The sequence below is a fragment of the Crinia signifera genome, chromosome 7, assembly GCF_055691185.1.
Source record: "Crinia signifera chromosome 7, ASM5569118v1, whole genome shotgun sequence".
NCBI lineage: Eukaryota > Metazoa > Chordata > Amphibia > Anura > Myobatrachidae > Crinia > Crinia signifera.
In genome coordinates, this window is record NC_139223.1 from 187,306,155 (window position 1) to 187,430,851 (window position 124,697).

Here is a 124,697-nt window from a genome sequence, read left to right on the forward strand (position 1 = left end):
CCTATTTTATGTAAAGACATTTGATTCTTTCACTCCTGCCACAGAACAATTACTGGACCAGCTTTTACAGCTGCCTAAAGAAAATAAGTAGAGCCGCAGAACATTTTTTTTAAATTTATGTTTCTAGAAATGTAAATTTGCTACAAATTAGCCTAGAGAAGCTGGATCTAAAACATAATGAAATACAATATATTTATTATAAATATAAATCCACTGTACATTATCCAGAAGCATGTATAACGTAATAACTGTATGAATCTGCTTCTCTCACTCATTTTCTCACTCGCAACAGGCGCTCGTAAATAAAAGTCAGCCTAGACCAGGCCTGTCCAAACATTCAGATCTGATCGCAGTACAAATTTGTTTGGAAAATGAGCAAAAACATGTGCACTGCAGGTGGGGCAGATGTAACATGTATAGAGAGCGTTAGATTTGTGTGAGTTATTTTGTGTCTGTGCAGGATAAATACTGGCTGCATTATTTTTACACTGCAATTTAGATTTCAGTTTCAACACACCCCACCTAAATTTAACTCTGCACATGTTACATCTGCCCCACCTGCAGTGCACATGGTTTTGCCCATTTTGAGAACAAATTTGTACTGCGATCAGATCTGAATAAGGGCCTATGTCCCTCCACCTGTTGTGAAACTACAAGTCCCATCATGCCTTGCCACAGGTTTTGCTATAAGGGAATGCTATAACTATGGTGAAGCATGCTGGGATGGGTAGTTTCACAACAGCTGGAGGGCCACAGTTTGGACATGCCTGGCATAAACAGAGTTTTGTTTGCGGTAGTTGCCAACCATCAAATGATTTTCCCCCCGTACACTTGCAAATGTGGCCGTTCGCTCAGAGAAGGGAGGCGTGAGTATGCTCGCCTGGCGGGTGGCAAACTCGGTAAGCAGCGAGAGTACGCTCGGAAAGCAGCGAATGTACTGAGCCAATGTGAATCACCCCCTTTATTCATAGATACCTACCCTCCTGCATCCTGCAGGAGACTCCCTGAAATAACAGCAATCTCCCTCTCTCCCTCATTAGTCTAGCAATCTCCCTCATGTCACCAAGCCCACATTACACTGTTACATTTTTGGGAAAAAAGGAATGAGAGACAGATGCATTTACATTGAATCATCTGCATCATTTCCTAGCACTTCACCAAGTATATTATCTCTTACTAACTGCTTTGGGGATCATCTACATTTGTATATAAGTCATTATAAAAGATTCCTCTCAGATGTAGCAGTGCACACCCACGCTCCTAGGTGCCACGTTTACAATCTCTTTTCACAATCTCTCCATATATGGAATTAGACACACCCTTTGGGAGGAGCATGACACGCTTCCCTTAATGGGGCGCTGTGCAACATTCTACTACCAACTATAATCTCCCTGAAACTAGTTTTCAAAGGTAGGCAAGTATGCCTTTATTTCCTCTCCCAGTTATGTCACTGGCTCCTAGAGAAGTCACCTCCCAAAATGCTGCCACAAGAGTAAAGGTGATGAGCACATTTTTTCTTATTTAACAGCAGTTGGAAAATTTCAAAGCAACAAATCTCTTCTGTTTTCCCATAAAAGAAAACAATAGCAGCGAATGAATGTCATGGTCACATAGATTGCCTGTGTCAGTATTAGGACAGTTCTGTCCTACATTTGTTATTGGTATAACTTGTGCATGCGGAGAGTTTGTATGTATAAATGCAGTGTACTTTTCCCCGCTGGCACATTGCTGGCTATTACGTAACTCCTCCCTATGGCACAATGACCTTAATACATAATGGAAGGCTATACAGGAGACACATATAGAGGAATGCAGGTTCAGTTACTGCCGCTGCTGTTTGGTAATGACTGTGGCAGCAGAGAACTCTTCAGCTATACATTGGCTGCTGTACATAATACTGTACTAGGTGATTCATCCCGCCCTACGGGCGCTCTTCACACCGTCGTAAGGGGCTGCGCCCACTTAATTTGTGAACATTTGTATATGAGAAATATGGTTAGAATTGTATGTAAGATGCCTGTATTGCAACTTGAGTTATAGGTGAAATGTGTTAAATAGAGAGCATATGATGTGGAAGGGGGTGTGTATTGTTTTGTTTAATTAAAAAGCGGTTACAGAGTAAGATGTACATTGATAGTGTGGAGGGTACAGTGACATTTGTGGGTGTGGGGGGGGGCTGTGTGTGCATGTTGTTTAGGTGTGTGTGTGCAATAGTATAGTAGGGTGTTTCTGAGTCAGCGGCTCCCCACTGGCGGAGGTCACGACACAGGAAAACAGGAGGCTGGGTAGTGATAGGGGTGTGTGGGCATAAGGGGGACTAAAGAGGAGGGTGGGAGATACTGTGCAGCTTCTGCCAGTGGGTGAGGGTCCAGCGTGGCAGCACAGGAGTACAGGATGGTGGCCCTTAGTCAGTGTCTCCTCCTACTGGGTGGGAGTTCGGGTGCATGAGAGCAGGAGGCTGGGCTATGAGGCATGATAGGGGCATGTGGGCCAAACAGCGTCAGCGACTCCCCAGTGGTGGAAGTTACGGTTCAGGAGAGCAGGAAGCTGGGTAGTAATAGGGGTGTGTAAGTATACGGGGGACTAAAGAGGGGCTTAGGGGTGCCGTGAATTGCGGGAGGGGCGCGGGGGGTGCCGTGAATCAAGGGAGGGGGCGCAGGTGTCGGCGAATCGCGGGAGAGGGCGGGGGTCCGCAAAGCGTGGGAGGGGGCGTGAATTGCGCGGGGGGGTTGCGAATCGCGGGAGGGGGGTGCATGGGGGGTGCGTGAATTGCGGGAGGGGGGGGCACGGGGCGCGATGAATCACCTAGTTGGTTATATATTCTTGTAGAAGGATGGTAGGATGTTGCTGTCATTCAGAATGCATTTACATAAACAGTAATAGTAGCAGTAAAAGGTCTGACTTAAAACGGAATCGGTACATCTGTCAGAATGAACTTAGGTCTACAGTCATTAGGTCGACCCCATTAGGTCGACTGGCAGGAAGGTCGACCTGATTTAAAGTCGACATGGGCCAAGGTCGACATGACTTAAGGTCAAATTTGCATAAAGGTCGACATGAGGAAGGTCGACTGGTCATAAGGTCGACATGGGTTTTTCACTTTTTTATCCGAATGTCGACACAGTTGACATGGACACAGTTGGCAATGAGAACCGGACCCTCGCTCGCTTCGCTCGCGATGCATCGGGCGCGGTGGTTCGCTTCGCTTGCCACAACTTTAATAACCTCCTCCATGCCCTAGTGGATGGTAGGGCATGAAATACCGCCTGTTGGCACATGTCGGCTCAAAAAACAATGAAAAACCCCATGTCGACCTTATGACCAGTTGACCTTCCTCATGTCGACCTTTATGCAAATTCGACCTTAAGTCATGTCGACCTTGGCCCATGTCGACCTTAAGTCAGGTCGACCTTCCTGCCAGTCGACCTAGTGGGGTCGACCTAATGACTGTAGACCTAAGTTCATTCTAATAGATGACCGCTTCCCCTTAAAACACCTACAGTAAAACAGAACAGGTGTTATATATTATACAAAGAATTGGTTGATGATGTCTAGGTTGACGTGCACATAGTTCATAGTTGTCACTGGAAAAAAATTGCTACAAGAAAAAATCAACACAGAAAGTTCAACACATGTAAATGTTGACATAAGTGTGGCACTTCATCGGTGTCCATGTCGACACATGAGAATGAATATGAAAACATTCAAAAAAAGAAAAATAAATCTTCAAAATCTCATGTCAACCTTTTTCATTGTCGACCATATCCGTGCCAGTGTTTTGCATGTGCCATTTAATCCTGGGGTTGCCGTGAATCACGCGCGGGGGTGGGGGAGGGAGGAGGTGAGGGGTGTCTGCGAATCACGGGAGGAGGGGTCGTGGGTGGATGCCGTGAATTGCGGGAGGATGGGTCGCGGGGGGGGTGTGGGTGCCGCGAATCGTGGGATGGGGGGGCGCGGGGGGTTGCAGTGAATCGCGGGAGGGTGGGTCGCGAGGGCGGGGGGTTGCCGCAATGACAGGAGGGGGGGTCAGGGGTGAGGAATCGCAGTAGGGGGGTCGTGGGGGGCACCGTGAACCACGGGAGGGGGGGCCCGGGGGGTTGGCGCGAATCGTGGGAGGGGGGGTTGCGGGGTGCCGCGAATTGCAGGAGGGGGGGGGTGTCACGGGGTGGGGCCGCGAATCGCGGGAGTCACCGGGGGTGCCGCGAATTGCGGGGGGTGTGCTGCAAATCGCGGGAGTGGGTCGCGGGGGGTGCCGCGAATTGCCACAAGAAAAAAATCAACACAGAAAGGTCAACACATGTAAATGTTGACATAAGTGTGCCACTTCATTGGTGTCCATGTCGACACATGAGAATGAATATAAAAACATTGAAAAAGTGAAAAATAAATCATGTCAACCTTTTTCATTGTCGACCATAGCCATGTCAGTGTTTTGCATGTGCCATTTAATCGTGGGGATGCCGTGAATGGGGGGGGGGGGAGGAGGGAGGGAGGTGCATACCCAACATGACCCTCTCCAGGAGGGACACATTGCTCTGTTTCTGGACTTTCTTCTTAATTTTTGGATTACCATCACCTTTGCTTAAACACCTTTCTTATCAATTACCCTGTTTAAAATGACAGGTGATGACAATCATAAATTAAGATGGAAGTCCACAAACAGAGCATTCTGTCCCTCCTGGAGAGGGTCATGTTGGGAGGTATGGAGGTGTGGGGCGCTCACCTGGTGTGTAGCTGTGTCTTTGCTGTGTAACATTGAGAGGCAGAGGGTGTCTGGCACTGTCTGTGGGCTCACTGGGCTGGTTCTCTGTCATGTGAGTCAGAGGCTCCACCCAGGGTTATAGCTCCAGACACACTTTGAGTGACAGATGTAGCCAAATATATAAGAGATTGGAATATACATGAACATGGTGCATTTTCTTTAAAAGAGAAATATAATTGACATTAAAACCACATTCTTATTTAACATGTATCGTTTACAGTAATGTGTTGCTTTCACAATACCTAAATAATTGCTTGTAATGATACATTTTAATTACAGTCCAGATGTACTCTACACAGTGATGAGGTAACTATGGGCCTTACTCTAGTTCACTTGTTCTGACAAAATCCTTCTTAGAAGGACAAAATCATGTGCACTGCAGGGGGGCAGATGTAAAATGTGCAGAGAGAATTAGATTTGGGCGAGTTATTGTGTTTCTGTGCAGGGTAAATACTGACTGCTTTATTTTTATACTGCAATATAGATCTCACTTTGAAGTAAAACCCCACCAAAATCTAATTCTCTCTGCACAAGTTACATCTGCCCCACCTGCAGTGCACATGGTTTTGTCCATCTAAGAAGGATTTTGTCAGAAAGAGTGAACTAGAATAAGGCCCTATAAATGGTATATCATCATAGGCAAAAGCGGGTGGGGCGTGTTATTTGCCCAGAAACCCCCCTTCTCCTGGCAAGTGCCTTGAAATTATGACCACAATAGCACTGGTATATAGTATGATCATAGGTGTGCGCAGCCCATTTTCTTAGGGGGTGCACCATTAGAGGGGTGCCCTCCCAGGAGAAGTTTGTAAGCTGCTCCTATATAAGACGGTCCGTTTGTGGAGCGGCACTCCAAATAGTAGACAGATATGGGATGTGACACCCTGACGAAAAATTTTATAATACACTTGAAATGTTGGTATCACAATCTACTATTTGGAGTGCTGCCCAGAAACTGGACCGTTTATATTTATATATATATATATATATATATATATATATATATATATATATATATATATATATATATATATATATATATATATATATAGAGAGAGAGAGAGTTGGATGCGAGCCGGCACTCTTCTGAATTTGAATGACGGGCCCCGGGTGCCTTTCTCGAGATAATGGATAGAGGGCAATAATAGGCGTCACTCCGAGGGCTTTCAATGAAGAACATTTTTTTTATATATAGACAGAAAGAAACAGTCTACACCATCATGTCTGCTATGTCGACGTTTCAATGTCCTGGGACATTTTTCTCAAGACTGGACATGAAATAGGCATACAGCGAATAATACATAGACAGCTGTTTAAATAAGCGCTTACCTGGCACTTGTCCGCCCGGCGGCCGGGTGCACGCCGTCACGCCCCGCATCGAGGAGTCCCGGAATGCTGACGTCAGCTTCCTGCTCCCGTTGCCTGGGAGACACATGAAGCCGCCGTCCCCAGCCGCCGGACGTCATCGCGCAGGCTGTCAGATGGTCTGGAGATGAAAAGACATATGACACTATAAACAACTGTGCCACACGATGTGGTTAAATGACTGTACAGCAAATAACTATGCATGAACGGGGCCATAAGGACAGCAAAAAAGATGTGGGTGATTACAGAGAAACAGTAGATAACAAGAGGTACACTGATTAATAAAGCACACTCCAGTTAAAACGTTCATTAAGTCCCAGCGGTTTACAAGTCTGTAACCTAAAAATCCAACGGGCTTCCATCTTAAGTAATGCCCCATCTCTGTCACCCCCTCTGCGAAAGGGAGGGACGTGGTCTATAAGGATAAATTTGAGGTCACTGATGGAATGGCCCGCTTCCAGAAAGTGACGGGCCACTGGCTGATCCGATGATTTGGACTTGATGGCGTTGGATATGGCAGAACGATGCAAGGCCATCCTGTCACGTATTGTGCGGATGGTCTTGCCCACGTAATGCAGATGACATGGACAATATAGTAAATAGATGACATGTGTCGTCAGGCAGGTGAGCACATGTCGAATAGGGATACTAATTTTAGTAACGGGATGGAGAAATGTTTTACACACCACCAGGTTCTTACAAGTTGTGCAATTCAGGCACCTGTAGCAACCCGGGAGTTTGGACAAGAAATTCAGTGGCTGCACTGGTGCATCAAACCCAGTGATGTCGGTGTGCACCACCTGGTCCTTGATATTACGCCCCCGGGTGTAACAAGCCATGGGTCTTCTGTTGTGCAGTCCGGGGAGAGATACATCGGTCTTAACAATGGGCCACAGGGCTGTTGTCGCTCTTTGTACTACAGGGCTTGACGTGGAGAATTCTTGTTTCCATGGTAATAGGTTATCTTGGTGGCGCACTTTGGATTTTAGTAAATCAGTCCTTGGCATAGCCAAGACCTCCTTTTGGAGTGTTTGTAGTTGATTAAGGTTATAACCTCTGGTTACAAATTTCTCCACCACTGCATTGGTGCTCTCTAAAGCTGCTTGTCTGGTGCTGGATATCCTGGCGACTCTCATTAATTGGGATTTTGGGAGCCCCCGTTTAAGGGGTTTAGGATGGTGACTTGATCCCAACAGTATGGTATTACGGTCAGTTGGTTTTGTATAGACCTTGGTTGCCAAATACCCATTTGATAATGACACCTGTACGTCCAAGTACTCGATGGATTCTTGCTGTATATTATATGTGTACTTGATGGGACTAGTACTGGTGTTAATGGCAACGGGAGCAGGAAGCTGACGTCAGCATTCCGGGACTCCTCGATGCGGGGCGTGACGGCGTGCACCCGGCCGCCGGGCGGACAAGTGCCAGGTAAGCGCTTATTTAAACAGCTGTCTATGTATTATTCGCTGTATGCCTATTTCATGTCCAGTCTTGAGAAAAATGTCCCAGGACATTGAAACGTCGACATAGCAGACATGATGGTGTAGACTGTTTCTTTCTGTCTATATATAAAAAAAAAATTCTTCATTGAAAGCCCTCGGAGTGACGCCTATTATTGCCCTCTATATATATATATATATATATATATACTAGGTGATTCATCGCGCCCTACGGGCGCTCTTCACACCGTCGTAAGGGGCTGCGCCCACTTAATTTGTGAACATTTGTATATGAGAAATATGGTTAGAATTGTATGAAAGATGCCTGTATTGCAACTTGAGTTATAGGTGAAATGTGTTAAATAGAGAGCATATGATGTGGAAGGGGGTGTGTATTGTTTTGTTTAATTAAAAAGCGGTTACAGAGTAAGATGTACATTGATAGTGTGGAGGGTACAGTGACATTTGTGGGTGTGGGGGGGGCTGTGTGTGCATGTTGTTTAGGTGTGTGTGTGCAATAGTATAGTAGGGTGTTTCTGAGTCAGCGGCTCCCCACTGGCGGAGGTCACGACACAGGAAAACAGGAGGCTGGGTAGTGATAGGGGTGTGTGGGCATAAGGGGGACTAAAGAGGAGGGTGGGAGATACTGTGCAGCTTCTGCCAGTGGGTGAGGGTCCAGCGTGGCAGCACAGGAGTACAGGATGGTGGCCCTTAGTCAGTGTCTCCTCCTACTGGGTGGGAGTTCGGGTGCATGAGAGCAGGAGGCTGGGCTATGAGGCATGATAGGGGCATGTGGGCCAAACAGCGTCAGCGACTCCCCAGTGGTGGAAGTTACGGTTCAGGAGAGCAGGAAGCTGGGTAGTAATAGGGGTGTGTAAGTATACGGGGGACTAAAGAGGGGCTTAGGGGTGCCGTGAATTGCGGGAGGGGCGCGGGGGGGTGCCGTGAATCAAGGGAGGGAGGGGGCGCAGGTGTCGGCGAATCGCGGGAGAGGGCGGGGGTCCGCAAAGCGTGGGAGGGGGCGTGAATTGCGCGGGGGGGTTGCGAATCGCGGGAGGGGGGTGCATGGGGGGTGCGTGAATTGCGGGAGGGGGGGGCACGGGGCGCGATGAATCACCTAGTTGGTTATATATTCTTGTAGAAGGATGGTAGGATGTTGCTGTCATTCAGAATGCATTTACATAAACAGTAATAGTAGCAGTAAAAGGTCTGACTTAAAACGGAATCGGTACATCTGTCAGAATGAACTTAGGTCTACAGTCATTAGGTCGACCCCATTAGGTCGACTGGCAGGAAGGTCGACCTGATTTAAAGTCGACATGGGCCAAGGTCGACATGACTTAAGGTCAAATTTGCATAAAGGTCGACATGAGGAAGGTCGACTGGTCATAAGGTCGACATGGGTTTTTCACTTTTTTATCCGAATGTCGACACAGTTGACATGGACACAGTTGGCAATGAGAATCGGACCCTCGCTCGCTTCGCTCGCGATGCATCGGGCGCGGTGGTTCGCTTCGCTCGCCACAACTTTAATAACCTCCTCCACGCCCTAGTGGATGGTAGGGCATGAAATACCGCCTGTTGGCACATGTCGGCTCAAAAAACAATGAAAAACCCCATGTCGACCTTATGACCAGTTGACCTTCCTCATGTCGACCTTTATGCAAATTCGACCTTAAGTCATGTCGACCTTGGCCCATGTCGACCTTAAGTCAGGTCGACCTTCCTGCCAGTCGACCTAGTGGGGTCGACCTAATGTTATATATTATACAAAGAATTGGTTGATGATGTGTAGGTTGACGTGCACATAGTTCATAGTTGTCACTGGAAAAAAATTGCTACAAGAAAAAATCAACACAGAAAGTTCAACACATGTAAATGTTGACATAAGTGTGGCACTTCATCGGTGTCCATGTCGACACATGAGAATGTGAATATGAAAACATTCAAAAAAAGAAAAATAAATCTTCAAAATCTCATGTCAACCTTTTTCATTGTCGACCATAGCCGTGCCAGTGTTTTGCATGTGCCATTTAATCCTGGGGTTGCCGTGAATCACGCGCGGGGGTGGGGGAGGGAGGAGGTGAGGGGTGTCTGCGAATCACGGGAGGAGGGGTCGTGGGTGGATGCCGTGAATTGCGGGAGGATGGGTCGCGGGGGGGGGTGTGGGTGCCGCGAATCGTGGGATGGGGGGGCGCGGGGGGTTGCAGTGAATCGCGGGAGGGTGGGTCGCGAGGGCGGGGGGTTGCCGCAATGACAGGAGGGGGGGTCAGGGGTGAGGAATCGCAGTAGGGGGGTCGTGGGGGGCACCGTGAACCACGGGAGGGGGGGCCCGGGGGGTTGGCGCGAATCGTGGGAGGGGGGGTTGCGGGGTGCCGAGAATTGCAGGAGGGGGGGGTGTCACGGGGTGGGGCCGCGAATCGCGGGAGTCACCGGGGGTGCCGCGAATTGCGGGGGGTGTGCTGCAAATCGCGGGAGGGGGTCGCGGGGGGTGCCGCGAATTGCCACAAGAAAAAAATCAACACAGAAAGGTCAACACATGTAAATGTTGACATAAGTGTGCCACTTCATTGGTGTCCATGTCGACACATGAGAATGAATATGAAAACATTGAAAAAGTGAAAAATAAATCATGTCAACCTTTTTCATTGTCGACCATAGCCATGTCAGTGTTTTGCATGTGCCATTTAATCGTGGGGATGCCGTGAATGGGGGGGGGGGGAGGAGGGAGGGAGGTGCATACCCAACATGACCCTCTCCAGGAGGGACACATTGCTCTGTTTCTGGACTTTCTTCTTAATTTATGGATTACCATCACCTTTGCTTAAACACCTTTCTTATCAATTACCCTGTTTAAAATGACAGGTGATGACAATCATAAATTAAGATGGAAGTCCACAAACAGAGCATTCTGTCCCTCCTGGAGAGGGTCATGTTGGGAGGTATGGAGGTGTGGGGCGCTCACCTGGTGTGTAGCTGTGTCTTTGCTGTGTAACATTGAGAGGCAGAGGGTGTCTGGCACTGTCTGTGGGCTCACTGGGCTGGTTCTCTGTCATGTGAGTCAGAGGCTCCACCCAGGGTTATAGCTCCAGACACACTTTGAGTGACAGATGTAGCCAAATATATAAGAGATATATATATCACACACACATTCTACATATATGTGTGCGCACATTATATTGATACTGTGTGTATATATATTTTTATATATACATAGTTACATACACATAAAAATAAATATAACCATATATAATAAAAAAGCCCACCTTTGTACAGGTGGCAAGCTGACAAATAAACAGCAGGAGAGCAGAAAGCCTCTCTGTCTCACCTGCAAGCAGCCTCAAGCTGGCTCCACAGCAACACTCTGCACGGGGATCATCATAATGCTGATCCCGCCTCTTTGATCCCTGCCGTGATCGGCTCAGCCAATCACTGAGCTGCAGGCTCCTGCCTAATACCCCACTGGACAGCCGAGCCATCGCTTGGCTGTCTTGCTATGTGGCGCCAGATGGCTGGTTCATCTGTCACTTAAGGGGTCAGGGCAGCGGGGAGCCGAGTGCGTATGCCCGCAGATCAGATCATCATCAGAGGCTCTGGCTGCGGCTGCCGGACTGCTGGTCATGAGGAGGTACTGCAATTGTGCGGAGGGTGCAGACATTAGGAGGTGCCTGTGCACCCCCGGCACCCCCCGTGCGCACGCCTATGAGTATGATCAGTAGAGCTGCCACCACATCATGCAGTGTAAGGGACAGAGCAGAGCTGCTGCACATGCCCAGTGTACTGGTCAACCACATTGCTTAGCTATCTGGCTCACTTAGACAGAGCTCCGCCTCCTGGAGCTCTGCTCGGCCCTCCCACCATGCAGAGACATGGACCATGCTGTGATGCCTGACCCCGGTGACTCACTGCACATGACCACACCGCTTCCTCTAATGGGCGCACACAGTATAATAATAGCCCCAGTCCGTCCCTGCCAGAAAGTAATGGCACAGTATCCATAAAGTACCGGCATGACAGTAGTTGCCAAAGCTGTTTGATAAGACCACATTCCATTGACTTTCTACTAAGAACTATGTACTTGACACACTTACGACATTGGCAGCCATATTTGTTATCACGTAAACTGAGACAACTTTTTGACCTGTAACTTGCTCCTCATATTTCCTCGGGGATGCCAGCAGCGGAAGCAAAGTTACGGTACACAGTTCCGAGTAATGTTAAACCAAGTGCATGAAGAGTTTAAAGTGATTGAAAAATAAACATTTCATGGCAAGGTGTAAATAAAACGACCATTTATATGAACGCAACAAGGATACACGGCCACCCAAGGCAAAGCAACGTATACCATGTATTATCCCTTTGAGCGCAAAGTGAATCTGTCAAAATAAGTGTCAAAATTGCCAAGCAAACATATTTATTCACCGTGATGACCTGTAACGCTTACCTTATATAAAAATGTAACCTTTTTTTTTTTTTTTAAACGCAACCTTTTTTTAAATTTGAATTTATATAACAAATGTGAGCGACGCTGGCGGTTTTTAGCGGACATTCTGAGCATCTCTCACAGAGACGTTGGCACTCAAAAGGGTTAATACAAGAATGACCAATGTTTCCCGATGAAACCAACGGTTGGAAATGATATGGAGGTGTGACTACGAGAGATGTCACAGACATCTAGTAAAAGATACAGGTTTTCTTACCCCTGTCATTGAAACCGTCCCCTTTTCTCCGCGAAGCTGTGGATTTGATTAGTGTTGTTGTCTGTAATACAATACAAACAGATAATGTGTCTTCCTCCCCACGCAAGGCAAAGTTACTCGAAAGCTACATTTAATTTAAGTGCTGTTGTGGGGGGTGGGGGGGGGGATATACATGGCGATAGGAGAGCTGTAATGATAGGTTAGTCTGGCGTCTAGTTTTCTTTCTTAACATATAGTGTGACATACATGGTAGCAGGTTACTGGGCAGGGGATGCTAATGGGAAGTTAATACAGTCCAGAGAGGGAGCGGCAGATCTCCTTCAGCTGACATGTTAAACAGTTTTACTGTAATCAAGTGTCAAGAGATTTCATATAAAATATTGATGGGGGCGCGTCAGACGGATCTCGCTGGCTTTGGGAATTACGAAACTGGAAAACTACTTACATTAAAATTCTATTCTTCATTTACTGGAGCACCAATTTTTATAATGGTGTCTTTATGACAGAACTAATGCATACCTCCCAACCTCCCAAAAAACACATAAGGGGCCCCCACACTGCTGCCGGCGTGGGGCTCCTGTCGCCCCGTGCTCGGGCATCGGGATCGGGCAGCACAGATGGGCAACAGGGGGACCCTGCAGCGGGCTGGGCAGTCAGCGCCAGGGACCCTTCCGCAGATGGGCAGTCAGCAGCGGGGTCCCTGCAGCAGATAGGAACTAGCAGCCAAGACCTCCTGCCCACCTGCGCTGTCCGTGGGGGCATCCACAATTTTGTTGTCCAGAGCCCCCACAGACCTTAATCCGCCCCTGCTCCCAACTGTCAAGACAGATACTTTTTTGTGACTGTCCCACCAGCAGGCAGTAGTATCCCGCAATGGGGATGGGGGGATGCAGAGGGGGCAGCTGGGAGTTCTCTTAAACCCTTAGGGGCAATGGTATTTAACTTAAATATTCATCTACTCTGTTTTTTAAAAGTAACACAGATCTATTTCCAACCCTAATAGCAGGGGTCACATGACTATGCCTAATATTCACCCTACTCCGTGACTGGTCTGAATACAGTGCCTGCCGTACTCCGTGACTGGTCTGAATACAGTGCCTGCCGTACTCCGTGACTGGTCTGAATACAGTGCCTGCCGTACTCCGTGACTGGTCTGAATACAGTGCCTGCTGTACTCCGTGACTGGTCTGAATACAGTGCCTGCCGTACTCCGTGACTGGTCTGAATACAGTGCCTGCCTTACTCCGTGACTGGTCTGAATACAGTGCCTGTCCACTGGTTGCTTTTTTCAAAGTCGGATCTGTTTTGTCGGGAATGGCCATGGATTGTCTGTGGTGATTCATGCGGCGGGAGGGCAAGCATTCATCGCAGCGTCGGTCGGCACTTATCCACGCGCTAGACAGCGAATATACGGTATGATTCAATTTGTTATAAAGTTGCCTGACAGATAAACAATAATATTAAATTTTTGTTCTCTATATAACATTAGTATTATTAAAAGACCAGAATTCATGTATAATAGCTGAATTACAGCCATTATCTGGACCAAAAGAGGTTAAGAACTATTGCATATGCGGTAAGTGTTGCTTTACATCAGGCATGTCCAAACTGTGGCCCTCCAGCTGTTGTGAAACTACAAGTCCCATCATGCCTTGCCACAGTTTTGCTATTGGGGAATACTAAAACTATGGCAAGGCATGCTGGGATGTGTAGTTTCACAACAGCTGGAGGGCCACAGTTTGGACATGTCTGCTTTATATGATAATTAACCCAGCTATGAGACCTTTATTCTATTTCTACCGGAATTCCAATATCTGTATGAATCTATAAATGTGTATTACATAAGGGTTGCAAGACCTTTACCCAGCTTAATAATACACATTGAACTCCAAGTGACAAACAGTAGCCTATATCCACATTATTCTTTTCCTCTATGTAAGGTAACTGTCAAGCGCTCAATTAGAGAGGACACTCCGCTATTATTATCCGCAGCATCACAGAGGGGACGGGGATTTTTAAGATTTTTCTGTACATGCAATCAATCAAAACAGACAAATTCATCCATATTTCATAACACTTTACAGCACCCACATAACAAGACGTCCTTTATCTTACAGGCATTCTGTCAGATAAGTCAAACAATGACAGAACACAGGGCTGCCTTTTATTTACAGTTTTCCAAAAATAAATCTTGTGCTTCTAGCTGAAAACAAATCTAGGAAAATAGGAAAATGTATATTTATTTATAGTATCCGAGGTGGGATCCGAGTGCGGCTCAGGTTTTTCCACCAGACTTGGATACCAGATTGAAGCAAAACGTCATTGTCCCGCTGTCGGATTCTTGCTGGGTTTTGGATCCCATGTAAGAACCTGCCAATCGGTGCCATCTTAACTTAAGCTTCGGAGAGGGTAGAGGACGGACCTTTGTCTGTCTGTCGGTGTGTTAAGTGGGGCGGGTGCTGTCTTGAAGTGCTGTATTGGGGTGCTGTATTGGGATGCAGTCTTACTCTGTAGGAGACCTTACAGTCCCAGTGTTGCCTCTGATTAAAAACCTTCCCATGACTAGGCTGCTGCTGTCCTCCATGGGCCTGAGAAGCATGTAATTAGCTCCACCAATCAGAGCTCAGCACAAACATCTCAGCCTCTGCCCTCTGGTGCAAAGTGTCATGGGACTTAGTCAACTCCCAGTAATGCAGTCAGTGTGCCTTGGCTCCCGATGCTCAGCACCATTAATCATTGTCACATTGGCAGATAGGTGAAGCTGCAGCAATACCCCACTCCCATGCACAAAACCTTTAGCTAAAAAAAAAAATACATGCCAACCACAGGGGGCCCCTAGCTAGAGGGGGGCCCAGGGGCATTGACCCCTTGTGCCCCCATTATAATCCGGCCCTGGAAATAGGTCTTGTGTGGAGGTTGAGTTGGGAGATAATTTGAGGTAGAGATTTATTTACTTACAGTTTCTTATATAGCGCAGCAAATTCCATTGAGCTTTACAACTGGATGTACGTTGGTGTAGTTTATGGTCTTGTGTGTACATAAAAGTATTTTAGGCCTCAACATATAAAGAGGCCCATCATTATCAGAACAGCATGATGAGAACCAGACATTCAGCTGACCACATGGCCGGCCATAAATCATAAATATTAGTTTTTATATACAAAAAAAAAATGGGATGCATCACAGTTTATTTGATCAAACCCCCGAAAATGAGGTCTGCCCGCATTTCAAATACGCACCAAGCCCGATGGATACTGCCGTCATTTTTTAACATTACATTTAAATTTTGATGTTATTTTGGACATTTTATTGTCTACGGACATTAGTCTGTCATTTAAAATTATCAGAAGAACAATGTGTTGTGTATAATTCACTGTGTCCCAAAACAACTCTTGGTACAGTATGCACTGCTCACCCTGATTACCACAGTGCAACACCACCCACCCCCAGCAGTAGTAGGAAGTAATAAAAACCATGAAGCAGATAAAAAATAGATTCCACTAATAAAAAACACTCAAAAATCAAATACCAAAGGGAACTTTAGAAAAAGTATGCCTACTGTATTTGTTCTGGCCCAGTGAGGTTTATGCTGGGGCAAATATCATTACTGACCCTTGCTAAGTGTTCACTAGACTAGGCTAGAGTTGCTGGATAACATTGGTAATATCAAATGCAGTATACAGGTTCTCAGAAACTAAATTGCATATTTCCAACAGTGGAATAAATTACCGAAAAGTAACTAAAAAAACAGTGAAAAAACCCATGTCGACCTGTCGACCTAACCCATTTAACCCAAACGCATTTGTCGACCTAAAACCATGTCGACCTTGTCCCATATCGACCTAGACACCTGTCGACCTTCATCCATGTTGACCTAGAACCCTGTCAACCTTGTTGACTGTCGACCCAACGGTGTCGACTTAATGACTGACGGCCTAAGTCAGGTCGACAATAAGACCGTATCCCCTTTATATGCCTGCATTAATTAGCTGTCCCTAGGTATTAAACAGCAGGATGTAATAGACATGTACTACAAATTTAGTCATAAATGAAGTACAAAGTAAATAAAATAAAATACTCTTTCAAATTCTCACATTTACTATTTATTTATCTAATTTTGTTTTCAGTGGCTAATAAACATGATTGAGAAATCTATATGAAATCTGAATTAGTGATAACGTATTCATTTTGCTTATTCAGGATGATTTGAATGTATACCAAAAGTGGGTGGTTACACTACTGTGTAAACCCTTGGGAGCGCTTGGATTGAGTTGCTGACTCAATAGGAGCAGCTGCTTGAATAGGGAGGGTCAGTCCCTACATATAACAGAAAAAAAGACAACACAAAAAGCAGCGCTCATGAATGATGAGTGAATCAGATTTGAAAATTCATGTAACAATTTATTAAAAAACAGTTTTAAAAAATATATATAGCAGCATGTAGATCAAATATAGTATTTTGACAAGTGTACACTATTGCAATAGGATTTATGGTAGCGAAAAAATGAGGGGGGGGGGGATAAAATCACAATTAATAAAATCACAGTGAGATCTGGGCACCAGTTGTTAATTGTGATTTTATCCCCCCCCCCCCCCCCCTAATTTTTTCGCTACCATAAATCCTATTGCAATAGTGTACACTTGTCAAAATACTATATTTGATCTACATGCTGCTATATATATTTTTTAAAACTGTTTTTTAATAAATTGTTACATGAATTTTCAAATCTGATTCACTCATCATTCATGAGCGCTGCTTTTTGTGTTGTCTTTTTTTCTGATTTGAATGTATGCCGTTTTGTAACGTTGCCACGACTTTTGTTGACATCTAAAACAAATAAATATATTTTTTGCAAATACGAAGTAACATTTTTGTTGAATTTAGTTCAATATCGCGTATATGCAATATTGCTACAAGCAAGAGATTAAAAAAGAAAATAATGGGTTCACACTTGTTCTATAATAATAAGTTTTATATTTGCTGCCTTTTGCTGATAAAAGGAATGGTTATTTTTACTGTGCTTCTACCTGGACACATCCAAGAGGCAACTATTAGATTCCATATCTGACAGCGTCAGGCATTGCCACATATCATTTCTGGAGGGTACACAAGAGGATTTGAATGACAGGAGAAAATTGAATGTTACAAAATGATCGGAATTGCAAGCTTTTCTCATTCCCTCACACTCAGCTTTGATGACATTGCAACAGAGCGATACCAGCAATGACACTTACCAAATTACTTTCTACAGAGCGGGAGAATGGATCCACAAACAGACCCAAGACAGAACAAATAGAATCATTGCGATCACATTTGGGCTGATCTTTTTGTTATTGCACACTACTATATTTGTGGTATAATGTTGATTCTGCTATTGCAATTTTTTTTTATCTCTAGTCTATGAGTAAATATAAGGAGAGATTGTCCGCACAGATCCTGATTGAGAGACACATAAATACCCAACGGATGGCGTACATCTTTGTTGGTCATTGATCTGTGCATGTGTAGGGTCCGCTACTGAATGTGCAGATCTCTATCTGGGAAAACGGTCGCAGTGCATCTTTAGCTGTAGCATGATTGACACGCTGCCGCCGTCTGGGGGTGGAGCTGCAACAGTGCACTTTTTACAAAAAAGGGTGTGTGCTGGCACACTGAGGTCATGGTCTTCTGATGCAGTTTTCTGGTCACTGTTGCGTTATTACACCAGACATGCCATGCCACCCAATCGTGCCACCTCCCAACTGTGCTGATTACAGCAGGACAGTCCCAGTGTCCACATGTCCCACCCATGTGACGCAATGTCCTGCAGGTCGGAGGGCAGGTTGAGTTTGAAGAAACTCCGGGAGCCCGAGGTGTGCTCCCACCACCAGTGCTGTGCCTAAACACGTGCATAGTGAGTCGTGCGATCGATGGACCCTCTCCCAAAGGAGAAGGGCCCAGTTTTTTTCCCATAACCCCTTTCAGCCATAAGGCCGAAGAAGGGAAAAAAGGGATCGGTGGGTCCTCTTCGCCGAAGCTTAGAGAGACCCGCTTTCCTCAACCCGCGGAAGGGTTAGGATGGTGGGTCCTCCGCAGCCGAAGGTTTGGAGAGACCCGTATTAGGGTCAACCACACAACCCAAAAAAGTGACACACTACAGAAAACAGAAAAAACTTGAAAAGTGACGAACGTGAAGAAGGAAAATAAATAAATAATAAAGAGAACCCCAGCCAGAAGGCCGGGGCGGGGGTGTGAAAAATTGTCCTACCCCATCCAAAAGGACGAGGTAAGGACGTGCAGCCTAACCTAGAGGGGAAGTGCGCAGTGCTAGTGCTTACTAGTGCATGGTGATTTGGGGCAGGTTGGGGGAGCCAGTGATCACCACTGCTTGTGCTCTGCTCTGCAAAGCAGCCGTTGATGACTGAATCGATTCCATGCACATGTGCACAGCATCTAGCAGTGCAAGGGGGAGGAGCTCCCCAGCTGCTCATGGATCGCTGGGCACACCCCCCAAAATGACGGAAATTAGATCATGGCCATTACTCCCATGGTAGATGTATTAAGCATGGAGAAGTGATAATACAGAAGGTGAAAACAAACCCCTGAAGAAGTGCCATGCAATAAGAAAGGGATGAAACGTGTTGGGTACCCACAAGCCACCTCTCCACTGCTGCTGTCAAATAAGCAATAATTATTTTACTTGATTATTAAAGTCTATTTTTACTAAAAAAATTGCCTTGTTCATTGTTTTCATAAATGTATCTGAAACAGTATCACACTATATAGTTTGTTTCCCTGGAGTTTTTTGGTTTTAAGGATTTTGGGTAGGGATTGGACAAGGAGGTCACCCCAGGCTGCTGAAAATTTGTGAGCTACAGTAAACATTTTATATTTTAGGATCACAGTTGTGATCACAGTGTGTTGTAAATATAACTTCACCACAATAAAGCCAGTAGTTGGCAAGAACAGTCCTTTTTGGAAAAGTCTTATAGCATTGAGCACTTCATTCACCTGTTTGTGGATATTTCATGAGCACTAAGACACTTTACGTAGTGCACCATACTGACCCATTCCTCCTGGATTTGGACCCACGAGCTACATTACCCGGTGAGCTCATCCACTTTTTGTAGCCAGGAATTGACGAGGAGGACGTGCCAGGAAAAATAACTTACTACAAGTCTATATCTATCAATAATCTGGTAAGCATATATACTGTATATGGTTGTTGTTAAGGATAGGTTCCTGTATATATATTTTTTGAACACTGAATGCCCGAGAAGTCAACCACCAAACAACCATACTGTACACTGGATCGGATGGTCTTTATTTTTGTAGCAAGTGAACAGCATACCAGGCAAATCTGTACAGCAAGAATGGTTACAGCATCTCACAAACACTTCAGAAAGCTGCAGTGGTCCCTACCATAGCCCATACATCGGCCTATCACTTGGGCAGCTATTCCAGACCTCCTGCCATGGAAACCTTATATTAAGAGAACACAGGTGCTGATTAATCAGCCCAACCCAGATCACATCATTAGGAAACCTGGACTGAATCTAATTTTCCTTCTGCTGACCAAAATCATGGTCTTTATTTTCCACATTATCCTCATGAGGAAATACGCTGTATCTGCGAGAGTGTTTCGTTGTGTTTGTAGCCGTACACAATTATGCATTATACTATTTTTATTTACTCTCACTTGCATCATAGTTGTCATTATTTAATGCACTGTGTACCATAGTGATTAATTGATGGGTCAGATCTATTAATTGAGGCCCCATGTTGTCCTTCTTGTAACCTTCTCCTTTGCTGCAGTCATCATTTCCTATATTCCACTGAGCTTTCTAACATAAACCTATTATTTCTCTGCCAGGGGCAATTTTTTTTAGAGCGGGGGAGGGGCGGGATGTAATAAGTGAAAGGCTGTATATAAATGTGCCATTTGCACAGCTGTATTGCAACAACTGACATTAAAAATATTCAGAAACATATTTTTTAGATTTTAAATGTCAAAGAACCAACCAATAAACAAAATAAAATTTCTAGAAAAAGCCAACGTTATTGTAAGTCTCTGTTGTCTGCGGCAAAAAAGAGATATCCTTACTAAATGACTATACCTAAACCTAAACAAAATGCTACTAATGCAGGTTTGTACTAATCACATCAATTATTACAACAGTTTCTTGCATAATGAACAAAATGTTGATAAAAGGGTTACTACAGTCATAGGGCTCGGGCCCCGGAGCACCCATGGAAAATAATAAGCACCCATGAGCCACGGCCGGCGCTCACCCGCTGCTCGCCGTCAACCTGTGCCGCTGAGTCTGAAAACACATTGGCGGAAGTGCTGGGCAGTCAGCGGCGGGGTCCCTGCAGCGGATGGGAACTCAGCGGTGGGGTCCCTGTGGTGGATGGGAAGTCAGTGGCTGGATCCCTGCGGCGGATGGGAACTAGCGGTATTGCCAATACCGCTACTAGTTCCCATCCACCACAGGGACCCCGCCGCTGACTGTCCATCCACTGCAGGGACTCCGCTGCCTCCCCATCGCTACACGGACCCCGCTGCGGCGCTGCCCGGAACCCCGCCAGCCTCCGTCCCAGACTGGCGGGGTCTGTGGGGGCCAATTGCAGGGCCACACCCCTTCCCTAATGGACACTCCCCCCTGAGCACCCACCAGCAAAAACATAAATGGGCGCCCCTGACTACAGTAACAGGTCTGTTGGTTTGTGCTCAAGAATGTTTTGTATTCTATGTGTATGTAAACGTGCAGGTAAATGGTCCTATAATGGTCTGCGTAACAGTGTAATGTGTCTTTTTTTATAACATTAAAACATATAATAAGACAGGCCTGGCCAACCTGGGTATCCGTAACAGTAACGGAAGTTAGACTCCATCGTTAGAGCGGCAGGAGCGTGTTCGATAATCACACAGTTGACATGAGTTTTTCATGTTTTTTTGGCCGAATATCACATGGTCGACTTGGTTGATTCTTTACTATCCAAGTGGACATAGAATCAGATTATAATAGTGTGCTGAGCAAATTTGTAGCACTGGCGATTCTCGAACAATCATGCATGCACGCAGTTCGCAGTGAGCATGCGGGAAGCATTCATACAAATAAAGTCAGTGATGGCTAGTCAACGCTGGCCATTTGCAAAATGAGTGGGGGCAGCATTGCAGCGTTTTCTTTGAGAAAATACAGGCATTGCCCAGCCGTTGGGAGAGAGGGCTGCCGACATCAGCAGCGACCTCCATCTCCCCACAGCCATCGCCTAGCTAGACTTACTTGGCGTTGCAAACAGGGGTAAATCCATTCGATGGCGAGTGAGTGCGAATGGTTTTCCCCCTGTGTGCATGGCTGCAAACGTTTTCGCAGCCGTGCACAGGTATGAATCAGGCCCCATGTCCCTGCTCATGTCACATTGAGGTTCTGAATCAAATAGCCAGATTGGGCCATAATACCTAAAACGCAAACCTCACGAGTATTGGATGGCATGTAAATCCCTCCTTCATGGGGAGTCGGGCGCGCCCGGGTGTTCGGGCGCTCGTGTGTTCAGGCACCCGAACACACGATCACTCAAGTGCTCCCAAGCGGGCCCGAACTTCCAGGGGGGAGCGAGTACTTGATGGCAGCGGAAAGTGCCCGGGGGGGAGTGACAGGTGAATGATGTGGGTGCTGCTGCTGGCGGAAAACAGCCATCTCTATACTTACTGTTCAGACCAAAGCCTGGAAAATCATTCGATGGAATGATTATTCCCCCATGCGGCTGGATGTGGAGCAGTTTTGTAAGCGTACACAGCCGCTTGCATACTAGTGTGGGGATTCGCTCGGTGGGGGAGGCGTGCGTTTGGTGGGCAGCGTTTACCTGCTCTCTTGGCAGCGAATATACGCAGCCTAGCGAGCATGTCTGAATCAGGCCCTTAGTTTACAGATTTTAGTTCCGTTTGGGAGTGTAGGAGACAGAGCGTTACTGTTCTGTAAGGCTATAGTAGAGTTGGAAGAGGAGAAGAGTATTGATACTTCATCTTCATTGGTGGGATCAAATGAAAAGAAGGTGCCAGGGGGTTCTGGTAGTGAATTGAAGAGGTCGATGGCTAAGGAAGGATACCATTTCATTTTGGATCTTATCAATTTTGTCCTATGTTGAGTTGGGTGAGATGTGATTTAAATGTGCTAAAAAGTCATTTTGAGATTAGAAGTCACCCAGCTATCACTCCTCCAGGTGGTTTTTTCGCTGTGACGGATGCGGTTGCTGAAGTTGGACACTATCCTGCACCAACCGGCTCATGCCATGAACAAGGATCCGGCAGTGTATGAAAAGACTTCGGGGACAGCCCAGCATCTCCGGTGATACTAGACAAGCCCTGAAAATAATTAAATGGGGCACTTCCTGCAAGGCCATGCCCCCATAGTGATGTCAGTGTGGACTTCCTGCAAGGCTATTCCCCCATAATGATGCAAACGACGACTTCCTGTGGAACCATGCCCCTTCCTGCCAGGTCAACACTCCGCAAGTGAGGAATTATATCAATGCCTTTAATTAATATAAAGCAAAATACATTGCAAATAGATTAACCCACACATTCATTTATTTTAGATTATATTTTATATAACATAATCTACATTCAACGAACGACTATTAAAGAAAGCCAATTTACAAAGGAAACAAACAAAACATCTGGTCATTCATCGATTGGCAGCACACACCAGTAATGTGGCCAGTTTTTGGGGATTTGGCAGTAAAATCATTTGCATGTTCTCTTACTTCTGTGCCATCTGCGGTATAGTCATTGCCCTGAGACAGCAGATTTCTGTAAGGATTGTACTGTTCTAATCAACATGAGTCACTGCAGGCTCACAGAGTTGGGTGCATCAAACAGAACCGTACTGAAAGTGTCACAATAATAATTTATCAGCTTAAAAAAAATAGAAAACATTACATTGGGAAAAATGTCCCTGCATCGCAAATATTGTTTATTACATATGGAAGAAGGTTAAAATGTGCTGTGATAATACAGAAGACAGCAAGCTGTGTTCCACATTTATGAGTTTCATTTGTTAAGAAACTATGGGGTTGATGTAACAAGCAGGGAAAAGAGTGTGCCAAAATGGAATTTACCCATATCAACCAATCAGCTTTGATGTAGCATTTATTAAGTACATTCTGTGAAATAATAGGTACAAGCTGATTAGGTGTTTACTAATACATTTTTAACATGGCTTTAAATCAACTCTGTATTAATTGATGTCTCATATCTTTCATTAATATTTATTTTTCACAACGTCTCCACCATTTTCACCTATTGATAACCTCAACGTTTGGTCATGGGTGCCATCTTGTGTGAGGACTGTACAACAGCGGAAAAGCAGAAGAATACGCTTCCAGGAATTTTTCTCTGTTATAAATAAAACGAATCATAAAGAAAAAAGTCATAGATCCTTATTTAGATTTCAGAATTAAATAGTCATGCAAATTATGTTTTCCCAAAGTCTCTTCTCTCAAATATGAAAAACAATAAATTTGAAATCTCATCTTGACTGATGACATTTAAAAACATGCATCTTGTATGCGCTAGTATGTGGGCCTCCTTCTCTTTGCCACGCTGTAGAATCTGCACATGCGTAGGTCCCTGGAAACTTAGCACCCACCATGTTCCTGGTGACAAATGTATATGAGGTATGTGCAGGTCTCCAGAAATATGGCGCCTGCCATGTACCCGGAGACAAATCTCTATTGTGCATTTGCAAACCACCAGTAAAATGGCTGGTAAATATTATATTTAGATTGCATTGGTATTTGCATAGGTATTTGGCAAAAAAAACCACAACAATCCTTCCTTTTAAATTAATAACAACAAATTAAAAATGAGATTTTGTATCAGCGTTTGCTTAGAAGACAACATACAAATTAAGCTGGCATTATATTCTACTTTATTAGAAAAGACTCATATTAGCTGTGAAGAGCCAAAGGCAAAACAATTAATTAGTCTCCTACACATTGTATGACAGTCTGCTGTTTTGATCTTAGTAATGTAATAGGTTTTCTTATTTGAAAGTACTAGTGCTTTTTGTGAGAATGACTATCCATTTAGGTCCCACTGCACTGGTCATTGGGAAAAAAAAAAAAATTCTTATAACGTACCTGTGTCAAAACAGTTTGACTGGAGCTTGTTGGGGATGGTGGAGCAGTGACAATTTTTTTACTGGGGGGGCCTGCAGACCCACAAATCTTAAGGAAAATCCACCACTGCGCAGATGCATTAAGAATACTTATCATTTTGTGATATAAGGGGGGCTCTATTGTTTCCTTAGTAATGTCTGTAGTATGAAATTGCAGCTGCTTCAAAAAACAATTGAATTGTCCCACATGAAAATAAAAAAAGAACGCACATGAAAATAGTAACATACACATTCAATGCCCTATAGAAGACAAGTTGGAAGGATGAGCTAATGGCAAGCCTCCAGAAGGGGCACACTGAATAGGCATAGCCTAACATCACGCCATACCTGCCAACTCTCCTGTAGGTTGTGGTAGACTCACAAGCTTTAGGTAGTTCCCTACATGCCCGAAAGAGTAGGCAACTACCGTCTACTGCCCGCTCCCTAGTGAAGCAGGATTTGGGGTGCAATGCCGTAAAATGCGCAATTAAGTTCCATCCTCTGTCCACTTGTCTTCGAATTGTCAGCATTTTCCATTGGGCCAAGTCTAATGATGTAACAGCTCAGGCCATACCCCAGCAACTGCCCCCCCCCCCTTCCACACACACAACCTGAAATTGACTGAAGGGGTCTCCTCTCCAGGCTTTCTATCATTTCCATCACTATGGTAGTGTGCCTAGTGCTCCTAAAATTGCTGAGCTGTCCTCAAGACTTTCCCCCACATGCATAAAGCATCTATACACATCCACTCATTCCAACCCCCTTCCCACTCCCTGTGACTGTATTTAAAAAGCATCAATGCACCACCCAAAGTGGGATTGTTGCAAAGGTATGCCAGTGTTCCGTCAAGGCCACCGGGAGTTACCCCTGAGTTCCTGTGCGGCAGTCCAACCCTGTCCTTTAGAGCTTCTGTTGCCCTCTACGACTTTGTCAGTCTAAAAAAATTCATATTGCCTTTACATCTACACATTACGGATATACTTGTCTATTTATATAGTGACAAAAATGATTTTATGTATTTTTCTTTATTTGGTTCTGGTTCCCTTTATTAGTGAAATGACTCGACAGGGTGCAGGAACAGGAGTCACGTTGTTCTTTTCATAAGTGAAAGGGAACAACAGGCTGGGAACGTTTGAAGCGGTTAATCCCATTGTATGCCATCTGTTCGAGGAATAATAGTCACAAAATCATGAAAATTATTCTAAGTGAGTCAAAACAGATTTCCTATAGAACTTATCCAACATATTTTAAAGAATATTTTAATGGCTATGAATCCCAATATTGAATATACTTTCATATACTGCAAGTTTTTATTTTATATAGAAATTGCTAAGAATCCATCGATAGCGTCCTCATACACGTTGCAGTTGTACAACATATGGGGCAAGATACGCAGTGCAACTAAGACACTTAGGGCGGTATTCAATCCCCGACGGTATTTCCAACAGGGGAAATAGCGGCGGCTGCCTATTCAATGCTGTCGTTTCCGACAGCATTGAAGGCGGAATTCGACTAAATGGATCCGACTTTAAAACCAGTCGGATGTTTGTCAAAAACAGCCGCGGATTGTCTAATTCATGGCCGTTTCCACAGGTGTTTTTTCTGTCACGCCCACTTTTCAACAGTGGACAGGCGAAACATTCAAGTTTGTCGATATACTGTGGAGCCAAGCAAAAACGGGCCAGGATTCCGACTGTGGGAATCCAGGGGTTAATTTTCTAAAGCTTCTTAAAATGAAGAGATAATGTTGCGTATAGCAATTACTCAGATTCTACCTATCATATCTCTATTGCATCCTTAAAAATGATAGACAGAATTTGCTGTACGAGCGGTGGGCAGCATTTATTCCACACGCAATGCTGTGAAATTCACATGTTGCATCTGCCCCACTATGGTGTTGCCCAGGTGCATAGTTACTTGCCTTTTTACTCTTTGCTTCCAAATCTGAATCAAACCCATGGGTCCACATTCAGATCAGAATCAGCTTTATTGGCCAGGTATACTTGTGTATACTAGGAATTTGTTTTTAGTTTGCTGTGCAACATAAATAATAAACAATAGGAACACCAACAGCCTTCTTCCTAAAGTCCTCTACCATCTCAACGGCTTTGAGTGGGTTGAGCTCTAGATGGTAGCTGCTGCACCACTGGGCCAATCGGTCCACTTCTTGTCTGTAGGCCGATTCGTCCCTGTCCTTGATAAGGCCAAAGACGGTAGTGTCATCTGCGAATTTGATTATCTTTACTGATTGCGCCTCTGAGGTGCAGTCATGGTGTACAGGGAGAAGAGCAGGGGTGAGAGTATACAGCCCTGGGGGGCTCCTGTGCTGATGGACTGCACTTGGGAGGTGAATTTCCCCGCTTTCATAACTTGTTTTCTATCAGTCAGAAAGTCCACAATCCAACAACATGTAGATTCAGGGACTCCTAGGCGGAGTAGTTTGGGGTGGAGGATGTTGGGGATGATTGTGTTGAAAGTGAAGCTGAAGTCAACAAACAGGACCCTTGCATAGGTACCAGGCATATCCAGGTGCTGCAGAATGTAGTGCAGGCCCAGGTTGACTGTGTCCTCAACGCAACTCAACGTCTAGCTGGTGGTCAGTCACAGCTTTCAGGTGGTTCAGTACCAGGAGCTTGAATGTTTTCATGATCACAGAAGTCAGAGCTATTGGCCGGTAGTCGTTCAGTCCACCCCCGCTAAGTCGACCAGAACCTCAAAAAGCTTCTTTCCAATATATGTCTATCAATTGAACGATGTATAACATGCCTAATCTTTGCCTGCAAATTGTCTAATATATGTGAAATGTACAGAATGTAATGTATGACATGTCTTTCCTCTCTCCCCTTGTGTCCCCCTTGTGTCCCTGATTGGCGCTGCACTGTCGCTGGAAAAAACACATGAGTATACATTGCCAATAACGCTGATCCTGATGTAATGTGTCATTGCTATAGAACTAGAGAATAACACTGTGATCACCAAAGTACATGTCCAGAAAATGTTTGAAGGTAACTGATTATTCATGAGTTGTCTTCCCAACAGCATCGAGGATTACGTTGTAGACTAGTGAATATTTATCTAGTTTAATTGAAGCAGGTGGAAAGCAAATGCCACATTTTGGAATTAGCCACATGGTTAGCAGAAACAAGAAGCTACTCACACATTCAAAGGATCAAAAGCGCCACTTATCACTTGCCAATAACAAGCAGTGTGCCATCAGCAGACATCTGAGAGGTGATAAAATCTGCACTGGAAATGAGGACAGTTTTTTCATTCATCACTTCTGTTATACAACTCTCTTCTAATTAAGAGCTCACTTAGAACAATGTAACACTGCACATTCCCAAGAGAAAATCTCAGGATCTGATAGTCTGGTCACTTAAATAATTTAAAATGACTTTATTTAGCCGTGAAAAAGGAGTTTAGCTCACTAATCGAAATATATATATTATATATATATATATGTTCCTTCTAGGAACTGTAATGGGCAGGGCGCTGCTGTACGGGGGCAGCATAAGGGGGCGGACCGGGCTCGGCGACATCACTGTTGTGGGCGGTCCCGGGCCGCAGACATGAAAAGGGGCAGGTCCGGCTGCCATCAATAAAGGAGGTGGGCACGGCCGCCACCTTCCTGACAGGGGGTGGGCCTGGCCCCGCCAAAGACACTGCACTGCCGGGCAAGCACTGGGCATTGCCATCTATGGTGGTGCTGGGCTTCCCCGTGCACACTGGCGTGGACAGGCAGCGGGCCCTTTAGCGTGGCAGGGACAGCATCTTTACACATGAAAGTAATGTGGAAGATCTGGTCCAGGTTTTAGAGCAGCAGCAGCAGCAGCAGGGGTAAACTGATGTGATCATGGTTGGCATATTAGCAGCAAATGTGCTCTACTGATATAAGTGTTTCCAGGGCAGATTGCTCTTGATGGTGGAACAGCTGCCCAGGTGATAGGACGGGGTGTGGGCTACGGTAGGGACCTCAGGTGCTTGCTGAAGAGTTTGTACTATGCTGTGACACCTGTATGCTGCAATGCTGTAACCATCCTTGCCTATGCTAATTACCTAGTAAGCTATTTTGCCTGCTACAAAATATAGAATGTAAAGGGATACACACTGCGCTGTCAATCAGAACTGCGTTGATAATAATTAGTGATGTGATACAATAGAATAAAAATATATATAAGGCACACCAAGCACAATAAGTAGAGGACACGCTGTAAATGGATGTAAAAAACTCTTTATATAGACAAAAATTAAATATAAAGATAAGGTGGGTAATAAACTAAAATTGGAATATAATTAACATTTATACACATACATATAGGACCACAGATAATTAACTAAGATTGCAGGTGGGTAATAAACTAAAATTGGAATATAATACACATTGATGCACATACATATAGGACCACAAATGATATACTAAGATTGAAGGTGGGTAATCAACTAAAATTGGAGTATAATGGACACAATTGCATATGTTCATACACAGTAAAATTCCTAATATTTAGACCAGTATAATGAAGATAAAATAGCAGACTGCTATTTTATCTTCATTATACTGGTCTAAATATTAGGAATTTTACTGTGCAATTGTGTCCATTATACTCCAATTTTAGTTGATTACCCACCTTCAATCTTAGTATATCATTTGTGGTCCTATATGTATGTGCATAAATGTGTATTATATTCCAATTTTAGTTTATTACCCACCTGCAATCTTAGTTAATTATCGGTGGTCCGATATGTATGTGTATAAATGTTAATTATATTCCAATTTTAGTTTATTACCCACCTTATCTTTATATTAAATTTTTGTCTATATAAAGAGTTTTTTACATCCATTTACAGCGTGTCCTCTACTTATTGTGCTTGGTGTGCCTTCTATATATTTTTATTCTATTGTATCACATCAATAATTATTATCAACACAGTTCTGAATGACAGCGCAGTGTGTATCCCTTTACATACAATCGTTGTGTGAAGAAAAAACAGTTTTTTCTTCCATCTTCTGAAGTCTGGCAGACTTCTCACTTCTGCTGCAGCCAATCAGAACTTCTTTTTTCTAAATTTACTCATTAAGAGGTTTTCCTCATTAATTACACACCTTCACCAATTAGCGCCGGGGCTCCTAGGAGATCGGGTTTTCCCCCTTTCTCTTAGGAACATAAACTTTCACAAAATATAGACCAACATACCTCCCAACATGACCCTCTCCAGGAGGGACACAATGCTCTGCTCCTGGACTTTCTTCTTAATGCATGATTACCTCCATCTCTGTTGAGCAGGTTCATTTTTCAGAAAGGTGTTCCACCACAGGTGATGGCAATCATACATTAAGAGGGAAGTGCAGAACCAGAGAATTGTGCGGCTCCTGGATAGGGTCATGTTGGGAGGTATGGACCAAGACTTCATCTTACCCAGTGTATGTGATTCCTAGTCACATTCGGCACCCGAACAAGGACAATATGGGGGAAATTTACTAAGAATACGAATGCAAAAAGTTGTATTTGTATTCTTAATACGAATTAATACGGCAGCATATCTCGTATGCTTTGTCGTGTTCTCTAGGGGGATTTACAAAGCAGTCATATACGACTGCTTTGTAACCCTCCGATGGCGTATAAATTCGTAATAACGGCCGTATATACGGACGCTAATGCGAATTAGTGCAGGCAGTCTGCACGGATCAGTCAGATCCGTGCAGGCTGCAGAGTGTAAAAAAAAAAGAGAAAATTAATTAAATAAATAAAAAAACAGCGTGGGGTCCCCCCCTCAGCCACAACCAGCACCAGGCTGACAGAGCCGGGGCCGATAATTAAAAGTCAATGAACCCGACAAATAGGGGTTCCCCGATTTTTAACAACCAGCCCCAGGCACTAGGTCCGGGGCTGGTTCCCAAAATACGGGGGACAAAATGAGTAGGGATCCCCCCGTATTTTAAGAACCAGCCCCAGGCCAAACCAGCCAGCAGGGTAATGCCACAGCCGGGGGGAGACTTTTTATACAAGTCCCCCCGGCCAAAGCATTAACCCCCTGACTGGTCAGCCTGGCCAGGGGCCCTGGGGGAAAAGGGACCCCCCAATAAAGGGGTACCCCCCCTCCAGGACTTACCTGACCAGGCTGAAGCCTGGTGCTGTCCTCGATGCCCCTGTGCAGTGGACATCAAGCTGATTTCAGTGTAAAAAAAATAGATGTAAAAACTATTGTTTTAAACTGTGGAACTATGAGTCCCAGCAAGCCTCCCCCGCAAGCTGGGACTTGGAGAACCACAAGTCCCAGCCTGTGGGGCATTAAAGGGCCTGCTGGCACTTTGCCACAGTAAAAAAAATAGTGAAATAAACACACACTGACACATCACAAAAATAAAACTTTAATACATACATTACACAAATACTGATACTTACCTATCTTGATCCCATAGGTAGGTCCCAGGGTCTTGATCCGGTGCCTTGTCCTGTTCCATGTCGGCGGTGGGCTCCATGTCAACGGCGTCTGTGTCAGGCTAGGCGGCCAATCAGGAGCCGACTTTCTCAGCTTCTGATTGGTCGCCTAGCGGCCAATAGAATCATTCTATAGAGAGGCGCGGAAGATGAAGGATCTCTGCGCCTCTCTGACAGTCCGATGCGGGGAGCCGATGGAGATGCCGGAGTGTCACAGAAGCTGGAAGAAGCCCAGGACTACGGCAGATCAAGACTTCAGAGCTTCCATGGAGGACCTGGGTGAGTAGTATTTCCTTCCACAGGTCCCCCATGGATTTCTTAGGACCCGGATGGACGCCGACAGACGCCGCCGACACAGACGCCATCGACATGGAGCCCACCGCCGACATGGAGCACCGGATCAAGACCCTGGGACCTACCTACGGGATCAAGATAGGTAAGTATCAGTATGTGTGTAATGTATGTATTAAACTTTTATTTGTCTTATGTGTCAGTGTGTGTTTATTTCACTATTTTTTTTACTGTGGAACTACAAGTGCCAGCGGGCCCTTTAATGCCCCGCAGGCTGGGACTTGTGGTTCTCCAAGTCCCAGCTTGCGGGGGAGGCTTGCTGGGACTCATAGTTCCACAGTTTAAAACAATATTTTTTACATCTATTTTTTTTAACTGAAATCAGCTCGATGCCCACCGCCCAGGGGCATCGAGGACAGCACCAGGCTTCAGCCTGGTCAGGTATGTCCTGGAGGGGGGGGGACCCCTTTATTGGGGGGGTCCCCACTCCCCCTGGGCCCCTGGCCAGGCTGACAGGTCAGGGGGTTAATGCTTTGGCCGGGGCGACTTGTATAAAAAGTCTCCCCCCGGCTGTGGCATTACCCTGCTGGCTGGTTTGGCCTGGGTCTGGTTCTTAAAATACAGGGGACCCCTACTCATTTTGTCCCCGTATTTTGGGAACCAGCCCCGGACCTGGAGCCTGGGGCTGGTTGTTAATAATCGGGGAACCCCTATTTGTCGGGTTCCCTGATTTTTAATTACCGGCCCGGCTCTGTCAGCCTGGTGCTAGTTACAGCTCTGGGGGGGACCCCACGCCGGTTTTTTATTTATTTATTGTACCATTTTTTTTACACATTGCAGCCTGCACGGATCTGACTGATCCGTGCAGGCTAAAGCCAAAGACGACAGGAAAATAAAGTGTATTTTCCTGTCGTATATTCGTGGCAGTTTCACGCCAATTAGCAGCCTGCTTAGTAAATTAGGAACCACCATTCTTTTGAATGGTGATTCCTGTCGTATTCTATCGATGGTGTAGACATTTGTATTTGTAAATACAAATACGAATGTCCCATCATTAAGAATACGAAAATACGTTTTTTTGGCATAGTAAATGCCAAAAATACGTATACACCCCCAAAAAAATTGTATTTTCGTATGAAAATACGATTTTTTCCCACAAATTTTTTTAGTAAATTTCCCCCAATATGTAGCTGGAATCTACAAAACAGCAGAGAACCTTTGGTAAGTTTGCCCTTAAAGGGGCAGTGCAGGGTAATATGGAGGAATTAATAAAAAAGTTTACTGAACTGACAGCTGAGCAGAAAGCTCAGATCCAGATGATGTATGAGGGGCAGCAGAAGATGGCAGCACTTGGCTGATAAACAGCAAGCTAGGGACCAGATGACGTATGAGTAGAAAGTGCCCCTCCCTCTCCAAGCTTCCTCCCTGCCCCACAGCTTAGTGCCAGTCTTGTGCCTGCTGCTACACACTTTGGACCTTACTCTGGTCCATGCGCTCCCATGCGAATTTGCACAGGAGCGCAATGTTTCCTAACTGTGCATGCGCATTTCTGCACATGTTCATGCACTGTGTGCGAGCGGCCACTGCAAACAGAGGGCGGTATTCAATGAGGCTGATTCGCCAGGTTTTTATGGCGATTTTGAGCTGTAAGGCGAATTTTTGACTAAAACGGTGAATCGCCCTATTCAATGACCAGATGGCGAATACATTTCAAGGTTTTTTTCGCCATGATTCACCGAGTAGCAATCGCTATCTTTTTATGGTGAAGTGAAATGTGAACTTTTAAAATAGTGTTTTGTTTTTTACATTTGGTGTAAAAAAATCAGGAATTTTATTCTGAGGAGGGGCATGCTATTTTTATTCATGTGCTGTAAGCACATGAATATATATATTTAATAAAAAAAAATTTATTATTTTTTTTTTTTACACAGACCAGCCAGCACGGGGCCGGAGCCGAGCCGCTCATTAGATATTCATATATTCACTTCACCCGATCATTACATATGCATGATCGGGTGTAGTGAATATACTCGGTCCCCTGCTGGCACCCCCGGGGGCAGCCTGTGCTGCCTGGCACCCGGGGAGCCCACCTCCCCCCCACAAACGTTCTGGGGCAGGCAGGGAGACTTCCATCTCCCTGCCTGCCACCGTCCTCAGGCTCCCTGCGGCATCACCGCAGGAGTTAAAATTCGCCGGTCAGGGGCAGCGAGCCCCTGACTCGTTGAATACTGGAGCCGGCGAGGCTCCGAAACGTGGCGACCAGTGGCGAAACAGGTCCACATTGATAAAACGGTTGACATGTCAACTGTAGACACATAAAAAGGTCAACACCTTTTCACCCTTTTTTTCTATTGTTGGAATATTTCATGCTATACGATCCTCGTGGACTACAATTAGGAACAGTAAAGTATATGCTGGATATATGCTACACTAATTGATAGGGGCGGGGTTCATGTCGACACTCAAAAAGCTGCGGACCTATATACTTTTCATTTAACGAAAGCTACAACATGTGACTGCTTTTAGAATAAGTTTTACCTGTTAAGGTGCATACACACTGTACAATTTTTTTGACCAACTTTTTTGACCAATTTCGTTCATTTCGGCCACTCTGAACGTAATTGGTCAAATTATCTTTTGCGACGAAGGACGAATGATGATGCGCGTACCCGCCAGTTGTTCATCAAGGTTGTTCGTTAACTGTGCATACATCTAAATTTGGATATCTTTCAAAAAGAGCCTATAAACTGTAGCTAGATCTTTTGTCTTTCGTCAATATTTTTCGTCAACATCTTTCGTCCAGGACACTGGGTTCAAGGGAAATGTCTTTCAACAAAATTGGCCCAAAAAATTGTACAGTGTGTATGCACCTTTACAACTTCTACCGTTCAAATTTTGAAGTCATGTTTTCTGTTTACTTTTCTGGGGCAGTTCCAAGGCAATGTAGCTCAAAAGCTCTTTAATGCACGCACAATGGGGCTTTGAAACACTAATGAAGCTTTTGAGATGCTGCGTGCTTGCCCAACATGCAAATCTGCCAGCCAGCCCCTGGTGGGTCACATCCTAGTACTATTCCTTCCCAGTTTCCACCTTTGGATCCCTAGACCAACATATATCTGTTCCATATTAGAACACTGTGTTATCCTTTCCTACACATGATGGGTACAATTTGGCTTTTCTCCAGAGCTTTAATTAACCCCGTTTCTGTATACCAGTTGCAGCGATTACACCGCATAGATTATTTTCAGCGTAACTGCTGGTGCAATACTCGCCCACCGGTGCCAGCACAATAGCTAATTCTCCTGCTGTGTCAAAAGGGCAATTTGGATGGTTTCCCAGGAATCCGTACAATGCTCCCAACATAGGGCCTTATTTTAGTTCACTCTTTCTGACAAAATCCTTCTTAGATGGACAAAACCATGTGCACTGCAGGGGGGCAGATGTAAAATGTGCAGAGAGAATTAGATTTGGGTAAGTTATTTTGTTTCTGTGCAGGGAAATACTGGCTGCTTTATTTTTACACTGCAATATAGATCTCACTTTGAAGTAAAACCCCACCCAAATCTAATTATATCTGCACAAGTTACATCTGCCCCACCTGCAGTGCACATGGTTTTGTCCATCTAAGAAGAATTTTGTCAAAAAGAGTGAACTAAAATAAGGCCCATAAATAGGTACAGTAGACAAAGTGCTTTAATGTCAAAATTCTCCTGCGAAGGGGTGATTTGCAAATAACAGGGGGTTCTAAAGTTAAACTCTCATTTTTAAACCTTTTACTTGTTTAAGCGCTGACAAAAATAGGCTTTCTATATAAGGACATAAAAGACTACACAAACCTTTAGCAAAGCTCTTCACATTTTCCCTTCCTGCATCCATCTATTGCTCATTGAATGCTTTACAAAACATCCTCCTTTAAACATGTTCTATTTTAAAAAAAATCAATAAATAAATAGTTCTATGGGGGGAAAAAGCATTGGTTTGTCCGGGTAATCCATTCTCTGTTCTAATGCATGAAAGAAAAAATATTAGAAAAGAAAGTCACTTTACATTTCCTAAAGACAAATATCATGAACAATGCTGGGCTTATATTGTTGAGATTGTTTTTGCTGTAAATGCCTTAGTTGCTATAATACTGATTTATCAAATAAACTAGTGTATAATACTGACTATAACCCCTGCCTCTCCCTATCACCCATTGTCTATGCCTATCATCACCCACTGCCTATGCCTATTGCCCACTGCCTATACCTTGCACCCACTGCCCATCCCTATCACCCACCACCTCTCCCTATCACCCACTGCCTATACCTTGCACCCACTGCCCATCCCTATCACCCACTGCCTATACCTTGCAACCACTGCCTCTCCCTATCACCCACTGCCTATACCTTTCACCCACTGAATCTATCACCCACTGCCTATACATTGCAACCTTTGCCTATCCCTTTCACTCTTTGACTATCCCTTTCATCCAATCCCTGTCACCCACTGCATTCCTCTCACCCACTGCCTCTTCCCATCACCCATGGCCTCTCTGTCACCCAGTGCTATTATTCTCTGCTTCCAGCTTTCATTCTCTACCTTCCACTTATATTCATTGCCTCCCGCTGTTATTCTCTGCCCTCACTACCTCTCCTTATCACCTTCTACCTCTCTCTGTAACACTCTGCCTTTACCTGTAAACATCTGTTTCCTATTGTCATTATCTGCCTCTCCCTGTCCTGTTCTGCATCTCTCTATCCCTGTCACCCTTTCTCTGTTTCCAACTGCCTCTCCCTGTCAGCCACTGCCTCCCTATGCCACTCAATGTCTCTTGCCAAGGTTTGAGAGGTTGTATGTACAGCACACCTCCCAGTCCTGACTTTCAAGTCATCGACAAAAGCTCCTGCATCAACAGAGTCTACACACATATACAATAAAGGGCCCCATAGAGCCAGGGATTGAATAGATGCGTACTCACCTTTAAGCAATAACTTACACTTGCTTAATTTAGAGACTATATATCATGATTTAGTGACACCGCCTTCCCCCTCCCGCACCCCCTCTTCTCTTTATGAGGCCCAGTTATCATTTAGTATTTGCAGCTAAATCCCTGAAAATGGGTTAGCCACAAAAATTAAGCATTCCCCAAATGTATCAGAGGGGACAGTAGCAGGAATCTCCAGCATGGAATTGCGGTCGGTGTGGTCGGCGAGGGGGGGGGGGGGGGGGGGGTAGGGTAGACCCATGGTGGGGGGTAGGGTAGACCCATGGGCATCCAACTAAGTGCAAAGCAAGGAGATACATGCCCACAATAGGATTGCATTTTAGTGAGTCGCTCACATTTGTTATATAAATTCAAATAAAAAAAGGTTGTGTAAAAAAAAAAAAAAAGATTATGGGTAAAATGATGTAAATGATTAACGCTTTAAAAAAAAAAAAAAAACCTGGAGATTTCTTACCAAATCTCTCACCCCATTACATTTCACCCTATATTTCCTATATAACATCACAGGTCATTATGATTAGTACAAATGTTTTGGTTGCTAATTTTCACACCAATTTTGACAAATTCACTAAAACGGTTAAGAAGAACCAATCTTATCTGTGACTGGGGGAAATACTCAGCACTGACCGCAGAAGAAGGGCACACGCATGGATGTGTATACTGCACTGGTAGATGTCTTTGGGGTATGATAATACAACGGATGCATAATGATCAGACAATTATTTCTGACACAGCATAACTTTAGCAGGAATTCATATTTAGGTTAAATTAAATATATAACATGCTTACAATGTGAAATCCACAATTTTTGCAGGTGTGAAAACGCACACACGGAGAACAGATTGAAAATGATAAATCATTTAACGCGCACAATTCCACTGAGAACCAATGATTTATTTTGCGCTGTCGTTTCTTTTTGGAACAACAAAAATATTTTTGTTTGTTTATCAAACTTGAACTAGTAAAGGCGACAGATTACACTTTTCAGGGAGCCGAAGAAGATGGGACCCAGAAAAATGGCAGCACTAACTTCTGGCAATGCTGGGCATTTCTGGGCAGTTCAGACACAACCCAGGCTATGACCTATGGTAACACTGTTGCATGACATCATAGTAGTCACACACCATCCTGCTCATACAGTGTTCAATAGTGTCTTAGTCTTGGAGGCTGATATTAAGGTCGAGGAGGTACTGGGAGCTCCCCTCTCTACTGTTACATACAGTACAAGTCAAGTCTTGTGTAGAGACCAATGTGTGTTATTTTTCTGTGGGGGCCAATGTGTGTGTGTGTGTGTGTTTTTTTTTACCCTGTGTGGGCCAATGTGTGTGTATTTTATCCGGTGGAGAAAAAAACGTGTGTAGTTTTTTTTTTCCACAGATAGATACATTGGTGTTTATATACTAAGATGGACGTTCTAATAAAGATGGGATATTTCCCATAGCAACTAATCAGATTCTAATTCTTCTTTAGCACCTTTTAAAAGTTTATAGAATCTAATTGGTTGCTTTGAGCAAGATCCCATCTTCAACAGAACTCCCATCTTCGTAAATTTACCCCATTGTGTGTGTTTTTTGTATCCTATGGGGGATAAAATGTGTGTTTTAATCCTGCTGGACCAATGTGTAAATTTTTTTTATGTGTGTGACTTTTTCCCACTTGTACCAATTTGTGTGTGCTTTTTTTGTGAGGGGCAATGTGTGTGTGTTCAGGGCCGCCGACAGGGGGGTGCTGTGGGTACAGCTGTCCCGGGCCCGGCCTCTGGAGGAGCCCGGGCAGCTGCCCAAAGCGACACCCCTCACCCCTGCACACCGCCTACTCCACCCGGCAGCCCCCCAGCCAGGCATGCACGATACACAGTGCAGCCTGCAGAGCGCCGAGCCTAGGACACAGAGGGGCTCGGCGCTCTGCAGGCTGCAGTGTGCGCTCCTGAGGAGACTTGGGATGCCACAGCTAGGTAGTGTGAATGAAGGTCAGTTCCGGGGAAGGTGGGGTGCAGGGCGGGGAGAGGGGGGCCTGGGCCCCAAAATTACTAGTGGCGGCCATGTGTGTGTTTATTTTTCCAGAAGGGAAACAATGTGTGTGTTTTTCCTGTGGGGCACAATTTGGGTGTTTTTATTTCCTGTGGGACACAATTTGTGTATTTTTGTTTACTGTGGGGGGACAATGTGAGTTTTTAGATAATAAGAATAATAATTAAAGTATTCAGAGGGGAGCCCTCTCAAATTTCTCACACTCAGTGCTTATAGACCTGGAACCAACCCTGATCTGAATACTGTATTTAGAACAGAAAGAACATATGCTGTTGTCTCTACGTGTTACACCTGGATGGCTTTACAATGCTCAATTTAAAACAGCTTCAAGAAAAATGAAGCTCAGATGTTAATTATGTATTTAATGCAGTTGTATGCTTGCTCCCAACTCTCTTTGGGCGAGATGTATCAAGCTTCAAAAGTGATAAAATGGAGAGTGATAAACAGCCAGCCAATCAGCTCCTGTCTGTCATTTTTCAAATCCAGCCTGTAACATAGCAGGTAGGAGCTGATTGGCTAGCTGTTTATCACTCTCCATTTTATCACTTTTTTAAGCTTGATACATCTGGCCATTTATCTTTTCAAAATCTTACTGGAAGATAGAACAAAGCCAATCCTATGTGCCAGCTACAGGCCGTAATCTTATTACATATTAGTGAATTATCACTTGCAGGTTGATACATTATCTATCATAATTAATCCTGAAGTTGATTGGAGACGGACTTATATTTGCGGGCACCAGACCGAAGACAGGGTGGGCGGTTGACGTCATGTGACATCAGCCACCTGCCCCCGGCACACCGTGTCACTGCATTTACATGGGAACACCAATGAAATGCTGGGCATTCCCATGTCAGAACGGCGCCACGGCCCTCCCCCCCCCCCCCCCCCCCCGTATGAGCACCATGCCGACAGTGCATACCCAATTATGTGCATGCGCCGCAGGACACAAACATTGATCCCCCAAGACCGAACAAATTAAAATCAGGACCAGTGTGTATAAGATGCATTTCTACTGTGTGCCATAATGTGTATAAGGAGCTCTACTGTGTGCCATAATGTGTATAAGGAGCTCTACTGTGTGCCATAATGTGTTATGCAGTGTGCACCCAAGACAAGCACTGTCCCTGTGTGTGTAGGGAGTGGGGAGGCTCATTATGGCACGGGGCACCAAAAATATCAAAGTTAGGGCTCTGGTTACCTAAGTGAGTGGACCAGAGTTATTTTTGGGGACCCTATTCCACTGCCCAACAATCCGGGTAGACTTTGGCATCCCTAATTTAAAAAAAGTCCCATGCCGCCACCCCCCCCCCCCCCAAACCGACTGCCGCACACTTTACTTACGTAGTCCATGCAGTGGGCGGAGCAGCCGGTGAGCAGGGCAGGGAGTGCGGGGGTGCCACATTGAGTGGCCGGGTCAGCGGCAGCGGATTGAGCGGGGCAGGCAGTAAGTGAATGCGCCCTGCGCAGCGTGACCTTTAGCATCACCTCACGCTGCGCAGAGCCGCGCGCCGGGTCGAGACAGCCGGACAGCATTTAAACAAGGGCTCAGACGCTGACCGGGATTGGAGATTCCAATCCCGGGATTGAAATCCCGGCGATTTTGGGGCCAAATCCCGGGATCCCACCAATCAGGTTCCCAGTATTGGCCACCCTACTTGCAATAAACCTGATTAGTGCAGCAGTGGAAAAGGGGTGTTAATAAAGTTACACGTTATCCCAGGGCTGGGCAACACCGGCCCTCCAGATGTTAATGAACTACACATCCCAGGATGCTTTGCATTAGTTTTGCTATGTGGCCATGCTGAAACTGATGCAAGGCATACTGGGATGTGTAGTTCATCAACATCTGGAGGGCTGGTGTTGCCCAGCCCTGCGTTATCCTATGACAATGCAACTTAAGCACTCTATTTAGAAACAACTTAAACATGTGGTACTGTAAAACCTTTAAAAGGACAATGATTAAAGACAGTATAATGGGTGAAATGTATCAAACCTTACAGAGAGCTAAAGTGTAGAGTTATAAATTACCAGCCAATCAGGTCCTAACTGTCAATTTTCAAACATAGCCTGTCAAATGACAGGGGTTTGATTGATTGGTACTTTATCTCTCTCCAAAATTTGATACATCCCCCAACATATAAATTTGAATAAAGACATCAGTGGCACTATTTAATATAGACAAACATATAAAAAAGAAACACATCTCACATATAAACTACCTGCAGAGAATTATCTGAAGACATACGCATGAATTACAGTCTTCTGCTGTGATAATCAGAATGTTGGGACTGATGCGCCCCACAGCCAGCCTGTAATATCAATTGATTTGCCGCCGAGGACTTACTGTTCCTGTTCCTACAAGGCAGTTCAATACATTTGCAGCTGTCCAGGCTCAAACCATCTGTCTTTGTGTTACTTTAACAACCTCTTCTGACCTTGATATATTCTGTATACAGTAGTTCTTCAAGGGCCCATGCTTGTGCACAGTTTGTTACAAGCATGGGCCCTTGAAGAAAATGCCAGTGGCGGCATTGAAACGTCGGGGCATCCACCCATGATGTATATGAAACCTTCATCTCAATACAATTATTGCTTTTGAAAAAAGACCCTTTGAGTGCCGCAAATCATTGTTTATATATATATATATATATATATATATATATATATATATATATATACAGTATATATATATATATATATATATATATATATGAACAATGATCTGCGGCACTCAAAGCTTTACATAAACATCCATTCGCGTGTCACTGGGAACCTCCCACATTTTTCGATGGTCGCCGACCATTGAAAGAAGTGGAAGGTGCACGCATATGTAAGGTTGCTCTGAGCAAGCTTACATATATGTGTACACTCGGGGGAAGTGGGCGGGCAGCTGATGGTGTCATCTGGTGATGTCAGCTGCCCGCCCCCGCATGTCCGTCACGGCCTCATTTTGTTTAAATCAACTTTTTTGATGTTTACCAGTGCTAACAATTACAGATGATAAATTTTTAATTACCCTGTGAAATCCATGTGTTGCATCTTTACAATAAGTCAGTAACGAAGAACACGAAAGAATGAATAATAATCTAATAATAAACAAATATATACAATTCAATAAAAAAATATTTAATTGGGATTCCCAACAAATGAATACTTCTCTACTGAGGTATCAATGTCATTTAGCAAGTGGATTTTCCACAACTTTGAGTTGCAACGACCGTGAATTGGGGCAAGCGAGTTAAATGGTTAGCCCAGGATGAAGTGGGAGCAAAACTAAAGGCAGTATGTGTCCGGAGAATTCCCCAGCAGGAGGTGATGTTACCCTTAGCAACGTGACTCCATGAAGCTGCTTACCATGACATCCTGGCAGATAATCAATGGAGAGGGTGTAATGAACGTCCTCCTTAGGGCATGAGAAGCTGGTCCGGATCTTTTGCCTCTGTGCACAATGTAGATGCCACTCCATCTCCTAGTGTCGGTGATGATATAATGGTGGCTCAATGCCTTTCCACGTGGCAAACCCACCGCTTCCCCAGGAGCCAGGAAAATGAGGAAAGAAGCAGTGGATGCAATAAATTGGATTGTAAGGCAAAGCAGATGAGTAATTACATATCAAATCCTGATGTATGCTGTAGAAAATAAACCCCAATTACCACGGTGAGTGAAGAAAGCAAACATCTGTCCTTGTGGCTCATGTAAGACGCAACCTGTATGTCTGTGTGCCACCATAACGGAAATAAACTCCAGGCATATTGACTGGTGGACAGCAGATGACAAGTTGCAGTCAACCACAAAGCTCCATTCAATCCTTGGACTCCAACTATAAGTATGACAAGTCTTCAGCTTCTACTGGCAACCTGTTAATCGCACCTGCCTCGAGTGTTAGAGAATTTTACCCCAGGTGCCCCAGGTGTTGAGTACTTTGTCCACTTGTCTTAAGCTGGCCATACATCTACAGATCGATTGTCAGATTGGGCTGGTTGGAACAAAAACCTGGTAATATCTGAATGGCAGTTTTCCAGCGTTTCAAAGCAAATGGTCAACTGTAATTTGCTCTCTTCCATTACCAGGATTTCGTTCCAACCAGCCCAATCTGACAATCGATATGTAGATGTATGGTTGGCTTTATTTTATATATATATATATATATATATATATATATATATATATATATATATATATATATATAGGGAACTGGGGAAGGCAGCACTCCTCTCGAAACAATACTGTCTCCGGTGCCTTCCAGAGAACAACCCCGTACAGGAGTTGCGTATGCAGAGGTGAGAAGCGGCGGCACTCGAATATGATAAATGACACAAACGCAAGTGCTTTAGTCAAACGTTTTCGATGTATTTACATCGTCATCAGGACAACCAAATAACAGTGCAAAACATACCTTATATCTACCCTCCACCAAGTGAGCAGACACCCACAGACCGCCGCGCTGAAGCTGATGCGCCCATCAGTGACGTCATCACGCCCCGCCGGTTACCATGGTAGCCTGTAATCCAAGAAAGAAACAAATAAACACACTTGTTGCAATGTATGGCGTTGGCGAAATGAAACATGTAGCAATAAGAGCATAGTAATCAGGTATAAATACAAAGAGCAGGATGACACGACAACAGATAAGCGTCCTGCAATATCGCCAGCCACAGCGTATGAAAACATATATGCGAACATGCGCAGTAAATCCTAGGTGCGAACATACGCAGTAAACCCTGGAAAGTAACTATAGGAAACAATGCAATCCTGCAGACTCATTAAGTCCTTTGGGCGAGAGTGTCCCTAACCTATGAATCCACCTTGCCTCTCTTTGGAGAAGGCGCAGGGCCCTGTCGCCTCTCCTCGCTGTCTGGGGCTCATGATCAATGATCATGTACTTGAGTTGGGTAATGCTGTGTTTATAGAGCAAGTAGTGTCTAGCGACAGGTTGGTCGCTATGGTTACTAGAATACGCTGCTCGCATCGAGGTCTTGTGTGCTGCCATCCGTTCCCTCAGTGTGCGCTCGGTCTTTCCTACATAACAGAGGCCGCAGGGACAAGTGATCAGGTAGACAATGTACCTAGTGGTACATGTCACCCTGTGTCTGATCTCGTACCTGCGACCCGTATGTGGATGTGGAAAGTCCTTGCCAACCGTGAGGGCTCCACAGACGGCGCAATTAAGACAGCGAAAACAGTCCTTCCTGAGCTGTAAAAAGGAAGTGGTTTGTTCAGAACTGGAAGCTCTCATGCCAGTGATATCAGTACGCATTACGTAATCCCTGACATTTTTCCCCCTACTGTAGCATGACATGATGCGGGACTCGTTGAGGTTGAGATCCGGGTCAGTGCCCAGAATCGGCCATAACTCACGGGTAATGGTGCCAATCTCCCCACTATTAAAATTATAATGGTTAACCCAAGGTATAATCTTTTTAAGTTGCTTTTTAGGCCTAGATGTGAGGGCATCAAGACGGGAAGTGCGGAGCGCCTTAGTTTTAGCTCTGGCCAGTAAGTCAAGAGGATACCCCCTGTTGACGAAATTAGTCGACATTCTGTCAATATGCGCAATGGCAGTGGACTGGTCGGAACAGATTCTAATGGCCCGCAAAAACTGTGAGTAAGGCAATGAGAATTTTAGCTTGGGGGGATGAAAGCTCCCCGCATGCAACAAAGTGTTGCGATCGGTTGCTTTGCAAAATAATTCTGTAATGATCGTGCCATCAATCAGTTTAACACAAACATCAAGGTAGTTTACACAGGAGTCATTAATCATGTATGTCAACTGTACGGGATGTCCCGTGGAATTGTGGCCTTTGATGTATCTTTCAAGCGAGTCGGCACAGCCGTGCCACATAATAAACACATCATCAATATATCTTTGATAACACACAATATTGGACGAGAAGGCCACATCATTTAACCAGAGATCATCCTCTATAGCATACATATACGCATTGGTGTACGATGGGGCCACGGAGGACCCCATCGCACAGCCAGATGTCTGGAGATAAAACCTGCCGTCAAAAATGAAGTAATTACAGGTTAAAACCATTTCCAACATATCAATAATGAAGTCGGCCTCGGGCCCCCTGTAATGGGGATTATTCATAATCAACCGGCGTACAGCCGCCAACCCTTCAGGATTGGGTATAATGGTGTATAAGCTGGAAATATCCAGCTAATGAGTCTGCAGGATTGCATTGCTTCCTATAGTTACTTTCCAGGGTTTACTGCGTATGTTCGCACCTAGGATTTACTGCGCATGTTCGCATATATGTTTTCATACGCTGTGGCTGGCGATATTGCAGGACGCTTATCTGTTGTCGTGTCATCCTGCTCTTTGTATTTATACCTGATTACTATGCTCTTATTGCTACATGTTTCATTTCGCCAACGCCATACATTGCAACAAGTGTGTTTATTTGTTTCTTTCTTGGATTACAGGCTACCATGGTAACCGGCGGGGCGTGATGACGTCACTGATGGGCGCATCAGCTTCAGCGCGGCGATCTGTGGGTGTCTGCTCACTTGGTGGAGGGTAGATATAAGGTATGTTTTGCACTGTTATTTGGTTGTCCTGATGACGATGTAAATACATCGAAAACGTTTGACTAAAGCACTTGCGTTTGTGTCATTTATCATATTCGAGTGCCGCCGCTTCTCACCTCTATATATATATATCTACTATTGTAAAGCTCTCAGTCAGTTTCTTGGTGAGGGATATTAGGCCACATTTAGCCAGCCCCCAACTTGCTCAATATAATAATATACATGGGATGACAGGTGGAACCGTTAAAATGCAGTAAAATGTACCTAGAAAGGCTAAAAGATCTAACTATGTATACTTTGGGGCAGAGAAGGGAAAGGGTGGACATGATAGAGGCTGTCACATATACCAAGGTTTTTTTTAACAAGGTCCAGGAGGGAGACATTCTGCAAATGAAGAGAAGTATTAGAACATGACGGCATGCACTGACACTCACCTGTCACCTGGACCGGCCAACATAGGCGAATCTAGGGGGTGGTCCGGGGGTGCACAGGACCACCCATTAGCCCATTTTGTAGCTGAGGGATGGGGCTTTCCAACGAGCCCAGCCCCGTGTCTCTAGCCCTCTGGGAACCAGAGATACGGCCAGGCAAAGCTGAAACGTTTTCCCTATAGGATAACATGGGACCCCCACCCAGTTCAACGGCTGCCAGTTCCCCCTTCGGCATCACTGAAGCTCAAGGTTGATCTCAGTCGAACCCAAATCGCTGGGCCTTCAATCTGATACCAGGATGGATCTGTATGGGTTAATTGGTTCCAGGGATATTGAGGTTAAACCGTTTTTTTTTTTTTCATTTCTTAAATGTAATTTCATGACTGTTTATGTTCTTTGAGGGCAGATTTCTCTGGAACCAAACAGCCCAGTTTCACGGGACCAAAATCATTCAAAGCCAACTCAAAAGTTCTTCAATATGATACTGGTCTCATGTAAATGGGTCAGTTGGTTCCAAAGATATAGCTGGTTTGTTAAAGGGGGGTAGGGAGAGGAGAGTGGTTGTCTCTCCCCCTCACACCAGAAAATGCAGGGACTAGGCTGGTGTATAAAGGGTCAACCTGGGAATGTCCCTGCATGATCCTGGGACCATATTCCCGGGTAAATCCCTGCATTACAGTGGCGTAACTAGCGGTAGGCACCCCCCGCGGTGGCGGGGGGGAGCCGGGGCCACAGGGGCGCAGGTTTTGGAGAGGTGCGCTCGGCAACCTTCTCCATGGCAACGCCAGCAGCAGCCCGCAGGCTGTTTGATCCCTGCAGCCACCATCCACAGGTATAGGCGGTCCTGTGCTGTCACATCTCTGAGTGACAGCGCAGTTAGCCCCTCAGCGCTCCGTTACCAGCCAATTGTAGCGCTGCTTGTGGGGGGTCCCAGGCTGGTAACGGAGCGCTGAGGGGCTAACTGGGCTGACACTCAAATGCTGTGCCCGCACTGAGTCCGCGCTGTGTCATTATGCCGGGGGAGCTGAGGAGACGGAGCCCGCTGTAACATTATGATGGGGGAGCTGTCACTCTCCGCCCTACGGTGTCTCCACATAGCGCCTGCAGCGCTATTTCATTGCCTGCCTGCCCTGCCTAATAGAACCCTCCTGCTCCAGGCTGCACGGCTGTGCAGACTTCAAGCCAGCAGAGAGACCTCTGCACCAATACACCTGCAGCAAGTTTGCATGTGAGTGTGTACACCTACCCCCCCCCCCCCCTGCAGCCTATAACCCTAACCATACACACACACACACACACCACAACCTATCACCCTAACCATACACACACACCGCAGCCTATAACCATAACCATACACACACACACACCGCAGCCAATAACCCTAACCATACACACACACCACAGCCTATCACCCTAACCATACACACACACCGCAGCCTATAACCATAACCATACACACACACACACCACAGCCTATCACCCTAACCATACACACACACCGCAGCCTATAACCATAACCATACACACACACACCGCAGCCAATAACCCTAACCATACACACACACACACCACAGCCTATCACCCTAACCATACACACACACACACCGCAGCCTATAACCCTAACCATACACACACACACCGCAGCCAATAACCCTAACCATACACACACACACCGCAGCCAATAACCCTAACCATACACACACACACCACAGCCTATAACCCTAACCATACATACACACACCCCGCAGCCAATAACCCTAACCATACACACACACACCGCAGCCAATAACCCTAACCATACACACACACACCACAGGCTATAACCCTAACCATACACACACACACACACCGCAGCCTATAACCATAACCATACACACACACACCGCAGCCAATAACCCTAACCATACACACACACACACACCACAGCCTATAACCCTAACCACACACACACACACACCGCAGCCAATAACCCTAACCATACACACACACCACAGCCTATAACCCTAACCATACACACACACACACACACACACCGCAGCCTATAACCATAACCATACACACACCGCAGCCTATAACCATAACCATACACACACACACCACAGCCTATAACCCTAACCATACACACACACACACCGCAGCCTATAACACTAACCATACATGCACACCACGCATCCCACAACCCTAACCTTACACACACACACCGCAGCCTATAACCCTAACCATACACACACACACACCGCAGCCTATAACACTAACCATACACACACCCCGCAACCTATAACCCTAACCATACACATACACACACCACATCCTATAACCCTAACCATAGAGTGTATAGTGTAAGGTACATTATGGTGTGGGGTGTATAGTGTGAGTGGAATTATAGTGTGTATCAAGTGACACTAAGACGTATTGCCTAATGTATAAGGGACAGTATGTGGGGGGGCGCCTGAAAATATTTTGGCTGGGGGGAGCAAAATTTATAGTTACGCCACTGCTGCATTATCTGTTGTGAAAGGGGTATTATTTCAAAGGGGCATTACGGTGTGCAGCATCATGTGTAAGCGGCATTATGTGTGCAGCATGATGTGTAAGGGGCATTATGTGTGCAGCATCATGTGTAAGGGACATTATGTGTGCAGCATCATGTGTAATGGGTACTATGGTGTGCGGCATCATGTGTAATGGGTACTATGGTGTGCGGCATCATGTGTAATGGGTACTATGGTGTGCGGCATCATGTGTAATGGGTACTATGGTGCCATCAAGCAAGAACCCCCTAGCAATGAGCACGTAGGTAAGCAGCACTTATGTGGCAAATATGTAATGGGCATCACGGTTTGTTATATAGTATGTAATGGGCATCATGATATGTGGCACAATGTGTAATGGGCATTATGGTGTGTGGCCTTATGTGTAATTGGCATTACGGTGTGTGGCTTTATGTGTAATGGGTATTACAGAGTTTGCTAAAATGTGTAATGGGCATTACTGTGTATGGTCTAAAGTGTAATAACACACCCCTTTTTGTGATGCCAAGCCTCCTTCCCATGAGGCCATGCCCCCTTTTTGCCGCGTGGCTACGCCGCGCAAAGGTCCCACTACTGTTATGTCTAGTTCTGGGACCACCCATTACCATAATTCTAGATTCGCCTATGCCGACCAATACCCCTGACGAGAACTAGGTAGAAAACGGCTGTCAGGTCAGCTATTTTGATTGGAACATGGAAAGGTCAATGTAGCATTGGGTAAGTGCGTGGCAGCACTTGAATATGTGGCTGCACTTGGAGGAAAGGTCACTTGTAACGGGGATATCAGTCAGAAGACTGCACATGGGTGACATGGTTTTTGTGCCTTGCCCACCATTCTCGGCCCCTACCATGCAAAATGTAAATAAGGTAATGTGAATATAACTTTGGCCAATGATGTAATGATATCCCAGATCCTGTCTCGGAGTATGATTTCGGTTGGGGTTGGTTTAGCAGGGATGCAGCAGCAGACCACCCTCTCTGGCTTAAGCTGACCCTACAGCCGATTTCAACTGGACCTACCCAGACCTCTGACGAGAACTAGATAGTTGAAACAGCTGTCAGGTCAGCTACTTTGTTTGGAAAATAAAGGACTCATTAAATTCAGAACACTCAGTCTGTGGAGTGCCACCTTATATGGAGTGCCGGGTAAACTTTGTGTATATATATATATATATATATATATATATATATATATATATATATATATATATATAAAAAAAAACTTATGACGTGTGGTGAGTGTTCTCTCTAGCTAAGGGATCTATATTTACATTACCACAAGCTATTATTATATATTATTTATTTACATATGTACATGAGCACGTTTCCCATACACGCGCCTCTATAATAATATATTATTGCAAGCAACTGGTAAGAAAAAAAATAAACAACTCAGACATTTGGAGCTGGCGTTTCCTCACGGTAAGGATGTTTGATCCTAACCGGCTTCCGTCCACGTTACAGTGACGTGACGCTGGGAAGCCGGAAGTCAGCTCTGGCACCTGGCGGCGGGTGTAGTGACGACCACCGACACAGGGTACGGGAAGGGTTACCGGTTCCACGCTGCTCCGGGAAGTCCTTCTTGTGGTAATCGGGCAAGAGAGAGAGAGAAAGAGGCGGCACAGGAATCCGGGTGATCATTTATAGCTTGGTACCATGAAGAGCAGCGTGGCCCAAGTGAGAGTGAGTATCCAGCTTCATTGTGTACTTACATCTGTGCTGCTGTGTGTATTTATAGCTGTGCTGCTGTCCTCTGTGCTGCTGTGTGTACCTAACCCCCAGGCTGCTGTCCTCTATGTTGCTGTTTGTACTTTACCCTGTGCTGCTGTCCTCTGTGCTGCTGTGTGTGTACCTAAACCCTGGGCTGCCGTTCTTTGGGGCAGCTGTATTAAGCCAGGCATGTCCAAATTATGGCCTATCATGCCTTGACACAATTTTGCTATTGGTGAATACTAAAACTATGGCAAGGCATGCTGGGATGTGTAGTTTCACAACAGCTGGAGGGCCACAGTTTGGACATGTCTGTATTAAGCCTTAACAAGATATAAATGCAAGGGAGATAAACGTCCCTAACCCCAGTACTGTCATCCCCTGTGCTGCTGTGTGTGTGTCCTTAACCCTCAGGCTGCTGTCCCCTGTGCTGCTGTGTGTGTCCCTAACCCTCAGGCTGCCGTCCCCTGTGCTGCTGTGTGTGTCCCTAACCCTCAGGCTGCCGTCCCCTGTGCTGCTGTGTGTGTCCCTAACCCTCAGGCTGCCGTCCCTTGTGCTGCTGTGTGTCCCTAACCCTCATGCTGCCGTCCCCTGTGCTGCTGTGTGTGTCCCTAACCCTCAGGCTGCCGTCCCCTGTGCTGCTGTGTGTGTCCCTAACCCTCGGGCTGCCGTCCTCTGTGCTGCTGTGTGTGTCCCTAACCCTCGGGCTGCTGTCCTCTGTGCTGCTGCTGTGTGTGTACATCTAAAGCTGGATACATACTATAAGATTATCTTTCCAATCTGGGAATGTCTTGGAACAAATTACAATCAGCCATTTGCTCCCAAAAGCTAGAAAATGGACAAAACAAGTAATTTGCATAGATTGATCTAAAATATTTAACCAATCAGAATTACTATTTTTGTCTGTTTTCCATGTTTGGGAGCAAACGGTCAATTGTCTTTTGCTTCCAGAAATGACCAGATTTTCATTACAACCAGTCAGATTGGAAATAGTATGTATCCAGTTTAACCCCCGGTCTGCTGTCCTCTGTGCTGCTGTGTGGGTGCCTAACATCGGGACGCTGTCCTTTCTTCTGTTTTCTATGAATGGAATACAATTAGACGTATAGCTGCTGGTTCTTTTAATGGGGGATATATATATACCATCAGTGTTATAAAAATGTATATGCTTAGTTGTACCTTGACTTAATCGCTCATCGGGAAAGTTGCAGATGACTGCGAGTGGTTAGCCGATGCCACCCAGAAGGAAAACCCACCCTATGTAAACATGCGAGTGAATTGTAAAAACATTGCTACTCCCTATCCTCTTGCACATCCATACGCAATTCATAAACAATCAAATGATTTTTCTGCTTTGTTCGAGTGTACGTCTGATCCTTTCACAACTCTGTGACAGATCCAGGCAGATCGAGGCCGGAGATGACGTCACTTAAGGCACCCCATACACTAGTCCAGGGCTGGGCAATTACGGCCCTCCAGATGTTGATGAACTACACATCCCAGCATGCCTTGCCTCAGTTTCAGCATGGCCACATAGCAAAACTAATGCAAAGCATCCTGGGATGTGTAGTTCCTCAACATCTGGAGGGCCGCAATTGCCCAGTCCTGCACTAGTCCCTTAATGGCTAACCTCGACACTCCAGCTGTTGTTGAACTACACATCCCAGCATTTGGCCATGCATCAGATTTAGTATGGCCAAAATAGCAAAACTGAAGCAGAGCATGCTGGGATGTGTAGTTTAAAAACATCTAGACTGTCAAGGTTAGCCATCAAGGCACTAGTCCGACTTGTTCTAAGGACCCGATTTCCCTTGAGCTCCCCAGAGTGCTCACACACGATTTGGCACTTGATGTGTCATATTTTTACGCATGTAACTCCTGGAGAGCTACAGGACAATAAAAAAATAAATAAATGTAAACCCATTCAGAAGAATCTCTTCTTTTGTATGGGATTTTTCGTTCTGCTCGCCGTCACCGATGCAGAGCAGGGAAAGCGCCTCTCCTTCCTGGCACTTCCACGCTCTGCAGATACATGTGTGCCAGCAGTGCAGCACATACCTACACGCACCCCTCAGTGTGCTGCTGATGGCTGCACATACGATTTATCTTGTGTACAGCCCGTCTGACATGCGATTTGGAATAGGGTGAATTCAGGCCCGAACCGCATTGGGCGATTCATTCAATAACTTAGCAGATTGCAAATTCGCACATCAACTCTGAATAACCCTCATAGCCTGCAGTAAGATAGCCTAAAACTCTACAAATGCTGTATTTATTCATTATCTGGACTATTCTCCACAGTCTTGTACTGCGGGACAATCATCCTAAATGTGATGATATGTTATACTGGTGGGTTTTGTAGTTACACTGCAAACAGATGGTAGGTTGAGTCTCCCATATCTGAAATGCTTGGTTTTGCTTTTTTGTGTACTTTGGAATATTTGCATACCTTAATGAGAGATTCTGAGACTGGGACCCAAGCGTCAATACAAAATGCTTTGTTTCATATACACGTTGTACACATAGGCGTGTATTCAATGCAGCCGACGAGGGGGTTTTTATGGCATGGATGGCTGGTTGTCAGGGAGGATCACCGAAAACCAGCCATCCTCGCCGGTTAACCCGCTCGCCCTATTCTATGTTCTAGGGGAATCGTCACCGCCAGGGGAGAGCGCGGATTCCCCCAAGCGGCGAGGTTCACCGCTAATGCAGCTGGCCTGCTGCATATAGCCGCGAGACTCTCCTATTTGAAGGCCGCACACGCTGTTTCCACCTTGCTTTTTAGAAATAGCGAGGTGGAAACGGCAAGTGCAGGGGGTCAGTTGAATACTAGGGCGGGCTATGCCTGCTTGCTATCATAGCTCGCCATAGCTGATCAGTGTTGAATGATGGTCAACAGTCATTAGGTCGACATGGGTTAGGTCGTCATGCCAACAGGTGGTATTTCATGCCCTACCATCCACTAGGATGTGGTTGGAGAATAAAATAGTGTGCCGAGTGTAGCGGTGCTACATTTTAGTGCCCATGTCGACATTCGCGACCAAACAATGGTGAAAAACCCCATGTCGACCTTCCTGTATGTCGACCTAGACTCATGTCGACCTGAAGGTCATTTTGTACAGTATTTTAATCATTTTGTGCACATAGTGTAAAGTTATTTATATTGTTATAAAGTGTGTTACGTTTGACAAGTGTGCTTGTACTAACAAAACCAGTTAGAAATACATTGTGAATGTCAGTGTCTATATGCAAATTAAATGAAAGGTGAGGGTCAAGCATTATGCCCGGGTATTTATATTAAGAAATGATACCGGATTAATGTTTGTGTATGCTTTAACCATAGAAAAAGCATGATATCTCTGTAGGACATGGGTCTTCAACCTGTGGCCCTCCAGATGTTGTGAAACTACATGTTCCAACATGCATTGCCACATTTTTTCCAATAAGAGCATACCAAAAAACCTCAGGGCATGATGGTATATGTAGTTCCGCAACATCTGGAGGGCCACAGGTTGAAGACCTGTGCTGTAGGAGATAGTTGCTGACTATTCTAATTAGTCATTTTTAAGGCTATTGGTTAATGCCAGAATACCTTAACATAGGCCTGGCCAATGTGTGGCTCTACAGCTGTTATGAACCTACACATCCCAGCATGCATTGCCCCAGCTTTAGCATCCCTTAATAGCAAAACTGTGGTAGAGCATACTGGGACTTGTAGTTTGACAACAGCTGGAGCGCCGCAGGTTGGCCATGCCTGTCCTAGTGGTTTCCGAAAACAATCCATCCTTTAACACATGCTGCTAATGACTAGACCAGTGGTCCACAGATTACTTTTTGTTTACTTAGATTAATTGTTTACGTTGCACCCTCTAGGCAGCTACGTTATGCTAGGTCGACCATGTCCAGGTCGACAGTCAGTAGGTCGACACCACTGAATGGTTTACATAAGGCATGTCCAACCTGCGGCCCTCCAGCTGTTGTGAAACCACATCCCAGCATGCCTTGCCGTAGTTTTAGCATTCCCTAATATCAGAACTGTGGCAAGGCCTTCTGGGATGTGTAGTTTCACAACAGCTGGAGGGCCGCAGATTGGACATGCCTGGTCTACATACTCATGGCTGACATGGTCGACCTAAGGTCCGGATACCCCCCTAGGCCATAAGTTTCTTAGAGAAATTTAGGAGAAAATTGGGTACTTGTTTCCTAGCACGGCCACACTGATTTCCATCGGGGTAGTCGTGTTGGAAAAATCGCGTCCATCGCATCTTCATTCCCCTACTATCCACGTCGGCGTGTAGTTGAGAATATAAAGTGTGGCGAGCCTGAAGCGTGGCAAGCGTACGCGTATAACTTCACAGGTATACGCGTCCCCTCGCTGCGCTCGCCGCGCTTCGGGTTGGCGTATATCGTGGGGTGACGACGGGGCCATATATAATGTGAAATGGGTCATATTGGCCCATTTCACATTTTTCACATTTTTTACTATGTGAGATGGACTTAATCAAGTCCATCTCATCTTGTGCCATTATAATGGCACAAGACCGACGCGATGCTCCCGATTTCAATGTTAAAAAATATTTTAACATTGAAGGCTATGGCAAAATCGGGGGCATCGCGTCGGGGCCAATGTTAATGGTCCCGACCGTCGCGATGCCCGCGATTTTTCCTTTGCCGGCAAAATGGACCTGATTTCAAAGGAAATCGGGTCCATCGTGGGCATCGTGCACCTTAACTTAAAGGTACACGATCCCAAAGATTGTGGCCGTGCTAGGAAACAAGTACCGAAAATTGTGTTTGTTGTTTATGTGGCTATGGACAGGATCGGCTTCTGCCGGTGCACATATTTTATGATTGGAGGCCACAAGTACTGGTTTTGCCTTTACATTTACCATTATTCATTTAAGATGGTCCTGGACCACCAATCCAGGGCACACCCGCAAGTACCCCGTTGCACCCCAGGGAACCACGGGACACAGTTTGTGAACCACAGGACCAGACCAATTCTGAGATGTGGCGCATACATGCTGCAAAATACTCACCCCCTTGATTTCAGCTTGCCTTATTTATTATTTATTTATTTACAGTTTCTTATATAGTGCAGCAGATTCCGTTGCGCTTTACAATCCATGGTCTCTGTACACATTGTCAGATAGGTTGTGCTTTTAGGTTGGTATCTGTTGAATTTGTTCAATACTGCGGAGTATTAGGCAGACTGTCCCATGCTACCATGATAGGCAGAGGAGAAATAGTTCTCTCCGTTTCAGACACATTTATTGCCAACATGACTAAAATCACCTATACATCTATGCCAGTTTGGCCATGCCTGATCTATGCAATCTCACTAGTCAAACAATCACAAGCCCTGAAACTGTGGTCAGATGTAACTGCAGTCTAGGGGCCGACGGCAATGGGGGTGGTGTGTTTGTAGAGTGTGGTCCGGACAATGCAGGCATGTCCAGACTGTTTTGTGGGTGGTGTGACAGCTGCATGACATCACACGTAGCCGCTGTCACCCAAAAAGTGGGTCCGTCCTCAACTTGATTTGCACTCGGAACACTCTTCTGTTTTCCCTCCATGCCTGTTTTTTAAAAAATATGTGAAAACTGCATGTCCACATTCCCATTGTCGACCTTGCAACCCTGTCGACCAATTTCATTTGTCAACCTAAGCCCTGTTTTGCCTTAGTGGTTGACCTAATGCAGGACCTTCATAGTGTTGACCTTAGCCTATTTAGAAGCTGCATACAGTACATGGTATAAATTTTAGAGTTGTCATGTTTACCTAAAATATGTCGACTTATTCACTGGCGACAAGCTGACGACATGTATTTGCAAGTTCCGTGTCTCTTTCATTACTGGGCAATATTGATGCAACAAAGTAAAGGCCCCCATACACTATACGATTTTGGGAAGATTTCATCCGATTTCGGCACTTTGGGCCGATAACCGGATGAAATTGCCCCAAAATCGCAGGTGTGTGATATATGATCCGATCCGATGCGCGGTCCCGTGCGCATCGGACCGGATCAGGGAGGTCGGACGGTCAGCACATAAGATCATCCGACCTCCCTGTATGCTATGCATATGCCTGCCCACCTGACAGGCATATGCATGCAGACATCGGGGGAGCACGGCGGGCAGCGGGTCCCTGAGCACACTGACCTGGCCGGGCAGTGCGCTGCCACTACGGGACGGGACGCACAGTGGCGGCTATTCGATTTTTAAAATACCTGTCAAATGACCGGCCGTTCTGTGATTGTCTGAGAGCTCTCTCAGCCAATTACAGAACGGCCGGTCATTTGACAGGTATTTTGAAAATCTAATAGCCGCCACTGTGCGTCCCGTCCCGCAGCGGCAGCGCTGCTATTTGTGATCACATGCCCGGCCAGGTCAGCATCACTCGCCGCACCCGCCGGGAGCTCATTTGAGAGCCGCCGCCCACCCCCACTACTGCCGCTGCCCGCCCCACTGCTCCTCACCGCCCTGCAGCTCCCCATTTGTTTTACATGTGATAAATCGCAAGCGATTTATCACATGTAAAAACTGGCTCATCAAGTGCCAAATTGTATGTGAGCCTCCCGGGGAGCTGCCGGGCGGCTCACAGGAGAATTGGGTCTGACTTGTCCTAAGGACAAGTCGGCCTAATGTATGGGGGCCCTAACTGTCCTGCGGCATTCCACCACTAAATCACTGTCTGGGGATCTGGCTGGTCCTGCCTGTGCATGCCCCGTTGGCTGCATAGTCGGTGCTCCTGGGTTTGTGTGGGGCAGTTGGCAGCTTGTGTGGGGCACTTGAGGTCCTCCCTCTTCTATTGTGTCCTGGAGGCAGCTTTGACCTCCTTGTTTCTTTGCAGTTTGTGTGCGCTCTGGAGAAAGGGGATGCGGTCATTTGGACAATGTGACAACTGTCACCCCCTCCTTTTAAGAAAACAGATAATAAAAGTTACATCTTAAACTATAACAAATCTAACATACATCATATCAAAGTGTGCCCCAGGTAAGACTAAATCAGTCTTTTTTTGCATTCTACTGCAAGACCCCACTTTTTCCAGTTAAGTTCTCTGAAACTTGTTCTGGGAGCACCACCAACAGGTTATTTCACGATTTACGTTTAATAACAACTATGTTGGTTAACCACATCTGACTTCGACACCAGATTATGTGCGGATTCAAAAAAAACTTTTTCGAGAACACGAACAAGCCACGCCCCTCTGAGTAACTGCTGCTGTCCTGTATTATCTCCATTTGCCTTATTATTGGTTGACTTGAAAATCTCATAATACAACTGATCCTATGAAAACATGTACTGACATTGGCAACATAGCATAAACACTATTTATCCTAGAGTGTCTTAATGTGTTTGGGTATGGATTATTAGATATATAGACAGTGTCTAGATCAGGCATTCCCAACCACGGTCCTCAAGGCGCACCAACAGTGCAGGTTTTGTAGATATCCAGGCTTGAGCACAGGTGACTTAATTAGTATCTGAGGGAGTCTGATTAAACCATCTGTGCTGAAGCCTGGATATCACTAAAACCTGCACTGTTGGTGTGCCTTGAGGACCGTGGTTGGGAATGCCTGGTCTAGAAGGTCAATACAGGGTCACATAGTTATCATGATAAAGGTAGAGTAAGTAAGAACAGGATAGAATCATTAGGACTACAGCATGATGGTCGACAAGCATTGGGTCAACATGGCTTTAGGTTGATACAAGTATTAGGTCGGCATGGGCAAGGTCGAAGCATGGCGAGCGCGGCGGTGCACTTTAATCTGTGTCCATGTCGACGGTGTCGACATTTGGGTAAAAAAGGTGAAAAAACCCCATGTCGACCTTTTGACTGTCAACCCAATGCGTGTGTCGACCTTGACCAATGTCCACCTAATGGTGTCCACAAAGAAGGCTTAGAAAAAAATCATGAAAAACTCATGTCAATCTTGTCACGAGTCAGCCTTTTGTATTAGACCTATTGGCTGTCTGTCTAGAGTCTAACACCATCTATTGGTTCCGGTTGATAGATCTAGAGTGTCTAGACTCTAGACACTCTAGATCTATCAACCGGAACCAATAGATGGTGTTAATTCCCTGCAACTAATAACAATGGGCCTTATTTTGGTTCACTCTTTCTGACAAAATCCTTCTTAGATGGACAAAACCATGTGCACTGCAGGGGAGCATATGCAAAATGTGCAGAGAGAGTTAGATTTGGGTGGGGTTTTACTTCAAAGTGAGATCTATATTGAAGTGTAAAAATAAAGCAGTCAGTATTTTCCCTGCACAGAAACAAAATAACTCACCCAAATCTAATTCTCTCTGCACATGTTACATCTGCCCCCCTGCAGTGCACATGGTTTTGTCCATCTAAGAAGTATTTTGTCAGAAAGAGTGAACCAAAATAAGGCCCAATGTTAGAAAATGAGAAAATTAGTACAGTTGTTCTCCAAATCCAGCAGCTGCTATAACTGTCATCTTTATCAACTTTTCCAGAGTTCTTCAAGTTATGAGAAACGAGACACCTGCTACAGCTCTCGCCAGGGAAGCTCCTCTCCAGAGGACAGGTATGGAATACTGATGTTCTTGTGTGTATGATGTATCTTGTTTTATCTAAAGCTGGCCTCACACAATGTGCAATCTAAGGCAAGATTCTTCTTCTTTATTTATAAGGTTCCACAGCACTGTACATGCTTTCAGTAAGGAACCTGAAATATGGCACAGGCTTTAGCATGCCGTCCATAATCCCAAATTATTAACGTATCACTGCACTTGTGGTCAGCTTTAAGAAATGTTTTACTGGGGATAGCCATATTCAATCACGGCTTTATTTTCATTCGGTATTACCCAAAGTCAAGCTGTGATAAAGCAATAGACGATGTACAGATGTGACCACATGCATATAGCCCTTTAAGTTGGGGTGTGGGTCATTGGGTCGACTACTGAAGATCGACACAAGCATAAGGTTGACGTCATAAGGTCAACGTGTCTCCCCCCCCCCCGAATGTCTCCATGGACACCGGCTTCGGGCACGGTGCCTCGCTGCACTCTGCACACTATTTTATACTCACCCCACGTCGTGGTAGGAAATTCCGCCTGTCGTGCCGACTCAAATACCTACCTTTTGACTGTCGACCTTCCCATTGTCAACTTAATGTTTGCATTGACCTTCCAGTCCTGTCGACCTTCAGTTGTCGACCTAATGCCTGTTGACATAGTGACATATCCCTTTAATTGCACCATGCCGAGCTGCTTTTTGCTCAACTTTTTCCTTCTGGTGTGTCCTATTGGCATCGCTTTCCGATTTAGACACATTTTTAAGAAAGAAGTCGCATGAAAAGACTCTGCGCTACCAAAGCACTTGCGTGTTATGTGTAACGTGACTTGTAGCGCATGACTCGTAGATGTAAGTGGACACATCCTGTATAAATGCCTTTTTTGAGGACATAGTATTCGGGAGATTTAGGGGTGAATTCAATTTAGCTTTGGTCATTTTCCTTAGGCCAGTGGTTCCCAAACATGATTGAATCACGGCACCCTAGAGCATCAAAATGTTTTCATGGCACCCCTAGGCCAAAAGTTTCTTATTGAGAATTTCAGATTTTTTTTTTTCAATGAAGTAAATTGTGTTTATATGTCGTAGTTATGGCCACTTGCATGGTGAGGGACAGGATTTGCTTCTGATTGACTACATATATTGTGAATGGCAGCCACAAACACTGGTTTTGCCTGTTACGTTGACCATAAATAATTTGAATTGGTCCTTGACCACCAACCCAAGGCACCCCTGCAACTGTCCTGAGGCACCCCATAGTGCCACGGCACAAAGAATGGGAACCACTGCCTTAGGCTAATTGATCAGTTAGCCCCAAAGTGAGCTTGCCAGCAACACTTAAAAATGATTCATTACAAGTTATGCTGCCCATACATATGTCAGATATTGCATGCAATCATTCGATTTCAGGCTCATCTGGCCGATAAATCGAATGATTGCATGCATTTTTAAGCTGACATTCGACGCGATGCATGAGCAATCGCATGTGGTTTTTAACCACATGCAATTGCTCGAATGCAATCAGCTGCGGGACCGGAGCCGGCGGACGAGGAGCGGTAGCCGGTACCTTAGCGGGGGCAGGGATGGGGGCCAGAGCCGGCGGCGGCGGATGAGTAGCGGGAGCCGGTACCTTAGCAGGAGCTGGGGACCGGAGCGGTGGAGCTTTCAGGAGGCGGGACTCGGGGGCCGCAGCAGATGACTTGAAAAACTGGATGGCCCTTTGATTGGCTGAGGCCGCTGAGAGAGCGCTCTCTCTCTCAGCCAATGAGTGGCCGCCTAAATGTGAGGCCGCTGATTGGCTGAGAGAGCTCTGTCTCAGCGGCCTCGGCCAATCAGAGGGCCGTCCAGTATTTCAAAGTCATATGCTGCCGCTACTGAGTGCCGCCACCTGACAGCTCCGGTCCCCAGCCAGGTAGGACCCCGCAGCACCCGATGTCCATCACAGATGGCATGCGACATCGGGTGCTGCACTGGGAACCACTTGATGCGATGGGACATCTCATTGCGATGTCGCATCGCATCTGATCACATAAGTGTATGGGCAACTTTAGACCAGAAACTGGAAAAAAAATCCCCAATAGCTGTACCCCGACCCTGCTAATGTGATCTAGGCAACCTGCTGCCCTCTAAGTGTGCCCCCAGCATACCATGGTGTGCCCCCAGTGGGCCTAATCTTGCGCATGCCTACAGCTCCCTAACTAACAATGTTACCATACAGTATATGGAAATGAAACAAATGTATTTTATTTTCTATACTTTGCAGGTATCGGGACAGAGACCGATCACTGTCTCCACGTGATAGAGACTACTACGATCGCAGTAGAGGTTACAGTGATCGTGACCGGTATGATGACTGGCCAAGGAATGGTCGGTCCGATAGATCAGAGGATATGAGGCAAGTACATGTGAGGATGGTGCGTGTGTGTGTGTGTGTGTCCTTTCACTTGTTAGTGCAGATCTGATCATCTAAATTCTGGCATCCATAGTGCCGTATCCTAATAACAGACCTCAACCTTCACATAAAAATTTGACTCTGCCCCCTAAGCTGCATTTCTATTGGGGGCATCCAGTAATGATGAACATGTAAGTACCCCCTTCACTGCATACAAGGCCAGCCCTTCTCCACTCAACAGATAGACAGCTAACCCACATTACACAAGGGGATTTACACCCTGCGACCATTAGCGGGCAGTAACCCAGAAAAAGCAGGCGTTCCCCAGCCGTTGGGAGGGAGGGAGGGCCGCTGACATCATCAGCAGCTTCCTTCTCCCCACGGCCTTCGCAGTGTCGTCGGCGATTGCGAACAGGGTGGAATCCATGCGAGCGCACTTGTGTGGGTGCGGGGCAGCCTTTACTTGCTTGCTGGGCTCACAGTCCAGTGAGAATGTCTGAATCAGGCCCATTGTACCACTGACTAGCTCAATTCCTGCGGTGTTCAGGCACCACCCAGCCTGTAGTAACGGTTACGCTTACCAGTGTGGTTCGGGGAAATGGCCTGCGCCCCTTTTGATCACTATTTCCCCTTATTGTTTACATTTTACTGTAGTATTGTTTGATGTTTTCTTCTGCAGTCTTCCAAATCTTGGATGTAAGAAAGTACAGGGCCTCAGTGATCAAAATGTAGAGCAGGACAAGAAAAGTTTTTTTTGTCATTATTGAATCTGGTTCATCATTCAAATCGCCTCTTGATGTGGCTTCTACTTCAAAATTGACATGTCTGAGCCCGGCTATCCTCCTGTAGGATCAGTAGCCATTGCCGTCTAATCAGGTTATGTAATGACTTCCAAGATTACAGGGCCCCGCAGGATTTCAGCCAGTCTGACACTAAATTGAAAGCAGCAATCTGTTATAAAGCCGGTTTTACTTTCTAAATGATTCCTGCTTAAATCCTGCTGGTTACGTAATCTTGAGACCTAATGCATAACCCCTTACGTCCCTTTTCGTGTTTGTTTCCCTCTCAAAGAACTGTTTTGTTTTTTAAAGAAAAATGATAGTTAATGAAATGGTCCCGTGTTTTAGTACTGCAGGTGCTAGCTTTTGTATAAGGTGGTTCTTCTGTAAACCAGTACGGTACATACAGATGTGTCCTCGTACATAGACGCAATACGCCATGCAGCACAAGATGTTTGGCATGAATGGTCTGCAAGATCTCGTGCTCTGAGAGGGCTGTTTGGTGTGACTGCAGCCGTGATGTATGAGGACACCTCTGTATTGACCTTTTATTTCCATAATAGTTTAGATCCGAGATCATCATTGATTTTTATATGTTTCTGTTGCTGCTACACTACATTTTTTTTTTTTGGTATTTAACGAGCAAAGTTTAATCTTGTCCCAGGGAGAGAGACCGAGACAGATCACGAAGAGATCCAGACAGAGACTCCGACAGAAGGCGAAACAGAAGGCCGTCCCCAGGGACCAGAAGGGGGGGAGATTCTCCCGACTCCAGGAGGGGCGAAGGTTCTCCAGTGACCAGGGGAGGGGAAGTGCGAGCAGAAGAACCAGCCACAGCTGAGCCGCCGGTGAAGAAAAAGAAAGATGAATTGGATCCCATCCTTACCCGAACGGGCGGGGCTTATATCCCTCCCGCCAAGCTGCGCATGATGCAGCAGCAGATCACCGACAAAAGCAGGTGAGTGACTCTCCACAGCACAGGAGGGTTTATGTCCGGCTATAATACATTAACCCTGCCACAACTTTTTTTGATTTTGCATTTTAATCTTCATATATATTTTTTTTTTCTTACTGGAGGTCTTCTACAGATTAGAATTGGTTAATATTTGGTTTGCTGTATAAATATATATATTCATCCATCACAGTGGGAAAGACCCGCGGGGAGGGGATTTGTTACAGCGCCGATGTGTGGGTAGGAAATGGGAAGCAGCACAATGAAGTTACATGAGATTATGTATATACAGAGCGACGTTCTCCGGGTTCTGCCTCTGGTGCATTGAGTGCAGCCTACAGTAGCTCAGTGTGAGCTGCTGGTGTTTTAATTGTAGGTTCTGCTGTTTAAACATGAAAATACAATAACAGATCAAAAGCGTTTCACTCCGATCAGTCTGTTCACTCGGTATAAACGTAAACGAAGAGAATGGCTGACATGACGTGCTACCACTAGTTCTATTGGTGTTAGAAGTGGGTGGTAAAGAAACACGAACAAGCGTTCTATACTTGTTTCCCGCTGGCAGGATTAACAATGTCATTTGGGGGTCTTTGACAAAATCACTAGTGTACGTTTATTATTTGAAAGAGATGGAAAGTTCCACTAACAAGTCCTCGGCCAGCAGATCCGGTAAAACATTTATTTTATCGATATGTTATTATTAGTCACTCCTACCTAAGGAATAGTGATCCTCAGTGTTACATATTCTGCTAGGATTTATGTGGCTGTCTGTTCTTATACTTCCTCAATATAATGTGCTTTGTATAATATACTTTACATTGTGTTGATTGTAGCACCTACTGTATGACAACTGGTTCATGTCCTCTTTCTTGCTTGGGGTCTCACTCTCTGCTCTGATGCTTCTAGAACACTCTGGTCTATATCTCCGTGCTGGGATACAGACCAGTGTGCACTAATCGGTCAACAAAGCGGACGGTGAGATCCCAGGCAGGAAAGTGGAGCTGCACGGATTGTGACCGGTGCGGGGTAGTAGAATGAACATTACATTGCAGCACAATATACAATCTTGGAAGTCCGTTCATGGTCCGGCCTCTTTGATCATCTTTGTGCATTGTGGTAAATATATATATATCCATGAGACGTTCTCATCTCTGCCCATGGAAAATTACTTTTCATGTGACTTATTTAGGTTATTCTGGATAACCAGGATATGCTATCCCCTTTTACACCAGCCTTAATACGGTGGCAGTATAAACGGTTGCCCCGGGATTTCAACCTGGCAAATGTTCCGGGTTGAACACTGGTTCAACCTGGATTGCGGTACAATGTAAACAGGTATCGACCCAGGACCCATTCACTGCAATGAAAAAAACGCCACTGCTCTTATCTCCCAGCTCAGGCCCCTGCCTACGGTGATGTCACCCGCCCACCATTATGCTGGGTGGGAACGTGGATATAAAAGTGGTCAAAATCCGGGTTGATGCCAGGTCCAAAAACCCAGGTCCGACACGACTTTTAGGTGTAAAAGGGGTACAACCAGGAAGTAGTTTTCTGGGTATGCGCTTTGCTGGGGTGCGGTTTTAGATCGACTCCAAAAGTTGAACATGAGTTTTTCAGTTTAGTGTACCCTATCCACTAGCAATGCATCGGAGCAATCGTAATCCACATGGACGCTAGTGTGAAAAAAACCATGTCGACCTTTTGACAACGTCGACATGGTGTTGACATTGATTATTCACCTTGATATTGTTGTCCTTCCATGCGGTTACCATTTGGCTGACCGTTCAGCCGTCCTTCTGGCCAAATTAAATAATTGATGCACAAATGAACTTGTACGTACACGCTTAATCATCCACCCGCCATTGGAAGGTCATGTTTAGATGACATTAAAGAAATCTTTTGTGCGCTGTCCGTTTGATGTGCGGTGTTGTCTTGTTGGTCACATCGCGTTTGTCATTTGTTCTACTTGCAAATTAGCTTTTCTCTGCATTTACTCTAACAGCTTAGCCTACCAAAGGATGAGTTGGGAAGCATTGAAAAAGTCAATTAACGGTCTGATTAACAAAGTGAACGTATCTAATATTGGAAATATTATCCAGGAGCTGCTTCAGGAAAACATTATTCGTGGACGGTGAGTGATTTACATGTTTGTCAACTGTATTTATTTATTTTCACCTTTTTATTCTGTAGGTCTAAAATAAAGAACATCCATTTTTTTTATTTTTTTTTAGCAAATCTTATTCAATGTAGTTACATAATATGTTCTACTCCTTTAATGTCCTAGTATATACCCCTAACGACGGGGGTTATATACAAGCACAAATGTATGTCGGGCATTTGCTAGGACAGCATCTATTTGATCATATATGTTGGTTGAGCCCCATTAACGTGTTAAGCAGTAGAAATTGGCTTGGAAGCATCATAATAGATTTTGGCTCAAGGGACATTGGGCCTGATTCTGGTTCACTTGCAAAAGCAAATTAACTCTCTAATGGTCAAAACCATGTGCACTGCAGGTGGGGCAGATGTAACATGTGCATGTGTAGATCTGCCCCACCTGCAGTGCAGTATGGTTTTGTCCATTAGAGAGAGAATTTGCTTTTGCAAGTGAACCAGAATCAGACCCATTGAGTGGACCGCAATGTTCTAGAATAAAGCATACGTAGGGATGTCCTTCTACAGTTAAGGTGCAGTTTGGTCGCTGAGCAATTTTGCCTTATTATCGCTCAGCGACCAAATCGCTCAGTGCACCGTTTTCGCCAGCGATATTTAGCCATAATCGAAGGAGCATGCTCCTACGACCAGGTGCGGGAGCGTGCTTCTAGCGATTTATCGCCCTGTACACACTAAAACACATTGGTGAAATGGTAACTCAGCGACCATTTATGTGTACAGGGCTTTAGAGCTAAAATAGATTGGGGCAGATGTATGGAGAAGTGATGAGGGAGGAGAAGTGATAAAGTGCCTGGTACTGTATCACTGGCCAATCAACTTCTAACTGTCCCTTTGTACACCCCAGCCTGTAACTTAGCAGTCAGGAGCTGATTTTCCGGTGATAAAGTACCAGGCACTTTATCACTTCTCCTCCCGTATCACTGCTTCATACATCTGCCCCATAATTTGATACTGTATTATTTGTTAGAAACTAAAATGTATACTTTTATTTGACAGAGGACAGCTGTCCAGGTCTATTCTGCAAGCACAAAGCGCATCTCCGATATTCACCCACGTCTACGCGGCAGTGGTAGCAATCATCAACTCTAAGTTTCCTCAGATCGGAGAACTCATTCTAAAGAGGCTCATTCTCAATTTCAGGAAAGGATATAGAAGAAATGATAAGGTACTATGACTGCTATGTCCTGCCTGCTTTGTTCTGCAGTAGCCGGCTGGGCTTACCATGCCTGGTGAAGACGTCAGTGCTGATGTGTCCTCCTACACTATTGCTGCATTCGTGCCAAACATGAGTCTGCAGTGGCTAATCTGTTATGTGGCACCTTATATCTGAGGGGTAGATTTACTTAAGTATGGGTTTTTAGAACTGGAGATTTTGCCCATATCATCCAATCAGATTTTGGCTATTTATCTTCCAGAAGGTGCTAGACTAATGCTAAGTAAAATCTTATTGGTTGCGAATGGCAACATCTCCCGTTCTAAAAGCGCACACCTTAGTAAATATACTCCTGAGTCTGTATACAAAGGTTTATGATGCAGAAACCACCAAGTTCCGGCAGATATCTCATGACAAATATGCTAAGATGGGAATAAGACTTCACATGTGATGTTGCTATGGGCAACCAATGAGATCCTGTTTACCCCTAGGTGTCTGACGCATCTGTATATTCTATTTTGCCTTTTGTATTGCTGATGTACTAACTGCAGTAATAACCTTCGTTCCTTCTATCTTTCAGCAACTTTGTTTGACGGCTTCAAAGTTTGTCGGCCATCTCATTAATCAAAACGTGGTGAGTTCAACTTTTAATTGTCTTTAAATGGGACTTAACTTACATTTAGGGCTTTGTTCCTTTCCACTATCCTGCTCATGCGCGAGGTCGCCAGTTTGCAGTCGTATTGTAGAAATGCGACAGCTGTCTGAGGGACAGTGGAGAGGGCGATGGCGCAGCGTTGAGGTAGGAGCGGTCCGAACAATGGTGGTGTGTCTGGACCATTATCTGGGCAGTTTGGCTGTGTGAGGCCACATGGGCAAAAACGTCTACAATCCTGTATGCAGGAAACATGTCTCTGGCGTCTCTGTTGCGGTGGCCATTCTGAGTGACCATAGACTTGCTCAGAGAGATAGTTTCTCTCATGTACGCCAGTGTAGTTGCAGGCAGCTGTGAATGCTCAGTGGGTGTCTCTATACCAGGCATGGGGTACTTTTGGCCCTCCAGCTGTTGTTAAACTACATATCCCAGGATGCCCTGCTACAGTTTTGCTATTTGGCCATGCTAAAACTGTTTCAAGGCATGTTGGAATGTGTAGTTCAACAGCTGGACTGCCAAAGGCTCTAACCATGGGTCTTCAACCTGTGGCCCTCCAGATGTTGTGAAACTACATGTCCCAGCATGCATTGCCACGTTTTTTCCTATGAGAGCATGCCAAAACTGTCAGGGCATGCTGGGTCGTGTAGTTCTACAACATCTGGAGGGCCACAGGTTGAAGACATGTGCGAGTCTATACCAATCCTGTCAGATGTTACATTGTTGTATGTTTGCATATTTGAGTGAAATACGGCAACTGTGACATCATCACGGCAAGTCTCTGATCAGACCCCTAAGTGCACTCACTTGGGTGCATTAGGAGACCCATAGCTTCTAGCACTTTATGCAGAATATATGGCTTAACGCATGTTAACTTGTGCTACCATGTATTGCATGGTAGCACAATTTATTGCAATTTATTTGCAGTTTTCAGGCATTTTCTGAGTGATGAAGAAAAATCGTTCTGACAATGCCTGACTGTCGCCCAGTGTGGGGGCTTGTTGTAGTCCAAAGAAATATAAATATTTATCTGGAAATGAGATACCAGGTATTGTCCTATATTGTTCATTATTGGTGTTTTATAGATCATCTAATTGCAAAATGACTTCTATCCCCACAAGCAAACATTTGAGATGACCTGATAAAATGCGCTCCTATAGGCTGCTGTGCGTATTTCACAGCCGTAACAGTTACATCCGTATTGTTTTTCTGTGTAGTATTATGTGGCACACCAGGGATTTCCCGGTCTTATTGTTTAGTAGATTACTAGAAACTGTGAAATCACTTTATATAGTTTTCTATGTAATCAAAGTAAACATTATTCCTGCCCGTAACTTTATTTTAACCTCCCTTGTTTTGCCCCTTTTTTTTTTTATCCTTTTTTTTTTCTATATTTTGTCCTTTACCGAAAGTAATTGATTTCCCCATTTACCTAAATAAACAACTTTTATTTACTGTGCAACTTGTACCTTCTCTTGGTGTTACATAGGTGTAAGTATATTTTATTAGTACAGGTTGAATATCCCTTATCCAAAATGCTCGGGACAATGAGCATTTTGGATAAGGGATTATTCCGGATTTCGCAATATTTTTTTTTTTCCCCTGTTGGTCCCCCGACATCCACGGTGTCCCCTGGCATCCATGGCAACCATCAGATTCATCTTCAGCGGCATCCCCAGTACCAGGGAGGCATTGCACATGTGCATGGGTGCATCAGACATCACCGGCGCAATGCATCCTTGGGATCGGGGATGGCCGCCGTGGCAACAAAAAAAAAAACCCGAAAACCGTATATTTCGGTTTTGGGATATACATATAAGGGACAGTCCACCTGTATTCTGAGCCTGTATACATTTTGCAGAATGTTACAAGCTTGCAATTTATAAAGTAATAAAACACTTATTAGCTGTACACTTTTGCACATGTGGCTGTGCCTAATATTATGCCAGTCTGTTCCAGTTAAAGTGTATATTCTGTCCGTTCGAAAATCCATATGGTCAGTGTTGGATTGGGTATTACAGGTTGAGTATTCCGTATCAGAATATCCGTTATCCAAATTATTCCGAAAACCATACACTCCAGAAAGTGACAAAAAAATGTATTTTTTTTTTGCGAAAAACTCACTGAGGACATGATATGTAATTGGCACTACTGGGGACATGATATGTAACTGGCACTACTGAGGACATGATATGTAACTGGCACTATATATGTACAAGACAATGATTGCTTGGCATTCAAATTCAATATCTGAGATAGCACACAGATTTTGTTTCATGTTTTGAAACCTTGATTTTTGGAACAAATAAAATATATTTGTGTGTATTTTATGTGGTTGATGTGTTTATAAAGCATAAATGCAAGATACTTAAAAATACATAATTGAAATATTAAAATATTCCAAAATACGGAATAATCCATTATCCAAAATTCTCCTGGTCCCGAGCATTTTGGATATGGGATACTCAACCTGTGCTGCTGCTTGTTGGGTTTCAGTAGATAACGGTGTACTAAGAAGGCGGAGCATTATTACAAATTAAACTCATTGTAATGTTGCCGGTGCCGGTTGACCTCTTGACAGTCAGTATACCGGCCTCGGAGCCCCAAATGTTAAATGCCCGACCGTCAGAATCCTGACTTACAGGGGCTATTCTCCCAACTGGGGGTCCACGACCCCCATAGAGGAAGAGTCGGGATTCCGATGTTATATTACCTGCCAAAAACCCGTCTGTGGGCCGCGAAACCACACACAATGAAAACCTGTGCAGTTTTTTGGCACAATATTTGCAGCTCACGCAAACGATAATGGAAATGTGACTGTTATGAGTAACTAATGGAGTCTAGTTGGTCGCTCAGTTTCTTGATTTTGAAATGGTCTTTGTTTATGTATTGGTGGTGATATTATATTGTTGTTTCTGCACTTAATATGTAACATGGTGCAATATGGTCGCTGAACAATCTTGGCTTTATTATTGCTCAGCGATATATCGCTCAGTGACCATATCGCACCGTGCACCATTTTTGACAGCAACTTTTGTAAAATTGAAGGAGCATGCTCCAGCGACCATTAAGGGGTGGCCGCTGGAGCGCGCTCCTAGTGATCCATCACCCTGTACACACAAAAACAAGGGCGTTGCTGGCCAATATCGCCCCGCATGTACAGGGCTTATCGGAAAAATTCCCTTGAGCACGTAATAATTCCCCTTGAGAGATTCCCTTGATCGTAGCTGGCAAATGAGTACTCTTGGTCTTCAGGATGCTATTAGTAGCTGTTCTCTTCCTAAATGTTTAGTCATTTGCCCATCATCCTCTATCTTAGTACTTTGTGCAGGAAATTTGGCTCATTTCTCCCATGAACTATAAATTAAGTTCATTAACAATCAGAATGGATAATAAACGGTGTACAGTCATTAGGTTATTAAATAAACATGTGTTGGGACATTGGTACACAGATCCCTGATCTATCACTATATCTACTATATTAACCGACTCACACCTGTGTATGCACGTTATACTGCCTCAACATACGCCCGGTTATAATCCCTACAGGTCTATTGAGGACACTGTTTTAGCTTTGGCCTGCTATATATTCTGCTCTCTGGCCCCTCTCATATCTACCTTTTGATATACCCCACAAAAAATGGGAAAAACTCAACACCAGTCTAATGCTGCAGCTAAACTGGAGAAGTTTTCCAGAAATCCCCCCGCGAGACAGGTGTCGGAGACTGAGATGCAGGATTCTGCCCAACCCCCACCCCAAGAGAGCCCTGCACCCTCTGATCCAGCACCTGACCCTATGCAAAAGTTGTTAGATGCTCTCCTGGCAACTGAAAAAAGACTCTCAGATAAAATAACACAGGTGCAGTCTGACCTCGCTACGTTTCGTCATGACCTTCAAAGGGTCCGTGAGAGAGTGGGGGAGGTTGAGGCCCGAGTCTCTAATATAGAGTATACTATTCCCCCTATCGAGAGGCGTACGACTGCTCTTGAATCACATGTCTCTGACATCCAAAAGAAGCTTGTTGACATGGAAGGTCGCCTCAGACGCAACAATATCCGCTTTGTGGGCCTTCCCGAGAGAGAAGAGGGCACTTCTCCTGAAAGATTCTTGGAAAAATGGCTTGTAAAATCATTCGGTCTGGAGGACTTTTCTACCCACTTTGCTGTGGAGCGGGCTCATCGAGTCCCCTTGCGCCCCTTGCCTCCTGGATCCCCACCGCGTACCTTCATCGCACGCTTTCTTCACTACCAGGACAGAGACGCAGTGCTGCGGCTGGCCCGCACGAAGGGCCCTCTGAAATGGAACGGCTCCAATATCTCTGTCTTTCCCGACTTTGCAGCTGGTTTTCAAAAAGATAGAGCACAGTTTCTCCCAGTCAAACGTCGCCTACGTGAGCTTCAAATCCCTTATGCCATGCTCTTCCCTTCCAAATTAAGAATCGTGGCAGATGGGGTGACTAAGTTTTTTTTCCAGACGCCTAAAGAAGCATCTGCCTGGTTGGACCATCACAGACCTGCAAGACGAGCAATGGACACTGACTGACTCAACCTGGTCTGTCTTTCACATAGTCCTGCATGTCTAGTTTAACAGCATATAGCCACTAGATATTTAGATCTATACTGTTATTGTGCCGTAGTTAATCTGTAGCCCTAAGTAATTTTAATTTCCCTATATAGATATACTGATAAGATGCTATTGCCTATGGTATGGGTTCCTGCTCCCCGGGTGTGGTTCGGTATACTCTGTACCATCTCGGAGGAGCTCCTTTTGCTAAGTTGCCATTATATTTTTGGCCCCTTCATATCTTTTATAGTCTCCACTATTTTATAAATTTTATTGTTTTCTCTTTTTTCTTTTTTTTTTTTTTTTTTGCTCTTCCTTAATGCTGGCGTCTGGTGACCAGTCCTCTGGTCATTGACGTGTTTCCCTACCTCAGGGATGTTTTTCTTCTCTAGTTCGGGATCTAGGTATGCCTCAAGTTGGGGGGGGGGGGGGGTATACAGGATGGGTTCGGGGTTTTTTTTTGTGTGTTTTTGTTTACAGTTTGCTTTACTTCTGTGATAATACATTGGCTGCTCCTGTATCTGCGCTATTGTGGGTGGGTGAGATGTCCGGTGAAAGGTCCTCCTTATGCTTCTGCTATATACTCCCTACAACATGGCTAAGCTTACCCTTCTCAATTGGAATGTGCGTGGTTTAAACGACAAAATTAAAAGGTCGTTGGTACTTAATCATATTAAAAAAGTATTCCCCTGGAGGGGGCGGAGCCACGACGGCGTGCACGTGAGGGAGGTTGCTCTGACCCTCTGGTGTTTTGACTTCCAGTCGGGAAATCCATGGTCCCTTCTCCCCCCTCTCCCCGCTCAGGAGCCCGCTTGCAGGACTGCTAGACGCCGGCTCTTATGGTCTGAATACGTAGCCGCACAGCAAAACATCTCTTCAGCCGGGTGATAGCCGCGCGTTCCTACGGCGCATAGAGAGAGGATCACGCCTGTGACGTCAGCGGTCGGCGCCTGGAGCTCTGAACGGCACAAGCCAGCGTGTGCCTGCGGGTCCCTGGAAGCGGCGCCCTCGAACCTACAAACGCCGGTAATAAAGTCTGCCCTTCCACCCCCTTCTGATCGAGGCGGTCAGTGACGGTCCCATACTACAGCGGAGGGGGACTGCGGGCACAGATAACGCAGTGCTGGGATACCTCCATGTGCACTTGAACGCCGGACAGCTTTATCGGTACATTGGCCCTACTGCACATCACAGTGTATACCAGCAGCAAGCGACCCCACTTGTTAACCCTTTGCACTTTTTCTGTGGACACCCGCGAGTGGGGACAGGGCGTGTTGCCGGATCAGAACAGCCAGATACCCAGTGCAGGAAGATACTGGACTTGAAGTCAGAAATCTACATAAACAGCAAGTATCATTGGCACTTGTGTCACAATTTGGAGTGTTATATCCAACCTGCCAAAAACAGACTGCGTTTTTTTTTTTTGATTTTCATTATACTATCAGTCTCCAGTGGGGGTAATACATTATTACTGCGACTGGTATATGACTGTCCAATATATAAATCTTATATTCCTATATAAGGTGTGTGTGGTGAAAGGGGGAAAACCATAAGCTCCAATGGGGAAGACGGGTCAGACCGCGGCAGCCGCAAGGCTGGAGAAATACGCACGAACACAGGCCCAGAGTGCAAATGCCTCGCGAAATGTCACCCCTCAGAACACCCCTACAAAAACTAGCACTGAGGTACTGGCAAGCGAAGTTACATTGTCCCAGGTGCTGGAGGCCATTAACACCAGTGAAACGCGGCTCTCTGAGCAACTAAATAAAGTCCAATCGGACGTAATGCTCATTCGAGATGATATGCAAAAAGTCCGCCAGAGAGTATCAGAAGTAGAGTCTCGGGTGTCGCAGATTGAGGATAGGGTAAATCCCCTAATTGCCCAAGTTAAGATGCTGTCAGAAAAGTTATCTGAAATGCGCACTAAAGCCTCAGATATGGAGGGACGAATGCGCAGAAATAACATTCGCTTTGTTGGTTTTGAGGAAAAAGTTGAGGGATCCTCACCTGAAAAGTTTATAGAGGACTGGCTTCGTAAATGCTTGGGGAATGAGGCCCTCTCACCTATGTTTTCAATAGAAAGGGCACACCGCGTCCCAACGAGGTCACCAATACCTGGGGGCCCTCACCGGACTTTAATCGTTCGGGTACTTCAATCCAAGGATAGAGATGACATTTTAAGACTCGCACGAAATATGGGGGACTTATCATACAATGGCAAGAAAATTGCAGCATTTCCCGATTTGCCCTATGATGTTCAGAAGGGAAGGGCCGGGTTTCGAGACATCAAAGCTAGATTGCGGGAACTAAATATCAAATATGCTATGTTGTACCCTGTGAAGTTCCGGGTGATACAAAATGATGAAGTAAAAATTTTTTATTCCCCAGAAGAGGCGGCTGCCTGTACCTGGGAAATTGTCTAAATTGTCTTTATTCTTGCGGGGTGTTGTGAGTCTTTAATGACGAAATGATATCTTAGTGGGCATAGCAATGTTGGTGGATTTTCATTACTCAGTGTATTTTTGATGAATTTTCTGAAGAAAAAAAGGAAAAAAAAAAAAAATATATGTATATGATATCTGGATAAAAGAGAAAATATCCGAGTGATGGGTCTTGGGCGATGGGAGGGGGGGGAGGGGTGGGGGGATCAATGGATATTGTGTTTGTTAAAAATATAAACCAGAGGGTCAGGCACGCTTTAGTGAGGTGGCTATATAAGCAATTAGTCCAATCGGTGGGGGGGGGGGGTCAGATTAAAAGGTATACCTAAACGGGTAGGTAATACAGGGAGGGTGCGGGTGGGCGGGAGAATGTTTAATGTTATATGTGTTGTTCTTGTTGGGGGGTATGTGTGGTATATGTATGTAGTGCAGACTATTGGTAAATTAGTTTTTCGTATCAACAACTCCAGAAAGGGGGGGATAAGAGTGGTCGGATTGGGGCAGGATCAGTATGTCCTACTAGTAAATTACATGCATACTAAGTTATGGTGGGGTTTATGACATGGAACGTCAGAGGATTGAATGAGAAGATCAAGCGCTCGTTGGTCCTCAACCAATGCAGGGCTTCCACAGCCAATATAATATGCCTCCAAGAAACCCATCTGAGTGGGGATAAAACAATGGCATTGAGGCGGCCCTGGATTGGTAAAATGTTTCATTCGCAATTCTCATCATCCTCTCGAGGGGTTACTGTAATTATTAAAAAGAATATTGCTTTGACTTGTTGACAGTTAGCATCGACCCAAGGGGGCGGTATGTTTTTTTAGATGGGCAGATTGAAGCAATTAGGTATTGTATTCTAACCATATATATTCCTCCTCCTTTTTCGCTCGAGGTACTGCGCTTGGCAATTAATTTCGCTGCGGCATGTCCCGATAGTTTTGTTGTCTGCTTAGGAGACTTCAATTCTGTGATAGATATCAATCTAGATAGGTGGAGTAGAAGGGGATCTGGTGTTGGCCGGCAAACAAAACTTGCGGAATTCATAACTGAATTTGATTGGTGGGATGCATGGCGTGAGAAACATCCTAACGTTAAACAATATTCATTTTATTCACCCCCTCACAATGCATTCTCACGAATTGATAATATATTTGTGTCTAGAAATGTTCTTATGAACATAGCCTCAGTCGAGTACCTGTCTCGTGGAATCTCAGATCATTCCCCAGTATTATTGCAGATAAATCCTACGGTTAGTACAGGTATTAGACTTTGGAGACTCCATCCCTCTTGGTTATCTCAATTTAATGATGTAGAGGAGGTAGGTCTAATGGTCGATGGTTTTTTTGGGACAAACGGTGGTTCCGCTGAGCCCTCGACAGTTTGGGACACCTCAAAGGCGTATATACGTGGGATTTGCATAAAAAGGATTGCGCAAGCAAAGCGGAGGTACCGCGAAGCCGCTGTATTATTAGAAGACGATACGATGGTCAAAGAACAGAGATATCTTAGAGAGGATACTGAGATTACTAAAACTGAATGGCTGGAAGCCCAGAGAGTGTGGGTGGAGCATCTACAGACCATGATGATTCATAAATTACTGAGTGATTCCCATAAGTTCTATATGAACACTGATAAAGCCAGCAAATACATGGCATACCTGTCGAAGCTTGATAGGCCATCAAGTATAGTCACAAAAATAAGTCTAGATACGGGAGTGGTGGTTACCACTGCACCCGATATCGCAGGGGCATTTTGTGAACACTTTAGTAAGGTTTACGAAACCAAAATTACGTATGGGAGTGTTGATATTAAAAATTATCTGGGAAGTATAGATCTTCCAGTTCTCTCTAGTGAGGATAGGGAGATGCTAGACGCCCCGATGTCTATTGAGGAGGTAGTGGCAGCAATTAAGTCCCTCCCAACTGGGAAAGCTTCAGGCGTAGACGGCTCCCTGCAGAATTTTACAAAAAGTTTGAGGGGATTTTCGCCCCCAAGCTGCTGTATTATTTTCGGGAAATGGACTCAGCGGGTGGGTTTTCTAGTTCAATGACAGAGGCAATTATCACCGTCATTCCAAAAAATGGTAGGGACCCATCGCTGGTGGACTCTTACCGTCCTATCTCTCTGATCACGACAGACGCAAAAATTTTTGCTAAGATATTAGTTGTTAGACTAAATGCCGTGATCGGAAAGATAATTCACCCAGATCAGGTTGGATTTATGAGCGGCAAATCCACTGCAATAAACCTTCGTAGATTATTTATGTATATTCAAATGGCAGATGTAACTGGGATTCCAGTTGCCATCGCATCATTCGATGCTAATAAAGCATTCGATTCTATGGAATGGCCGTACCTGAGGCAAGTTTTATCGACCTTCGGGATAGGCTCCAGATTCATAAATTGGATATTTAGGTTATATCAATCCCCCAAAGCTAGGGTCCTGATTAACGGCCACATGTCCGAGCTGTTTCCACTTTCAAGGGGCACCCGACAAGGGTGTCCACTCTCTCCTTTGTTGTTTGCGCTCGCTACAGAACCAATTGCATGTAAATTGCGGTTGTTGTTGGGTACAATGGGAGAGAGTCGGGGTCCCCTGAGTAACATTATTTCATTATATGCAGACGATTTACTGGTTGGCATGACTGACCATATAAATCAGTTGCCCCAGGTTATTGGAAGCATACAGGAGTTTGGCCGCTATTCTGGTTTAACTATCAACTACAGTAAATCACAGCTGTTAATAACTGGGCCATCAAATCAAAGTGGGATCAATTATGAGTTCTGTCCTCCCGTAGTGGATAAGTTTAAATATTTAGGGATAGTGGTCTCAAGTAATCCATCAGATTATGTCACACACAATTTGGATCCCATAATTGAAGAATGCAAAATTAGATGTAAAAACTGGCAGCATCTCCCACTAACTACCTTAGGTCGAGTCAACTTAATAAAAATGGTGATATTGCCCAAACTGCTATATATATTTACTCACTCTCCCATCCTAATAAAAGATATAATGTTTCGTCAAATCCACCAAGTGATCTCATCTTATGTTTGGAAGAATAAAACCCCCAGAATTAAAATGGCGTATATGTGTAGAGAACGTAGCGAGGGAGGTTTTGCTATGCCCAATTTTAAAACATACTACTACGCAGCTCAATTAACGTACCTCACAACCTGGATAATTGGAAATGAGTATTCCGCAGAGCTAAAGAGGTATATTGCCAATGTCTTCCCTAATCATTCCCCGTTACAGGCAATCCTAAAGCAGGGAGGCCACCACAAACTTCCTCCATTTGTTAAACAATTGCGGTATATATGGCAATGGGCATGTAAAAGAGCGGGGTTTGATGGGGTAGACCCTGATACCTATATTTTTTTCTATGACCCAGCTTTACAGTTTGAATGCAAATCAGGGAGGAAGAATATGGGGGCATTATGGAGTGGAAACTATAGGCCAGGTCTTTGAGGGAAATGCGCTGCGGCATTTTTCTCAGCTGCAGTCGGAATTTGCACTCCCTAAACATATGTTCTACCGGTACCTGCAGCTGAGAAGTGCCTTAGCGCAAGAAAATCATGTGAAGCAAATTATTCTGGCCGAATCCCCCCTGAAAAAATTTGTGAAGACTATAGGTAATAACAAATGTCTTTCCAAATGGTATAAATTTCTCCAGATAAATACACAAACAGATAATATGGAAGGGCTGATTAATAAATGGGTGGTGGATGTCCCGGGGATCGATAGTGAAGATTGGAAGGTAGCGTTGGATGTCCCTCGTATATCTACCAACTCTATAAGAATCCAGCAAGTTCAGTTGAATATACTTTATCGCACATATTTAACTCCTGATAGGATTTCTGGTTTTTCACAGAACTACTGCAGTAGATGCCCGAAGTGTCATGTTATAGGATGTGGGTTTTGGCACTTGCTGTGGGATTGCGGTGAGGTTCAGAAGTTTTAGCAGGAGGTCGGTAGGGCACTGATTAGCATCGGGTTGGAGGGTGAAGATTTTCGTCCTCTGACAATCATTCTTGGGGTATGGCCGAGTTCGATCCCGTCGGGTTTCCGACAGCTATTAATAAATTTATGTGCAATAGCTAAAGTCATCATTGCTCGTAGATGGATGGCGAAAGAAAACCCAAGAGTTCAGGAATGGATTGCTTTGGTTAATGTTAATATGATGCATGAGCGATATATGCTTTCTTCCAGGAACACTATAGACAAATTTCATGTGATATGGGATAAATGGTATTATTCAAAATACTACAATATATAATTTTCTTTTTGGTCTACTCCCACATCTGGATCTGGACCCCCCCCCTTTTTTTTTTTTTTTTTTTTTTCTCTCACTGTCAGCTCACACACTGTCACATTACACGATATGTAGGGAAGGGAAAAAAAAAGAGCAGGGGGGGAGGAAGGGGTGGAGGGTGGGTAGGTTCGGGGACGGCACTATAAATAGTAATATTTTACTACATACACTAAAAAGGCTACAGTAAAACTTAGTAGCCACACTGATAAAGCCAGTCATCAATGGGCTGGTATAAAGCACTGGCACATTAAAAGAAGCATCTCTAATTCTGAGGGCCCGCAACAGTTAATGTTGGGGAGAATCAGTCTTGAGATCCGTACATAGAAACGTAATAGATATAAAAACACAGCGAGCACACGTCTTATAATTTCAAATTTTTTTTTTTTTTTTGTTTCTTTCCTTCTCCTCTTTTATGGGAAGCGGGAAACGGGGGGTGAGGGGAGGATAGGGGGGAAAAATTGACCTTGATCAACGGACAATAATTCTGTATCAGTTCCTGGAAGGAAGATTTTCATATCACGGAAGATATATTTGCAAAATGTAGAGTGATAGGGCTGGTTTAGTATTGTAGATAGGGCATGCTGGACTGCCGATCTCAAGGATCCTGCTCTCTTCTTTAATGGAATTGATTGTAGAAATGTTTCTTGCTGCACTACTTCTGTATCGTTGGTGTTGTATGTCAGGAGTCTATGTCATAAAATGTAATGTATTGTTGTCGAGTGTAAGAGAATGTCAATGTGTAAAGAAAAATGAAAACTTTTCAATAAAGAGAATCTAAAAAAAAAAAAAAGGATTCCCCTGACATAGTTGTCTTAACTGAAACGCATCTAGTGGGATCTAAGACCTTGGCGCTCAAAAAACCCTGGGTGGGCTGGGCCTATCATTCGATGCACACCTCCGCCTCTAGGGGAATTTCTATCCTTATACGTAGAACTGTACCATTTTCTATGGAACTGATAGACTGACCCGGGAGCGCGGTTTATATTTTTAAAATGTACCCTTAATTCTATTTCAGTTATCCTTGCTGCAGTGTATATCCCTCCCCCCTATAAGCATGACGTTCTTAAAAAATTAGCTGCATTCATGACCCTGTATCCATCCACTCCTATTATGTGTCTGGGTGACTTTAACAACGTCTTGAACCCCCAGTTAGATAATCTCTCTGCTGTCGCCCCCTCCTCGCACACACGTTTGTCCCCTTTTTCCCAGCTGCTCGGTGAGATGGGCCTGGTCGATGCTTGGCGAGAGAAATATCCAAATACAAAACAATACTCCTGCTTCTCTTTATCTCATTCCTCCTTTTCGAGGGTTGACCTGGCCCTTCTCTCAAGGGAGCTACTGCCCCGGGTCACGCGGATCAAGTACGAGAGTAGAGGCATCTCCGACCACTCTCCCCTTATACTGTCCCTTGACTTTGACTGCCAACCTGGACAGAGGATCTGGAAGCTCAATCCTTTTTGGCTTGAGCGTTTGGGTCCACCATCTGAACTTGAGGCCGGGTGGGAGGAATTTTTTAGTTATAATTCGTCCAGTTCCTCCCCTATGCTGTTATGGGATACCTTTAAGGCGTTTGCCAGGGGTACCCTTATTCAAACTATTTCTACTTTAAAAGCCCGCTATAGGAAGAACGAGGAGGAGCTGGAATTGGCCTGTGTCGTAGCTGAGCTGGCATACCTGTCAGACCGCTCAGAGACCTCGAAGGCAGCATGGTTGAAGGCTCAGAGGGAATGGACCTATTACCTTTAGGATAAGGCCAAACTTAAGCTGCTGTTTTCATCCCATTCTGCTTATGCCACTGGGGACAGGCCGGGTAGTTTTTTGTCCCATCTGGCTAGGGGTGACCGCCTTAACAACACAGTAGTTATGATACAGCGTCCAGATGGCTCTCGGGCTACACATACACCAGATATAGCAAACGCCTTTGTTGCCTTTTATAAACAGCTCTACAAATCCAAATTGGACAGTACCCCTGAGGATCTAAAAGCATATATTCGTAATATCCCCCTTCCCTCCCTATCGGAAGAAGCCCTAGCTTTCTTAGATTCCCCTCTGACCCTAGAAGAAGTAATTACCGCCATCAAATCCTTCCCTGCTAAAAAAGCACCGGGCACAGACGGTATCCCAGTAGAGTTCTACAGGAGGCATATAGATTTTTTCTCCCCTTGACTATTGACCCTATTCCAGCAACTTCTCTTGCAGGATTCCCTCCCGACCACAATGTCTGAGGCTCTGATTGTTCTCATTCCCAAGCCGGGCAAAGACCCTGCCCTCCCTGAATCCTACCGCCCAATTTCCCTTCTTCCTACAGATATAAAGATCCTTGCCAAAGTCCTCGCCGCCAGGCTGAATCGGGTCATAGAGCAACTTATCCATTCAGACCAGACTGGATTCATGCCCCAAAAATCAACAACTATTAACCTCCGTCGACTATTTACTCACCTCCAGTTCCCTTGTGGGGAGTCCCGCTCCTCGGTTATAGTCTCCTTGGATGCCGCTAAGGCGTTTGACTCTGTGGAGTGGGGCTTCCTATGAGAGGTGATGGCTCGGATGGGCATTGGCCCTACATTTATTAGATACATTAGGCTGCTCTATTCTAAACCAGTGGCGAGGATCTTGGTTAATGGCTTTGTTTCTCCCCCCTTTCCCCTTTCTAGAGGCACTAGGCAGGGCTGTCCCCTCTCTCCAGCACTTCGCTATTGCAATCGAACCCCTGGCCTGCTTGATCAGACAGTCCACAGCTATACAGGGGCTTACAATAGGTACAAGGGAGGACAGGGTCGCCCTGTATGCAGACATATTTTGCTATTTATACACAATTATGTCTCCTCCATGCCTGCTATCCTTCACCTCATTGATACATATGGGAGGTTTTCTGGTCTTTCGATTAATTGGGACAAGTCCTGCATCATGCCTTTTGTCGGGAGGGTGTCCCTCAACCCCTGAGATCTCACTTCCCCTTCAGTGGTCAGATTCCTTCAAATATTTAGGTATTCAGATATCTAATGACCTTCGCCAATTTATACCATTAAACCTTGACCCTCTGATTATAAATCTCCGCACTAAAATACGGGTATGGACTAAGCTACTGCTAACTCTAACTGGCCGAGTAAACTTAGTTAAAATGGTTTTTCAACCTAAACTTCTGTACGTCCTACAACAATCCCCGGTGTACATCCTCCAGAGATTCTTCCACACGATCAATGGTCTGCTCTCGACCCTGGTTTTGGCCCATAAACGTCCACGTATCAAGCTCACTGTACTGACCCGTCCCAGGGACAGGAGAGGTTTGGGACTCCCAGCGCTCAGGATCTATTACTACTCTGCCCAGTTGATATTTATTCGACAGTGGCTCCATGAACAGGAACCTTCCACACTCCATGCCCAAATGTTTGCACAAAAATTTCCAAACCTATCTCCTCTACAAGTCTTAATTAGTGCTAACACAAGCTCTATTGGCATTCCCCTAATCAGACAAGCAGTTCTGATCGGGAAACAGGTTCACCGGGTGTTGGGCGGGCATGGTTGGGACCCTGAAACCTTGTTAGATAATTACCTATGTCTGCCTGAACTAGTTGCATTGGAGGTCACGACAGTCTGGTCTAGATGGGGCATCTCCTTGCTTCGCGACTTATACCAAGAGAACGTTCTTAAAACCTTTCAATCTCTACACACTGATCTCTCGATACCGAACTCGTACTTTTACAGATACCTACAGCTGCGCCATGCCCTCTCTGCCCAATTTCGGGCTGCTCCGCCAGAACTCTTAGACTCCCCGGTGAAAATAATGGTCCTGAAATCCCCTGAGTCTCACCTAATTTCCCATTTGTACTCAAACATCCTATTACCAGCTCACCCAGGCGACCTGCCCCGACTGCATGCTCTTTAGGAGTCTGATTTGGGCCCCTTGGGGGATGAGATGTGGGAATTGGCACTTGCCGGACCCCGTATTTCCACACTAACTGTACGGTTTCAGCAGATCTAATTTTTTATTTTACACCGCATATATTACACCCCTGATAAACTATTCCGGTTAGGTATTGCCCCTCCGCCAATCTGTCCTAAATGCGGAGCATCAGATGAGTCCTTTTTACACTTGCTCTGGTCCTGCCCTCATGTAGCCTCCTTCTGGACAGGAGTTACTAGCATTATAGTGCAAACAGGTGTTCCGAGTGAGCTTCTCACCCCTGCAGTATGCATCCTAGCTGCCTTAGATAATGACGCACCAGATGTGCCAACCAAACGTTATGTAATTAACCTGTGCGCCCTCACAAAGGTGTGTATCGCCAGTACCTGGCTTACTAAAAGCCCGCCCATCATACAAGCCTGGCTTAATTTAGTCAATGACAGTGTATCCCACGAGAAGTTCACATACCTCGCTAGGAGAGCTGCTCACAGGTTTACTGCCATCTGGTCCAGATGGTCTGATTCCCAATTCGCCAATCCCACCACTCGAACACTTTCCACCTAATATCGAATACTTATATCGGACATCCATATACCCTGTCTATACTTATTTCCCGCACTAGCACCAGGACATGTAAATACAGGACGTCTTTTCTCACTCAACCCTGCACATTCTATCATTATTGTCTCCCTTTATCTTTATAATTCTTATATATTGTATAGGTATGTTTAAATATGCTTTCTTGGTTCAACCAATGTAAACAGATACGCGTGAACACATGTATATTTACTTAAGACCATCTTTATTCTAGCTTTGATTGTGAACTGTGTTTTCTTTTTTTCTTTTGTAAAAATGTAAAATGTCTATAAAAATTATTGCATCAAAAAAAAAAAAAATATGTGTTGGATCAACATGTGAAATAGGTCGACCTGGCTAATGGTGCGTAAACACGGAAAGATTTGTTAAAAGATCTGGGCGTTCCTGATGGATTGAAACGACCAATCGCTCAAATCGTTCCGTGTGTATGAATGATATATCGTACGATGCGCATACCCACCGGTCGTTGGTAGAGGTTGATGATCTTTCCTGCATGCAAGACCAATTGTTTCATGTGTAGGCAGGATCCACCATCGTTAAAGATCAATCGGTCATGTGTAATTGTTTGCTCAATCGTTCTTCATTTGACACCAAATCGTTTGTGCAGGAGTTCAAAATAAAATGTTAAAGACATTGAATGTATATACAGTACTTAAGAATATGTTAGTTGAATTGATTATAAGAGGTTTCTAATGATTCTGATCACTCGGTTTAAGAGTATCTGTATACATGGACCTGGGCCATAACACAACATTCCTCCCTTATCTGAAGAAATTCATATTTTACCTGTACCACAGAAAGAAATCCTCAAATGATCAATGTTGGGATATCCTCATTCGTAGGTTATGGCAGGCTTTACAATATCATTTGCACTCAATAAGATGTCACCTCAGATATAAAGAAGCATCCATTTCCTTTGTTGTGTCTGTTTCGGTCATTCTGTAGGCCATATTTATTGCCATTAATTCACTACACTGTGGTCCTCATACAGGATATGCTTCCTTGCCACCAGGGTAAAATACACAGTGAAAGGCCTCCTTGCCCACGGTTGTGTATTGGGGGGGGGGGGGGTCTGTCTTGCTGAGGATGGCGGCGGCTTGTACCTGTTTTATTGGGGCACTTGTTTCTTCCGCTGTGGTGGGGGTCACCTGATTCTCCAATGGCAGTTGGGGTGCATCCCCCAGCATCATCTTAAAGATGAAATGGAAATTCAAAATAATAATTAAGCTCCGTTATATGCATCTCGTCTAGTCAGACTTACAATAGTATAACCCCCTAACCCTAATACCATATGTCATACTGATAAACCAACCCTATTATCCTAACCCTAATATCCTATCCCTAATAGTATAACCCCTAATACCATAAGTCCTACTGATAAACCAACCCTATGACCGTCACTTGCAGTAGAAGTACAGTATGTGCATGTCCATGGGTGATGAAGGTTTTTGTAGGATCATGGCCCAGTTGCCAGCAAATGTGGATAATGAAACCTCTTGGTTTGTTTTGTTCATCAGGCCCATGAGGTTCTGGCGCTGGAAATGCTGACCCTGCTGTTGGAACGACCTACAGATGACAGTGTTGAAGTGTCTATTGGGTTTTTAAAGGAAAGCGGGCTTAAGCTGACCCAAGTGACACCCAGAGGTATAAATGGTAAGTGATTGCTCTGTCCCATCCTGGCTGTTTGAGAGAGTACGTTATTGTCCTCATTATTGGTAATGCTTGGAGAAAGGAGAACTTTAACCTGAAGAAGAGTCCAAGCGTCTGGGCGAAACATGCTTGGTATGGATGAGACCTTGCAGAATAATCCTCCTTCTATAAGCAAATATTGTACGTTACCCATCCTAAACCCGTGCTTTCCTAACATTGCAACCCTTATGCCTCCTTTGTAATGGGGACCTCTGCTCGACAGATGCTGCATCTGCAACTCTAGAGGGATCATAGAGTTGTTATGGAGCAAATACAGGCTGCTTCTGATTGGCTAGCCCAGCACTTGTTTAGTCCAAAGCTGGTTTCGACATCATTCATTGTCATATAGTCTAATTTCTGAAGCTTGTGTGTTTCTGCCCAGCATTGTTATGGCTATCGCATGACTGCTTTGTAAATGTTAAAAGTACAGTCCGTTTATCTTTTTACAAAAACATTTCATTTAAATCTCAAAATATCTGTTCTATTTTCTATTAAGTGCATATATGATATTCCTGTCCCCTGTAGCTATATTCGAACGTCTACGTAACATCCTACACGAGTCAGAGATCGACAAGCGTGTCCAATACATGATTGAAGTCATGTTTGCTGTGAGGAAGGACGGTTTCAAGGATCACCCGATTATCCCCGATGGTCTAGACCTGGTGGAGGAAGAAGACCAGTTCACACACATGCTACCTCTGGAAGACGATTATAATCCAGAAGATGTACTTAGTAAGTCTTATTTATCGCTCCATTAATGAAACCGGTGACTGTTTTAAACTGGCTGCACTGAGAATAAACTGTCTGGATGAGTATTTGCTTGCGGCATAAATCAAATCACTCGGTTGTAAAAGGATCTCTCACTTCCAACTCTATCTGCCTTTCTCCATCAGTGCCGTGTTGTGGATTTTTATCCTTTGATTTGCCCTTTTTTTTTTTTTTTTTAAGTGGAATGTTCTTTAAATATAAGGAGGTATCCATTTGGCTGCACTAAATTACAGTGGGTAGTTGATCTCCCAGGGCTAACCAAATAGCCCCATAAAACAGCCAGCACTTATCAGGGATATTTTTTTTTTTCACCATGGCTTCAATCGAATAACTCGATAATGGCTATTGGGCAAAAATCATGATAACAGCCTTTGATTTTCCTGCCGACAGTTTTTCATGGATAATTGGATACCATAGACTTATACAGCCTACACACATAGTGATATACAGGCATTTTCTGAGTTTTACTTAATTTAACTACATAGCTCATAGTATTCGTTCTAGGAACAAGGGTGGGCAGGGCGCCGCTGCACGGGGGCAGGGTAAGGGGGTCGGACCGGGCCCGCTGACGTCACTGTTTTGGGCGGTCCTTGGCCGCCAACGTCACAAAAGGGGCAGGCCCGGCCAGCAGCGTCACGCAAACGGGCAGGCCCGGCCGCCGGCGTCACTGAAGGGGGTCGACCCGGCAACCCGGAAGGCTGTACACTGCTGGGGAAGCGCCGGGCATCGCTATCTACATCGGCACCGGGCTTCCCCGGTCACGACAGAGGCAGGCTGTTTTAGCGGGGCGCTGCCAGAAGCTAAAACAGCCTAGCGGGAACACTAGCTCAGAAAATGCCCCTCATCGCTCCATGTGTAGGGGCCAAACACTGGCCCCGACAGATCTCGCAGCAAAATCTAAAACCCCTCACACCCCTGCAGCCTAAATCTTACCTCCGTGTTATGTCATGATTGTGATCGTCGTAGTCCCGCTGGCTGTTTAATGACATTCAGAATCCTGGCGGTCGGTTTTATAATTGCACGGCCCTTAAATGTTCTAAAGTAAATAACATATTTACTAATTACTGTTTGCAAAGTGTGGACATTTCTCCTTTTCATAGTTATTTGTATCTGGCCAGTCAAATGTAAGAAATATGCAGCTTTTGAGGTTTTAATTAATTCTGAAGCCTCCCAAGTAGGGGGCATTTATGGAAACCAGAGCATTTGAAACTAAGAAAAATGAAAAACTTCCAGTAAATGTCTATTGCATTTCTATCTCTCAAACAAAGTTTAACCCTTCATAAGACCCAAGCAGTAAATGTCCCGCCCCAGTGATGTCACATCCACCTTTTCCATTAGTGCGATGACATTTTCCCGCACGGATGGATTTTTAAAATGCGCGAGTGCTGGAGGTCAGGTTTACCAGCGATTTGATTCGCTGGCTGGCTTCATAAGTGCTCCCCCAACATGCTTTGCTCTGTCTGGTTGGGTATCTGTATATTTCTCTTACCCTCTGAAATAGGGCTGGCCTCAAATCCAAGGTCTCTGCGTGGTCCATTACAGCGGTATAGAAACCTTGACCTGATGATTTTTCGGGAGGGCAAAATGGACACCAGGGGGTAAATTTACAAAGATGAGAGTTCTATTGAAGATGGGATGTTGCCCATAGCAACCAATCAGATTCTACTTCTTATTTATTTAAAACCTTCTAGAGCGGTGGTTCTCAGCCCCAGTCCTCAGGACCCCCGCACAGTTCATGTTTTCCAGGTCACCTGTGCATTTTTGAAATGTAACAGTTTGTGATACAGAGGGCGGCTGCTGGTGACCTGGAAAACGTGCACTGTGTGGGGGTACTGAGGACCGGAGTTGTGAACCAGGAACGGAGTTGAGAACCACTGTTCTAGAAGATAATAGAATTGGATTGGTTACTATGGGCAACATCCCATCTTAGTAAATTTACACCCAGGAAGTCATAATTCCTCCAATCATGTAGTAGCACTGGATAGATCCTGGGGGGTGCTTTCCTGTGCAGGCCTGGCTTCTGCAAAGGCCCCCATACATCGAGGCGATTTGGTCCGATTGCGACACATCGGCCCATTAAATCGGACCAAATCGCCTCTCCCTGACATGTCGTCGGGTCCGATGCGCGGTCCCGTGCGCATCGGATCCGACCAGTTGGTCGGACTGGCAGGCCGTCCGACCACCCGTTCATCCAGGCGGCGTGGCGGGCAGTAAGCAGGGACGCATGCGATCCATCACAACGGATCGCATGCTTCCCTGCCGCCGGGAAGGTCCCAGCGTCTCGCAGGGTATCGGGTGTCCGTACACTGCTGCGAGACATCCATGCGGACCTTCCCGGCGGCAGGGACACAAAAGCGATCCCTTGTGTGTCCCTGCTTCCCGCCCGTCTCACCACCTGGAGGAACGGGTGGTCGGACGGCCTGCCGGTCTGACCACCTGGTTGGGTCCTATGCGCATCGGACCCAACAGCATGTCATGGAGAGGCGATTTGGGCCGATTGGTCGCAATCAGCCAAAATCGGACCAAATCGCCTCTATGTATGGGGGCCTTTATTTCTGCACTTGCCTGCTGTTTATGTTCTTAGTCTGTATTTATATCCAGCCTTCAGGGTCTAGGTCTATGTTTCCAAATAGTTTAAAAGTACCAGACTTGATGGGCCAAGTGGTTCTTGTCTGCCATCACGTTCTATGTGTCTGTGCTCCTTCATCTTCAATCCAGTGCTGGCATCTTCCGCAGGATTTTTTGGCAAAAAGTCTGAGGGCGTTTGTAATATTATTACTCATCCGCAAGTGGTTCCCAATATGTTTGTGGTGGTGACAGATGAGACATAACTCATTTTTTTTCGCCTATGACACGCCAATGTGAAAATAGCGGAAGAGAACTCAAACCACATACATTTTTCAAAAAAATGTTCTTTAATACGGCTAATTTTATTTCCCTAATAATGGGTGGAAAGTCACCTGGCAAATCCATTCACCACAATATTTTCCCATGGTTAATGGATTTGCCAGGGACTTTCTAAAACCTGCCCTTGTCAGGGATTCTGTTTCTCCTGCCTCGGGCAGGGCAAATCAAAATCCCTGCTAAGCGGCCAGAGCTGCGAACGCAAAAAATGCACGCATTGCCCCCAAAAATAAAACATTGGAGAAAAATCTAAAAAAAAAGTCTTCTGTTATTATTTATTTATTAGCAGTTTTGTATATAGCGCAGTAAATTCTGTTGCGCTTTAGGATTGGAAACGAAGGGCAGATGTATTAAGCCTGGTAAAGAGATAAAGTGGAAGGAGATAACGCACCAGCCAATCAAATCCCAACTGTCATACTTCAAACACAGCTGATTGGCTGGTGCATTATATCCTTCCACTTTATGTCTAGTTTATCTCTTTGCCAGGATTAATACATCTGACCCAAAGTATTTAAAGGACTGAAAGATCTCACAAGCAGGGCCCTCCTATACAGTACATATTACTTTCACACCTGTGGCATTCTCTGGCTTGTGCGTCCCTGTTCTAAATACTCTATGCTCCATTTCCGGCCCCCTCCCGTCCTGCAGAGAACAGTAACGTCTTAAAAGTAAACTACGGCGATATTGGTTGTATCATAACATGAGGATCATATACATTTGCTTTTCTGGACATTTTGTTTAATACAATAACGGTTTATGACCTAGTTCTAATCCTCAAAACCTTCTATTCCAGATGTCTTCAAACTGGATCCCGATTTTCTTGAAAATGAAGAGAAATACAAAGCAATTAAAAAAGGTATGCAAAATATTTAAGTCTGAAATTGAGTTTTGTACAGGAAATGTAATCACTCTGGGAAAAGCATCCTAACGTCACAGGATTGTTGTCTACTTTCCATTCACGAGAGTTGTGCAGGACACATCAGTTTGTATTTTACCTCCCCGCCAGTGGAATTCACAGCTCCGATATCTTTACAAATTCATACTGTATTTTTAATAAACCTCAAGTGTGATTTAGTTGTCATCGCTGCAATATGTGCAATAACTTTTCTATCTAAAACCGGCATTGCCTTCAATTCCCCGAAGAGAATTTATTTATTGCGAGTTGTCAGCAGAGGGAAAAACACTTCACCTTTCGTAACGATTGAAATCTGGTGCGGTTAAAGCGCCTTTTGCCAATGTACCGACTTTAGTAACTCCCCTTTTTATGCCGCTGCAGATTTGAAATATGATTCAGCATTTCATTGAAAATAAGTTCTTGGGGAAGATGGTGATACTTTTGTATAATTTGGATAAACTTTTATTGAGTCTTTTTGTTGCTATTTCTTTTTTTTTTTTTTTGCGCTTTCAGAAATTCTGGATGAAGGGGACAGTGGTTCGGAAGGAGAAGATGGAGCCAGTGGAGGTGACAGCGACGACGATGATGATGATGAAGAGGCGGAAGCTGGAGGAGAAGCTGGCGAGGAAGGTCAGTGATTTGCTAAGTTGGTGATCGGGTCTTTGCCTAAAGGTTTTATGTAGGACAGTAAGCTGCTACTGTATTTGATCATGGTGCGGACCATCATCATCAAATATCCTCTTTGTAGTTGTGGAGGCAGTGGACTGACTTTAGCGGCCCTCCCTCCCAACAGCTGGGTACCGCCTGCGATTTCCGGGACACTCCCGGGAAACCGCCAGCGTGCCGCCCCCAAACACCCGGCACTTGTCTATCAATTGGGTTGGAATCAGACCACATGAGCGGAACAGTTGCCGTCGCACATCAAACTTGACATCGCGTTCAACCGCGGCAGTGCGCATATCACACAATGAGCCGGACAGAGCCCCCAAACCTCACGGCATATCGCTCAATAATTTAGTATTTGCGTAACTGTTTATGTGCAAAGCAATGACTACATTTCCTCCATTATCTTTGATGCCTTTATGGTAGTTATTACCTATCTTCGTTGGGGAAAGTTTCAAACGGACAAATTGCAAAACGAAAAAGCAAGTAAACACGAAGGGATTAGTTGTCGTATTTCTAGCAGATCCACGGCTGAGTACGGGCGATTGATCCGCTAAAGATTGATTGAGTGAACGCTCGTCAGCCGCAGGTGGCTGTTGGGTTAGTGGCATGTTTAGTGTTTGTCTGCTACAACTTGGCACCGAGATTATTTGAAGATAAATTAAGACGGGAGCTGAAGTAATATGGAATAAGGATGATCTCACTGCACAAAATCAGTCTGTCTCCGTTTTGTCAACTTTGTTTTTCCTTCCACACTCACGGGCAGCTGTTTATTCAGGTTGAGTCTGTTGAGCAGATGTCCCAAACTGACCTCGTTTCTCTAAGATTCAGTGCTAAAAAAGGCACAGACGCTGTGTACACCTGCTAAGTCGCAGAAATGGAAGAACACTTAGACTCAAAATAGTCAAACATGAAACCTGCAGGAAAATGTTACAACCGTGGATTGATCTGCTTTTGGATTCAGCGGTTCTCGGGGCTGAACCAAAGTTCTGTAAAATGCAGATTGTTAGTTTTGACCGGTGACCTCATTGAAGCACAATGTACCCTAGGCCTCAGTGATGTCACTGGGGTTTTTTATTTTGAATGATAGACTATTGTCTTGTATACGTGGCCCACCTCTATAATGTGCATTGGCAATCGTTTCAAAACCTATTTTTGCCTACTGTTTTGGTTGCACAAAAGCGTTAAACTGCAGAGAGGAGGGGAATGGTCATAAAGGGATGGGGCCGATCAGGGGTGGAGAATAAATTGACCCAACACATGCTAAAGGGTTGGGAAGATGGGAGTTCAATTGAAGATGAAATGTTGGCTATAGTAGCCAATCGGATTCTTTCTATTCATTTCTATAAAGTGCTAAATAAATAATTAGAATCTGGTTGCTATGGGAAACATCCCATCTTCCATAGAACTTCCATCCTCGTAAATTTACCCCTAAGGGTTCTATTCAGTAACACGAATCATTCCGACATGCATTATTCAATGAATGTCCAAATCCGACTGTCTGATTTGGCCATTCCCGGTGTCCCAACCTGCTTCTGCTGTCAGCAGACAGCCTGGGGGAGCACTGCCGGGAGATAGGAGCCTGGCCGGGTGGGCGCCCCGCTCTCCCGTCTGATCTCCTCAATCCAACTTTTGTAAAGTCAGATTGAGATCCTCAGAAACTAGGCCAAAACCTGTCGGATTTGACCTAGTTTCTAACAAAAGCATGTCCGATCCACGTATTTTCCGACAAGTCTGAAATTCACAAAACAGCCCATATTGAATAGGTCGGAACCCCTTCTGACCTAAATCAGTGGGAAACTGCGTTCTTTCTGACGAGAGCAGTTTCACCTCTAATTGAATAGACCGCTCTGTCTGTTATACTAGTGCAGGCGTAGGCAACCTTTTGGCTCTCCAGCTATTGTGAAACTACAAGCACTCCCGAATTGCAAAACTGTGGCAAGGCATGCTGAGACTTGTAGTTTCACACTAGCTAGAGAGCCACAGGTTCCCTATGCCTGTACTAGTGGCTAGATAGACAGGCACGTTTTATTAGAAGTACTTCTACAGTCTAGGCCAGGGGTGTCCAACCTTTCACCTTCCCTGGGCCACATTAGAAGTTGAAAATTTGGTTTGGGCCGCACATAAAATAAAATAACAGTAACGATACCTGATCATCCAATATGAGGGCATGGTCAGCTCTCTAAGAGCTGTAGCCACATGGGGTGCGGCCATGGAAAATGGAGGTGTGATACACATATGCCCCCAATAGTACAGTGCCAGATACACATGACCCCAATAGTGCAGTCCGTGATGCCCATTATACCTATGCCGCATACTGTGATGCCCATTATAAATATGCCCCGCACCGTGATACTCCATTATACATATGCCATGCCCATTATACATATGCCCCACAGCATGATACTCCATTATACAAATGCCCCACACCGTGATGCACCATTATACATGTGCCCCAGAACTTTATACTCCATTATACATATGCCACACCGTGATGCTCCATTATACATGTGCCCCAGAACTTTATACTCCATTATACATATGCCACACCGTGATGCTCCATTATACATATGCCACACCGTGATGCTCCATTATACATATGCCCCACATTAAGCTCCATTATACATATACCACCCACACTGTCATGCACCATTATCTATATGTCCTACACCGTGATGCTCCATTATACATATGCCCCACAATGTGAAGCTCCATTATACAAATGCCCCACAGCGTGAAGCTCCTTTATACATATGCCCCACACATTGATGCTCATTAAACATATGCCACACAAATGATGCCCATTAAACATATGCCCCACACCTTGATGCTCATTAATTAATAATCATCAATGTGTGTGGGGCATATGTCACACACATGATGCCACACACATGATGCCCATTCTACAAATGCCCCACAGCGTGAAGCTCATTATTAATGAGCATCAAGGTGTGGGCCATTTCTATAATGGGCATCATGTGTGTGGCATATGCCCCACACACCTTGATGATTATTAATTAATAAGCATCAAGGTGTGGGGCATATGTTTAATGGGCATCATGTGTGTAGCATATGTTTAATGAGTCATTAAACATATGCCACTCAAATGATGCCCATTAAACATATGCCCCACACCTTGATGCTCATTAATTAATAATCATCAAGGTGTGTACCTCAAGCAGTGAAAACGAAATTTTTACCTAACGCAGAGCAGAGGCTGTGGCGCAGGACTGACTCTTGAGCAGAGGCTGTGGCGTCTATAGAAAGTGCGCAAATTCATACGCTAGGGACGTCAGGAGGTCACGTGGCACTCTGAGACCTCCTTCCGCCAACCGCTACGCTGCAGGAGGTCACTGCCGCAAAGTCAGGGCTACAAACGCGGCGTTAAATCACTTCCTGACCTCCTGCCGTCAAGCAAGGAACCTCAGTCTACGCGGCAGGAGGTCACTGAAACACGCCAAGCTACTTGAAAACACCCGGCGAGGTACCCGTCGCTCGCGAACCCTGCCCTATATTATACTTAGAATTTCTTAAAATGCACTGGGCCGCATTACATTACTTGTCCAACCTGCAGGCCGCGGGTTGGACAAGCCTGGTCTAGGCCATCTACATGTAGTTCTCCAGTTTCCATAGACTTAGAATTCCCACCATGCCTTGTAAACTGTTCAGGGATTTGTAGTTCCTCCACAGGTCACCTGCAGATCTTAGTAGATAAGTTGAATGTGTTGTTAATGCAGCTTTGACTGTTGTCTCTCTTGATAATTACAGGGCTTAGAATAAGTCGCTGAATGGAGATACCAGGAATTTTATTCCGTTACGGTACTTCAAACAAGCCCACTTACACATGATTATATTTTTATGTCCTATTCAAAGTTATATGCTGTACTTATTGGATTCGTATGGCTGCTGCATGCACACAATACTGAAGTGCCAGACACTGTAGGTAAAGTGACACTTGAATGCAGGGTTCAGAATAAACTGTTCTGTAAAGCTTTGCAGTATAGCGATCTGCCATAGAATTAGCCATGGACAAACAGTTTAGTATAGCTTCTAGTTTAGTATAGCTTTTAGTCTGCCTTCATCCATGTCTTTGTTCCACTGCCGATGCTCAGTGACGCACCGTTCTTTCTACTCCCATGTTCTCCCCTACCTGCCTCTCCGCTCAGGAATTACACCAGTATTATGGTGTCAACACGGTCGCAGCAGTGTATGGCCATCCGATCCCCCTTGAGCCACCTGGGTCCTTCTGCATGTGACTTATTGGATGCGATCCCTTCCCCACCGCCAGGAAGGGGGGGGGGGGGCGCGAGTCGGAGGTCGAACAGGCAGCAGCTCCTATTCAATGTGCACGGGATCTCGTATCGGATGTCATACACATGCTGATATTCAAACGATTTCTTGCCTCGATCCGTCAGAATCAGGTCAAAATTGCGCAACGGAATATGCTGCCCTATATGGATTCGGTATGAAATCCCGACAAGGTCAAAATCCCGACATATAGAATGTAGACAGGTGAAAAAGTCAACATGACTTTCGGTCAACAGGTCGATATGGGTTTTTTCACTGTTTTTTTTACCAGAATGTTGACACAGTCGACATGGACACAGTTGGAAGTCAACCGCAGCCTCTCGCTTCACTCACAATGCTTTGGGCACGGTGCCTCGCTGCGCTCAGCACACTATTTTATTCTCACACCGCGCCCTAGTGGATGGTGGGCATGAAATACCGCCTGTCGGCACATATATCGGGTCAAAAGACAGTGAAAAAACCCATGTCGACCTGTCTACTGAAAGTCATGTTGACTTTTTCACCTGTCTACATTCTATATGTCGGGATTTTGACCTTGTTGGCATTTTGACTGCATCCCACCCTATATAAGTAACTGTAAATAGATAGTGTAGGGGGCTTTAAGTGCTATAATGAAACCCAGGACAGATCATAGTGTGACTGAGTCGTTCTCGGGCATAGTCAATGAGCTCGGATGATAGCTAGTGATCGTTACCATCCCTCTGTGTTTTGGGTCAGCTTCTAAGAACAGGAGACACCCACCTAATAGGCCTGATACTTTTTCTTCTAGTGCACTAACCTAGCAGCACATTATAGACCAGGCATGACCAAACGATGGCCCTCCAGCTGTTGTGAAACTACGAGTCCCATCATACCTTGCCACAGTTTTGCCATTAGGGAATGCTAATACTATGGCAAGGCATGCTGGGATGTGTAGTTTCACAACAGCTGGAGGGCCACAGTTTGGACATGCCTGCTCTAGACAAAAGATTATGATGATTGCCTACTCACATTACCCTTTATAGAAGGAATGAGGGCCTGATTCGGAGTCTAAGGCATCTGTGGCCACTTTTCCATGTGGTCTCAAGGGGCCTGCCCACTAGCTCATGGTCCATTTATGCAGGTATCATCGGGAAGTTTCCATTTTAATATTTGGGAGCCATATCCACCCAACGCTGGCCACAAAAGAGCGATCTGAAACTGGAGTCCCATCTGTGTCCGCGTGTTACTTACGAGCACATCAGTTGGTGTATACGCTCATTGTACTCCTACGCAATGGGGTCATGTGACAGATATCTTTTAATGCAAAGAGTTCCCATTAACCATTGGACCTGTGTCTGCTCGTGAGCGTTCCGGGATTGTCTTCTGCAGTATTTGTGTAGTTTGCAGTTTATACTCTTATGTGATTCATTCAGACTCGTGTCAGACGCTGAGGAAGGTCCTAGTCTAGACAAGCTTCTTTCTTCTTTGCCTGCACACTACTCCATACATTACCCATACACCTCTCTTGTGACACCCATACTCATCTCTTGTGACACCCATACACATCTCTTGTGACACCCATACTCATGTAACTGTTTTTTTTCTTTATATTTAGGAGAAAAAATGACTATTCACGACAAAACTGAAATTAACTTGGTTTCGTTCCGCCGCACAATATACCTTGCAATCCAATCAAGGTAAGGCGCAGTTTCTTATGATTACTACGATTTCAGATTTTTAAGTGTTTTTTTTATAACTTTTTTTTATTTTTTTTCCTGATCGCTCTCTTCCGAACAACACACTTTTTGTTATAATAAAATTAAAAAAAGCTATCTGTTCCATTGCTCTGGCCACTTTTTTAATGCTGACATTCCGTCCAGACATCTGGCTGCCCGTTTTCTGACATGTAATGTGAAATTCTGGGCCTCCCTCTGCTGCTAATTGCCAGTAGCTGACACATCTGAAAGCCACTGACAGACCGCTGTGAGAGGGGGGGAAAGTCTACCAGCAGGTTAAGAAGTGTAGTGTCGTCTTTTTTATAAATGTACCCTTGTACTGAAGGATATGAGATTAGTCAAATGAACATTTCAAATATTGGGTCAGATGTATTAAGTCTGGTGAAGTGATAAAGTGGAAGGTGATAATGCACCAGCCAATCAGCTATGTTTGAAAAATGACAGTTGGGAGTTGATTGGCTGGTGCGTTATCACCTTTCATGTTTTTCAATTCACCAGGCTCAATACATCTGCCCTAGTTACATGCAAATGTTCTCTCAAATGATAATCAAACCCCTGTCATTTGCCAGCATCATTGCTGTATTAACAGTCTGGTAAACTGGTGCCTCCCTTAAGGGAATAGGTTCTCTGGCTTATGCATACTCCAGTACCATTACACACAGCTTGAGACTGTACCTTACCGACTGTTCCAGTAAGGAAGGCTGGAATGGCTATGTATGGCTTCCTCCTGATGGTAGGGGGGAGTTTCAATGTCAATAGCTTCTTTTTTCGATTGTAAGTACTACCTATGTCAGTGATGGCTAACCTTGACACTCCAGCAGTTGTTGAGCTACACATCCCAGCATGTCCTGCATCAGTTTTAGCATGGCCAAATCGTTAAACTGTTGCAGGGCATGCTGGGATGTGTAGTTCAACAACAGCTGGCGTGTCAAGGTTAGCCATCACTGACCTATGTGAACTCTGTTCTGTTCCTTGGCACACCATCTATGGCTTATCCACAATGGTAACATAAACCATCAACCGCCAGTACGACCTTGTACGTCCCTAAATGCCATGGCCATTTTAATTGAACTTTTATATAGTATTTTATTTAGTTTTTTTCACTTTGCACCACTTACTTGGCTGCCATGGTTTTCCTGGTTATGTCTGATCTCCAAAGCTAATCTGTATTGCCACGAACCGTTATATCATCGTCTTTGTTGGAAATCCTAAATGAAAATCATTCCTTCATCATGAGAGGACAACAGGGCAACAAAATGATGTTTTAACATCTTCCATAATTCAGTATACAACAAAAAAACAAACTTAATTACATAAAACACTATTACATAAATCATTTAACTACCAGAGTTTAATGCTACAACGGCTGGAGGAAAAAACTATTCCTCAGTCTGCTTGTCCTATTTTTAAAACCCCTACCAGAGGGCAAAAGTGTACCCTGGGCTGGGTGAGTCAAATCCTTTACAATATTATGCGTTTCTGCTGAATAGCCTCCACTGCTGGAAATGTGGTCCCTACAATCCACCGGGCTGTTTTAACCACCCTCCGCAGCATCTTGCACTCCATAACTGTACAATGCCCATACCCCACTGTAACGCAGTTGGTCAGAATGCTCTCTATTGCACCGCAATAAAAATTCATCAATAGACTTGCTGACAAATTATGTATTTTCAGCACCCATAGAAAACAAAGGCGTTGATGGGCCTTCTTCACTAAACTCTATTGACTAAGCAGGAGAAAAATAGGGAGATTTTTGCTAACCTTCTAGGAGATTTTGACTATCTAGTCAAAATCTCCTGCCAAAATCGACACCGTGTATGCCACTTAAGTTTTAACTGACCAAGTAAAGGTCCATACACACTGGGTGACTAAGCCCAGTGTGTATGGACAGCGATGATCGCATTCATCGCTGGGGGGGGGGGGGGGGGGAGCCGCTCGGTGCATACACAGTGAGTGGCTTTCCCCCTGCCCGGCGCCTACAGAGGGGGGGAGGATGGCGTTACCTAGCGGAGCGCTATGCAAAGCTGTCCTGAAAGCCGCTCATCTGCTGGTATAACCAGCAGATGAACGGCTTTCCCGGCGATGTTGCGGGAGCGCGCAGCAGCGCTCACCACTCATCGCCGGGCCATACACACTGGGCGGCTTTGAGCTGAAAGCCGCTCAAACCTGTTGTTTTGAGCGACTTTCAGCTCAGTCGCCCAGTGTGTATGGGCCTTTAGGTCATCCACCCTGAGTGAACATCTCCCCAAAAACCTTTTCACCGCTGTAAAAAGCCTCCCCTGCCAGTCGTCAGGAGCCATCCTAGGAAACAGCGGACTGGGAAAAGGGGATTGTAAAGGAATTTCACCACTGTTTGATTAGGACCAAATTCCAACAGGACGCTTTTAAATAAGTACTTTTTAATACGGTACGAGGTGTCCACCATGACCATTCAACTCACCACCTTTGCGGATCATGTGGGGCTGCGAACAAAAATCCAAAATGAATCAAAAACCTTTTAATTAAACACTAAACCTTTTAACTAAACCCTTCTATAGTAAAGTCCTTTTCCTGCTAGCAGAAAACACTGACCTCTAAGGTGGTATTCTTAATGTAATTCTCCCCCATACAAATGTCCGCTAACACCAACGGCCGTATGCGTAATCTTGTGTGAGGCAGGCGAGCTTGTTGTGTCTTAATGTACCTGCTGATAATCCTACGGTAATGTGCTTATTGCATCTCACTTTCAGCATCTATTTTCCCTGCTTATTTGTCAGCAATGCAGCAGAAATCATATCGGAAGCAAATGTGTGTGTGATCGGCAAAAAGCCCGGATCAAAATAATGCTGTGTAATGGCTTTTTGTGACCGTAAAATGTACTTCTACCTACAGATGCTTAATGGAGCTTACCAATTCCTATAACTCTACTGGTGCATTCTGTAATAAACGTATCTGATTTCAGCTGGAAATCCCACTAATGATTTAACAGCTTCTGCTTCCCTAGGAGGCAATTTTCAGATTTAGCAAAATGGATTTGATACCAGTGTTAACTTGTCTGGGTTTTAGTTATCACCTTACTGCCAGCTCTACACTGATCCATGTTCCTTCATTATTGTACGGAGCTGTGCTTTATCTCTTCCAGCTTAAATAAAAGAAATATACAGTATATCTTTTCTTAAATGAGACTTCATATTTACTGACCGTGCTTTTTTTTAGAGATTCAATTACCATCCCTATGGCAATACTGGTCTCCAGCTAGTATTTCTATTTCTCAAATTAATATTTCTGTAATTGAGGGGCAGATGTATGAAGCAGTGATAATGGAGAAGTACCAGGCACTTTATCACCGGCCAATCAGCTCTTAACTGTCCCTTTTTAAACCCAGCGTGTAACTTAACAGTCAGGAGCTGATTGGCTGGTGATAAAGTACCAGGCACTTAAACACTTCTCCTCCCTTATCACTGCTTCATACATCTACCACTATGTAATGGACACGGTGTCTTGATGATATATAGAAGAGCTTAAAGGGTTTGTACAGCTTGTCCTTTTAACTACTTGCCTAGAGTGGTCTCATCGTATGTGACCGAACCAGGGCTGGGATCTCCCTGACATGGTGGCATCTGTGTGACTAAATAACTGAAAACCTGTCAAGCTGCCGCAAATTTGAGAACACCCAGATCGGCAAGTAATTTCCCGGTCCTCGTGGTTTTTCGACCATGCCAAATTTGTCGACTAGTTAAAAAATCGTTCCTTTTCACTGAATAGGTAAAATCTAAAAATATGAGCGTGTAATTTTTTTATTTTAAATGGACTTAATTGAATACCCCCTAAGTTTAGGGCATAGAGAGAATGATACAGTTATAATGCCTATTTTTATTATCTGTTTTCAGTTTAGACTTTGAGGAATGTGCTCATAAATTAATAAAGATGGACTTTCCTGACAGTCAAACGGTAAGTCGTCTAATTTAATATTTCTACACTAATTAAACAAAGTATTTTTCTATTTTCAGTCCTTTAAAATCTATGTAATAGGGCTGTGGTTCCCAAACTGTGTGCCTAGGCTCCCTGGGGTGCCTCGGGACGCTTGCAGTGGGTGCCTTGGGTTGGTGGACCAGGATCAATTCATATTATTTATGGTCAATGTAGTAGGCAAAACCAGTGCTGGTGGCTGCCCATCATAATACATGTAGACAAACCGAGGTCAATTCTGTCCCTCACCACATAAATGTGATATATATATATATATATATATATACTTAGGTTTGTATTTTTTTATGAATTTCTCCATAAGAAACATTTGGCCTAGGGGTGCATTGAAAACATTTTGGTTCTTTAGGGTGTCGTGATTAAAAAAAAGTTTGGGAATCGCTGTAATAGGGGACAATTATGACCATATGATTATATAACATGGAAGACGAGACGTCTTCGATGGTCTCGAAGATTTTAAATGATCTTTGATATGAAAGGAATATGGTAATGGTGATAAATCATTCACACTATGGGGCCGATTCTGGTTAACTCCTAGTCGGGCCGTAGGGAGGGATGGGGGCGAACTGTGGGTGCTTGCGGCGCTTGGACATGGGAACGGCCAGCGTTTTTTGGGCGTTGCCATGAAAATGCTGGCTGTTCCCATGGGTACGTGGGCAGGCCTATGCTTGCTGGGATGGGGCAGCTGACGTCAGCTGAGACTGACTTATATTTGTGAAAGCAGTCGGCGACCATCTAATTATTTATCCTGCTGCGGACACATGAGAGGATGTGCCTTTGTAACAAATCCTCCTACATGATTGCGGGGTGGGGGGGTTGGCATCACTAGGACTTGGTAAGCTGCAAGCTTCACAGCTGACCGAGTTAATTAGAATAACCCCCCTATACACAGAAAGTGGAGGAGGTGTGGGGAGAAAATGTGCTATTCGCTTTACAGTTTGTGTGTGTGTGCGCGACCTAAGAATGTGCTTTGCAATACATATTTTGACAGCACGTCTTCCCCGATGCTTCTTAGTAAGACGCTACATAAGTAATTACACAGTCACGTCTTAGCCAGCAGAGCGTCTGCCTGTTTCCATGTCCTGTTGCAGTAACTGGACGTGTAATGATGTGATAACTGCTCTGTCATACTCACCGCCTTCATGTTTTCATCACTCGCCTACCTACTTCAGTGTCGCCATCAATTAGACCTTTTGAAAGGTTATTACACAGGAAATCTGAGCTAGACTTCCTAATGCCACAATTATTACTTACCAGTCCAGAGGGTTTCTGTTGTTTGAGTCGTTATGAAACAGGCTTTATAGCTGGAGAGAGACGACCACATTTTATTTAAAAAAAACAAAAACACAAATGCATCCCGTCTCACTTTTATTTGTATTTGTTCACATTATTTCTCTACCATTTGGCAGTTCCGTGTTTGACTCTTTTTCTGCAGATTTTTTTACTGTCTAATACACTTCCAGTTTGACCCATTTCCCTTTAGAGTCTCTTTGTGCAGGGTACGGTTGTGGATTGAAAGGTCTGCATGTGTCTGCGTAGACAGCTAATAGGTGGACAAAACAAAAGGTCAACATTCAATAGGTTGGCACAGACGGTCAAAAAGTTGACATGAGTTTTTCATGGTTCTTTGTGTCAATGTCGACATGGACCCCCAAGTAGTGTAGGGATGGCCATCGACACTATCGCCATTGATATCAACCATAGTGCAAACAGCCATCGATGGTAGCATACTATGTGATGTATGACCATTGATTGTTTTAACCAACGATGGCCATATCTTTTAGTTGACTGACTGGCCGGTGGGCCAATCATAACATTGGGGCAGAGTTTTACAAGTGTAAGCTATGCTCCGAATCCAAGCCCTTTGGGTAAGGAAAAAAAAAACCTTCTATTATGCTTTTCCAATTTTGGTTCTCACCCATCAATGGCAAAACTATTTTACTTTGCTCATAAACCATTAATGAGTTTGTATCATCGATGGTCGATGGCCATCCCTTTTGTAGTGTAGTTATTGCTTGCCATGCTTTGTAGTCCATGTGGGTGGTGGAGTATGAAAGGGTCCACGGGTGTATCAAGCTTCAAAAAGTGATAAACAGCCAGCCAATCAGCTCCTATAGATGGAGCCAGCCTTGTCCTTGAGTGCGTCACACGCGTGTCCCAGTCTCTCGGCGGCTGGGCAGTGGCACCCTACCAGTCTCCACTTTAAGGGGGGGGGGGGTCAGGCCGGCAAGGGGGACCATCTGCGTCGTACCTGGTGGGGGCTGGCGATAGAATCACCAGCCCCTGCCAAGATGACAGGGGCTTCATCTGTAACTGCCATGGTACATGCTGGGTTTGAAAAATGGCAGGTAGGAGCTGATTGGCTGTTTATCACTTTCCACTTTTTCAAGTATGAAATAATCCAAAAAAACTTTAGATTGGGAAAAACTGAACAGGTGATACAGTGCTGCTGCTGCTGCTGCTGCCAGTTGACTTGGAAAACATCACCTGTGTGGGTCCTGAGGATAGAGATCAAGAACCAATTATTTAGATCATAAGAAATGACAAAAAATATAGCAGGTGCAATTACTGTGCATTGCATTCCACAAAAAACTCTAGCTCATTTTACTTGAAGCTCTTTTTCGGAAGCCCACGGCTAAAAAAAAAAAATTATGTATTAAGCTGATTTCAAAATGAAAACACCTTGTTCCATTAGGGTTACTCCAGTTATGTTAAACTTGCGATTTTGTACCATGGTTTATGTGCATCTTGGCAATTGATGATCTTATGTTATCTGTTCTTAATTCCTTGTCAAGCAAAGGCTTTGTAGTGTTTTATGCTGTACGCTACAGATTAGTTTCTGTTTATCAGTGGTACTCACAGCCATGATCCAAGGAGTGGCATCAGGGGCGGTCATCCTGGGGCCCCCACACTCTCCCTCTGAATCGCGCACACCGCTGGTACTGAAATCTGAGCATGGTATGATTCAGCCGTGTCTACAATTTCCCCACTACACACTGCCAGCAACGCCCACCGAATTGCTGCTGAAGTAATTGTCAGACCCTCGCAGGACTTTACTGTCACCACCGCAGCCTCTTGGATTTCTGGGACGGTCCAGGAGCGGAGAGCGAGGTGGTACAATTTTACTCAGTCTCCGCTCCTTCCTCAGCGATGCCGTCCGTATTTGGCTTTGAGCTGTGTGGTGCCGGAGATCTGATTTATTGTGAATTATTCATAAACAGCAGCACTATATTCTATTTTCCATTAGGTAACTAACCTGATTTAACTACTAATAATTTGTGAGCTACCTTTCGTAATCTTATGATGTCTGTCCATTTTTTTATGTATAAATCATTAGTTCTGAGGAATAAAAATGTTTGCTTGCCAATTTTTACACCTATAAGGTTATTCTGGTTCACACCAAAGGCATATTTACTCTTTAATGGACAAAACCACTTGCACTACAGGTGGGGCAGATGTAACATGTGCAGAGAGAGTTAGATTTGGGTGGTTTCTTTTTCTGTGCAGGGTGAATACTGGCTGCTTTATTTTTACACTGCAATATAGATAACAGTTTGAAGTACACCCCCACCCAAATCTAACTCTCTCTGCACATCATCATTACTTACATATGGTTTTGTCCATTAGAGAGTGAATTTGCCTTTGCGAGTGAATCAGAGTTTGACAAATTCACGTGGCACTGAAAGGGTTAAGGAATTGGACAGAATCATAATGCTGATTGGTAAGTTATACCCCCTCCCCCCACAAGTTTGGCATAGTTTATTTTTAACTTTTGGCATAGTTTATTTTTACCATGACCACTTAAGTTCATCTGCTGTAAAACATTTTTTTTAAAGCCATAGGCTGCTGATAATGATTTAAATAGCCCATCTGAAACATTTTTGCTCTCGTCTTCTCAATCACAATAATATCCACTGACCGAGTGCTGAAAATGTTATCATAAAGCAGAATGGGGCAGATGTATTAAGCCTTAACAAGAGATAAATGCAAGGGTGATAAGGAGAGCTAAACGTCCAGCCAATCAGCTCCTTACTGACTTTTTTCAAACACAGCCTGTAACATGGCAGTTGGCAGGTGATTGGCTGGACGTTTATCTCTCCTTATCACCCCTGCATTTATCTCTTGTTAAGGCTTAATACATCTGCCCCATTCTGCTTTATGATAAAATATTTAGCACCCGGTCAGCTGTATGGAAGTGGATGGGTGCCAAGCAGGTGGATATTATTGTGATTGAGAAGACGAGGGCAACGATGTTTCAGATGGGCTATTTAAATCATTATCAGCAGCCTATGGCTTTTAAAAAATTTTTTTTTTTACAGCAGATGAACTTTAGCGGTCATGGTAAAAATAAACTATGCCAGAAGTTATTGGTTGGCCAGAGCATAACACTAAATGCTAAAGTGTATACGGTCTCGAAGCCAGAAAGTTCCTCAGTGGGCTGGTTTGTCTGTAACGTGCACAGAATGGAGTGAAGGCTTTTGTGTACACCTGTTCTCTGTGAACAGATTCCTTTAGGACCCCATTACATAAATCACACAGGAAAGCTTGCAGGAGTGTGTTCTTTAAAGCAGTTCAATTCTACCCGCAGTCACACCGCGTTCCCAGAACTGCCTGGTTCTTGCCAATTAGAATTTACTGATTGTCACTGGACAGATCTTTGGTAATACCCTCATCTAAATAAAATAGATACACCAGATTGCACGCCAATGGATAGGTACCTAAGAGGTAAATATATATTTTTTTTATTGATCATAAAATAAAGCTGGGTCCGATTTTATTTTTGTTTCTAAATGTACAGGTTTTTTTTTTTTCTTTTTATGGGCGTCTGTCTAGTGCAAAGGTTCCAATTTATTTCCTGCAAGGCGCAGATGGCCTCCTAATTGTGATGATTTCTCTGTGATCAACCTGGGCATTTCTTCTGCTTGTTTGGCTGTTCTACTACTTACTGTTTTACAGAGAGGCCGTTACTCATATGAGAGAAATGCATTGTTTTGTCATTCCAATTGATACTGTGCAATCCGTGTAGTCTTTGGTCTGCTATAGCCAAATATTTGGGAGATGAGTTGTTGTAATATCTTCAAAGAATGTATTCTTTGATTTTTGAAGCCGAAGCTGTCTGTGGTGGTTATGTGAGCGCACAGGATTTAATGTCCTATGCGCGCTCTGTAGATGGGCTGCCCGGGGTTCATCAGCATTTATTCTTCTGTAAACATTCCAAAAAGAGTAACATTTAATATCACCCAAAATTACCGCTGCCCAGTAGAAAAACCTTGATTTGTGTCCAATGCAAAAGAAAAGGAACCTGTAAAAGAACAGTATCCCGGTTCCACGGTGATTCCTGATACATGCACAGTTTTCTGACTGTCACTCTCCGCTCTATTATTTGCGTTTTAAATATTCGGAGAGGGTTTTATTGTTTGAAAGAACATGGTGGGCATGTCGTTTTCCTTTTTGTTTTGTACAAATGTCCATGGTGATCAGCGATGAAACTGATCTGGTTATATGGATAATTTTTATCATTGATTTCTAGAGAGCTCAGAGACAGACAGTAGGGAAATGACTGTGCCTTCATAAACCTACTTTCCCCCTAACCCCAAAGCCCCGTACATACTCAATGATATTGTTCAGTAACGTCACCGGGACCCCACTGAACATGCAATTCATTGGCTACATAGACAAAATTAACCTGAATGTTCAGCCAATGGGAGGGGTGGAGTGTTTCTATAACACTGACAGAACTTTGGGCATGTAGCACTGACACTGCCAAGCTCCTACTGGTAGCAGCCCCTCCAGCTAGAACTGAGTAGGTCCTGATAACAAGAGCCTGCTAGATATATAGCTTGCAGCTTTATTATTCTCAATAGGTTATGTACATATAAGACCATAAATGACAAGCTAGTCAGCCTTTTACTTAGCGCCAAGGCTTCTCTGCCAGAGATCATAATCATGTGTTTTATTAAATCTCAATTCAAAACCTTTGTGCTGGAGATTAGAGCACAGCGAGCCTTTGTACATCAATGGGACATCTGCCACAATATAATAGGGTTCTATCTGGCCATAATCCACTTCAGTGTGTTCTTACTGTAAGCAGTAGGGCTCCTGTTTCTGTGACTGGGATGTGGGGAGCGAGCCAGCGTGTGTTGCTGTGGGAGGTAGGGACTGGGAATTCTCAATATTGCGCACAGATTATGGCTTGGTAGGTAGACATGCAGGGAAAAGACAAGTGCTGGAAACTTTTTAGATGTTTGGCCAAATGACATAAGAGAAAAGTGTTGGTTCTAATGCTGTGTGGCCGGTTCTTACTGCTTGTTGCTGTCCCCAGCTATTGCCACCACCCAGGTGACTGGGTGGTGGTGGCGATGGTGGCTTTTTCTGTATTCCAAGACTTCTATGCGGTTGTTTTGTTTTTTAACACACACTCGTTTATAGAAAGTCGCTCTTTCCCATTACTAAAACACACGTGACATTAGCGATATGGGATTTTTTTAGCTATCTAAAAAATCGCACCCTATTACATGTCGCCCATTGTCTTACCTGGGGTATTATATCCTGTAGGACCCCATGTGACTGACGGGTGGTTTCCCGTTTAGAGGTTCTCTGATGTTATTTGACCAATCATCTAAATATCTCCCTGAGTTTTCTACTTTCACATGCATGACTACCAGTGCTGCAAGTCCCAGATTTAATAAAGTCCAAGTTTTTCGGCCGTGCGGGATGCCGTCCAAAACAGACCTCCCCCTTCTTTTTTTTTTTTTTTTTTTAATGGGCAATCATTTACAAGGTAAATAATGCCCACTTTTTTGGGTGTATTCAATGGTTTCAGCGAGCTGTGACAGCGAGCATTACTGCCTGCTCGCTGTCACAGCTCGCAGGGTCCGTATTCAACTCACCCCCTGCACACGCCGTTTCCTTCTCGCTAGGTTTTTGGAGCGAGGGGGAAACGGCGTATGCAGCTGCTAAAACAGCGAGGCTTACGGCTAAATGCAGCGGGCTCCCTGCATTAGCCATGAACCTCGCTGTTTGGGGGAATCCTCTCTGTCCTCTGACCGCAAGGATTTCCCTGGCACGTTGAATAGGGTGAGCGGGCGGCGCGGAGGATTAAACGCCCTTGCCGGCCTCATTGAACATACCCCATAGTGGTATACTGTTTTCTACTGGAAAATCTGCAGCCCATATCTGAATCCGGTCTTTCTGCTGGCTCTCCTCCCCACTTTTGTTATTGCAGTAATGTGCAGGTATTTCTTGTTGTAGAATCGAATAGGAATTTTGATACCCAAACCACAACAGGACCAATCCCCTGGAACTACGTAACACCAGATGCTACACATGTACATCTGGCACTTTTACTACTATGTGTACCGAATTGATCAGCTTTTAAACAGTCCGCGGATTCTTTGACACCCTGAAAGCTTTAGGCAGCTCCTTAGCTTCCACAGTTTGCTGCTATGTTTCCTTCATCAGTCACATGCGCCATATATTTATTAGGTAACCTACATATGTAACAGTATCTGAGCCCACGTTGCACCCTACAGAGCCGGCTTTCACGTGCACCAACACTGGCTCCAATAATGGAAGCTTGGCCTGATATTAACCAGCAAAGCGATCTGCACTCTCAACAGTCGTCTACTTTAATGAATAATCATGCTGCAAAGTCCAGTTTGAAACTCTGCCGATGTGGTCATTTGGTAGCATGCCCTGGCGCAGCAGTAGAACAGTTAGTATTGGTCTGCATTAGCCTTACATATTCACTAGACATTTGCACAACTTGACTCTTTCTCACTGTGAATGTGCCTTTAAGAACACGTGCTGCGCTTAACACATTTATTAGTGCTGAATGCTCTCCAAATATAATGTCATGTGTAATATTAAGAAGCTCGGAATGCATTGTCATCCGTTATATGGCTACTCCGCACAAACCCCTAGCGCAATCATATTTTATTGTATTCATTACAGTTACTTAAGAAGTAAAACAAATGGGAAATGCCTGTCTGCACATTTAGCTCGCCGGCTATTGTTCTGCAGCTGTGAGGAGAAAATCTGCTTACTGAATATTCACATTTTATTTTTAAACAGAAAGAACTTTGCAACATGATACTGGATTGCTGCGCTCAGCAGAGGACGTACGAGAAGTTCTTTGGCTTGCTCGCGGGGGTAAGTTTTTAACTGTCCCGATATTTATTTTTATTTTTTTGGAATTCGGGGTTCTTGAAGATCATTATAAGGTTCTGAAAAAAAAAAAAATATATTTTTATTTTATTTTTATACGGTGGGGATTCAAGTGCTCTGTAAAGCTCGTCCTTCCCGATGTTGGTTGTATTGCATGGTCCTTTGACAAAGGGATGTGGTCAGGATGCCGTTGTACAATATACCGACGTCGTCATCCCAACTGTTAGGATGCCGACGCTAGTATACAGACAGCTGACCTGCTGTAATTATGTGGGACGGGCTAGTGTGCGGCCAATCAAGGGGGGGCGGGGTTGAGTTAGGCAAAAGTGAGGGGCTTAGGGTTAGGCTGCTGAGGTATGGGGATTAGGTTTAGGCAATAGCAGGGAGGGTTCGGGGCAGGGGGGGTTTAAGATGAGGGGGATAGGGTTAATGTACCGGACCCCCCTATCGGGATTCGCTAGCATCTGGACTGCTGGGATATTGAATGTACCCCTTTGAAAATGACTGATAATCTGAGGAGTAGATTGGCTACAATGGTTGAAGAGCTCAGAATTTGAAGGTGGAGATTTGACTTGTGTTGTGCACCCCCTGCTGAGCTTCTACACCAGGCCTGGCCAACCTGTGGCTCTCCAGCTGTTGTGAAACTACACATCCCAGCATGCTTTGTCACAGTTTTAGCTTACCCCTATATGAAAACTGTGGCAATGCATGCTGGGACTTGTAGTTTCACAAGTCCCAGCCATCCAGGTTGGCCAAGCCTGTTCTATACCAATAAATTCCCAATTCAATTGTTTCTCTGCTTGGGGGCCCATTATCATTGATGTTCCTAAATGCACCAGGGTTAGCCCCCAAATTGGTTAAACCTGTATAAAGAAGTGGTTATGGTGCCCACACAACGGACTTTGGGCAGATTTAATAGTTGATCGCGGTTCTGCAATCCTATTGATTGTGGAATGACTGCGCATGCATACGGGTCGGAGTGGGCAAACATTAGCCCAAACAGTGACGCGTAGCATATGGGTCGTAAGCGCAGTGTGGCCGGAGCTGGGCTGCAACGAGATGGTTTCCGGGAGGGTTTGTGACGCCAAGTCCTGGCCTCAATCAGCCCTCCCTATTGCAGACTTGTGGACGGATTAGTGTTACTCACATTTGCACAGACTGGGAAGCCATTCGATGGCGAGTGGATTGTGTATGGATTTGCACAGAATAGCTATCCATTCGCAATTCTCTTGTCTTGGTGGTGGCGGCTATCTACCTGCGATCATCTGCAAATTTGCAGATGAGAGCAATCATGTCTGATCAGGCCAGTGTTGGACAGTTAGCAGCTAATGGTTCTGTGAATAGGGCTGCCAGGAACAAAACGTGTACTTGCAATTTCTGAAGCCAGTTTTATGGTAGGCTGGCTCAGTATCTGTTCATTAATGTTTACATCCATTAAGTTCTGCATATCAGTGTCGCCAAGTCTACATTAAGTGACTGCATCTAGTGACCTCTTCCCTGTGAAGCATTGGCTGCGGTATTGTCCCCTTTCCAATTACACAATTCTGTTTGTGCAACACATTCATCAAAATGAAACCAGCTCGGTGCTGTGATCCGCCGTAGGTACACATGTAGGGGTTGATTCAGCGATGCAAATCTGTGTCCTACACTGTGCATGTTCCATAGCTGAGAATATACAACTGCCACCAAACCTATTGACAAATGGGAATGTTGGTCATATTTCCGTTAGCGTGACACGCTTCGTGGATTTGAATTTTGTATTTATTGTAGGAAACCTTTTCATCTTGGAAAATAAATGAATCATTGATTTGATATATGGCTGTGAGACTTCTCTCAGGACTCTACCCAAATCAGGAATTCTTCCAGCTCACAAACATTTCAACTTTTTCTTACATTATTAAAGTGCGCCTTTCTAAAATGTAATAGTGTAGTATGTTCTCCCTAGTGCAGAGACCTGATGTTATACCGTACAGCGCAGTCAGTTGCATACGCAGGATTTTTAGAGGGGGGTTTCCAAATGTAATCCACATTCTCCCACTCTACAGCACATTGAAGTAAGTACGGGAGTCTGGGGGAGCGGTAACAGTCCTGAAAAGTGGTCTTTTTATACACACTGGATACTGTATGGAGTACATTATTTATTTTTAACAGTACAGATGGTCTATAGTATGGGCTGTTTCAAACAATTAAAGTGTTCAGGAAATGTTTAAACAGATCATATTAAATAAATACACAAACATAATAGAACCAGTACTGCTATTTGTAAGCTCACATTCTCCCACCTCATGGTAAGGCTCCTGTCTCTTCCTCCAGGCAGCTGCTCTCTGGTCGATTGCGATGTTTGAGGTCTCAGACTCACACATACAGTAAATGTGGTAGAAGAAGCTGGTACACTGGGCATGTGCAGCAGCTCCGCTCTGTCCCTTACACTGCATGATGTGGTGGCAGCTCTACTGATCATATTATATACCAGCGCTATTGTTGTCATAATTTAAGTTTAGGCACTTGTAAAGAGAGGGGGGGTTTCCGGGCAACCAGAAACCCCCCCCCCCCCCCCTGCATTTGCCTATTAAATGGGTGCAGTCAATTTCCCGACCGTCAAGAACCCAACAACTATTGGATGTCAAAATGCCGTCATTATAAGTGATCCCAATAGGGTAAAAATGCTGACATTTAAAATGTCGACCCGGTCAATAAAAGCGACGTGAGTATTTCGTGATTTTCACTTCACGATCCATTTGGGCATAGAGTTGGATTATTACATTACAGTGTGTCGAGCATAGTGAGGCACCGTGCCCGAACAATGGCAAGCGCAGCGATACACCTATACGGTGTGTATGACGACATAGACACCCCAAAAAATGGAAAACATTGTGTCTACTTTTTTACTTTGTCTGCATTTTCATTTGTTGGGATTTTGACCTTACCAGTATTTTGGCCAATGTTTGTCGGGTTTTTGCCAGTCGGGCTCAAACACACGGGTGGTTTTCAGCCTAATTTCTTTGCAATTTGACCAGATCGCTTAGAAACGGAGCACGGATCGCTTCGTGTGTATGCCCTGCATTGATGGCGATGCGCGGTCCCGCAGGGAACATAAACCCGCATAAGAGGTCTCGTTACCTTACTATTGAACCATCCATACGTGCATTTATTTATAAATCATTATATTAAGTGTTTAATTTATTAATACACATGGGAAAGTGTTTTAGGAGCAAACACTTGCTCTCATAAATTCAACTGTGTAATCCTTTTAAATTTAATATGAAAGCAAATTATTTTTCACTGACCGACCCTAATCTCCAGCTGCAGGATATCTCGCCTGTCCATTTAATCGGCGCCTTCTATGTTTTTCCCTCCAGCGTTTCTGTCTGTTACGGAAAGAGTACATGGAGTCTTTTGAATGCATTTTCAGAGAGCAGTATGAAACGATCCACCGGCTGGAAACCAACAAACTAAGAAACGTTGCAAAGATGTTTGCCCACCTCCTGTACACAGACTCGATTCCTTGGAGTGTAAGTGTATTGCTATGTACCTGTGCTACATTTAAATGCCCTGTTCTGTTACAGCACGTCTAATTAATAGTTGCCCACCTCTAGAGACCTGTACCCATGCAGTAATCTCCTTGACCTAATTCAACGCATGTCTTCCAGCCTATTGATAGTCAGAATGGAAAAAATAAAGACATGGTAGAACCTGGGACCTGTGATTTCATAAACAACTGTAGAGCCACAGGTTGGCCACTGTAAGAATTCTCTCAATCGGGATGCTGGCGTTGGTATTCTGACGCAGACGTCCCATTCGCCGATCACCCTTATGTATTCAAACGTATTCTTACACTGCAATTTAGATTTCAGTTTGAACACGCCCCACCCAAATGTAACACTCTCTGCACATGTTACATCTGCCCCACCTGCAGAGCAGCGTGATTTTGTCCATGAAAGAAGGAGTTTGCTTTTACACACCAACCTGAATCACCCCACAGTTTAAATGTAATGCCGGTTCTGCAATGAAATGTCTTCTCAATCCAAAAACTGATTTTATCTTTGCAAATGTTGCAGGTTCTTGAGTGCATAAATCTTAGCGAAGAAACAACAACTTCATCTAGTAGAATATTTGTGAAAATATTCTTCCAGGAACTTTGCGAATACATGGGACTTCCAAAGCTTAATGGCAGACTCAAGGATGCGTACGTATTTCTAGTTTTTATGCATTACATTCAGTAGAGTTGCCATTGTCTTCCTTCTCTTCTCCATCATCCTTTGTATCCCGCTGCTGGCCTTAAGTGTGTCCATCCTCCCACAATACAGTAGACTGGAGGAATGGGCTTAGTGACACGATCATAGCTTGTTTTAAAGTATACGTATATGTGAGCTTTATCAGAATTATCGGCCTTGATAACCCTTACCACCTAGTGGTTTTTTTTCAGGACCCTCCAACCGTTCTTTCAAGGTTTACTACCGATGGACAACCCAAAAAACACTCGCTTTGCCATCAACTTTTTTACCTCGATTGGCCTTGGAGGACTCACGTAAGACCGTGTTTGATTATCCGCTTACAAGATATTAATGCTATATACTCAGCCTTTCAATAAGCACCTTTTACTGTTGTACGTAGGGATGAACTCCGAGAGCATTTGAAGAACGCACCAAAAATAATCATGACCCAGAAGCAAAATGTGGAATCGTCAGACTCTTCGTCTTCAGAGGAGGAGTCCTCGTCCGAGTCTTCCTCAGACTCCGGCTCATCTAGCGACAGCGATTCCTCCAGCAGTGACTCAGGTATTTTCTATTTAGTGTATGCAAGGAACCCCGAAAGAAAATGTTAAACATCATATAGTGTGTAACCTAAGTAAGAATTTGGATGTGTTGATTTTGGCACTCGGTCCACTTAAGTGTTTGAGGCACATGAAAACCTTTATAGAGGCAGCTGTACCAAACCTTATTAAAGAGAGTCGAGAAGTTGCATGTACCAACCTGTCAAGTCATCATTTTATAGAATGTAGTGCAGTGATGGGTAACCTTGACACTCCAGCTGTTGTTGAAATACACATCCCAGCATGCCCGGCTACAGTTTTACTATTTGGTCATGCTAAAACTGATGCAGGGCATGCTGGGATGTGTAGTTAATCAACATCTGGAGGGCCGGTGTTGCCCAGCCCTGCTCTAGGGTGTAAATGAAGAATAGCAGAGAATGTACATTGTGTGACTGTTAAAATGGCAAGAGTAGGTGCGATCACTTACTCTGCTTTGAAAAGCTATACAAAAATAATCTCTGGAAATCTAGTCCTCTAATATAGAAGAGAATCTTTTTATTCCAAACAAAAATAAAGTTGTACGTTTTAGAAATTCCTAAATCCATCAATGAAACATAGATACTAAACACAGGGGTAGATGTATGAGGAGAAGTGGTCCATGGCAACCAATCAGCTGCTCGGTATCACTTTATATTGTGCAAATTATAGATATTTCTTCAGTGCTGATTGGTTGCTATGGGACGCTTCTCCTCTGGCTCACTTCTGCAGCAGGGCCAACCAGAAGACAGTGCTTCTAAAGATAAGAGGCGCAGATTGGGAGTAGATGCAAGACAGTTGGCCAGAATGTCATTGCAATCCGCTTCGTAAAGTTAAATCGGGTGGTATATCATCTAGTGCAGGCCTTGCCAACCTGTGGCTCTCCAGATGTTGTCAAACTACAAATCCCATCATGCCTTGCCACAGTTTTGCTATAAGGGAGTGTTAAAACTGTGGCAAGGCGTATTCACATGGGGGGGGGGGGCGATGTTTGCGCTCTAATGTGCAGGGCTGCCGTGCAGAATCCTTCGGCGATTTGCATAGTCGCTGGGGCGTTCACACAGGGAAGGTGGGCAGGGAGCATTCGCATGGGGACGTCCTGCGTTTCCTGGGAACTTAAACAGTGGGTGCGCCCAGAACACTGGGCGTCCCCATGCAAACGCCAGCGGGCACCTGCCTTCCAGAGGGCCACCCTGTTCTCGGAGCAGGACGTCGCAAATATAGGTCAGTCAAGCGACCATCAAATGATTCCGCCCCTGTAGCCACCCTGCAAATGGATGTTATTCGCAGGTTATTGGTGGTTCGCGCTGCAGGCGGCGTTAAAGGTCTCGCTAAGCAGCGGATTTTCATTTTGCTACACAGTAAAACACTTTCACAGTATCGGCCCGGAAGCCAGGCACAGGCCCGGCCATATTTGAGGTCGCGGCGACTGCATGTGACATCACGCAGCCATGGCAGCGTTCCTCTCCACTAAACAGTCGGTCCGACGACTCTCAAACAGAGATCGCCTGTGATTTCAGGGCTTGCCGAATAACGATTTCCACACGTCACTGACAAGGTCTGAATGAGGCCCGTAGTGCATTATTAGCATTATTTAGGGGGTCATATAGTAAAACTGGGATCACTTGCGTGTTATCAGTGGACCAGCTAGTGATTTGCCGGTCTGATATTATCCTGGTGCTGGTTTTCAGTAGGCGTTTTGAAGCCAGCCCTGAGCCAGACTTTAGACAATGAAATGATCACACCGGAGCCGGGCCAGTGTCATGTTTTCTTGATCAGCGGTGACGGTGTCCTCTTACATTCACCTTGATTTCCTGCCAAAGGCAAAGTGAAATAAAGTGACTTGTGTTGTAATTTGTGCTTCGTCTCAAACCGGGTTACCCTAGTTTGCAGGTTCTTAAGTTACCCCGTCACTAACCTGGATCTTAAATAGAGGGAAACATTTTTTTTTTGAGCTTTTGGTAGGATAGAGAATTCAGAGAATAGATATTCGCCGGAAATAAAAGGGCAAATAATCAGATTATTACACAGAGGGGATTCAGTTATTGTTGTGCATTGTTGTATTCTTGTACGCATCGTACAACAATGCACAACAATATCTGAATCCCCTCTTTGTGTAATAATCTGATTATTTGCCCTTTTATCTCCGGCGAATATCTATTCTCTGAATTGGCAGCCGGCTAATTACCGTTAATAATTTATCCCTGTTCAGAGAACACGGTCTCTGCTGCCCATCAGTCTTGTTCTTTGCATCAGATTATGGCTGTCCTTACAACCAATTACCAAACTATCTGTCCAGATCGCTGAGAAATGATGCACAAATCGGTCTGTGTGTACGCCCCAAAGCGATGGCGATGCGCGGTCCCGCACATCGCCATCGCCTGCTCATCTCTTTAGTACATGGGGACAAAATCTAGCTAGATCACCTGCATGTAGAGAACGAATACTGGTTAGAACAGATCGCTCAGCACACATCGCTACCTGTGTATGGGCGATCTAGCCACCGGGAAGCTCAAGGGGATTCGCCTAGCCTCCGTCGCTCAGCGTGTAGACCTGGCAGAAATCGCCACGTGTGTATGGCCCATAACATATTTCACGATTGTTTATTTTTTGTTTTGTTTTCTAGAAACCCCTGTTCTGTATTAAGTAGCGCACCTTTTTGTTCCATGTTCCCCATGAATTTTTCATGTTGCGGTCGTCTTTGTAAATGTGGAAAGTGTACCGTCGTTACGAAACAAATGCCTGTACATTGCGAACATTTTGTGAAATGTTTATTAGACTTATAGTAGAACATCTCTCTCAATGTACAACAGATATAAGCAGAACGGTCTCCCTCAAGTAGCATTGTTTATTTCTGCGGTTTTGACTTCTCTATTAGGACCATGCGGTAATCACTTTCCCCGGAGTTCAGTTTCAGCTCATTAAGCGCAGTGAAATAATTAGTTGCTCAAGTAATGTTCTTGTTGGGAATGTGTGCATTACATTAAAATGTCAGTTCCTGAAAACTGATATTCTCTGCATATCATCTGTGCGTTCTATTTCACGGAGATGTCTTTGATTGTCTGATTGTGCCACCGTGTAACGGTGAAGCTATATTGTTCGCCTTTTAATCCTGAGCTGTTATCAGGTAAAACATCCAAAAAAGCTGTTAACGAGATCAAGTTCTTTAAATAACTATTTTTTATTATCTCCTGCCGACACTGTTCCTGCCACATTCCGCAGATTTTCCCCACGGTTCTTTTGTTCTGGTTGCCAAAAAGGAAATGTTTTACCATGCAGGAGTTTGAGGTGACGAGCAAAGATTATGAGCGGTACAGAAAGGTTAGGCAGGGTACTGTCCTCATCGCACAATGTATATATTACATATATTATAGATAGGTACAACTGGTGTCATGGCTGAATGCCGATTTGATTTCCTGGTGTACTTTCTGGCCAAGTTATATGGTTGCTGGCTCTCGTTTTAACCCTTTCACTGTGGGGTTGGTTAACCTAATTTTTGCTGTACTAAAACCTGCTCTTGGGCAAGGGTATGTACCGATGTTCTGTTTTGACGCTAGAGCACTTGCCTAAAACTGTAAGTGGTGAGTTTACTACATTGAGAGTTTTTAGAAGTGAGGGGTTGCCTGTAGCAACCAACCAGATTCTAGCTGATATTCTCTAGAACAGGGATGGGGAACTTTCAGCCCTCCAGCTGTTGTTGAACTACACATCCCAGCATGCCCTTTGACAGTTTTCCCATTTTGGCCATGCTAAAACGGTTGCAGGGCATGCTGGGATGTGTAGTTTAACAGATGGAGGGCCGATGGTTCACTTTCCCTGCACTAGAAGATGCTATATAAATTGCAAGTAGTATCTGTTTGGCTGCTACGGGCAACATCTCTCACTTCTAAAAACTCACACTTTCGTAAATTTACCCCTAAGTGGTCTTCTGGTTTATACATCTTGTAGGACGTCTATATTAAAAAAAAAAAAAACACTGTTCTAAATAGGTTATACCAGTGGTTCCCAAACTGTGTGTGGGGCCCTTCCAGGGGTGCCCCAGAACCAAATCAAATTGTGGGTGCCCGATGGTCAGTATCCCGACTGCCGGTGGTCCGACAGGGGCTACTAGAGGGAGAATGGAACCTGTGGCGAGCGAAGAGTGCCTGCAAGGGGCTTCTTTGTGCTCATCCCTCTGTCGGAGCACCGGCAGTTGAGATTCCGACATCTGGGACCCTCCCTGTCGGACCGCCATACCACACCCCAAATTATTTATGGTCAACGTAATGGGCACAACCAATACTTATGGCTTCCAATCATAACCTATGTGGGCAAACAGAGGTGAAACCTGGGTACTTATGTAATATCTGGGCTCCCGTTTTTCTTATGAGACTGCGTCCCCTCGTGGGGCTCGCTGCGCTCGCCACGCTTCGGGCACGGTGGCTCGCTGCGCTCACCACACTATATAAAATCAACTCCATTTGTAGTTTGATAGTAGGGGTATGAAAAAATGGGGTGTATTTAACATGGGAGCCCAGATAATACATAAGTACCGAAATCTGTCATAGAAACTCAAATACATTTTTTTTTTCAGTAAGAATCTTTTGGCCTAGGGGTGCTGTGAAGAAAATGCTATTAGTCAAAAAAAGTTTGGGAACCACTGGGTTATACTGTACTTAGTGAGAAATGCTGTGTCTGGGCCCCAGCACATTTACTAGACTCTAGCTTCCGCACTCCTGTACTCGCAGTCAGATCTGGGCTCCTAGAGCTTTTACAAGCATAGACAATGGTACGAAATGCCGGAGTGTGCATTTTTGCATCCACTTATGCTTAAAAAAAATGGGATTATTAAATTATTTATTTTGCTGCGTGCGGATATTAAAGCAAAGTAAAAGTTCTTGCTCTAATTCAAAGATCACAGAGGCTTCTTCTACAGATTGTTTAGAGAGCAGATGATAAAACAGCGTGATCTTCTGTATTAGGAGATCCTGCTGATCTGAGATTAATTTGATTTATAACGCCACTGCAATAGACTTAATGATGATACTGCAGTGGTATTGGAGGGGGGGGGGGGGTGATGAAACCTCTGCATTGTTGAGATTGCATGGAAGTAATGCTGCTTCTGAGTGTTTACTACGACCACTCTCACGTATAGCACACAAATTCCCGCGCTTGGCAGAGAACATTTCTCATGTGGAATATTTACAAGCGACACATACAGACTTTAGTAAATTTACACTATGATAAATATTTATGAGCATCTGACGCACCTCGTTGGTTCGAGCAATCCATATTTTGCGTTCATTCCCAACAGGCTCGCAGCGTAATGACAAAGCTGTATAATATTGCCCCATGTTGGGCATATTTCAGTAAATAATCTGACAGCAGTTCATCTCTGATGATCGGACTAGAACAATGAGATGCATTGATTTATATTCGCTGGGAGGCTGGAGATGGAGAAGAGTGTAGGATGGCTCCGGGAATGGTGGTTCGGAGATTTATACATCATTATACGAGATTGCTGTGACCGTTACAAAGTCTTTGTCTGCGCAGTGTGAAGAATAGCTATATTAATATACATAAAAATACACACACACGCAGGCAGTGAGCACAACAAGAGAAACCCCAAGGTATATGAGGAACACCAAACATGTTGTCAATAACAAATAGTTCTTCCAAGTAGGTTTGGATAATGTGTTAACTAAGCAGGTATCACCCTGGTATGGTCAGAGCCATGTAGACCAAGTCTGAAGGCCTGGAGATTGTTGGGCCGTTGTTGGCTGGAGAGTCAGTGATCTACTGCACACTGTCTGTAATATTTTTCTAGTAGCGCTTCTCTCCTAGTGCTGATGAAGGTGGACGCTTGGTCACTGTAATCTATTATTGGAGGGGTAGCTGCGGTATTTATTCCCTGCCACTATTTTCAAAAGGAAATAGTGGCGGCCGCCTATTCAATGCTGTTTCCGACAGCGTCGAAGGCGGAACTTGACAAAACAGATCCGACTTCAAAACCAGTCAGATCTGTGTTGTTGAAAAGGGACATTGATTGTAAAATTCACAGACGGATCTCGACAATCCATGGTCGTTTTCGCCGACGCCCCCCACTTTTCAACAGTGGACAAGCAGAATATTGAATTCCCAATGTCTATGTACTGTCGAATGGGTGAAAACGGCTCGGGATTCCAACTGTTGGGACGTTCTGACAGTCTGAAACCCGCATTGAATAACCCATCTCTGGAGTACTACTCTACTGGTGTGCGATCTTCACATCTTCAGCCCTCTGGAAATTATATAACTGGATATCACTGCTTATTTTCCTGAAGTGTCGCACTTTATAGGGACCAGGGAAATACATAGGGGGAATTCAATCCACCATGATCGTTTTCCGCAGAATAATTATTTATTACCAGTTATATATATATAGCGCACACATATTCCGCAGCGCTTTACAGGTAATATTTGAACATTCACATCCGTCCCTGCCCCAATGGAGCTTACAATTTATGTCCCTACCTCATGTAAACGCACACACAGACATTCTAGGGTTAATTTTGTTAGGAGCCAATTAGTCTACCAGTATATTTTTGGATTTTCGGAGGAAACCCACGTAAGCACTGGGAGAATATACAAACTCCACACAGTTAGGGCCATGGTGGGAATGGAACCCATGACCTCAGTGCTGTGAGGCAGTAATGTCCATGCTGCCCACCGTAACAATCTAATTAGCCCCAACTGCAGACCATTGACATCTCTTCTCTGGGAATTTTTTTTTTCAGGACCTCAGCAGGCTGTGGAAAAAAAAAATCCCCATTAAGTAACCTCTTTTCCCAAAGCCATCAGTGTTAACGCACAGATCTGTGAACATCACGGATTCTATATGTCGACATGCACACTTAACGGTCACAAGAAACGGGCTATAATCTCATTGGCCGAAGCTTAAAAGTGCCAAAAAGCTCACCCCCTTTTTGTCGTAATCCCTTGAGTTTTTAAACCGCAATGTAGCGGCTTCTGATGACTCTGCAGAATCCCGATTCCCTGGAGAACCTGTTGTCACATTAATTAGCCATTAAGACCATTGACTGGAAATCTTATGCTCTGTAAGTAGATGGTTGTAGGCAGTTTTAAATATGTAATCCTTGTTAATGAGGTCTTTTAAAAAAAAAGGAAATAACTAAATAATGCAGCTCTCTGCTTTACACATTTGTAATCCTGCCTAAAGCATTCAATTAATTGCTCGTGTTTCTGTGAGAACTTCTGGGTTTACATAAGAGCGCTTGTCCCTGTGTCACGTTTGGGGCCAGTAATCGGGGCACCTGCTAATATGTATCACTATATTACAGTTATTAGGGGATTAGGCATTCCATTCATTTTCAGAAATGTTCTACCAACTGTCAGTGGGCATTGTATGCTGTGATGAGCGCAGCGGAGGATGCTGCTTAAGCAGGTTCAAATCTTTACGAATGATCGGAAGCATGAGAGCAGGATCAATAATAGCGATGGGAGACTTTATGGCTTTAACAATTTATAGAATATACATATATTGTAAGACAACAATACCAAGCAATGTATATATTTATATACATAAAGGCATCTGCATTATTGATGTGTTTCTGCGTATTCCACATTATTTGTATGTGTTGTCTTTAAGCAGATCCAATTAGGCTGCACAATTGTCGGCTGCTGCCTTATACAGTTCTAACATGTGCTACCTCTACGGAGTGTAGGAGCTGTCAATCAAAAGCATTAGTGATCCTATAAGTGATCAACTCTTGGGGGGTGGGGTATATGGAAATGTCAGTAGTTGGCAGATTTTATTTTATGGCGTTAACTCAATGACCTTATAAGGATGTTGCATATATCCCCTTACTAGGCTTCATGTCCCAGCCGGATGCAACGTGTGAAAATGAGGAAATACTCTACGACACCAAACAGCACTGTTGGGTGTGGCCGTTGGGTTGACCGCTGAAGGTCGACAGGGCTTAGGTTGACACCTGAAATTGGTCGACGGGGTTGGGAGGTTGACACAAGCAAAAGGGGGACAGGAGTTTTCACGTTTTTTTTTTTTTGTACCGAATGTTGGCCTAGTCAACATGGACAGAGTCAAAGTGTACCACGTCCACCCGCATGGCTTGCTGCACTCTATTTTATTCTCCCACCACACTGTAGGGGACAGTGGGGCATGAAATACTGCCTGTTGCTTAAAAAAAAAAAATGTGGAAAACATGTCCACCTTTTGAATGTCGACCTAATACTTGTCAACCTTTGAACCCTCTCAAATTAAGGCATGTCGACTTATTTCAGGTGTCAGCCTAAGCCACCTCCAGTGGCCGTCCTAGTAACCGTATCCCGCTCTGATTCACGTGTCCGTTATACAAACATCCGGTTTCTGTTCAGGGTGCCTAGAGAGAAAGATCGAGACCTGTGTGCAGTCTCCATTGGAGCAATCTCTCCGGCAGAGCAAGAGACTCTGGTCACTTGGAGGCCCTAACGCTGTTCTAGGGGTAAATTTTACTGCAGCTTCTAAAATTGAAAAAGAGGTGATTTTACCCATAACAACCAACCAGATTCTGTCTATCATTTTCTAGGATGCAGAAATTATAGCCAGAATCTGATTGGCTGCGATAGGCAACATCACCTCTTTTCATTTTTAGAAGCTTTAGTAAACCTTTAGGAAACTTTGGTCCTCCCACCTGTTGTTGAACTACGCATCCCAGCATGCCCGGCTACCGTTTTGCAATTTGGCCATGCTAAAACTTTTACTGGGCATGCTGGAATGTGTAGTTCAACAACAGCTGGAGGGCCAAAGGTTCCCCATCCCTGCCCCTAGAGACTAGTGCACATGCTCAGGTCTCCTAAGAAAAATGGCACGGTGACCATTTTCCCAGTGATGTTCCTACTAGGCATGTCCGAATCTCCAGGAAAATGGCCACCCTGCTTGTTCCGTGGTTTCTTCAGTGCTGCTGCTGTCGATGTTGGGCTCTGGAGTTTTTAAGTTTTGTGGAAAAAAAAAACAATTATAAATACGCCAGCGTTTTGGTTTCAGTTGGCTTTAAGTTAGTTGCATGCATTGTTTTTATACCAATGGTGTTCGGGATCTGTCTTTAATACCTAAAATGTGTACCCTTTGCATTAGATTCAGACAGAACACGGAGGAGAAAAAAGACATCTACAAAAGAGAGAAGTAAAGACAAGACATCGAGAAAGGAGAAGAGTAAAGAAAAAGCACCCAAATCAGGTTCCAGGAAAGAAGAGCGGCATAAAGACAATCAGCGCAAAGACAGACATGAGGAGAGGGCATCGGGCAAATCGGACAGGAACTCAAAACACTCTAAAAGCTCCCGGAGATGATCCTCCCCCCCCCCCCCCCCAGTGCCTGCCTATTGTAACATACTTTTTATTAAAAAAAAAAAAAATAAACTCTTCGAGCTGAATGAATTGTATGAGTTGAAAACGAGCATTTAAAAAAAAAAAAAAAAGTAGTTTTTGTTCCCGTAGTCTACTTAGGTTTGTACACTGAGAGAGACCATTTTACAGCATATTGACCTTCGTCAGAATTGTGTCCTGTTCTATTTGGACAACATTAATGGACAGTAATGACAAATAAATGCTGTATTTTAGCAGCTATGACCTTAAATACGTGAATGTTTCTAAACCTATCTTTTCATGTCTATTAAACCCCGTTCTTTTATAATAATTGTTTTGGTTTGGTCTTTTTGTCTCTCAGCATACTTCGCTTTAGAACCCAAATACCCATCATATTGTGAGAACCCAGCTGATGCTACTGAATCGTTTTTGTTCCAATATATAATAAAAAAAAGGTGAACAGGTTGTGGATATTAAATCAGACCTTGACAAATAGATTCATTGCAGACTTGTACGCATAGGAAACTACACTCCCTACAGATAAGGGAAGTATTTCTCTTCCATATATATTTCTACTTTTTAAATCTATCTATGCCCTTACAAAGAGCTCCTAAAATCTGAGTTTCCATTTTTATATATTGTATCCCTATTGGGGGTCCACTCAGGAGGGCGAACTTCAAACCATTCCAGCTCCACGTTAACCTTTCCACCCATTTGTTTTGAGTTGTACACATTTTGAATGCATCTACACTTAAGACTGAAGAGGTGGAACAGGGCAGGTGGCAAATTTCAGTGACAGTGTGAAGCTGGAACTGCAGATTATGCAGAGTTGGGTGTAAAACCTCATGCACATTAAGTGATATTTTAATTGATATCTGTTATTTCACCACTTCTGAGCGGTTTAGTTCTAAATATTGCTTAGTGTGTCTGCTAAATCTTAGTATTCATGCATGCATGCTCCCACGGACCCTTATCGATGCCCTCTGTCATCCTACGTGTACAGACGAGGGAGTGAATCATAAATGAGGGCAGCATGTCTTTCATCCAGCCCGAACACATCCTGCTGTTATCGGCAAGTGTGTATCCTGGGTCCCCCGCTGTCACCAATATCGCAGTTTACAAACTCGATTTGGGCCAATTTCACCCATTACAAATTACAAATTGGGTCAGTGTGAGGTCACGTGCGCATTGGACCGGAGTCTGAGGTCGACCGACATCGGACCTCCCACCTGATGGCAGGCTGGGCAGTGAACAGGGGTCGCATGCGATCCATCACAAGTAAAACTTGTGATGGATCGCTTTTGACCCTGTCGCCCGCGAAGGTCCCCCGGCGGCTTGCATCTGATTGGCTGGGCGTACGCTGCTGCTCGGAAACACTGCAGTGTATGCCCAGCTTACATAAATTCTGCATACAGGCTGATAGGCAAAGTTCTGATTGGAGGCGGCAAACTACAAGTCTCCGATCAAAACTGCAACAGGCCCAAAGTGTTTTGATGCAGGTCATGCAATATTGCTAACCTTGTATTTCACAGTTGGGGTAACATTTTACATTTACAGAGAAAAGTAATTGAACTTCCGTTACATTAAAGTATATTTAGTACAAAATCGACCAAAGAAATTTTAAATAATACAGGTGTTTATTTTTTGTTTGTTTGTTTTTTTGTCGTTAGTGTGTAAACAGCTCAGCAGCCGCACACAGCTGTGTCCTAGTAGTGATTGAACACCAATGTTTGCAATGGTGGAGGTTCTGGTAGAGGTACAGGTGCGGCACTCGCTCTACAGTGATGTCGGCTCTTTATGATTGAATAAGATACTAAGCAGAAAACTGCGGCAGACGCACTGTATGGTTCAAGCATATCGGGGAAGGAAAATGACTGCATATGACAAAGCCAGCTGTGGTGCTGATCTAGACTTCTAAAGTACAATGGGATTCACCTACTGTGTCCGCACCACATTTATCTTTGCTGCAGTCATGCCAAACAGCCCATCTTGGCACACCATGTCACGTGCGAATCTTCTAGTGCCAGGTGTTTTTTCTGCCAAAAAAATTCTTAATTGCAACGCAATGTGACTAGGGAACACCAGGAGACTGTGTGCTGATTAATATAATATGACACTTGTATATTGTGTGGGATAGAGTCTCTGAATCTGTACACAGTGTGAAGTTCTAAGATTGCAGAGCGGGTCTGTAAAATATTTGATGTGGAGTTGGCTCCGTAATCCGGTGGTTGCCAAATGTTTACCCATTCTCAGCCACTGGAGACTTAATTGGGACCTCAGTCAGTTTGTTTATACCATATGTGCACAAGCAGTGATATCCCTAAAACCTGGACTGTTGGGTTGTCTTGAGGAACGTGTGTGGGAAGCAGCTGTGTGGCAATGAGAAGAAAACATCTCAACAAAGGAGATAGTGTGACATCACCTTCCCATTCTGTATTTTTCCAGTCCGTTGGGTGAGCAGTTGGAGTGTAGTGAGCTTTGTCTCACCTATGGACTTACCTTGCTTCCTGGAGGTTTTGTTGGGTCCCTGCTTGCCTTAGTGCAAGGTATGAAGAGTAGATGTCTGGGAATGCGAATTGCTACACGGTAGAAAACCGTTCCCCATGGTCTCTCTTCCAAAGTGGTGCTCATGAACGTCATCAAACTGGACTTCACTGATGGATCAAAGGCTTAATGCTGAGGAAAGTACAGCCTGGTTGTCATACTTGGGAAGCATTGAAGCTAGTATGGTGCCAGCTCTTCTAAGTAGCCTTTTTTGTCCTTCAGACCGAACGCAGAGGGCATCTCATTGACTTTCCTTACTCGGCCTGTCCAGGTCTTGTGGGTGGCAGTATTTTAACTGATCTTGTTTGAGGTCTTGATTCTTATTACTCAACATTTTTGGATTCACAATATCCTAAATAAGGGGTACAAAACATCCACAGGGAATATTGGTAACAGTTTTGTGAAGTCCCAGTCTCTAGTTGAATCGAAAGAAGGCAGCCTGCAGCCTTTACTGAGAGCAGAAGAGCTCTCATCTTCCTTCTGCCCAGAGAGGCAATGGGTGAGATTTAATAGGATGAGAGATCCAGAAAGTGAGAGATTTGGTAAGAAATCTCCAGGTTTTTTTAAAGCGGCAATCATTTACACTGCAAAATCAAACTGGTTTTGCAGTGTAAATGATTGCCGCTTTAAAAAAAAACTGGATTTCTTACCAAATCTCTCATTTTCTGAATCTCTCATCCTATTAAATCTCACCCATTCTCTTTTATACCAAGCTTTTTCTGCTAGAAGTATGTACAGTATCCTGGTTCTTGCAATCTATCTTCTATTTACAGAGGCTCATTCAAATTATTCCCTCAAGCCCTTTCCATGTGGAATTTGATTTTCTCAATGCAATATAAAAGGAAAATCACAGGGAGAAGAAGAAAAAGATTTGTCGTGGTGTGGTGCACCAAATAAAGAAATCAGACATCAAATCTAACTTTTAATATATTTAAAGCGAGCAAAATATTAAAAAGCAACCCATAATGAACAAGCAAGTGAAGATAATGCATGTTTAAAACTGCCCGTGTGGGCGGATCGTGTGTGTTTAGTAATTGTTTCAATTAGTGTTATACAGCGCTCAATCAGCTATTTCACTACAATGTAAATTGGGATTCCAGTGGCGCACACAGGGGGGTTTCTGAGTACCCAGAAACA

The 124,697-nt window shown here is 44.6% G+C and overlaps 1 protein-coding gene across 1 annotated transcript; it reads left to right on the forward strand.

Annotated features, from left to right (window-relative positions):
• The first annotated feature begins 49,102 nt into the window (after positions 1-49,102).
• CWC22 (CWC22 spliceosome associated protein) lies at positions 49,103-121,347 on the forward strand. Its single transcript, XM_083154696.1, has 19 exons — positions 49,103-49,337; positions 57,851-57,921; positions 60,172-60,307; positions 61,748-62,037; positions 64,034-64,162; positions 65,203-65,371; positions 65,940-65,993; positions 83,347-83,482; positions 84,044-84,250; positions 87,984-88,046; positions 88,599-88,715; positions 94,633-94,714; positions 98,623-98,683; positions 106,793-106,870; positions 110,245-110,397; positions 110,944-111,071; positions 111,312-111,413; positions 111,500-111,663; positions 120,787-121,347. Exons 1-19 carry the CDS (start codon positions 49,311-49,313, stop codon positions 120,999-121,001), a joined length of 2,382 nt encoding a protein of 793 aa, XP_083010822.1. The 5' UTR covers positions 49,103-49,310; the 3' UTR covers positions 121,002-121,347.
• Positions 121,348-124,697: the final 3,350 nt, after the last annotated feature.

Excerpts from the sequence above, each read along its gene's own strand:
- CWC22 (XM_083154696.1), top strand. The coding sequence starts at position 49,311 with ATGAAGAGCAGCGTGGCCCAAGTGAGA. Across the intron at positions 84,251-87,983 it reads TAATCCAGAAGATGTACTTA|ATGTCTTCAAACTGGATCCC; the intron begins GTAAGTCTTATT and ends CTTCTATTCCAG. Across the intron at positions 110,398-110,943 it reads CAGACTCGATTCCTTGGAGT|GTTCTTGAGTGCATAAATCT; the intron begins GTAAGTGTATTG and ends CAAATGTTGCAG.